Source organism: Cnephaeus nilssonii (genome assembly GCF_951640355.1).
Source record: "Cnephaeus nilssonii genome assembly, chromosome: 9".
NCBI lineage: Eukaryota > Metazoa > Chordata > Mammalia > Chiroptera > Vespertilionidae > Cnephaeus > Cnephaeus nilssonii.
Window position 1 is genome coordinate 88,429,274 of NC_137080.1, and position 142,385 is coordinate 88,571,658.

The following is a 142,385-nucleotide window of genomic DNA, read 5'->3' on the forward strand; positions in this document are numbered from 1 at the left end:
AGCTCAGATGGCCACTGCCTAGATGACGCTCTGGCACCAGGGGGGGCAGGTTGGCGGCTCAGGTGGGCCCAGCGTCTTCCATTCATCCAGGGAAGGACCTGCTGGTGGGGGAAGGGGCAGCGGTGGTCCCGGGCCCTTTCCTGGCCACGGTCTCTGAGCGCTGACCAGAACCCCTCTCGTATAAGAAGACAACCTCACCCGGGCTTTCCTTGTGCCTTGGGCTTATCGTTTTGAAATCAGCAGCAGGGCCAACACTGTGCACCCCAGTAGGTGCAAGCCTGGCTCTGGAGGGACACGGGGCTGGGCGCTGGAGGGGCAGAGCTGGCTCAGACGCCGCCCTGTCCAAGTGCTCAGAGGCCTCTGCCATCAGACCAGTCTGGGTCCTGATCCTCGGTCCCCATGCACCAGATTGGGTGGTTACTTCCCCTCCCTGAGCCTCAGTTTCCTCTCAGGTCAAATGGGAATAAAGACCAGGCTTACCTTAGAGGGCCGTAGGTTCAATACAGTAATGTGTGAGGTGCTCCCTAACACGTAAGAAGCTCACAAGGACGGTGACTCAAGTCATGGCATCACTGATCACTAGTCCCTTCGTCGGCCTGGCGTAAAGTGGGTCAGGAAAGGGTCTGGGCCACTCGCCCCAACGTGCTCATCTTCAGTCGGGTCCTTGAGCCGGCCCAGCCCCTGGCTTCTCCAGACCAGACCAGCGTGGGTCCCTGGCACAAGCGAAGAGGCCTTGGGTCACTGGTGGAGAGAGGTGTTTTGTGACCAGGGCCAGGGATTCCTTTCCTTATGATAAGTGAGTAGTAGCTTATATGTTAGGAGCCCCATTGTGAGGTCTGGGGCCCCAAGCCCCAGGAGTCCCAGGGCCTGGTGAGCCATCTCCCAGAATCGCATGTCCCAGGAGTCCACGGCCAAAGTCCTGTGTGTGCCCAAGTTCTGTTTATTGCCCAGCTCGGCCCTGGAGGTTGGCTCAGGAGGCAGAAATTCCAGGAATCCCGGTTCCTCCTTCGCCTTGGCATCCTCCTCAACCTCCTCCCTCCCGCCCTCTCCTCCACCAATCCTCGGGCCTCTGTCCCATTGGGAGCACAAGTGGCCAATTGTCCTGGGATCCTTATGTCCCTTGGGAGTAGCCGCCCTGGGGCCAGATGTGGCTGTTGTGGGCATTACACACTGGGTCTGGAGGAGGCCTTCTGGAGCTGCTTAGAGCAGCCAGAGGGTGAGGGAGGTTAGGGGAGGCGGCTGGGGAGCGGCTGTGCGTGAGCACGTGTCAGGCAACGGGGAAGGGAAGCAGTTTTCCTGGGGCCACCCTCCAGAACGCAGCAGGCCCTGCAAACAGCATCAATAGCAGAGCTCCCCACACAGTGGCAGCTCCTCAGTCACGGAGCCGCTAGCTCCTAACATCTACTGTCACCCCTGCCTCTCATAGCCCTGTTCCCACCTCCCTCTGGTCCCCGTTGGACTCTCGCCCTCAGCGGACACACCTGCGGGGCGAGCTCTTGGAAATGCTAGTGACAAGGACACTTGCTGCAGACCCTCCAGGCAGAGCCTTCACCGCTGGGTGAACCTGTGGACCTCCAAGTGGCATGCCTTTAAATGCACACAATAAAGTGTGCCGTATTATACAGGCAACCAATGACATCAAAGCACGATTATCGACAAAGGTTGTAAAAGTGCAATTTGTGTATAGAACACACAGGCAGGTGCGGCATAATGGCTTCAGTCAACGACAGGCCGCGCACGCAGCAGTGGCCTCGTCAGGTTATAAGGGAGCTGAACATTTCCTATCGTCTACTGACCTCATGGCCACCACCAAGTCCCAGCTCAAGGCATTACACAACTCCGACCACTGTGTCACAATGCGTAACAATTGCCTACAGCAGCGGTTTTCAACCTTTTCCATCTTGCAGCACACATAAACTAATTACTAAATTCTGCAGCACACAAAAAACTATTACATTTTTTGTTGATCTGACCAAAAAATAGATACAATTTTGACTCATTCACACCAGATAGCTATTGTTGTATTGGCTGTTGTCACTATATATATTTCAGAGAGGAAGAGAGATGGAGAGAGAGATAGAAACATCAATGATGAGAGAGGATCATTGATCAGCTGCCTCCTGCACACCCCCTACTGGGGAATGAGTCTGAAATCCAGGCATGTGCCCTGACCAGGAATGGAACTGTGACCTTCTGGTTCATAGATCGAAGCTCAACCACTGAACCACGCCAGCGGTGGCTGTTGTCATTTTTTTTAATTTGACAATCTAAGGGGTAAGAGGTCAGTGCCCCTGATTGAATAGTCAGGTATTGCATGTTTTAAAAATTCTTGCAGCACACGGGTTGAAAATCTCTGGCCTATGGTATTCAGTATAGTAACATACTATAGTTCTGTAGCTAGAAGATGTAGGATAACAGAATTTTCACCCCAAATCATGTCTCTTTGGCACAGGATTATTTTAGGCTGGTTAATTCTAAAAAGAGCAGGCCTGGAAGGAGCTCTGAAAACCAGGTTGAAGTTCCCCTTTGTAAAATGCATTCACGTTTGTAAGAAAAGTCTCCCTTGGTCAGGGTGTCTTCCTGGCTGCACCAGGCAGAGGGGTGACCTTCTCCTTATCTCCAGAAGCTCTTATCAGTGCAGCTAAGACTGAAATCTGCAGGACAACCTTCGACCTAAGAATGTCCAAACCTGCAGAGAATTTTTATGACTCTATTTGAACCAAACTGATGACATTTGCCTGGAAGCCAGATCTCAAATGCTCCACAGAAGGACTTTTTTTGTGTGTTTTTTAACAGTCCCATTGCCCTGGTGCCCCCCCCCCCCCCCGCCCCCTTCCACTCACTTTTTCCCTCTGCCATTCTCCTCATCAGCCAGCTCCACTCAGTCTTTCTGAGAGGTCCATAGGTACTGGATGTGGTGACCAAAATAAACAATTGAAAAATGGTTAGGATCCACAGAAGCAAAGTGTTAGGGTCTAATGCCATACCCCTTTCCTGACCAAAAAAGAGGGCATTGTTTACCACAAAGGAATGACTCTCAAATGGTGGGACTTCAGGAATCAAGGAGAGGAAGGTTTGGGGTAGGTCGCATAGCACCAGCTGTGTTCCCCTAGAAATGACGCCCCGGGGGAAGGCATAGTTCTAGCTGACCTCTGAACCGGACAGTGGGGCTTCTCTTCTGACTGAGTTATGTTTCCTGGCAGTAAAAATGTTAGATGTCGCGTAGCAATGAAATTCCGATATTATGATGTTCCCTTTGTAAGAGAAAGACTTTGAAATGGCAATACAGATCTATCCGAAACCTCCCAACACAAATAATTCAGAATCAGTGCTTGCGCTCTGCCCTTAACCTGTGAGGATGTTTCTCCCAACGGACTGGCTCTGAGCACAGGGCCGGCAGCTCCTGTAGTAACCGAAACCCACCAAGGCCACACCTATGGGACTTAGTATTGTCACTCAGCCGCCGCTGTCTCCGCAATGTCTGGCTGATCCCTGTAATTTACAAGGTCGATTTTTACTACTTGTTTGTGTATATATATATATATATATATATATATATATATATATATATATATACATACATATATATATGTATATATATATGATTATTCATAAATTTGATGCAAGTTTACAAAATTTACTATAGTACTTTTTTGTATTTTTACCTTAAATCTTACTCATAACATAAAATTTACCATCTTAACATCAAATTTACCATCTTTTTAAGCGCACAGCACAGTAGTGTTAATTATATGCTCCTCGTTGTACAAATCTCTAGAACTTTCTTATCTTACAGAACTGAGACTCAATACTCCTTGAACAATTTTGCCCCCTCCCCACATCCGTTGGCCATTACTATTATTTGTTTCTAAGAGTTTGACAACAGTCATGGGCCACTTAGGGACATGGGTACATTCTAAGAAATTCATCTTTTTTTAAAAAATCTTTGTTGAAAGTATTACATATGTCCCCTCCCCCCCCGCATTGACCCCTTCTAGCCCGCCCCTGCCCCAGGCCTTCACCAACATATTGTCTGTGTCCATGGGTTATACCAGTGGTCGGCAAACTGTGGCTCGCGAGCCACATGCGGCTCTTTGGCCCCTTGAGTGTGGCTCTTCCACAAAATACCACGGCCTGGGCGAGTCTATTTTGAAGAAGTGGCGTTGGAAGAAGTTTAAGTTTAAAAAATTTGGTTCTCAAAAGAAATTTCAATCGTTGTACTGTTGATATTTGGCTCTGTTGACTAATGAGTTTGCCGACCACTGGGTTATACATATATGCATACAAGTTCTTTGGTTGATCACTTCCAACCCACCCATCCTCCCCCCACCTTCCCTCTGAGATTCCACAATCTGTTCTATGCTCCTATGTCTCTGCATCTATTTTGTTCATCAGTTTATTTTGTTCATTAGATTCCACATGAGTGAGATCATGTGATATTTGTCTTTCTCTGACTTGTTTATTTCGCTTAGCATAATACTCTCCAGGTCCCTCCACACTGTCTCAACAGTGAGCAATCCTTTTTTACTGCTGTATAGTAGTCCATGGTATAGTGTACCACCACTTTTTTATCCACTCATCTACTGATGGTCACAGGCTGTTTCCAGATCTTAGCTATTGTAAATTGTGCTGCTATGAACATAGGGGTGCTTACATTCTTTCTGATGGTATTTTTGGGTTTCTTAGGATATATTCCTAGAAGTGGGATCACTGGGTCAAATGCAGTTCCATATTTAATTTTTTGAGGAAACTCCACACTGTTTTCCATAGTGGTTGTACCATAGTCTGCGTTCCCACCTGCAGTGCACGAGGGTTCCCTTTTTCCACATCCTCGCCAGCACTTGTCATTTGTTGATAGTACCCATTCTGGCAGATGTGAGGTGATACCTCGTTGTCATTTTAATTTGCATCTCTTTGATGATCAGTGACTTTGAGCATTTTTTTCATATGTTCCTTGGCCATCTGTATGTCCACTTTGGAGAAGTGTCTATTTAGTCCATTTTTAAATTGGATTATTTATCTTCCTTTTGTTAAGTTGCATGAGTTCCTTATGTATTTCAGATATTAATTCTTTATCAGATGTATCACTGCCAAATATATTATCCCATACAGTGGGCTCCCTTTTCATTGTGTTGATGGTCCTTAGGTCCTTTTGTCATGTGTGAGCATCATAGGAAGCACTTACACAAACCTAGATGGTATAGCCTATGTGGATGTAAGAACAGCCAAACCTGTCAAAAATTCTTACAAGGGTTTATTTGAGCCAAAATTGACAACAGAGCTGGGAAAACAAGATCTCAAATGCTCTGGAGAATGACAGTTTTGCAGTTTCTTTTATACATTTGTAATGAAGGAGGGAAGAAGGAAAGGAAGGTTACATGAAAGTTGGGAGGAAGCGAGAGGAGATATCTGTTTGCATTGCAGGATCTCAAGATTTGAGGATGGTTGTTTCCCAGGGATTAAAAAAAAAAAAAGGCCCAAGATTCAATCTAGACGAACAAGAACAGACTTTGCTTAAGGCAAACATAAGCCTTTTGGTAAAGAAGTTACATGCCTGCGCTGCGACTACCCACCATGACCTGCTCAGTTAGGAATTTATGATCTCGTCTCTCTATGAGGTTACTCCATAGAACTCCCCTATCACCATTGGTTTTGTTTTTGTTTTTGTTTTTGTCCACAAGAGCTACAAAGCTCTTTTTTTTTCCTTTTTAAAGGAATCAACGTTTTCAAGTGGTTGTGATGTTGACTCACTTTATGCTCTTAGTGGCTTTTTATATGCCTCCTTAGGTGGGATGGGGAGTTCACAGGGGCACTCTTCCCTTTGAAATTCCTAAACAGAATATGAACAGAAATACTCCCACTCGGAGAGGAAACAGCAAGTGTTTTAGCATATGAAAGCATTATCAAATGTTCATTCACCACGAGGATAAGCCCTTCACCTGTCTGAAAGGAGAAAGTGACAGAGGCGGGTGTGGGTCTTCGGAGCAGAGTTTAGGAGCATCAGTGACCTTGGGGAAGGCAAGCAGTCTGGTCGGCCAGTTTCACAGGGTGCAACCCTGGTAAGTCCAGTGACCTGTGGCTATCAAGGTGAAACAGCAACTCAAAGCTCATTGCCTTATAAATTATCAAGATGGCGCTCTGAAACCAGTGATTATTGGCCACACCATAAACAAACATACTAATAAAGCCATTGCAGTGGTTTTTATCAGCAGTGTACAAAAATACATGCCCTGTGCCCCTCCCCCACGCACCCACTTTTTCCTTTTCTATTCTTGAGGCTCAAGTTGTCTAGACATTCAGTAGTTTCAGTACAGATTCTATTTCCAAGAGGCCCCACTGGCTCCTGAGCAGAGAATGGGCATAACTCCTGATCTGGTTGGAAATTAATGGGTTCAAGTGTGTGGATGGGGCCAGGGAGGGTGGGGAAGGAGGGGGGAGGGGAGGAGAAGCACATTCTGTGTGGAAAGAGACAAAGGAGAGAGAGAGAGGCAGGAGCCAGGAGAATGGAGAGCTGGGTTAAGGGGTTTGGGAAAATGCAGGGAGGGAAGGAAGGACGGGGCCACAGAAGGAGAGGATGAGGAGAGCGTGACCATGACATTGAGGGGACAAGAATGAGAAAGGGGTCGAGAAATGAACAAATAGAGAAAGTGGGAAGACAGAGAAACTGGCAATTACAAAAACTTGGGATAAAAACCAACTCATCCTCAACTATTCTGCCGTGTCTTTGTGAGATAGTGAAACTGAAATAGGAAGAGGCCCTTTACTTTCTTAGAAAGAGAACACCGTCCGGAGGTGGGAGAGGAATGGGACAGAATTTTCCTAACAAAGAAAGGAAAATTGTAGCCTCTCAAACTGCCCCCACCTCATAATGGATGAACCGTTCACACCACAGTCCCTTGACCTTCTCCAGTCAGAGAAGGAGACCCAGGCCAAAGGCCTGGTCCCTGGAAAAACCGAGGGCTGGGGAGTGAGTCCGCAGCGTTAGGTGCAGGATAGGGAGGCAGGCAGGGTGGTTTGTTGTTGTTTAACACATTTGTTTGATTTTTTATTGGGATATAATTGACACATAACATTATATTAGTTTCAGGTATACAATGGAATGATTTCATACTAGTATGTATAGTGAAATTGAAACTGGACAACCAATGGGTCCGGGCTTCCTGTCACTACTTGGGCCAGTTCAGCAGAGACGGGGTTGAATCATATATGAGCGTTTATTCCAATAATGTGGGCAGCATGGGAGAGCAGCAGGTCATTCACAAAAATCTGCTCTGCAATCCCCCATAGACCAGCTGCTTATACAGGTAGGACAAGAATTACATGGGGAAGTAGGGATTGCAGGCAGGGGAAGCAGGCTGTGCAGGCTGAGGTGGGACTCCATGGTTTGGGCAACAAGGTTGTTAATCTTTCCATGATAATAGGCAGTTCTTGAATGAGGAATGGAGGAATTCCAAGGTTGACTCCCAGGTCCAAGGTTGACTCCCAGGTCCCAGGGGCACACAACTCCCAGCTAGGATAGAATGTCCTTTCTTTAACCAGAACAAGGCCTGGTTAATAGAGCATGATTAATATTTTCCATAACCGTAGCTAGCCCCTAACAAAATGAACATACTACAAGTCCAGTTAACCTCCATCACCAGAACATAGTTACAAGAAATTTTTTTCTTGTGATGGAGACTTTTATGATTTACTCTCTTAGCAACGTTCAAATATGCAATACAGCATGTCAAACTCAAAGGCTAACACGGGCCAAATAAACAAGGTCTAAGTTTATGTGGGCCGCAAAAAAACAAAATCTTTAATTTTCATAGTAACGTAGGTTTATTTTGATAGAGACATGCTGAATACAAAGGGCTGAAATAAATGAGTAACCATTAATGTAAAATAATAGAAAATTTTAATAAAAAATTTTTTTTCTTGAACATTAACTTACCAGACACTGAATAACTGCACAAATTAACAAGCATAATGCAAATAAACCTATTTTTCTTGTTCTCCGAAAGCAAAATATTTCCTGTTGCACACACCAAACAAGTCAGTACAAGACTAATGATGTGGCAATCGGCTGCTAAAATATTCGCTGCTAGTATTAGTGGAGAGAAATGGTGCGCCTGTGCCTAAGGCTCGTAAGGGAAAGGAAAGCAACACGATTATAGTGATCAGTCATTAGGGGCGTTGTAGTCCATTATTAATAACTAGAGGCCCGGTGCACGAAATTCGTGCACAGAGGGGGGGTTGTCCCTCAGCCCAGCCTGTACCCTCTCCAATCTGGGACCCCTCGAGGGATGTCCGACTGCCCATTTAGGCCCGATCCCAGTGGGATCGGGCCTAAATGGGCAGTTGGTTATCCCTCTCACAATCCAGGACTGCTGGCTCCCAACTGCTTGCCTGCCTGCCTTCCTGATTGCCCCTAACCGCTTCTGCCTGCCAGCCTGATTGATGCCTAATTGCTCCCCTGCCAGCCTGTTTGCCCCCAACTTCCCTTCTCTGCCGGCCCGGTCACCCCTAACTGCCCTCCCCTGCAGGGTTGATCGCCTCCAACTTCCCTCCCTTGCAGGCCGGGTGCCTCCCATCTGCCCTCCCCTGCTGGCCATCTTGTGGTGGCCATCTTGTGTCCACATGGGGGCAGGATCTTTGACCACATGGGGGCAGACATATTGTGTGTTGGAGTGGTGGTCAATCTGCATATTACTCTTTTATTAGATAGGATTATGTATAACAGGATATTGTAAAAATTAAGTTATGAAATTTTTATTAAAACGTTTCTTCCATACCATTATATTGGCTGGGCCGCAAAAATATTCGCTGTGGGTTGCATGCGGCCCGCCACTGTACTGTATATTACATCCCCATGACTTTTTTTTTTATTTTATAACTGGAAGTTTGTACCTTTTGACCCCCTTCATCAATTTTATACACCCCCGTCCCCACCCTTTGCCCTCAACAATTCTACCAATCAGTCTCTGTATCTGTAAGCTTGTTTTTTGTTGTTTTTTAAAAAGCAGTTTATTAATTTTTAGAAAGAGAGGAAGGTAGAAGAGAGAAACATCGATGTGAGAGCACAACATGGATCAGGGATCGAGCCAGCAACCCAAGCGTTGTGCCCTAACAGGAACTGAACCAGCAACCTTGTGGTGCATGAGCGGACGTCCAATTAACTGAGCTATACCAAGGAAGGATGTTGTTTTAGCTTTTTCAGGAACGGCCATACTGTTTTTCCATTCCCTTTTCTCCACATTTTTGCCCATACTTGTTTTTATCTTTTTTATAATAGTCATCTGACAGCTGTGAGGTGATAACTCATGGTGGTTCTAATTTACATTTCACTTATAATTAGTGATGTTAAGCGTCTTTTCATGTACCTGTTGGCCATCTGTATGTCTTCTTTGGAAAAATATCTATTCAGATCCTCTGCCCATTTAACAAAACAAACACATATATATAATTTCAGAGAGGAAGGGAGAGGAAGAGAGATAGAACAACAATGAGAATCATTGATTAGCTGCCTCCTGCATGCCCCCTACTGAGGATCCAGCCCACAACCCAGGCATGTACCCTGACTGGAAATGGAACCGTGACCTCTTGGTTCATAGGTCCGGGAGGAGCCTGTAACCGAGATACATGCCCTTAACCGGAATCGAACCCGGGACCCTTTGGTCTGCAGGCTGATGCTCTATCCACTGAGCCAAACCAGCTAGGGCCCATTTTTTTAATTAAATTGTTTTGTTTTGCTATTGAGTTGTATGAGTTCTTTATATATTTTGGATATTAATTCCTTATCAGGTATGTGATTTGCAAATATTTCCTCCCATCCCCTAAGTTGCCTTTTCTTTTTGTTGATGGTTTTCTTTACTGTGCAGAAGAAGCTTTGTAGTTTGATCTAGTCCCACCTGTTTATTTTTGCTTTTGTTGCCTTGACTTTTGGAGTCAGCTCCAAAAAAACCACTGTCTAGACCAGTGATGGGCAACCTTTTGAGCTTGGTGTGTCAAACTTCGCCAAAAAACTGAGCATAACTCAGGTAGTGTGTCACTTTGAGGAAAAAAACATTATTTCGCAAATGTTTCATCCTCAGGAGCAGCAAATGTTTCATCCTCGGCATGCGGCCGCCTCAGCGGCCGCGTGTCATCAGAAATGGCTACACGTGTCATAGGTTCGCCATCACTGGTCTAGACTCTAGACACTAAGACTGATGTCAAGGAACTTACTGGCTATGTTTCTTATAGGAGTTTTATGGTTTTAGGTCTTACATCTAAGTCTTTAACCCATTTTGGTTTAATTTTTGTGTACGGCATAAGATAGTCTAGTTTTATTATTTTGCATGTCCAGGTTTCCCAATGCCATTTACTGAAGAAACTGTCCTTTCCCCTTCATATATTCCTGGTTCCTGTGCTGTAAATTTATTTCTAGGCTCTATTCGGTTCCATCGATGTGTTTATGCCAATGCTCTACTATTTTGATTACTATAGCTATTTAATGTAGTTTATAATCAGGAGTATGGTGCTTCCAGCTTTGTTCTTTTTCTCTCAAGATAGCTTTGGCTATTCTGGGTCTTTTGTAGGTCCATATAAATTTCAGATTGTTAAGTTATATTTCTTTGGAAAATGCCGTTGGAATAGTGATAGGGATTGCACTGAATCTGTAGATGGCTTTGGTAGGATGGACATTTTAACAATATTCTTCCACTTGTTAACACATTCAGACCTGTAAAGAATTTGTGTGAGTTTATTTGAGCCAAACTGTCGACAATTGCCGGGAAGCAGAATCTCAAGGGATTGGGATAATGCTCCAGAGAATGGCAGCTTTTCATATATTTTTATACATTGCAATCAAAGGAGGAGACTTAGGTGGGTTATATAAAATCCATTGGTGATAGATTAGGGAAGTGGAAGAAAGCAAAAGGTTGGGGGGAACCTCTGGGACTGGATAAAAAGTAAAATGATAGACATATACTTAGGTAGGTACAGGATAGGTAATAGTCAACAATTAACAAGATAACAATAACAATGAAAGAATTTGTGGTATCTATCCTGGCGCCCAGACATTTGGTTGTGCCTTGAGGGGTCTGGAAAAAAGGGAAGTTACAAGTCACCCAGACATTTCAATGATATGTTATCATAGATGCAAAAAGACAATAACCACAGTTAAGGTAAAAGTTGACCTTGTCAGGGAAGATACCGGCCTAGGAGGTGACTACCCACCATAACTGCTTTTTTTTTTTTTTTTAAATATATTTTATTGATTTTCTACAGAGAGGAAGGGAGAGGGACAGAGAGCAAGAAACATTGATGAGAGAGAAACATCGATCAGCTGCCTCCTGCACACCCCCTACTGGGGATGTGCCCGCAACCAAGGTACATGCCCTTGACCAGAATCGAACCTGGGACCTTTCAGTTTGCAGGCTGATGCTCTATCCACTGAGCCAAACCAGTTTTGGCGTAACTGCTTTTAATTAAAGTTTAATTTCAGATCATCCTTTGTGGTTACTTTAGGTCTTTGAGTCTGCAAGACTGCCATGCAGGCCTCCCCTGAACTTGTCAGGTTAGCATGTGGCCCCTTTCGCCCACACAATCCATGAGCACAGAATATCTTTCCATTTATTTGTATCTTTTATTGATTGATTGGTTGGTTGATTAACTCTTTATTGTTGACTGGTTTTACATAGGTCCTCCTTTATCCCCCATTAACCTCTTCCAGCCCGTTCCTGTCCTCCCTGCCCCCACCTTCTATTTATTTTAATCAATATCTTATCGCCTTTCACATCCTTGGTTAAATTAATTCCTAGGTGTTTTATTCTTTTTTATGCAATTGTAAGTGATATTGTCTTCTTAATTCCTCTTCCTGATATCCCATTAGTAGTATATTGAAGTGCAATTTCATTTTGTGTATTGATTTTGTATCCTATAACTTTACTGAATCTGTTGATTAGCTCTAACAGTTTTTTGGTGGTCTTTAGTGGGGTTTTCTACACATAATATCATGTGATCTACAAATAGTGACAGTTTTACTTTTTATTTTCCAATTTGGATGCCTTTTATTTCTTTTTCTTGCATAATTGCTCTGGCTATGACTTCCATTGGGTGTGTGTTTTTGACAAATATGTTTGTGACCGTCATTCACTTCTTCATTGCACAAATGTTTAATGAGTGTCTATTATGTAACAGTCCTGGGGGAATATGTCATTGAACAATCCAGACTCCCCACCCACAAGCTGTCATTTTAATGTTGTATAGTATATTAGAGATATATAGTATATTTGAAAAAAAATGTAGTGCTAGGAGGAAAATAGGGCTAACGAAGAGGATAAGGAGGGCAAGTGTGTGAGTGTGGAGGGTGTGTGTGTGCAACTTTAAGTAGGCCTGGGAGTATCAAAGAGGCTATTTCCCCTAGAGTTATAGTGTGTGTAGTGGAGGTAGGGGTAGGGGAGGGGTCTTGCACAGCGCTGTCCAGACTGCTCCTCCCCCCACCTAAGAAAACTCCTCCCCCAAGGGTCTCACAACTGGGCACCTGAGAAGGGGGCCAAATGGAGAAGCCACGCCTCTGTGGCTGGGTTAGTTCCTGATATCCGGATTCTCGGCAGTTTCTCCGGTCCCTTTCCGATCCCCTTTTCCCAGGCTTATAATTAATAGCAAGGTGAGGCAAAAACTGAATTACAGTGAAAATAACAGGAGTAACAACTTCCTGACCCCAGTCATTAGGTCCACCCTCATTTTCTTTAACACACCAGGACTAGGAACAAATGCGAGTCCCAGACACCCCTATCGCTCAGGCATTGGGCACCGGGGAACGCAGAGAGCGCACCTCTTGTGACTCCCGCTGCTACCGGGCGGGGCGGGGCGGGAGGGGGCGGGCCCTAGTCGGCCCCGCCCCCGGGGGCCCGGCGCGGGCGGGAGGTGAGCGCTGGGCGCTGATTAAAGCGGCGCGCGGAGGCGGGCGCAGCGCACACTGCTGTGGCGCGCGTCGGGCAGCCCACGTGTCTCCCCAAGTCGGGCCCTGAGTTCCCCCCAGCTTCTCTCACCGCCGCGATCCGGGGCGCTCCCTCGGGCCCCTTGGCGTGCGCCCATCCCGGCCCGCGCGAGCAGGGCCCCGCACAGTTCCCCGCGCTCAGTGGGCCAACTTGGAGAAGCTACTTTGTCCCGGGAGCCGCGCCGGGGGTTCGGGGCACTGCGCATGCGGAGCTCCAAATTCAAACAGCTGTTTCCAGAGGCTGGAGGGCGGGTGGACCGGGAGCCACTGGGGCTAGGAGACGCGTTGGCCCGGAGGTGGCCGCTCGGGAGCCATGGTGGACCGGGGCCCTCTGCTCACCTCGGCCATCATCTTTTACTTGGCCATCGGGGCGGCGATCTTCGAGGTGCTGGAGGAGCCGCACTGGAAGGAGGCTAAGAAAAAGTACTACACAGAGAAACTGCATCTACTCACCAAGTTCCCGTGTCTGGGCCAGGAGGGCCTGGACGAGATCTTGCAGGTGAGGCGCCGCTTTGCCCCATACGAACGAACACCTGACGCCGGCTCGAGCTCTAGCAGCGAGGCGGGGACGCGCCCCGCACGGCTTTGGGTGATCCTCGGTCCCCGCGGGTTGTCCTGGGGTGACAGGAGGGGTGTCTCATCATGGATTTGGTTGCCGGGATCTTTCGTTCACCCGTGGACACGGGAGTCACCTTGGAACCCAGTTTGTCCCGAGAGAATTTAGGGTTGACCTCCGGGTGAACCGGGCCACGCGGTGGCTCGCGGTGGGTGTGCGGGTCCCTCCCTCCTGGGAGGGAGGCTGTGGGACGGATAGCAGCGTTTATCTTTCCTCGGAGACGCTCCCGGAGCTCGGGAGCCCAGCCGGGTGTCACCCGCCCAGCGTCTGCACCTCCCATCTCCGGGGCCAGCGCCGCTCCCGCGCGACGTTTCTTTCGGGAATGGGAGCCGCGCGAAGTTGCTGGAGGGTCCCCAGGTCCAGCCTGAGCAGGACCCCCTTCCCCCGTAGGGCGAGGAGTGGGGTAAGGGCTCTGCCCGGCCGAGCCGCGGGGACGGGCCGGCGACTGGAATGCTGGAGACGCGCTCGGGCTTCCGGGAGAGCTTATCTCGCCGGCTCGCCTGTCGGGAAGGCTAACTCCAAGGGCTCGTGGTTCAACTTTGTGAAAGTAGTTTAGGCTGAACAAAAGAACCAAACCGGGGAGTCCATGGGGGGCCGGGAGGAGAGGCTGTGCAATGGGAGGTGATGGGGAGAGTTTCTCACCCCTGTTGGCATTGGGAGTTTCTTCTGGTTCCTATGCCCCATGAGGGCATTGACCTTGCTGGGCTAAACCGACCCTAGGCCAGGACTCGAGGCCCTCTACTCAGTTTCCTGAAGACTCAGCGGTACCTGTCCAGCCTTGGCCTGCACTGGTGGCATCCTGCAGTGGATGACCCGGACCCGAGTAGGGGCCGTGGAGTAGGGGTAGTGGATGGAAGATGTTACCTTTCTCCTGGGGTGGAAGATACCAGAAAGGAGGTTTGATGAGGAGCAGCATTTAATCTACAGCAGTCCCCCAATGCTTTGTGCCTGTCTGGTTGTCTCATTCTTCTGGCCTCAGTTTCCTTGTATGTAAAATGGGAACGAACCCGTCTTCATCCATCTTTCCTGCCCTGAACTGTTGGAAGGTTGAAAGCATTGGAAAACATGAAGCCATCTGCTTGTGGCTCCCTGTTTGCCCCCAAGTTAAGAGACATTCTAAGATGAGCATATCGGTGCCTGCCTGCCGGCAGCCAGCCGCACTAGCAGACTTGTGCTCCTGGGGACCACTGGAAGGGGGGAGGCTTAGGTCCGCAGGCTGGGTGTTTGTTTTCTGTGGGGAAATTTCCTGGGGTGGGGGCTGGTGGGCGGTGAGGTTGGAGAAGGAAGGTGAGCTTCAGGAGGTAGCTCGCACTAGTGGGGGTCCCGGGGCGGTGCGGGTTCCTTTGGCTGGGTGTTTGCCCTGGGTGCATGGGTTGGGGAGGGGTCACTTTATAATTTCCCCTGAGGAAACAATTCTTCTGTTGTTTAGTTTCTTCCAGGGCTTTGTTTAGAGGGGAAGAAGGCAGGCGAGTATGATAATAAAGAATCGAGCTGCCCTCGAAGTTTCCTTCTTCGCTGCTCCTCCACCAACCACTGCAGGAAGGAAAGAATTCAAGGCTGAATGTGGGAAAATAAACTTCAAAACATGAGGAGAAGGGAAAAGAGGGGGGTCGGGGTGAGGCAGCCGGGTGCAGCTGGTGGTAGGAGCTTTGGAGTTTAGACAGCTTTCTTAAGGTGTTTGAGCAAACAGTATGTTTCTTAATGTGAGGTGCTGTTCACCCCCTCCCCCGCCCCCTCCAAGAAGGCAGGTAACTGTTAGAAAAAGGATTTGGGCGTCAGGCCAGTGTGATTTGGAGATAATTACGGATAGCCCTGTCCCCATCTGCGGCCAAAAAACTCTCAAAACTATCTCCAACTGGGCGAGTCTCCTCCCTTCATAGGAAAAATCCAAGAAATGAAAACCAGTGGAAGCATTTTGTTAGCGTTACTTTTTCAGTTTCCAGCCGTCTGCCAGGCTCGGCTTTCTGATGCGACTTGGGGCATTGCCCTTGGCCTCAGGAAATTGGTTTAAGGAAAAATGAAAACTCAAAATCTTTCCAATGGGGTTGTTTGGGCATTTTCCACCTGAGGTTCTGAATCACCTTTGTAATTCTAAGGAAGCCCTTGCTAGGAATTCCTGGGGTGGGGGCAGGCTCCTGGGAGGGGTTGATGGAAGGGAGTGGGGGTAGTGCAGTCTGGGTTGGGGTTTTTCTCACACTGGAAGCTGTGCTTTCAAATTCGTGAGAAAGGGAGTTTACACACCTTTCTTTAGGTCTTTGGAAATAGCCCCTGAGTTGTCAGGTGCTTCCTCCCTGTTCAAGCTGCGGTTGACTTTCAGATGCTCTGCACCCCACCAGCCTTGCGCCACGTGGCCGCCCTCCTTCCTGCTTCAGAGCCATCTTGACCCTTTGCTGTGACGCTTGCTGCACCAGGCACTGGGCGAACTCTGTCCCCCAGACTTTCCCTAAATTGCAGAGGTTCCCACGAGGGGGAATTAGCACAGACTGAGCCCCTGGTGCACGTTGTGGGTAGCAGCAGCATTTTATGAGAGGGGCACAGTCTGGTTTTGCCATGTGGCTTGGCCATTTACCCATCAAGCCATTTAAGTTCCTCATCTGCAAAATGAGGTCTGGTAAGGGTCAAGTCAAGTAGAAGCAGTCGGCCAGATGTGTGCAGATGTAACTTAGGAGAGCGAGCTCATCTCCCTGTCACTTGCGCACATGGAGCACGGACCAGGACCAAGGCAGCTTGCCAAGTCGTTACCTGCACCGGGGCAGGTACTCCTTACTGCAGCCTTTCCTATTTAGATAAGGACACCGAAGCCCAGGGAAGTTAGAGTGGCTTTGGTGACACAGCAAGAAGGCACAGCCTGGGGTGGGGACCAGCTGTCTGCCTCCTGGTGCACCCCTGCCCCCCATCTTGGGCATGTGACACTGTTGAATGGTTGGTCTGTAAGTGAGTTTGGTAAATTGGTTCAGCTGGACTCTGGTGTGCTGGGAAATTCTATTTTCTGTTCCCCCAAGAACAGGCACCTGCACGCAGGCTTCTCCTCCTCCGTTACTGAAGGGAGCGCCAGTCCCCAGTCCCCCGCACCCCACTCCCACGGAACCGCTGAGGATTGGGGTAAAGGGGAAGAATGAACCCTTCTCAGCCTTCACCTCCGGTGTGCAGTGATCATAAACAGGAAGGATTTGAGAGCTCACCAACTGCCAGGGCTTTGGTTGAGCACTTCATGTACAGTCTTATTTTAATCTGATCTTGGTGACCCACCCCCCTTTTATAGATGAGGACAATGAGGCTAAAAAAAAAAAATTATATAACTTGCCAAGGATCATATAGTGCAAACTCAGAAAGTGCGTTGTATTCCAAAGTGCATGGGAATTAGTCAACGGGCATTTATTAAGCACCCACTGTGTTCCAGACAGTACGGTGCTAGGAGTCCGAAGGTGAATTAAATCACTGCTCAAGCTGGAGATAAAGAATGAATAAACCCACCACGACTTAGCGCGGAGATGTTCAGGAGGGACTCTTAAAGAGGGCCCCTCGTCCAGCCTGAGGGTTCAGGGAGGGCTCCGGGAGGAGGTGACCTCAAGCCAGAGTGGGGTCTTCGAATTAGGGGGGGACTTAGGGGAAAGAGGGTGGGGTGTGTTGCTTTGGGCTGTGGCTCTTGAGATTCCCAAGTTTCCTGGGGTATAGTCCAGATCACCCCAGGCCCTGCCCTCCCCTGGGGCACTCCACCCCTAACTCTGGGTTTTCCTGGATTGCTCACATAGATGCCCAGTTCCCAGAAGTCTCTTGGATTTCGCTGGCCTTGCTGCTAAGCTGCAAACTGCATTATTCCATTGGGAGGTTTTCCATGTGTCCCAGACCTCTCTCCTTTTATTTTCCAGACCTTCCTACTCTATCCATGCTCCAGTCTACAGGAGTGAGGCCCATTCTAGTTTTGAGGTTCTGACATCCTGTTATTAACACCAACCCTTCTCCTAAAATGCGAAAAACCTAGCTATGCGGTAAAATTACATCCCACCAGAATGCACAGAATGGGGCACATTCATTGAATTTTTTGGAGAATTGAGGGTTAACATGAAAACCTCTTTTGTGTCAAGCCTGGTTGGAAATTGTAAAAGTGCACTGGTCCACGTAAACGCCTTTGTAAGTGCAGGGAGCACAATAGATCTTTTGATTGTCCAGGATCGAGGAGGCCTCCACGTCATTGGCTCACACTTGAACTCTGACCTTCTAGGACTGAGAAATGAAAAGAGAAGTTGGGTTTGGGAGAGGGAATGGAAGAAAAGGGTCCCTTTCTAAAGGCTGGTTTTCTTATTCATGTTTTGCTCAAAGGCCAGGAAGCCACACACACACACACAAAAAAATTTTTTTCTCTCAAATTGATAAATCTGCCTTAGTTAACTGCTTTAGTTAGAGTTTTAACAGTAAAGTGAATTTTTATTGAATCGTTCTGAGAATTTTACTAGAGCCCTAAGGACGATTAAAGATGGCATGGTAATAGAGACTCATTGAGGGTAGAAATTAGCAAGTGTTGAAATGTTCTGGTGGGGGTGGGGACTTCCTATAGGAGGGGTACGAGGGAGGTGATGACTGTGGCTTCTAAGTATTTTCCTGGGGTTTTGCCATATTTACAGTCTGTCGTTTAAAAGAAACAGAATCTTCCAGTTTTGAATGCTGTGCTTAGCTGGCTCTGACCTCAGGCCGTGGGCTTTCATCTTGAACTTGGCTGTTTGCTGTCTGATTGGGCTCAGCCTCTGAACTCTGTGTGTGTGTGTGGGGGGGGGGGGGGGGGGGTATAAGGAGCAGGAAAGTACAAGGCAAGGCTTTGGGGAGCAGAGGAGCCATGCTCCTGAGAACGGTACTCCCAAGAAGGTCTTTGTACCACTTGGGCTGTTAGATCTGAGTGGTTCTACAGGAGCCGACTGGCCAGAACTGGGCGGTCCAGAGGCCAGGGCGGTAGGTGACTAGAGGGAAACACTTGAAGTGGGTTTGCCCCCTCCCGGGGTTCCTCTGGGGAGGGGAGAAGGTGGAGGAGAGCCTCGGACGTCTCCGTGAGCATCCGCATGGATCAGCCCAGCACGGTGGCCTTGGCCTGCGGCCACGGGGCAGAGAGGTGAGGGTCCGATAAGGGAGCTCTCTGGGTTAGCCTAGGAATTTGAACTCACCAAGTTTTTGCAATTTTCAAGCCAGGGGGTGAACAGCATTTCAGAAAGTTCTTCACAGCCATTTGTAACTTAAAAGAAGTGGAATATTCTACTGTGAGCTGATGGTGTTTCTGTGGGTTGATCCTTCGCCCCGTGAGTGTTGTGACAAGGACGCTTGCTCGCTTTCTCCGTGATGTGACTGAGTGTGGTTTTTCTACCAAAGCCCGGAGAGCTCACAGCCCTCCCCGCAAGAGCCCGCCATGCTCCCTCACACCCCAGTTTTCAGTTAGGGTGCCACTGTCTTCCTTCCCTGAGCCCCTTGGGAGGTCCAGGTGTGAGTCCCCCTCCCTGCCAAAGACACCCCCATTTGATGACCGTCCCACACTCTGCCTAAGTGGCACTTTTATGTAAAAGTGAGGCAGTTAATCCACTCCCCAAACTTCAGAGGCCTGGGCGGCGTTAGGGACGACAGAGGAGCCCCTCACTGCCAGCTGTCACTTCTGTGTGTGCTGAAGCCTCAGAAGCCAGACGGGGCCTAAAGCCCCGGGAGCTCAGTGTGGCGGGGAGAGAAACCGGGCTGTGGTGGTGAAAGGAGGGAAATGCGGTCCTGGTGCTGAGTGATGGGTTGCAGATGGTTGAGTCTGGAGAGACCGAGGCGGGTCAGAGGGCCTCGGAGGATTGGGTTTCTGCTTCCTGGGGCCTGTAGAACCCCTTGGCCTACAGGGGACCTGGCCCTGAAAGAAACATAACCTATGCCCCCGGGAAGCCCCCCCCCCCTCAGCCAGCCCCCCATCTAGAGAAAGGAAGGTAAGGAGCTGTTACCTGAAGGACACATTGGTTAAGTGTCCCGGAGGTTCCAAGTGTGTACCATTGAGTTACTTTCTGCCCTGGAACATAGAGAAGGGGGACATGAGCCGTGTGAGGAGCAGCCCCTGTGAGCATTCTGCTCAGTCCCTGCTGTGTGCTAGGCGCTGGGCTGGGTCTCGCTGTGGGTCAGGTGGTATTGCTCTGCCAGGAAACTGGAAGCCAGGGAATTGGCCTGGCACACAGCCAGCTACAGGCTGAGATGCACAGGGCCTGCTGACGGCAGAGCCTCAGGGCCTGACCACAAGTGGAGGTAGAGGCAGGAGGTTGGAGTGATGGAGTGAGGGTGGACGGTGGCGATGCCAGCTAACAGTTCCCGAGCACGTGCTTGGCCACAGGCTGTGTGAACTACAGTCCTCTGCAGTAGGCACTCTTACTGGCACGTCCTCTCCGGGAGAGCAACAGCATGGACCATCTAGGGTCCGTGACTGCCTGAGTCCATATCGCTAAGTGGAAGCACCGGGATTTGAACCCAGAGCCCACAGTGAGGCCACAGTGAAGGTGGGGAATGCAAGGTTTGTGTGGTGCCCTCAGAGCGATGGGACGACGTGCAGGAGGCTTACTCAGCTGTGCGCCTCCAGCCAGTCACCTCCTGGTCTTTGAAAAGGGATAATAGTGCGGGAGCTCCCGGTGCCTGCAGAATCCGTGGGGACACCAAGACAGAGTGCTGGGCACATGCGGCAGGTTCCTGGCCGCGTTTCAGCCGCTGTTCCTGTGCCCTGGCTCCCTGCGGCGTCCCCTTCCTCACATGCTTCAGGCCCCATCACCGAGCCAAGCTGCAGATGGAGGCACAGATGAGAAAATGCAGATCCCTCCATTTCCCGTTTTCTGCACATTCACCCATAACCCTCCCCTCAGAAGAGGTCATGGTCACCACTTCCAACTGTGGCAGGCTCCCTTCTCAGCTCAGTCCTGGCTTGTCCGGGGCCTTGGTTAAACCTTCTCCCTCCTGGACGATTCCTGGGTCCAGATGGCCTCCTGGGTGACCTCCCTGGAGGGTGGTCACGTGGGCCCTGGGGTCAAAGTTGTACCCTCCTTGGGGGCAGGTGCCACCTACCTCCCCTCTTGGGCCCTTGGTAGCGAGGGCTCTTGGATTGGCTTTGAGATGTATATTCAGTTTTTCTTATCCTCTATCTAAACATTTTGGTTTCCTGCCTAAATATCTAGGGAAGATTGTGTATTTGTGGCTGTTGTCACCTCCCATGACCCACTGTAATCTTGCTGCAGCTGCTTCCCCAGCCCCTTTTATGGGGGAGGGGGGAGGTGGCTTGCCCCAACGGCTGAAGGAGAAGGCCTTTGTCTGGGTGGATGGTGCTTGGGGCCGGGGCTGAGACCTGTATCGGAACCACTGTTTGGGGAATCGTTTTTCTTCTCCCTCCTGGTTTGTGCTGTGTGGCCCTGGTCAGATTCACCTCTCTGAACTCCACGCTCTTCCGGTGAATTCACCCATCCATTCAGGAAGGCTCAGAGTGCCTGTCACCTCAGCCCCAGCAGGACCATAGGAGCCTATGGGGTTGGGGCCACCGCTCCTCACCCTTGGCCCTGTGATCCCGGCCCAGCCCACAGACATGCTCAGTGTGTGTGTGGGTGTTAGTCAGCCACTGACTTGCTCAGAGCATGGCTGTTGGGCCTGGGGGCCCAGTGTTGGGCCTGGCTCTGAGGGGGACACCAAGAGCCATATGCGGACCGTCGGGTTGGAAGTCCAGTCAGGAGGGCCCAGCCTCTAGCAAGATGAGGCGGTTCCCTGGGTAAATTGAGGCAGCCCAGACTCCGGCCCTGGTCTCCCAGGCTCTGAACCCTGGAGAGGAGTGGGCCGGGCCATTATCCAAGTGTCCTCCCCCTTTTAGGCCGTGTGAGTGGCCCATGCTTCCTGGGCGGGAAGGCCAGGCTCTCAGGTCACCTTGAGCACATCGCCGCTGGAACACCCTTGGGCGTGAAGATAGCAGCAGTGCGTGCAAAGCTCACTCACTCCGTCACCGTTCCCAGTTAACCTCTAACACCGGTTTATCATCTTATCTGTTCCTATTTGACGGATTTCACGGAACAAACTGCTCTCTCTCCTGGTCTGTTTCTCCCCAGGAACCCCCTGCTTGCGCCCACTATCCCTTGCTTCATGAACTTTCCCTAAACTCCGCTCCCCTGGGATGAGGGAGTGTGCTCAGCGGGTCTGTCCTCAAGGGCTGGGTGCTGGAGGGGAGCCATGCTTTCTGCCTCCAAGGAACTTGAGGCAGCACATATCCAGTCCTCCGTTCAGCAGACATTTGCGTCACGCGTGGGTCACACGTGCGTACTGTGTGCCCAGACCTACTTGAGACCTGCTGCAAAGGAAGTTTCGTCCCTGCCTTTGGGGAAGGTCTTCAGAGCACAGACTGTGCAAGCCAAGAGGAGGTGGTGTGCTGTGGGCGGGACAGTGCCCCCCTGCCCTGCTCCTTCCTTGTGGAAACCTCAGAGCCTTCTGAGGAGGAGCAGGAGGGAGGCTGGGCTGTTCGCGTGGAGGAGGGAGTGTCCCTAGCCGATACCTCCTTTGGCGTGGCTGGAGCCTGCATTGGGCCTTTCTGCCACGTGGCCCACTTGCCCCACAGGGCACCCCTCCACAGCTGACCCGGGAGGCTGGCCCAGGGGAGGGATCAGGAGTTACCTGCACAGACACAGGCTCCCCACCTTACTGTGGGCTCTATGGACCCTTCTTCCGAGGTACCTTCCTGTGACCTCTGGGGTCTGGCAGGGAAATGCCATCCCATTTGCCAGATGGAAAAACCAAGGTGAGGAGCTGGGGACAGACTGTCTCACACCAAGCTCCGGGGCAGTTTGCTCCATGTGCCCAGGGCCAGAGCCCTTCTTCACGGAGCTGTTTGTCACTCAACCTCTGATCCCCTTTTAAATGGCCCTGAAGTCAAAACCATGGTGGTTTGTGGGTGCAGAGCACTTACTCAACACACACCAAACTGGCCTGCCTGATGTCTTAACCTGCCCAGTACACCCCTTCCTGTCATGTGGTTGCCAGCTTCCCCACCCGCCGGTGAGTGTTTCTGGGGTAAGAGGCAGAATTTGAAGCTGGGAACTGTGGACTCAGGAAGGGGCCTGTTTTTAGGCTCCATCCGCAGCCCGGGGCAGAAATGATACGGTGCCTCCCCAGGGAGTTTCCCGTCACAGGACCCTGCCCCCCCGCAGCGTCTGCACCCAAGAAGCTGTTGTTGGCTAGTTTCTCGGGTCCTTGGAGGCTGGCATGGCAGATGGGGGAGGACAATCAGGCTCTGGGCACCTCTCCTGGCAGCTAATCAAAATGTGAGGCTGGAGGGAGCTTCCAGGTTATCTAACTGGTCTCTCTTTACAGCCCTGGAGCCAAGGCCCAGACCTTGTGAGGTTACGTAGCTTTCTCAAGGTTGTCTTGCTCACCAGGGGCAGGGGAAGCACAATAAAAGAGTCATCAGAGCTAAGTGGGCAATTAGTGCAAGCTGCTTGTAAGCAGTGGCCACAAGAGGTAGGTAAAAGGTGATCGCCACTCCTCATAGATCCTCCGGTCACTGCCACAGCGGTCAGGGCTTGCAGTCGGGGCTCCTCGGCGTCAGATCCGGAAGCCCCAGTGGCTTCTCCCTGGGACTAAGGGCCCACATTCTTGGAGTGGCCCAGGTGATCCGACTCCGCGGCTCCTGTGGCACCGCCTTTCTCTGACCCTACTACCCTTGATCCCAGCAGCCTCTGTACAGACAGGAGGCCATTGGATGTGGGCAGAGAGCGCTGTGTCCAGTGATACCATATGTGACTTGGGGGGTGGGGAGACAAAGGGAGGGATGACAGCAGTCACACAGGAGGAACGTTAGTTGGAACTTAGTGGCGGAAAGGCTGCGCGGGCCATCGCCCCATCCCATCGACTCCCCAGCAGTGGTGAGACAGGTGCTGTGGGGAACCACAGCTCGTTCCTGGCCTGAACCCAGGCTCTCCGAGCCCACAGCTCTGCAGAGTTGCCTCATGTTAGACTCCGCGTGTCCTAAGTCCATGCCAGTCCTACCGCTCTTGCTCAGCTGCCAGCCATGCCTGGGGCTGTTTTCTGCCTGGGCCCGTTAGCTCCCAGCACCCCAGCAGCGCTCTGCATTCAGCTTTGCAGGTTCTGATCCCAGTGACCACATATCGGTGTGTTTGCCAATGTCACTGTGAAAACTTTTAAAGCAGGAAGGCCTGGGTTATGTAAGTGGGCGCCACAGCTCAGAGTTGGGGCTATCAACTCTGCTGGCCCTCCGCGCACCTCCCACCCCCACCCCTTCATCCTTGCAGACCTAGTAGGCCCTTGACCCTTGCCTGCAGGATTGTGGGTCAGGGGACCCAGAGGCCCAAGTCCTCAAGGAAAATCAAGGGGCTGGAGGGGGAGGCACAGTTACCTCTTAGCTGTGGGGCTCCTGTCTGCGTTCCACGTTATCTGTCACCTCCCCTAGCAGCCTAGCCCACACTTGTGACATGTCCTCACATTGGACTTCTCCAGGGCTCACCCCCAGCAGGACCCTGTCTGCACCTCGGGTGGGAATAGCCCTAGCCTGGCCTCTATCCCAGGGTGCAAGCGCCGTCCAGTTTCTGCCTCCGAGGCTGGGCCAGGCTGCTGATTCTGCAGCATGCTGAGGACCCCGGGGGGGCGGGGGGGCCGTGAGGACTGAATGTTTGTTTTGGCTTGGGTGCCCTTTGTGTCTAGTGCGCGTTTCTTGTTCCTCCCGTGCCCTGGATGCAGGGTGGCACCTGTTCACAGGCCCTCTGCAGGAGAAAGAACAGCAGCTCCTACCTTTCCCATCGCTCCTGTTCAAATAAAACCCTCGCCTCCCGGGTCGTGGAATGCGTCCTGACAGTGTTAGCTTTGGAAGGATGCCCTTCCCCGCCCAGCATCCCGGCCCCCTTTGGCGCGGAGTGGCGGGTGTCTGGGCCGCCTCTCGCCCAGGGATAGTGCTGCGTGGGCTAAGTGGGGCACGCTGCGCGGTAGTGTCGTGTCAGCAACCCCCGGGGAGCAGGAAAAGGGAGGGTGTCCTGATTATCAGCTTTTCAACACCCACCTCCCATCCCCCACACTCTGGCAGCGGCCAGAGATCTCCTCACCAGTGGCCCAGTGGGGGGCTAGCAGACAGCTGGGGCCTGGCTCGGCTGCCTTGCTGTGTGGTTAGGCCAGGTCACGGCCCCTCTCTGAGCCCAGGACTTGCTCACTAAGGCCAATTAGACACTTCCTGAGCGCCAGCTGTATGCCCGGTGCTGTTCTAAGGGTCTTGGGAATTAGGAGAAGGATTAGCTGTTATCCCGGTCTTGGAAGTTGGCGTGGGGCCAAGCGCTGTAGGCTAAGGATTATTAAGTAGGTGTGACATGTGGTAGGGGGTCTCAGGTGCTCCCAGGTGGGAAGTTGATGTCAGGGAAGATTCCCCTGACCGCTGGGCCTGGGGGTTGCCTTCCTTTGAGCCCTGGCATTCTCTGGGCGCCTCTCCCAGCTGCACTGGGCTTTTGCCTTGTATGCACCCCCCACCGCATCCCACCAGGCCTGTGACTTGTGCCCCATGGGATTCCAAATCTAGCACCGCTGAAGGGGGTGCTTAGCAATGAACATTCTGAACCTTGACTCCTGCGCTCATCCTCGCAGGGGGCACCTACAGGGCCAGATTCTGCCCTCACCCAGCAGGCACTCTGGGGCTGACCCGCCGCCACCTGTGTGTGCAGGGCCCTCTTCCCTGGACACTCCGTTCTCCTTTGGGAACGGTCCATAGGTTGCCTGCGAAGTGTATCTCCCTGGTGTGCATCTGTCCAGACTCTAGACCCAGGGCAGAATCCACGGGGCGGGGAGGGGTGCTGGGCAGGGCAACTTTGGAGTCGCCAGGGGCACTCTTGGGTCCTGCTCCAGAAGGCTCCTGTGTTCGCCAAGCGAGCTGGGAACTCTCAGCTCACAGATCTCTGTCTGGGCTCACCCTCGATTTTCAGAATTCCCCGTCTCCTCCCACCTGCGCTGGGGCTGGGTGTATCTCTTCAGCTTTCCCCTTCCCAAAGCCAGTTTCCCATCCGTGCCCACATGCCTCCACACCTCTGCCCGCTCCTCTGCACAGGTTCATCCTTGCTTATCTAGCCACTGACTTGCTGGGCTCTGGCCTGTGGAGTGGGAGACCCTCAGCCAGCCTATAACAGGGCCTCGTGCCCGCGCTGCCCAGGCCTGGGGTGGGTGCAGCTTCCTGGTCCTGTTTGGTGTTTCTCAGTGGGCCTGTCTCAGCCATGTGCCAGACTTGAAGTTACACAGAAACAGGCCTGGTGTGAGGGCAGCGGGCTGCTCAGAGTCGAGTGTGTCTCCTCACACTGAGTCAGAGCCCATGGGAAAACAAGCCGAGCTGCAGGCCGGGTTATCGATGCCTTTTCTTTCTCTGACTCCCCGATTTGCTGTAATGCTGTTGTATTGCTTTTAAGACAAATCGAATTTTCTTAAAGGGCAAGCTAATGCTTATGTCATCAGCTCCTTCTACACTGGCTATTTTTAAAGTATGAGGTACACAAAGCACAGATAATTTTTTCTTTTTTTTGGTGTGGTTTTGTTTTAAGTTGATTTTTGAGAGAGGAAGAGAAGAGAGAGGGATGAGGAAGGGAGAAAGAGAGAGAGTGACTTGATGTTCCACTTATTTATGCATTCATTGGGTGATTCTTGTATGTGCCCTGACTGGGGATCGAACCTGAAATCTTGGTGTATTGAGCGATGCTCTAACCAACTGAGCTACCCAGCCAGGGTTAAACAGGGTTTTAGCAGAACACACCTTGAGAACTGGTGTCACTCTGTAACCATTACACAGTCTATTGTTATTTTTAAACTAGAGGCCCAGTGCACGAAATTCGTGCACTGGGGGGGGGGGGGGCGGTGTCCCTCAGCCCAGCCTGCACCCTCTCCACTCTGGGACCCCTCAAGTGATGTCCGACTGCCCGTTTAGACCCGATCCAACAGGATCGGGTCTAAACGGGCAGTCGGACATCCCTCTCACAATCCAGGACTGCTGGCTCCCAACTGCTCACCTGCCTGCCTTCCTGAATGCCCCTAACTGCTTCTGCCTGCCAGCCTGATCACCCCCTAACCACTCCCCTGCCAGCCTGATTGATGCCTAACTGCTCACTTGCCAGCCTGATTGCCCCTAACTGCCCTCCCCTGCTGACCCGGTCACCCCTAACTGACCTCCCCTGCCAGCCTCATTGCCCCTAACTGCTTTCCCCTGCTGGTCTGTTCCCCCCACACACACCCAACTGCCCTCCCCTGCAGGCCTGGTCACCCCTAACTGCTCTCCCCTGCAGGCCTGGACCCTCCCAACTGCCCTCCCATGCTGGCCATCTTGTGGCAGCCATCTTGTGTCCACATGGGGCAGCCATCTTTGACCACATGGGGGCAGCCATCTTGTGTGTTGGAGTGACAGTCAATTTGCATATTACTCTTTTATTAGATAGGATAGAGGCCTGGTGCACGCGTGGGGGCTGGCTGGTTTGCCCTGAAGTGTGTCCCGGATCAGGGTGGGGGTTCCCTTGGGGTGTAGGGTGGCCTGGGCAAGGGGCCTGTGGTGGTTTGCAGGCCGGCCATGCCCCCTGGCGACCCAAGCAGAGGCCCTGGGATCTGGGATCTATTTATCTTCTATAATTGAAACTTTGTAGCCTTGAGCGGAGCCAAGCCTCCTGCTTGCTCCGTGGCCACAGCCATTTTTGTTGGGATTTATTTATCTTCTATAATTGAAACTTTGTAGCCTTGAGCGGAAGCCAGGTCAGGCCAGGGCGGGGAAACTTGGCTTCCTCCATTGTCGGGGGCAACCCAAGCCTCCTGCTTGCTCCAGCTCCGTGGCTGCTGCCATCTTGGTTGGGTTAATTGCATACTTGCTCCTGATTGCCTGGTGGGCGTGGCTTGTGGGTGTAGCAGAGGTACGGTCAATTTGCATGTTTCTCTTATTAGATTAGATGTAACTGTCGGAGCAGTGACTTTCTGGGCAGCGATGCTGTTTCAAGGCTTCTCAGACTGGGGAGACCTGTAGGCCAGGAGGTGTGAGATTGGGCACACAAGTTGACAGTCAACGTGTGGGTCCTCAGCAGAGGCCTGGCAGAACCGGGGGGCCCCCAGCCACTGTCCCCTGTGTTGGGGGCACTGGCCCCTGCATGGAAGGGATCCTCCAGGGACCCATGAACAGTATTATCCTGGCCTCTGTGCACCAAGTTCTGCCAAGCCCCGTGGCAGGGGGGTGGGGGGTAGGGGAGAGAAAATCGTGCCCTGCTTTTCGGATTAACAAAAAACACAAGCACAGGCAAGATTTGGGATGGCCCGGCACCGTGCCGGAGCTCGAGGTGGACGTGGGCCCACAGTGAGGGCAAACCTGAGGGCCAGGGGAGGCAGACCCTGCCGAGGGGAGGATGGGGTAGGGACCACCCACTCGTCTCTAGTTAACTTTATTATTACATGAGATGACTATTATGGCTATTTAATTTTAAGTTAAAAATCCACACAATTAAAGTTTAGATCTTGAGTCACACCGGCCACATTTCAAGGCTCAGCAGCCACACGGGACTGCTCAGGTGCAGGGCATACCGCCAGCCGCGCTCCAATGGAAAGCGCCGGAGCATTGATGGGAATTTGTTGAAGTTTCTAATGGCGCACCGGCTTCTCTGGGGTGGGAGAGGGAGACCTGGCCAGCAGCCCGGGAGTGGGGAAGGGGTGCTGAGGACCCATGGGGCGGGGGATTCCCCTGCCCCACCCACCGGAACTTGCCGTCTCTCCCAGGTGAGCACAGCCACCCGTCCAGTTCACAGAAAGCGGAGTTTTCAGAGGCCCCGTCTGTCCCATCAGACTCAGATGAGAGTGTGTTTAGAAGGAGGATCATTCCTGGTGTCCCAAACCCAGCATCACTGGCCATCCTTGGCTCCGTTGGAGGTGGGACCAGGCTGTAGAAAGCAAATCCCTTTTCCTGATCTCCAACTTGAAACTCGGGTCTCCGTTCCTTCTAATTGCCTCTCAGCCGCCAGCCTGCAGTGACGTGGGCACTAGTCCCCAGTCCTGGGAGGAAAGCCTTTTCCGAGGGCCCAGAGTCACAGGTCAGGTGACTCTGCTGGCCGCCTGGGCGCGTCTTCCCTTTGGGATGAGAACTGTGAATGTTATCTTCCCGCCACAAATCTGGAAAGAACGGGAGAAGGGGGTGACTGATCCAGGGCCCGCGTGGGGGGCCTGGCCAGGATGGTGGAAGATGTGAGGATGAGGATAGAGAGTGGGGTAGATAGAGCAGGCAGAGCATCTGCCTGGGAGATGGCTCCGGTCTAGTTCATTCATGGTTTTTGAGCCTCAGTTTCCCCATCTGCAGAAACTGCTTTGTGCCCCTTTTGCTTGGATTTGAAAGGGGCACAGAGTGAGTCCTTGCCTCACCGTCGGCTTGCCTGCTGCCTTCTCACACTGTCCTCCGCCGAATGGGAACTCCTGTCTGCCGCCTGCGTCTTGTTAGACTAGGAGGTGCTCCGGATCGGCCCTCTGTCTTACATTCCCTTGTTTTGCCCATGGCGTCAGGACACATGGTGCTCAGCAAAAACTTCGCGAACCGGGCCACCCGACTCTGAGCGGCATGGTGCAAGGAAAGGTTGCCCACCCCGCCGGTCCCCTCTCTCTTTGCGTTAAATCAGGTTGGGTGGGTCGTCTGTGCGTGGGCTGGGGCCTGGCCAGAGGTGGCATTTGCAAAAGGCAGGCACTTTTGCCCCTCCCAGGGTGGCACAGAGGGTCACCGGAACCCTTGTTGCCTTCTTTCTGGGGGTGACACCTGGGGGAGAGGCAGGCTGTGTCCTGGACCCCCGCTGCTAGGTCCCTTGTTTAGCCCTCAGCAGCCCACAGACCTGCTTCGGCAGCCTGGAGGATAAAGGGGCCTTCTGGACGAGCCTGAGAGGGGCCACCCCCCTGCCACTCGGTGTTTCTTGGGAAACAGTTCCCCAGGGGGCAGGAGGCAGGAGGCAGCCACAGGAGGAGCGGGCCTCGCGCTCCCGCCTCGGGACTCCCAGCCTTTGTGCAGGAGGGAGAATGTGTGGAAGGCGCGGTCCGGCCTCTGCCTCCGGCCCGTCGCAGTGTGGCTGTCTCAGAGTAAGACTCCTGCTGCGCCATCAAGAGAGTTTCCACTTCCTGTCACCCTGGCCTGTCCCTGGTCCTGGGCCCCAGGTTGGGGACAGGAAGTTTTTCCAACCCACACACCCCTCGCCACACACCCCTCGCCGCAGTCCAGCGCCCCTGTGCCGGGAGGCCCGCTGTACTTTTCCATGCCTTCAGCACAAAACGGCTGTTTCTTCACCCCGGGCACGTCCATGCCCCGTCGGCGGGCGTGGGAGGTGGGCGGGGGGGGGGGGGCTGTCTCGCAGCACACTGGCTGCGCATATCAGGCCCCTTCTTTCCCACACTGTTTGGGGGTCCTCTTTGTGTCTCATCCCTGTGATCTCCATCCAAATGGGGCCTTGGTGGCCGAGCCCCTGGTGCAGCTGCCACCGTGTGAGGTCTGTGTCTGGCAGCCGGGGTGTGGGGAGTCTGCATCTGGCCCCATGATTTCGGTCGTGGGGCATCGTGGTCTTGGCTCCTGTGTCTAATCGTGATTCAGTGGGATTTGACCTGGAATCCGAGGGCTATTGAGGCAGAAGGCTCCCCGGCCCACAAAGAGTACCACCCATCCCCAAATGCCCGCGCCTGTTTGCCAGTAGCTTCTTGTACATTTTATTCAGAGAGGACGGAGGCCAGCTGCTGTCCGCCTCCAGCTGCAGACTGAACCAAGGGAACGGCCTGCAGCTGAGGGACTTAGGTGGGAGTCAGACAAGGAACGCTTTGGTGACAGGTGGTTGGCCCCCAGGAGGACCCTGTGGGTGGGGGGCTCTGTGGAGAGGGGTGGGGGTGGAATCAGGCTTGGAGGCCATGGGCCAGCTTGGGGTGGGACGGGGTGGTTTATAATAAACCCAGGGGGGTTACTTCATAGGAGCAGAGAGATTCGGCTCCCCCCGCTGCAGGATTAACACCACTGCCCAGTACCCACTGGGCTTTTTAATCTTTTTAATTAGTGAAGAGGTTTACAGTTTAACCATCGGGTCATCCTGAACAAGTGATAATAAGTGGGTAGGTTTTATAATTCCTAATTAACAGAACTCCCGCCTTCAAGGACGGGCCATTTACTCACTAGCTGGAGCCGCCAGCCACAGGGAAGGGAGAGGAAAGGCGGCAGGGGCAGGGGCAGGGGCAGGGGCAGGGACAGAGGCCCAGGGCGGGGAGAGGTTGCCTGTGGTTTGAGGTCCTTTGTGGTGTCAGCCACAACCTTTCTCTCGGGGTTATGGGTGTTACAGGGAAGGCACGGGTGTGGCAGGGGTCGGGCAGGTTTCCTCCCATGGAGGCGAGAGTTGGGGTGCTGGGGGGAGTCTTGCTCTCAGACCTCCGCAGGGGCCCCAGGAACAGGGCTGGCCGAGCTCCGCGGAGCAGAGCATCCTTCTTCCACTGCTGGGGGCAGGAAGGCAGGGGCATGCTTGGGAAGACCTGTGTCCCAACCTCCCTCCCGGGCCCCCAGCCTTCCTCCCCGCCCACCTCCTTCCTCTGATGGTTCCAAAGTCTGCCGTGCGGCTGACTCAGCAGGGCTGGGGTGGCTGGTGGCTGTGGCCTGGTGGACAGGTGCGGTGGGGTGAGGTAGGGTAAAGGCACCGACGCAGAGAAGCAAGCACAAAGCCGTCCACCTGGGCCGCCGTGCCTCCTTATCCCGTGGAGCCAGGACCCGAGTTAAACACCACACCGCACCCACCTTTGTGCCCCGGAAGGGGTGACTGTGGAAGGCACTCATCTGGGAGACTCATTTATTTGGCAAATACCGAGCACGCACTAGAGCCAGGTTCTGTTCTGGGAATAGGGAGGAGGGAAGTCCGCCTTCAGCGCTCACTGTCTATTTGTGGGAGATATAGGCCAGATAGCAGTACCCACTAGAGTGTCATGTGGCGGTAAGTACTGTCCCTGGCCTTCCGGGTGGTGGTGGCCAGGAAGGAGGGCACCACCACCTTCTGGCCCAGCGCTGGCCCACAGCTCTGGAGGTCCCCTGTGCAGCGGGCACAGACCCTTGGAACTGAGCTGGTTGGTCTGCCCAGCCCCCATCCTTCCCACATCACTTTTCTGCCCAACACCGAGCCTGGCATGTAATCTGCACCCCAACCTGATGAAGTCTTGGTATCCCCACTTTCCAGATACGGAAAGTGAAGCTCAGAGCAGTGAGAAGATGTGCCCCAGGTAACCCACCGGTGGCCGCTGCGGCCAGGATGTGAACCAGGGGTGTCTGCTCCGAAGCCTGGGCCTTTCCCCCTCTGCCCCGTGCTGCTGGCGGAGGGTCCCCAACTTGCGGTCATGCGTTTTGAGGTGGATTGGCCACCCCAGCTCCTGTTGGGGGGCAGGCCAGTGTGCAGACCTGGGCTCTGGGGAGCAGGGACAAGCTGGCACGGGGCTCAGGTCACCAGCCCAGATGGCAAGATGGCAAGTCAGCAGTCCCCGTGACCTCCTTTGTGGCTGCTGAGGGCTGTTTTTAGAAACTTCGAGTGGCTGGTGACTTCCCATGGTTGCTCCTTCCGCCCTGCAAGGTCGGGGCAAATCTAAGGCATCTCCAGGAGCGGAGGGCGGGGAGCGCAAGCATGCGCTCATCCTAACGTTGAGATTAGATCGTGGGTGTGACTGCCCAACCCTGTGATAGCTCTGCAGCACCTGTCACCTGTCTACCTGCTCCATCCACTCCGCTTGGCCGGCACTTCTTAGCCCGGTCCCAGCAGTGGGGCTGGATGGTCTGGTTACTGGGTAGAAAGGGGGCTTTTGGCGGGTTCTTCCCTGTGCTTTGTCATCAGCTTGCTGTGTGCCTTCTACCATGTCACTAGCCCTCTCTGGTCAGTAGCATCCATTTTGTCTGTCTTCCTGACAGCCTCTTAAGTCTCAAGTGCCTAGGGCCAGAGGAGTTTGCAGGCATGAAAGGTGCCTGGCGAACGTGGGGTTTGGAGGGGAGGAGGGAGGTGCCAACTCGATGCTCGCCTTAGTCTGGTACAGAGGAGTCGAGTGGGGCCAGCCGACAAGCCAGGAGCCAAATCCTTCGCAGGGACCGCTCGCTCCCTAGTGACGCAGACACCTATGGGGAGGGAGGGGGGCTCTTCCGCCCACCGGCCGTGTTTGCGGGGTCCTGGCTGAGGTTTCCTTCCTCAAGTTGTTGGCCCACTAGTTGGGAGACACCTGGGCATCAGAAACAGAAAGATGCCGACATTTCCAGGATCTGGATTCTGGGGACAGGGAAGGGACCGGGTCGTGAACCCAGGCCCCCGGCCGCAGCATCCCTGACAGGGAGGAGACGCCACATGGCCCTGGGGGCCAGGCCGCAGCCACTCCAGAGCAGGGTAGTGGCTGTGAATCGGGGGGTAGAGGAGCTGCAGGTGGAAGAAGGATGTCCCTCTTGTCACTTAAGTCTCTGGACATGCCGCCTGCCCTGAGCCCTTTAGAACAGCGGTCGCCAACCTTTCAGACCTCACGGATCACTGGTTGGCGACCGCTGCTTTAGAAGGTGACACGGGGTGGATTTGAGACCAAAGCTCCCGAGGGTCACCTGGTGTGTGTTTGGGCCGGAGGGGCTCCTCCCTGCTCCCAGGGCCAACTCAGGCAGCCGTGTTGTGGGAGGTCCCCTGTGCCCCCCACACAGAGAGGCCCAGTCTCACTCAGCAGCTGAGCCCTCCAGGTGCTGAGAAGCCTGCCTGGCTCCCATCCTGAGTCCCCCACCCCCACCCCCCTCGCTGTTTGCTTTAGCCAAGCCTGCAGCCTCCCAGGTCAGCCAGCCCTGAGAAGCTCTGTCTGGACTCCAGGCTCACGGGAGGGGCGCCCAGCTGCCAGGGGGTTACCGTCCCAGCGTGAGAACAATGGGGGCAGGGTCACCTCCTTTGTTTTCATTGTCCCTCCTGCGTGAGGACAGGGCTCCTGGGCCTGAGAAAGTCGGAAGCCTGAGGTTTCTGCTAGTCCCTGTGAGTGTGAGACCTGCCAGGGCCGCTGGCTCTGCACAGGCTGCTGAGCGATGGCCCCGGAGGGCGGGCGGGGGGAAGCCCAGAGGTGGCGGGAGGACGGCCAGGCGTCCGTGGCCTGCGTGCTGGTCCAGGGTATGTGGCCTGCGTGCTGGTCCAGGGGCAGGCTGGACTTGGGCCTCCCCCTGACAAGGAAGGTGGTGGTTTGGGTCTAGGACAGTGGGTGTGAAGTGGGGCTGTGCCCAGTATTAGAGTGCCCTGCAGCAGGACCCTGGCATGCGTGTCTCCCAGGCTCCCCCAGTGGCCTCGAGGTCCCGTCCAGGTTAAGAAGCAGTAGGGTGACTGTCCCCCGCGGTGTGCCTCCCACGTTCCCCCTTGCCCAACGAGGTGTCTGGGTTTCTGGGGTTGGTGGCAACAATTTATTTTCCCTTCTGTCTTCTAAAAACAGTACAAATATCCAGGTAGGAACTGGAGCAAATCTGAAAATTTAACGAAGTCCCCGTTGCAATAATCGAGGTCTGTTCTCAGTGGAGACATGGTACCCTGTTTCCTTGCACCGGCACCTGCCCCCCCAGATCCCAATCCTTCCCTGGGAGAGACAGGCCCGGGTGAGCTGGGCCTGCTGCTGGCGCAGGTATCAGGGTGGCACCATTGGGCCCTCGCCAGTACCCTGCTCATAAACCGGCCTGCCTCTGAGCCACACCCTGGTCACCTGGGCCGAGGCGGAGGGCGGTGAATACCACGGATGCTTTCCCTGTCCTCAAATCCTCCCTCCCCCAGGGAGAAGGAGGGCTGAGCCCAGCGCCCACACCTGTGGCCCCCCACCCCCACCCCACAAAGGCAGCGGCTGCACCCCAGAATCGCCTGTGGATCCTGTTAGGGCCCAGGGCCAGGTCAGCCACATGATCAGCCTGAACTGGGAGCCACGGCCTCCATGGCTGTGTGGTGCCAGGCCTGTTTCCGCATCTAAAAACAATCCCAGCACCCCTCCCTCACCCCCAGTTCACCTTAAGGGAAAGCTCCCGACACTGAGTCAGTGGGAGAGATGGAGAGGGAAGGAGGGAAGAGAACTGAGGGGTTAGCTAATGGAGTTAAACTCTCTAATTTGTCCTGGTAATGAGTTAACAGGTGCTCTCCTCTCGGCGGGGCACTTTGATCTGCCAGCCTCCCCAGCAGATGGAGGGTGACTAGATGGGAGTAACAGCTGTACCCACAGCCCCTCAGCCGCTCCCCCTTCAAATCTGCAGGGTGTTGGGGAGTCCCAGTACATAGGCTATGGGGTCCTGCCCCTCCACCCTTTATCTTTCGAGAGCTCCCATTGTATCAAACAAGCCCAAACTGACGTACTTGCCTAGAAAGTGCTCTGACTGTCCTGTTCAGACCTCCCCTAACCCACTCACGGGGGCCTCTTCTTGGCCCCCTGCCCTGGGGGGGGGGGTTCTTTGTTAGAGACCAGATGGACAGACAGATAGACATGGACACACACGGAGAGCCCCGCACAGAGGCTGGGGGTGGGGTGGCACTGGCTGCCTTGTGAAGCGGAGGCAGCTGGTCAGGAAGTTGAGACAAGAGTTCAGAGAAGTGTCTGTGGTCCCCAGCCTCGGCCTCACGTGGCCCCCAGCCTGGGTCTCACGTGGAGAGCACCGTGGGGGGAGGCACCCGTGCGTGGCACTGCCCTTTGCAGCCGGCCTGTCCTGCTTGGCTGTGCAGGAACCTGGCCAGGATGGCTCTGGGTGGCAGAGACCAGGGGAGCGGGGCTTCCTGAGGGGTGAGGAGGACACCCCGGGGTGCCTCTGTTTCCTCCTCCCCTGCTGCCCCCCAGGTCCCTGACTCCTACTGCCCGGTGGCCTGGGGGTCCTCCTCGATGTTAGAGAAGTCACCCTGTGCCCTGAGGAAGCAGGTCAGCCCGAGAAAGGACAGTTGCACTGCCAGACAGGGAGGGTTGGGAAGAGGTGGCAGGTGCCAGGAGGCTCACCTGGGCCTGTCCTCCAAGTGCAGGGGCGTAAACCCTTTGATTTGTCCTTGGGGACCAGCCCTCTGCCCCCTGGTCTCAGGGTCTGGTTTCCTGACAGACACGCGATCTTAACTCCGAGTGCAGATACACTCACTCAGGGCTGATGGCGTCTTAGGTGCTTCTCAAGCGTAGAGGAGGTGTGACTTTGGGCAGATGGAGAAACTGAGGCTGATAGGCTGCCGTGGTGCTAGCACTGAGAGACCCCCTCCTTCTCCCCGCACCCTGCCACCCTGATTCACACTCAGGCCAGCCCACGCCTCCATGAGCCTCTGCCTGGGAGAGGACGCGGGTCTGCCTTCACGGCAGAGCCGGGCCACTCCCTTTCATGTTCCTTTTTCTGCTCTCAGAGAGCTTCCAGAGGGGACAGGTCCCCCTCCTGCAGGAAGGACAGTCCCTCGGGTCACCCCAGGGACTCTCTCAGCCCCAGGGCCCCCCGCTCTGCCCTCTTGGACGAGGGAGCTCTCGTCTGACTCCCTCACCTCCCCCCTACCCCAGCCCCTGGCCCCCAGGACCTTCAGCCCCCTGCCCTCCGGCCTACAGCCTGGTGACCAGCCCCAGCCCCTGCCACCCCCCGCCACCCCTCCGCTGCATCCACCCCCTGACCCTGCCACTCCCACTTCTGCCGGGGTCGGACTCTCTTCCCATCTTCTTGCTGGATAAAGGCTTCCACCTGTTGCTGATTAAATTAGTGCAAGCCAACTGCAGCAGGATGCTGGGGAGCTGAAGAAGGACTTGAGAGGTCGGGCGAGTTCAGGCCAGAGAACGTGCCCTCACTCATTCAAGCTAATCCACTCACTCATTTAACACATTTACGGAGCACCTACTATGTGCCAGGCAGTTTTCTAGGCTCTGGGAATATAGTAGTGGGAAAGCGGGTAACAGCCCTGCCCTCGTAGAGTTTACCTCCCAGGGGACTCCCCATTCCTGTGGCTGTTTCCCTTGCCTTGCCTGGGAACTTGTGGTCCAGAGACCTGGCTTCACTCCTTATAGCTAAACACCCCCTTCTCTACCCCACCCCCAGCCAGAGAAAGCACAGGGGTTACGAGCCGGACTGCCTGGGTTCGCTCCCCAGCCCCACCACTGAATAGCTGCCTCAGTTTCCTCGTCAGTGGACCCCCTCTTATCTGTGGTTTTGCTTTCTGTAGTTTTACCCGCAGTGAACTGGGGTCCAATTATATTACATGGAAAGTTCCAGAAATAAACAGTTCATTAGTTTCAAGTTGCGTGGCATTCTGAGTAGGGTGATAAAAACCTCTGCTCATCTCGTTCCACCCCCCCCCCCACATGAATCATCCCTTCGTCCAGTGTACCCACACTGTATGAAACGCACCTGTTAGTCACTTAGTAAACATCTGTTACCAGATCCACTATCTTCCCTGCAACGCGCTTCTGTTCCTTACCCTTATTTTACTTAACGATGGCCCCAACGCGCAAGGGTAGTGATGCTGGCCTGTCAGCTATGCCAAAGAGAGGCCGTAAAGTGCTTCCTTTGAGTCAAACGTGTCTGTGTAGGAAAAGCATAGTCTTCGTAGGGTTTGGTTCTCTCCATGGTTTCTGGCATCCACCGGGGGTCTCGGAACGTCTTCCCTTTGGATAAGGAGGATGCGGTAATGGTACCTACGTTATAGGGTGTAGAGATTTCTGTGAGCTGAATTAAAGTGCTTTCGTTGGTGTCATATAATAAGTGAGCACTTACCAGCTAGTATTCAAATATTAATAATGTTAATAATCTACGATTAAAGGATTAATAAGGCATGCCCACCCACCTCACAAGCTGGCTGAGAGGGCTAAGTGAGAGGAACCATGAAGGTTCTTTTTGTTGGACCGCCAAGCACCATGCAGGTGGCAGTTAGCGCCATCGCACCTTGGAGCCAGAGGGACCAAGTGAGCTTGGACGGAATGAATTAAGGATGACTCAACCCGGATGGCGAAGGAAGGTTGGCTGGGGTAGGCCGGGGGAAGCTAGCATCCAGGGGGATCCGAAAGGCTGCCTGCAGAGCAGGAAGGAGCTCTGATCCCTACGTGACGTAATGCCTGCTGTCCGATGTCTGCCCGGGAGCTGGAGGCGGGTGGGAGTAGCCCTGTGGGTGTCAGAGAGCCGCTGCCCCCAGGCAGGCTGCCGCCCTTGCTTCAGGTTCCCCCGCCCTGCCCGATGACAGGCAGGAAGGCCCGACCTCAGCGCCGGCTGCCCTGTCTGAAGGTGGGTATCGTTTCTCAACACCTGGATGTGCCTTCCCCGGAACTGCCCACTCGTCAGGATGAATCTCCAGGAAGAGGAGCGTTGGTTCTGCACGGGAAACCCCGGGTCCCTGGGGCTGAGCAGCTGCCCGGGAACCCAGATTTCGTGGACAGGAGAGCCCGGGCGGGCGGGGGGAGGGAGCTGGCTGCCTGAAGCCCAAGGCAGAGGCATGAAGCTGGGCTCCCGGAGGGCTGGCTGGCAGAGCTGGGCCCGCAGGAGTGGATGGACTGGTTTAGGGCTGTTTTCTCAGCTGGTGCGAAGGGGTGGAAGTGTGCCCCGGCCACAGTGGCCACAGGAAGGGGGCCGGTGTGGGAAATGGTAGGGTGACAGCCGCTTGGACCCCGACAGGCAGGGTTCTCCCCTGACTTCGTCGCTTTGAGCATCTGGACCTTAGGCTACTTACTTAGCCTCTCAGCCTCGGATCCTCCATTGTAAAATGGAAAAAATGATGGTCTCTTCCCAGCAGGATTCTGTCCTCGTTAAACGAGCTAAAGGCTCGTGGAGTGCGTAGCATGACACTGCTGCATAGTCAGCCCTCAATAAATCACAGCTGCGCATTATGAGGGCGACAGAGGCAGCAGGGAGCTCGGCTCCGTCCCCAAACAAGAGCTGGGCCCGGGCAGTGTGCGGGGTCTCCCTCGCCTCTCTCCAGGGTTCTGTGGAAAATGAAAACATTGTCTTGTGTGAATTTGGGAGCCAAGTTAAAGAATACTGCGAGTGAGCAGGGGCCACCTCCTCCCGCGAGGGCTGTTTCCCTAACCCCGGGGCATAGGACACGGAGTTTAATTGGATGTTGGCCTGGCTGCCCACACCCCTCCCCTAACCCACGGATGACCTCAGCCTGGGTCAGCCCCTCTGTTCTGGGAGCCCTCTTCCTCAGCCTGTGTGACCCTGTCCATAACCAGCACGGCGGCATCCCAAACACAGCCGCAGGGAGCAGACACCCCGAGTTCACACTGGGACCTCTGATCCCCGAGCCTCGCTTTCCTCGCCCGTCAAGCCATGCCTGTTGGGTTAGATATACATAAGCCCTGGCGAGGGGTGTCACACAGCAGCACTAGCTTTCTGCTTCCCCCCAGCACTGAGATGGAGCCCAGCTGATTCTCAGGCCAACTGCTAGGGACTCGTGGGCAGAGAGGAGGCACCACCAGGGGCATTGGGGTGCCCGGGGCAGACAGTAGTGAAGGGAGGGAGGCAGGAAATGTGCCGATTAGCAACCGTGTCTAGAACCTACCCCGTTTCTGCCACTTAACCTCTCAGCCTCAGTTTCCCCACCTCATCCAGGAGGCATGAGTACTGCCACTGGATTATTCTGAGGGTCAGTGGTGCTTTCAGCCCTGGCCGGGGGGGTGGGGGGGGTGGCGGGAGTGAGGCCCTTAGAATGGCCCCTGCCTGCCCCTCTCTGGGTGACCACGAGCGGTAATAGAGGTCACGTGGCTGTGGCTCCCTGATAACCCAGGCCAGGGGCTGCGGCTGTGCCCCGGAGGGCACCCTCCCCTCCCACAGGGTGAAGGCAGGAAGCCCGCTTTTCCGCCTCAAAGCTTCCAACCACAATGCCCTCTTTGGTTACTTGTTTTGCCAGCTTTTACGGTGGATGTCTCCTTAGCATTTACTATTCTTGAGTCACAGATCACCTTTGGCAAGCCATTGTTTCTCAGTGGGCTGTGTCGGCATGGGGTGGGGGGTATAGCGGGGGGTGTCCTCTCTGGTCCCTGCTCAGTGCCAGCAGCAGCCCCACCACCGCCACCACTCGTGCCTGACACAATGTTCCCCACAACCAGGCAGCATTTCTACACGCCTGCAGAGTGTGCCACCCCCCGTTGAGAACCCTTGTTCCTGCCACGCCTTCACCATCCCTGGTGTGCCGTGCTCACCGTTGGTCTAAACACTTTCCATTATCAGAAATGGACAGCTGCCAAGAGCAGTCCATGCTGAGATGGCTGAAAAGCCACCCTGTTCCCTCTGGGACCTTGGCTCGTTGGCTCACGTGTTGGTTAACATATCGTGAACACATCCAGAGCGGAACAGAGTGCCCCTGTGTGGCCTGGCCCTGCGCGAACAGTGGCCTGTTTCCTCCCAGCCCTGAGCAGGCAATGTGCCCACGGCCTGAGATGACTGGCTCTTCTTTCTGGCGGCCACCCTCACGTTGGCTGGTTTGTGCTCAGCTGAAACCCACGGACTTCTCCCTTCAGTCCTACACTCGTCTTTCCTAACCCAAAGTGTAAGATACGAAAAATTTAAAAGACAGTCATGTCTTAATCGTTTTGGCCCGGTTTTCCAGTGCGGATGATGTTGAGTCCCAAGCTACCATTGTGGAGTGTTAGCATCTTTTCCAGCCCGGCCTTGTCCCCAGTTTTGCATCCTTTGACGATTCGACTGGTGAGCAGCATCTCTGTCTTTAGCGTGCTGTTCGTGAAAAGATTGATGAGGCCAGGCCTGCGGCCAGGTTGATAATGATCAATACTTCTTGAGGTTGTTTACCCGTCTTTCAATGGGCCCAAATTAATCCCAGCTCTACCCTGCATTTCTCTGTCTTGTCCGCATGAATGTTTTAAGCCCCCGTGTTCGGCTGCCTCGCTAAATCTAGTTTCCCTGCATTCCACCCGCCTTCAAGGCCCCGCAGCCCTTTGGGGAAGGAGATGCACTTGGCCGAGCATGGCTGGTTCTTGGTGACCCTGTGCCGGCGCCCAGTGCCACCCCTTCCTCTCTGGATGCTGAGCGTTCTGCTGCCGAGACGTCTGCAGGCGTTCGGGTTGGCGCTTCCAGAACCCATCCTTCTTGCGTGTGTGAGAACAGAGGTGGCTGGTCTCAGCTGGTCTCCTGAAATCGCTTCCGTCCCCGAGATTCCGCGGGGATGAGCAGCCGTGGCGCTGCAGGCACGCGCTGTCTGGTCAGTGGTACAGTTCCCGCCTAAAGGTGTCCTTGTCTGCTCTTCGCGTCCCTGGCAGTTGGGTGTGCTCCACCCTCCCCGCTCTAAGACGGAGGGCTGAGTGGTTCTGCTTTCTCTGCCATCTGCTTAACATTAGGACACAGTCTCATTTCCAGGAACCCTTTTGGATGAGCCTTCATGTTTGTTTTCGCTCTCGCGTTGGCCTGTTCGTATCACAATGTCCCGGTGCCTTCACCTGCACGTGGCCTGGCCAGCTCTCTGAGGACAGGGCTGAGGGCAGCCTCTGCACTTGGCGGCCTGGGGAGAGGTGCGCTGGAGCCGCCGGGAGGGCCAGGGCAGCGAGTGTGTGGTGTATGGCCTGTCAGATGAGCCTGTCGTCATGGAAAATTCTTTACCGCGTCTGCAGGTCCGTTTATACGGGCTGCTGCTGCTGCAGACTGCACCTCCTTCAGAACAACCTGCCCACTCCCTCTCCCCCCAGACGTCACACGCTGCAGGTGGTTTCAAGCTATGGTTTCCCTGTCTCTCTCCTGCTTCCACCCCTCGTTCTGTCTTCCCTCATCCTAGGCTTTATTTTTATAGGGAATATGGCTGAGTTCCCGGTATCTGGACTGGATGGGGTATCCTGGGGCCCTCCTAGGGGGCAGAACTGACCCAGATTTGGAGCAGGTCCTGGCCCTGGGAACCCCTTCTGGGGTCCAGCCCCTGCCATTGGTAGGTTGGGTGAGTGGAGGCAGAACTGAAGGATGGGCTAGAGCAGCGGTCGCCAACTTTTCGGACCTCACGGACCACTGGTTGGTGACCACTGGGCTGGGCTGGGCTAGAGGCAGGTCTGGTCCAGTGGAAACAGGTTTGGCAGCTATCGGTTTTCCTAGAACAGATAAGCCCTCTTCTGGGCCGCTCTCTGAACTTCCCCAGGTGGCCTTTCCCCGACTGCCCAGTTTCTGGGAGCTCGGTGGGGACTTCCAGCACGATTCTGAGTCACCCTGACGTGTATACACCCGCTGATCTGTCCTGTCCCAGACACTGGAGTTGCTCTGCCCAGGGCTGAGATGAAGGAGTCCAGAGAAGGGGGGTGGGGGGAGAGGTTAGGGTCCCGGGCACAGGGAGCAGGAGGCCTTGGAGGACAGATCCAGGAGGACCTGGCGTTTGGCCTTCGCAAGTGCCCTGACAGTGGGTTGACGGGTGTATAAGGGCCCTCCCAGGCCAGCCCTGCAGTGGAACATCTCTGTGGAGAGCTGGGTGGCGGAAGGTCCTCTGTGTCCTCTGTAAGAGGCGGGACGGTCTCTCAAAGTGTGATCCCTGGACCAGCAGCGTCAGCACCACCTGGGAACTTGTCAGAAATGCACATTTTGGACCCCTTCCCAGACCGACTGGATCAGAGACTCCAGTGGGGCCCAGCCGCCCAGATTGGACGAGCTGTGCGGGTGACTCTGGTGCGTGTGAGTTTGAGCATCGCTGGCTCAGTGAGAGGATGGACTTGGGAGCCAGACTGCCTAGGTTCATACAGATGGTCCCCTACTGACGGGGGCTGGACTTAACGGTTTTTTTGACTTGATGATGGTGTGAAAGTGATATGCATTCACCGTAGAAACTGTACTTCGAATTTTGAATTTTGAGCTTTTTCCGGGCCAGTGATATTTGGTAGAATGCCCTCGTGGTGCTGGGCAGCGGCAGCGAGCCCGGGCTCCTAGTCAGCCCCGCGAATCAACAACCAACTCTCCACACTGCGCCGTGTTGCCGGTGTTTTCCGGATTCTGTGTTCTGAGCATGTTTACGGTGGTCTAGGCTAAGGTGTGATGTTTGGTAGGTTAGGTGCATTAAATGCATCATCAGGCCTTTATTGGGACGTAACCCCATCGTAAGTCGAGGAGCAACTGTGCTTGACAGCCGTGTGACCCACTTAATCTCTCTGATCCTCTATACAATGTCTCATCATCCATAAAATGGAGACAGTAATGCCACTTGTTATTGTGATGATGAATGAATGCTTATGAGGAATTGAATAGAGTGCTGCCTCTTGAAAGGCGTTTGTTCGTCTGGCCTCCTTTGACCTCCGTTGTCTCTCTCTTTAGGTCGTATCTGATGCTGCAGGTGAGGGCGTGGCCATCACAGGGAACCAGACCTTCAACAACTGGAACTGGCCCAATGCAATGATTTTTGCAGCCACTGTCATCACTACCATCGGTAAGTGTTCTGGGACCCTCGGTGTGGTGCCCAGCTCCACAGAGCCTCACAGGAACACGGTTCTGGTCAAGGTCAAGTCGGGCCGTTCGCAGCCTGGCCTTTTGACACTTGTCCTGGGGGGTTAGTGAGTCCTGGGTGACTGGCCATATCCGGGAGACTGTGTGCGGTGTCCTGACCTGGGCTCTTGGAGCAGAAAGACACAGATGGCCTCAGCCATGCAGGTGGCCGAGCAGGTCGCCCCGCTGTGCACGCCCAGCCAGTGCTCGCTCGCCAAGCCGGAGTCTATTCTGGTTAGGAGCCGGTGGCCACTCAGAAGTTAGTAATTAAACACAGAGCATCTTATCTTCTGCCATTTTGTGGGCCGACTGGTTTCCACCAGCCGGCTCTTACTTGAGGCCTCGCAGGCAGTGGCTGGCGCCGGAGTTGTCTGCAGACCTGCCAGCGGACATTCGCCATCTCTCCCGTCACTGTTCGATAGAGGTTGCTGGCTGTTGCTGGGAGGGCTCCGCTGGGGATGAAGGCACGATGGTGTGGTCATCTCCGTGTGGGTTCCAGGAAGGAACATACCAACGCGAGCATTTCAAGGGATCAAGAGGAGAAGCGGCAGGCTTCTTAGACCTACCGATGTCCCTGGTCAAGCAGGTCGCCGAAGCCCAGATTCAGAGGGAGGGGGTTAGACGCCACCTCGACGCGAGCAGCAGGTTGCGTAAAAGGGCAGGAATGAAGAATGTCTGTCTTTGGAGACCAATTGCCGCAGTGCCTCTGGGGTCGCTACCGAGAGAGGGTGTCTTTTTCTGGTTTGCACATGACTGTCATTCAGACCAGGAGAAGGCTCGCTGGTGGTGGAGGCTCCGTCTGCCTTCAGGGAGCCCCCGGTCTGATGGCAGAGGCACAGCCCACGCCCTCGCAGTGCTGTACGTGGTCGTGGTCGTAGTGTGATCAAGGGAAATGCCATTTCCCAAGTATTGATATTAGATCCAGAGCAAGTGATCTTAGAGAACAAGTCTCCCTCAGGATGTGTGTGTGAGAGTGAGAGAAGGGGGGGGGGGCAGGGGGAAGAGAGAGGGAGACGGGGAGATGGAGGCAGGGCCACTCCGAGCCTGGGCCCATTACCCCTGTCTGTGATGGCTCTGTTCTTAGCTTCACTTCTCTTTTTCCTCAGGTTATGGCAACGTGGCGCCCAAGACCCCCGCGGGGCGTCTCTTCTGTGTCTTCTATGGTCTCTTTGGGGTGCCGCTGTGCCTGACGTGGATCAATGCCCTGGGCAAGTTCTTCGGGGGACGCGCGAAGCGGCTGGGCCAGTTCCTCACCAAGAGAGGAATGAGCCTGGTATGTCCCCAACCCCCGGTGCTGGGCAGAGAGTGGGGGGACCCTGGCAGGAGATGGGAGGGTGGCAAGGATCCAAGAATTGGACAGAGGCGTTAGATGGCAAGGGGGAGTTTCGGAGCCCCTGCCCTCCTGGGTCCGGCTGGAACATTGCCCCTCCCCTCCTTCCCCGGCCGGTGAGCCTCCTCCCAGGTGTGCTGCCCCACTGGCCTCCCCTGTGGCCGCCTCCCCGGCCCTCTGGGTGTCCCTGCTGGGACCCCCTCGTCGCCATCGTTGTCTGACTTGGTCTCCCTGCGGCCCCCCCCCCCCCCCCAGCGGAAGGCGCAGATCACGTGCACGGCCATCTTCATTGTGTGGGGAGTGCTGGTCCACCTGGTGATCCCGCCCTTCGTGTTCATGGTGACCGAGGAGTGGAACTACATCCAGGGCCTCTACTACTCCTTCATCACCATCTCCACCATCGGCTTCGGCGACTTCGTGGCTGGTGAGTCCTGCCCCACCCACCCCCTGCCTCTGCCTCCCCTCCCTCCCTCCCTCTCTGCTTCTCTCTCTGCTTCTCCAGTTTCCATTCAGCTGACCTTCATGGTAGCCCCGGTGGGCTTTTGTGTCCGGGCCACTTCCTCCACCCAGTGGGGTCCAGCCCTACCTGCCAGTGGCAAGAGGCAAGCAAGGCTGAGAGTCATCGCAGGAGACGCCCGCTCCCCTTTCCTGGGACGAGGCTCCCTCCTCTCCGCGCTCCGCTAAACGCGTCTGATCTCTTCCTAGCAGGTTGGGCGCTGGGAAAGGCATGTGCGTGTCCATCCCCCGAGCTTAGGGGCACGAGGTAGGGGTGGGCCTTCCACCAGCAGGGTCTGTGCCTGTTGCCCAGGGCCCCTCCGCTGTCATAGGAGCTGAGGGAGCGGTCCCAGGGGCTTGGCTCAGAGGCCCGAAACTTGCTCTCGCCACAGGCAGCTTAAACACAAGAGAGGCTTTCTCCCGAGCTGCCGGGGCCGGGCACTCCTCCCGCCCCTTCCTACCTAATCGGGGCGGGAGATAAGGTTCTTTGGCCCCTTTGTCTGGCCGCTCGGTCACTCTAGTACTTGTGCCTGCGGCCTGCACAGCATCCTGGTTCTTAATCTTCTTGACACCATGTTTGTTCCCCCAATGCCTGCTGCCCTGCCCAGTTGACCTCAGCCTCTGCTCCAGGGGCAGGGGCAGGGGCAGGGGCAGGTCACCACCCTTCTGCCCCATTGTAAGTGGAGACTCGGAATGCTGGCAGGGGGTGGCTGAGTGGGGGAGGAGCAGGAAAGAGAGGCCTGGACACTCCGCAGAGCTGGGCCTGCTTTTTCGGGAGATAAATTTAGACAAAGGCGCAGTCCTGCCACACGCAGCCCCTGGGGCCCGGCGCAGGCGCAGATGGTTAGCCCTCGGCCCAACCATCAGCCTCATTTCCATTAAACTAGTCAGAGCTGCCTCACTTAATTCCCACCCTGGTTTTAGCTGAACTGTAACAAATACACCAAAAAAGCACGCAAAACAGGTAGGTGTACGGGTGACTAACAAAGGCAAACATTCTGGACTGCCCCCGCCCTGTGCTGGCTCCAGCACCAGCCTCCCCCGGTCCCTCTCCCTCGAGCCGCCCTTGCCCAGCGAACCACTCTCCTGACGGCCGGCAGTGGGGGACACTGAGGCTCAGGCACGTGGGGGGCTGAGAAAAGCCCATGAGTGCCTGGGGCAGGCCAGCGTCTAGCACGGGCCTCCTTCCTTTCTCTGGTGTCCTCAGAGGCTGGGGCCGTGGAGGGTCCCCGGGCCCCGCGGACCCGCTCCTGACCCTCCGGGCTCCCTGCTCTGTCCTCAGGTGTGAACCCCAGCGCCAACTACCACGCCCTGTACCGCTACTTCGTGGAGCTCTGGATCTACCTGGGGCTGGCCTGGCTGTCGCTCTTCGTCAACTGGAAGGTGAGCATGTTTGTGGAGGTCCACAAGGCCATTAAGAAGCGGCGGCGGCGGCGGAAGGAGTCCTTCGAGAGCTCCCCGCACTCCAAAAAGGCCCTGCAGATGGCGGGGGGCACCGCCTCCAAGGACGTCAACATCTTCAGCTTCCTGTCCAAAAAGGAGGAGACCTACAACGACCTCATCAAGCAGATTGGGAAGAAGGCGATGAAGACGAGCGGGGGTGGGGAGAGGGGCCCGGGGACGGGGCCCGGAACCGGACCTGGACCTGGACCTGGACCAGGACCGGGACCAGGACTGGGACCAGGCCCAGGGCCTCAGGGGGATGGGCTGCCAGGCGTCCCCGCCTCCCTGGCCCCCCTGGTGTTCTACTCCAAGAACCGGGTGCCCAGCTTGGAAGAGGTGTCTCAGACGCTAAGGAGCAAAGGTCATGTGTCGCGGGCCCCCAGTGAGGAGGCTGGGGCCGGGCCCCCCGAAGGCGGCTCCCCCACCTCCGAGGTGTTCATTAACCAGCTGGACCGCATCAGCGAGGAGGGCGAGCCGTGGGACGCCCAGGACTACCACCCGCTCATCTTCCAGAACCCCAACATCACCTTTGCGAACGAGGAGACCAGCCTCTTGGAAGAGGAGACGTCCAAGTCCTCGCTGGAGGACAACCTGGCCAGCGAGGAGAGGCCCCAGGAAGAGGCGGAGGCCCAGGCGCCCCTGACCTTGGGTGAGTTCCCCTCCTCGGACGAGTCCACCTTCACCAGCACCGAGTCGGAGTTCTCCGTGCCTTACGAACAGCTTATGAACGAGTACAACAAGGTCGACTGCCCCAGGGGCACGTGAGGGGGGGCCGGCCCCCCACTCCACCTTCGATGGCTTCCGTTACCTTCATCCTGGGCCTTCCTGCTGTGCCTGGGACCCCTGGAACTGGGAGTGGGGGGCCAGGGGCCTTTCTCGCCTTCCTTCCCCTCCAGCTAGCTGCTGCCTGCCAAGCGTGGCGCCCAGGACAGGGCCTCCGTTCGGCTGAGCGGCACCCCGGCGGTGGGAGGCGTCTGTCCTGAGCGCACCTGGTTTACTCGATGGTTCACAGGCACGTGTGGGCTGGCAGGACTGACCCCCAGAAGGCCTGCTCTGCGTGGGTCTTCACCCATCATGCGGTTGAGAATGTCACACGGTTCTCCTAGGGCGGGCCGAGGCCACTTGAGCTTACCAGTATTAATGAGCTTCTGTGTGCTCAGCCCTGACCTGGCATTTCGGAGAGAGGGTGGGCCCTGCCTTTGCAGGAGGTATAGCTGAGGGGTGGGGCTGGGCACCTCAGGCCTCTGCAGGAGCAGGGCCCTGCCTGGGGCAAGAATTTAGGGCCCCCCCCCCTCCCCCTGTCTGCCTGTCTGGCCCCTCTGCAAACTGTGGGGCAGAGACTGCCTCAGGGAGGGAGCGAAGAGATCAACACTCCTGATGTGGGAGCCAGTTCCATGCAGGCTGAGGTCCTAGATCTTGATGATTCACTGGGGACTGTGCCCAGCTCGGAGACCAGTCCCTGTCTTAGACGGTAGATGCGGGCTTTCTGCCTCCAGGAAGTGGTGGGAGGAAGGGAAGGGGCAGGCCACGGCCACTGCACTGCGGCTGGGCTCCTGGAGCTGGTGACCAGGGAGCTGCAGGAGCCAGCTCAGCTCTGCCCCCCTCCCGTCTCCCTGTGCCCAGAACAAGGACCTCGCTGCTCCCCAGGTTGCTCTTGGCTCACCAGTGGGAACGGCCAAATATGTGAATCAAGCTCCTCCCTCCAGCATGCGTGCGCGTGCGTGTGTGTGTGTGTGTGTGTGCGTGTGTGCGTGTGTGTGTGCGTGTGCGTGCGTGCATGTGTGTGTGTGTGAAGGATGTGATGGGGGAGCTAAAGATAATGTGAAACCACGCAGACTGTTTCTGGTGGGCTGGCAGGGTTCCTAGGTTCTCCTTGATGGACACTCTGGCGCCGGCCCACTGCCCTGCATGGTTTGCTATTTTTTAAATAAACTGCTGTTTTTATATACCTGGCATCTGTCGTAGGCATTAGAGCCGAAGGAGAGAGAAGGAGAAAGAGCAGGGTCCCAAGGACTGGGATGCTCAGTGTCCGCCCTCCAAGCCCCTAACTCACTTGGGCCTTGCTTGGTGACCTCAGCCAAGGTCATGAGTCTTCACACAGAGTGGGGGAGAGGGCACTGGTCAGCAGGTGAGCAGAGTTGGGGAGGGCACCCGTCACAGCCGATGGATGCCTGGCAGGCGGTGAGTGATCACCCTTGACCCCAACACCCTCTCTGCCTCTCAGCCCCTTCTCCAATACTGTGGGACCACACAGGGCCAGAACCCAACATGTGAAGACAGCGATGGACATGTGTGTCCACACCCCCTCTCATCCTGTAGCTGAGGGATGTGCTGGCTGGGCAGCGGGGTGAGAAGGAGCGCCCTGTTTTTCTGTGAAATGTTTTAATATGTCTTCGTTTCCTCACCCCACCTTGCTGGGGTGTCACTGGCTGACCTGGAATCACACACACTGTATGTACATACCGGCAATGATGTCAGATGTAATTTATTTTAACATTTTTACAATAAAACATGAGATGGACGTTCCAGCCTGGTTTGTGCTGTGGTGGGGGAGGGGTATCGGGTGTGGGGGGCAAGGTGGTGGGGGCAGTCTGGGAAGATGGGGAAGGGCTGAGGACAGCCGCAGGATCACGAGGAGACTTGGGGTGGTCTGGAGGGAGAAAAGGTGAAAGGTAGGCAGTGGGGAAGGACAGGCTACCTGAGATGAGGTGGGCAGAGCACACTCTTGGAGGAGGTGACAGCTGGCAGGTCTGAGTGGGGACAGGGAAGGGCTCCAAGAACAGGACGGGAGCCAGGAACAGGGAGCCGGGGGTGATGAGACAGTCTGCTCAGCAGTGTTCTACAGGCTCTGACTCGGTCGCATGTGCGTGAACTCGTTTGATCTTGCAACAGCTCGAGAGGTGGGTGTCGCATCCCCATTTTACAGGCGAGGGAGCAGGCCCCGAGGTGCCTGTGCAAGATCCGGACAGGTGGGGAGCCTGGGTTCAAACCCACGCAGCCGGCTCGGGTCACTGAGGTCGGCACCGTCCATGACAATTCCGGGGCCTTCTTCCCAACACTACGGCACAGCTACAATTTTGAGTCTGTTGGAAAAAATGAAAAGTTTCGTGATTTCAGGAGTGAACCACATTTTTCATGAGGTTGTAGATGTGTTTTCAAAGGATCATTGTTTAAAATACCAACCACTTCTTAACTACTTGATACCATCCTTCCCTCTGCCCAAATTCCCCTCCCCTCTCTCTCTCTCTCTCTCTCTCTCTCTCTCACACACACACACACACACACACACACACAGACACACAGTTCTTTGTATCTCTACTGCACTAAGCACTACCTTTCTTTTGCACTTGACCATTTCACCAAGTCCTTTGACAAACACAGCTCTGTCTGTACTTCCCTGTGGCTCAGGTTTCTCAGCCCCGGTCGCAAGTTAAGGAAGTGACTACTGGGGCACAGCTTCACAGAATTGTGCTCACAGGTGATAAGGCACAAACGGGGGGCTGGGGTGGAGGTGTGGTCTTGCCACTGTGGCTAAGATTAGATGAGAGCTTTCCGAGCAAAAGGTCTGAAAATAGGGAGTGACAGCAACTGGAGCACAGGGTGTGGCCTGGGAGGCACCCCAAGTTCCTGAGGGGTCAAGAGCATAGGAGGGTGCCCTGCAGGGGTCATGGTCATGTCGCAGAGCTGTCAGGGATGGAAGGTGGTTTGGGAGTCAAGGGAGAGGACCCTGGCGGGGGACTCCCTCTACTGCCTCCAGATTCATAACCCAGGTCAGTGGGATCAGGGTAAGAGACCTGCAGGCCCATGGGGTACATTGTTCAACCCCAGAGGTCCATGGGGCTCTGAGGCAGACACCCCCACTCCAGCGGGCCAGCTCCCGGCAGCCTCCTGGCCCCTGGCCCTCCTTGCTTCATCCCAGCAGCCTCCCTGCCCTCGTAGTGAACTGACACCCTGCTCTCCACAGTCATCACCCCATTCATTTCTTCAACTAATGTTCACTGAGCACCTACTATGTACCAGGCTCTGTTCTGGGCACTTGGGAAACAAAGGTGTAAAATGGACAAAAACCCCTGCATTTGTGGAGCTCTGGTCTGGTTCCCTGTGCTCTCACTCCTGGCCATTTTTCATGGTTTGTGCTTGGTATTTATATCCTGTCCATATTTCTCAAGGATCTTTCCATCTTATCTATTCTATTTGTATTTTAATCCTCACAACAGGTATTATTATTATTGCTAGAGGCCCAGCACACAAAATCGTGCGGGTAGGGTCCCTAGGCCTAGCCTGCGATCAGGGCCATCTTCTGCCTGTTCGCCAGTCCCCAGGCCGAATGCCGCCTCAATTGCCGGGGCGGGTAGGTTGCTGGCGCACCCCGCAGCTTCCGTCGGTGCTGCAAGCCCCAGCAGCAGCAGTGGTGGCGGCAGTGGCACCTGCCTGAGTGGCCCCGTGTGGGCAGCGCGTTCCATCAGCGGCCGGCCCGGCGCATGTGCATGGAGGTGAAGTCACCGGCGCCTGCTTTCCTGCCAGCCTGAGCCCCGGAGCAACCGGGGATGAGCTGGGGATCCCAACAGCCTGACAGCCAGCCTGGTCCTCCCGCCACCCACCCAGGTTCCCCGTTCACCATCGCTGATCCATCAGAGCCTGTGGGCCAGGGCGGGGAGGAGCGGGGGAGGGACCAAGAGGTGGTCAATGAACCTCATGGCGACTGGTAGAGCAGTCCTTCCGGTCTTACGCTTATGGTCCCTGGCCTTTTATTATAGAGGATTATTGCAAATTCAAACTATTCAGCAGCAGCAAAACGGCTTTCCTGACTTGCATTACCATTCCTCGTGCTGCCTCCCAGAAATTCCTAATCTGAGGGGGCAGACCCCCTCAGAAAACCACAGTCTGATGGAGGAGACCGTTCGCACCCTGAGTCTGCAGGCTGAGGGGGTACAGAGCACAGAAACAGACACACAAGCTGTGTCCCAGCTGGGCCTCCGCCTTCCCTGTGGTCCTGGAGGAGTCACCTCGCTCCCTGCCAGGACTGATGAAGAGACGCCGAGGTGTCTGGGTTTCACCCCGTGACTGGCGAGGGCCAGTGCTGACCATCCTCAGCCCGACTGGGGGAAGCGTCCCGGAGCCGGGGGCAGTGAGGGGGCAGGAGGAGGAGGCAGAGCTTTGCCGCTGTGGGCCCCTGAAGTGTGGGCTCAGCCCTGCCAATCAGCGCTCCACCCCTGAAATAATCAATCCCCAGTTTCCAAATTCATACACAACTGGTCCAGGAACCGGATGCCAGTTTGCGAATTGCCAGGATGTGTTTGTGTGACAGTGAGAGTGCCTCCTCAACTCCCTGTCCCTTCTCTCCATCACGGCCACCATCCAGGCCACTGTGGCCCCTCACCTGGATCCCCACACAACACAGGGCCTAGCATCTAGCCGGGGGGCCACAGGTGTTTGCTGAATGAATGAATGAGCCCCGTTAGCTGGGCTCCCTTCCACCGGGCCATCGCTGCAACCAGCGGCATGTATCCTAAACTCGAACCCGACCCCTTTCTCTCCTGCTGCAGACTCCCCAGGGGCTGCCATTGCTCTTCCCGACCCACCTCTCTCTCCAGCCTCATCCGCCCTCCTCCACCTCGTTCTGGCCACAGTGAAGTTTCTTACGTGAGCCAGGCCTCCCCAAGGCCACGCAGTTTCCTCTGCCAGGGATATGCCCTCCCGTCTCCTGGCCGAGCCCTAAGACCTGTTGGGGTTCAAGGTGGGCATCAGCTCCTCCGGGAAGAGTTCCACAATTACCTGCCTCCATTCCAAATTCCGGAGCCGATGTCCCTCCCCCAGCCCAGAGCACCTCCCACAGGGAGCCTGCCGCTCTGTGCCATTTCCTGCTCCTGTCTCCAGGCCTCACCCCCCGCCCTCCTGGGAGCCCAGAGAGAAAGGGATGTGGCTGCCTCACCTTTGGATCCCCACCTCTGGGCCTGGCATGGAGGGAGGCTCAGCTGTTCCGTGTTTACCCAAAGGAGGTGAATGAACCTGAGGCCTGAGCTCTTGTTGGTAATTCAGTCCCTCTCTCCCCGGGGCAGAGGCCCAATCCACAGGGCTTGTTCCACGAGGGCAAGTTCCAGCAAAGCCGGGTGGATGATCTTAAGGGGCCTTGTCGCAGGCTGCGGTGGCTTGATGAGTCACCTGATTTCGCTAAGTCACCTGGATGTGGTGGGCAGGACAGGGACACACACAGCACACCTTATTTCTCCACACTCCAGAAAGTACCTCTCACACACCCCTTTCGTGTTTCCCCACACCGCTCTGTCCTCACCTCTCACCAGCCCCGCGGCTCCCAGTCCCCTGGGAGGGGGGATTCCCCCCGCCCCCTGCAGTGGCCCCTAGTCTCCATGCTTCCCTCCGGGTACCTGTGCTCGAAGTGGCCACTCACCTCAGCTCCCAGGGGCCAGCTTACAAAGCCCTTTCACATCCATTCCCAGATTACTCCGCAGCCCAGGGAGCCAGGGGCAATATTTTACAGCCCTGTTAAGGGGCTTTTTTCTTTTTCTTTAAAAAATATATATATATATACATATATATATATATATATATATATATATATATATATATATAATTAATATTTCAGAGATGAAGGGAGGGAGAGAGAGATAGAAGCATCAACAATGAGAGAGAATCATTGATCAGCTGCCTCCTGCACGCCCCACACTGGGGATCGAGCCCGCAACCCAGCCAGGCAGGTGCCCTGACCAGGAATTGAACCATGATCTCTTGGTTCATGGGTCGACGCTCTACCACTGAGCCATGCCAGTCGGGCAAGGGGCTTTTTTCAAACAAAGAAACTGGGTGTCGTGGTTGGTTTCTCAGGAGAGGAAGGCCTGAGACCAGAACTGGGGGTGTTTGGAGGGAGTAGCAGAAGGGGGGAGAGAGAGAAAGACGGGCAAAGAGCAGCAGGCAGTTAAGGGGCATGGTTGAGCTAGTCCACTGTGTGCATCTGGGCCCAGTCCTGCTGGCGGTCCCCTAAAGAACCTGCCGCTACAGGCCAGGACTGCCCCTCTGAGGGACAGGACCCTGCGTTTACCCACCAGTTCCCACCTCACTGGTTAGGGACCGCCCCAGGGGCACAATCCCCTCCTTCCTCCCCCCCCCCGGCCCCCGCCCCCGGGCTGCCTGTGACAGACCGTGGCGTCAATGACGACGACAGTATTTCCCATCCCACATTCTGGTCGACAGAGTGACCTGTCAGTCCCTCAGCTAGCGATGGAGTCTGTTCCCCTGTGTGTGGCCGGCCCTGGGACTGTCTGGGGCAACAGAATAATGTGCAAGTGACCTCTGTGCTCCCCGCAGCCGTGCGTCACGAAGGCCTGGCGGCTTCTGCTTTACTGCTCTCGGAGCTGCCAGCCACATGTAGGAAGCCCTTGCTGTGAAGAAGCAAACCAGCCTGGTGCAGGAGCCACGGGAGAGAGGGCGTGCAGCCAGGGCGCCATCCGGGCCGCCGGGCCCAGCCCAGGCCACGGTGAGCGGGCCCAGCCACCCCCACGCTGCAGCCAGGCTCGCTGTCCTTCTAAGCCTCTCCATTCCGTGCTGTTTTGTTAAGCGGCAAGAGAGAATGGAGCACTGGCTGGGCTCGCCCCGACCTCAGCGACCTTCTGCCGGGTTTTGGAGGAAGCTCTGAGGTGGACTAGCAGAGAGGCACCGAGGCACTCGAGCAGCAGCCGGCAGCACGCCTGCACGCGTGGGACTGTCCACGTGGCCACACTGACGTCCGAAGAGGACCGAGGGACTGGACACGGGCGCAAACAGCATTCGCTGCCCTGACACTAAAACTCTCTGGAGAGACAGAGTTGAGACCAAATGCCATCAGGTCTTCTAACTCCTTCCACAAGATCCAAGTTTTTCACCTTCAAGACGTCAAAATCCCTTCGACTCTGGGGTCTCGATCCTCTGCTGTTTAATCAGTGCCTGGGGCGTGCTGCCATCTAGCTACGTGCCTGCATAGCCACGCCTGCCACTGACCAGGACACGCTATGCCCATGATCTCATTTAATCCTCCCACACTGAGGTCAGGGTCATGATCCCCATTGGGAAGCTGAGGCTCAGAGGGGTCATGTAACTTGCCCAAAGTCACGCAGTGAGAAGCGGAGCCTGGGTGCTAACCGAGAACCCAGAGCCTGTACCAGCCTGTGCTATGAGCTACCATACCAGCCTGCGCTATGAAACGGAAAGAGCTGGTGCACCCGCAGCAGCAATGCACACGAGACCTGCAGTGGAGAAACACTGGCTACTTCATTAGCAATGGCGCCGCCAAGGAGAACGGGGCGCTAACACTCAGAAGCCCGACCTCCCTGAGCGGGAGGAGGCTGCAGTTCTGTAGGGCAAAGTCACAACACCGTGGGTCGGGGCTCGGGTGGTGCTGGGAGCTGACTGGTCGGAGGTTAGGTGAGGGTTTGGATCCTTGCTTCAGGTCTGGAGGACAGTTCGGAGGTCTCTTCGGGTCTCTCGGTCCGGTCTCATGGGAAGGTAGCCAGGGGGTCATTCGACCTTGGGGCTCAGAACTGAAACATAACTTAGGTCAAGATGTTATCTTTAGCCCGGCCACTGCGGTTGAGTGGATTGAGGGTCATTCCATGGACCAAGAGGTCCTGGGTTCGATTCCCAGGCAGGGCACATGCTCGGGTTGCAGGCTCGATCACCAATAGGGGCGTGCAGGAGGCAGCTGATTGGTGTTCCTCTCTCTCATTGATGTTTCTCTCTCCCTCTCTCTTTATCTAAAAATCAATAAAAACATATTTAAAAAGATGTTCTCTTTAGCCTGCGGGTGCACAAGCTCTTTCTGTTCGATAGCACAGGCTTGTATGGTAGCTCATCGTACAGGCTGGTACAGGGTCACAATGGTCCTGACATTGTGACCATCAGTCAGGTCCAGGCTACTGTCTTCGGCGGCCTGGGGGATTGCTAATTATCCTGGGGAAAGGCTAGGTCTCTGAGGGGTATACATATTTGCATATTTATATAGAGAGAGATGCTTTCTAGAGCTTGGATTTCAAGCTAAATTTAATCAAAGTCATAAGGACCCTGGGTTTCACTTGCCGGAGCGAGGCTCTCCTGCTCAAGGGCGCAGGCACCACTTGAGCTTTCTGGGCGACTTGGGGCGTGTTCCAGCCACTCCTCATCTGGAAGACCAGTGAGGTGAACCGATAGCCGGATCCCAGCTAATCAGCAGGGCATTCCTGGGCTCCGCCTCTGAAATTCTGATTCAACAGGCCTGGAGCAAAACCCAGAAACACCCAGGTTCGGGGAATACCTGGCTGGGAATCTCGGAACTCGGGTCCCTCTGTGTTTCTGGCATCCCCTGCCAATCCCTCCCCGTGTTTACCTCCAGTTACGGTAAACTTCCTCCTCGTTCGTTCCTTCCTTCACCTGACCCCTGGCCTGCGGAGCTGCTCTGTGTGGGCTGACGTCACACCCTATTCAGTGCAAATGGCCTGTATTTGAGGAGTGTCTCTTAGGGTGCCCAGAACACCTGATGTTGGTGACAGAGGAGGAAGAAACATGAAGAACAATCACCAACGAGGCGATCAGGCCTTCACCTCTGTCTCTCCACCCACAGGGTTCCCACCCTCAGCAGTTCACTTCAGCAGGATGGTTCTGACCCGTGGTTTGGAGCCCGTTTGGACCAGCTCATGAGAGCCAAGGATTAAAGTTTCAGAAATTGTACAAGCCGGTTGCATTAAAAATTAAATTGTATAAACATACAATTAAATTGCATGAAGCACAAAGGTGGTAAATACTCAAAACTCATCATTTCCTAATTACTCTATATGTTACTATTTCCCATGCTTTTGAGGTCATTGTACCTACTTTAAGCATACGATGGAAATATTACACAACGGAATGCCACTACTGTGTTTCTCCCCCCTAACTTCACATTCGGTGACATCATGTTGGTAGCTTAACATCAGCCATGATGGCAGCATTTACACCACAGCAATGGTGAGCCACCACGAGTTAGGCTTCTCTCCTCCCCAGAGAGCCAGATGCTAACCATGGGCCAGAACATCACTGCACTGACCTTCTTCCAGACTGGCTGTGGGCCTGAGTGGGTGGGGGCAGTGAGGTCTGCCCACCTTGGAAAGGAGACACAGTGTCTGGGTTTCAAGGGGAACTTAATTCATGAAGTTTTTACTTGCAAGCTCTCTTGAGCCTCTCAGACCAGTGTTGACTTGGGGTGGGAGCTGACTGTGAGGGGAATAAGTGTGCCGGTTACACAGGTACCTGCCCACGTGTGTCCATGGAAGCTCTTGTGTCGTTCTCCAAAGTGGAGGCAGAGGGGGACCACAGGCTTGTGTGGAAGGCATTTCTGCCTTCAGCTGGAGTTCTCGGGCCGCCCAAAGCCTCGCCCACTCTGCCCAGCCACACTGTGGCTTCAGCTAGGCCCCACCCCCTGGGTGTTCTTACAACCAAAGGGGAGACCTCTTGGCAAACACAGTCTGGTAACTGGATTAGGGTGACTGGGTGGGTTGGGAATCCAGACTAAGGCTGCAAGGATCAAATTTCTGAGCAAAACACCTGCTGACACACAGGCTCCTTTGCCTGACGTGAGCCAACACGGGAGGGAGGCTAAGGCCTTCCAGAATTTCCCCACCCCCAGCGCAGGAGAGGAGGCGACTCCACTCGGGATGTCCATGGCCTGAGCCAGAAGTGATGCTAGAGAGGTCCAGCGTCCCTCCGCCCCACCCCAGCATCCTCCCGAAGCTGTCTGCAGTGAGTCAGCCACAGTAGGCGCCCCCCCCCCCCCCCGCCACCACCGCCTCCAGGACAGGCATTGTCCTGCAGACCACCGGGATGCTCTGGGCTCGAGAGCCGCTGGGCATGCTGACCTCTAGCAAACACAACTTTATTGACCGCTTGCCTGTGACAGGTTCTGTGCTGGGTGCATTACAAGGGCAAAGTGTTTCTCTTTGTTCATTTTCTTCCACTCTCATCCTCTATGTGTGTGTTCGAAGCAGGAGGTGGAAGGAGAGGTCGCGTAGGGTTGGCCCTGGGGATCCTTAACGACACACATAGAACTGCAGTGTTAGTCCAGGTTCTCCAAGAAGCAGATGCCATGGCCGGATTCAGCCAGAAAAGATTGTATTAGGGGAAGCAGCTGGGAGAGGGTGGGAGCGCCATCTGACCGCGATGCAAGTCCGATCCTGGGTGATGGGGCAGGTAGGTGTGTGCGTGTGTGAATGTGAGCAGCATTAGGCCAGAGAGAGGGGGGGAGGGACCGAGGGAAACAGAGGCTCAGAAAGACGCAGACTGAGAGAAATCTAATCTAATAATAGACAAATATGCAAATTGACCGCACCTTCGCTACACACAAGCCACGCCCACCAGCCAAGCCACGCCCACCAACCAATCAGGATGGATATGCAAATTATCCAAACAAAGATGGCGGCTAATTTGCATATCGCGACAGTGTAGAAAGAAGCCAAGAGCTGCAGAATGGAGCAAAGCTGCAGAGAAGCAAGCAAGCCGGGGGGAGGAGAAGGGAGGAGCGGAGGCGGGGCCGGGGGAGAAGGAAGTTGAGCAGGCGGGGCCGGGGAGAAGGGGCGGGGCCGGAGGAGAAGGGAGGAGCGGAGGCGGGGCCGGGGGAGAAGGAAGGAGAGCGGGCTGGCGGAGAAGTTAGAAAAGCAGGGGGGCTGGTGGAGATCGCGGGGGCGGGGGACAAGGGAGGAGAGCAGGCAGGGTGGGGTAGAGTGCAGCAGGAAACTCTATTGCAGGATTTTTCCTGCAACGGGAACGCTAGTAGAAGAATAAACACCAGAGAAGACACCTTTCTGGCCCCAGGCCGCTCTCTGCAAGGAGATGCTGGTCTCACCTCTGGATTTCCTTGAGGTAACCTGCTGAATCCTAGCCACAAACTCTGCTTTCCTTGAGCTAAAGTGGTCCCTGATTCTTACCATGGAAAGAGCCCTCACAGTAGCATCCCCAATTCTCAACCCCAAGACATTAGTTCATGAGGAGTCATTTCTTCGTGCCCCTCGACTGGGTGACCGGGTGCTACACGGTCCTAGAAAGACCTTCTTAGCAGCCCCCACCCCACCCCTCAAGGTTTGTTCTGCTTTTTTCTTCTCTACCTGGCAGGCGACTTGCCGTTAGTGGCTGCTGGCTTGTTCTCCAGATGGTTCATGGGTGTCTGCCCCGTCTCCCCAGTGAGCAGGTAGGGTACGCCTGTGCTTGGGCTGCCTCAAATTCCGACTCGGCCCTCTCACAGCTAAAAACCTTGGCAAGTCACGTAGCCTGTCTGGCCCTGTCTCTTCGTAAGAAAAGCGAAGACCATACGTACCTGAAAGGTTAGCATGTCAGGTGCACGGCGTTACTCCGTGTAACTAACTATTCCTAGGAATAACGGGTACATTATTGTCATTCCTTTCATGCTAGGAAACGCTGAGCCATGACTCACTGACGTTCCAGGGATGTGAACTGTGACTGGATGGCGGTTATTTTCCATGACAACTGTCAGACTGACGATGTAGGGCCCTCCCTCTACTGCCCCTCGGGAAGACATTAGGTAGCGATATGCCTGGGATTTACCTGATTAGGCCGATTCTTTACATTCACTGGTGCTTTCCAGTCCTTTGTCTCCCTTAATCCTCCCAACCACCTAGTGAAAGGAGAAATGTGGTTCCTGTTTCCGTGTGAAAATCTGGCAGGCTGACTGACTTGCCAGGTTCATGGAGGATTCCATGCCAACTTCAGACCCCCAAGATCTCATCCCACTTCCGGGCCCCACGGGAGCCAGCCATTCCAAGAAACCCAGCTTGGCTCATCTCCAAAGATCCCTCCTAACTGGCAGTACACCCTCCTTCCAAGGTCTTTCTGAGCTCCCCAGTACCCCAAAACCTACCTCCCAACTCGGAGCCAACTGTTACAGCCGCAGGGAACTTATTCCTTCCAGGAGAATCTATTGAGCACGTTTCATGAAGCAAGTACAGGTTAGCCATTGAATATTAGTGATAATCTAAGGATGGCTGCAGATTAGACTCACTGGGGCATCTTCAGAGTGTGCCACCCAGATCCTAAAGCAACCAATGAAATCAGAATCTCAGCAGAAAGGGGTGGGAGAGGGGAGGGGGGCCAGTTATCAGAATGCCGGTTAGAAACTCCCTAGATGATTTAATGTTCTCTTAGGGTTGAGAGCCTCCAAGCTAGTTGAAAACATAGCTCCCCTCATGTTACTGAGGAAGAAGCTGAGGCCTGTAGAGGGGCAGTGCCTTGTGCAAAGTCACTTGCTGAATATCTGCTGAAAGCACCATGGGTGAATGTGGAGTGGGAGCGAGGGAAAGGTGGTGGTGTAGTAGAGGCGTTTCAGATGCTTTCCCTACCCACAGTCCTTCCTGAAGATAGACCAGCCTTCCTAGGTAGTAGTCTTTGAACCATGTGATCCACCTTGGCAAAACTGATTGGACCAGAAGAGGAAACCTGAACCACGACAGACCAATGAGATGACACACTAAAAGGCATTTAAATTAAGCTATTGAGAGAGTGGGCCGTAAGCTGTGGGGAGCTGAGCCTGGAGGGCAGGGAGGCGTGGGAGTGGTGGCAGGCATCAGGGATCATGTGTGAGGCAGTGGGTAGGGAGAGGAAGAAGGTGTGCAGAGAGAAGTAGGAGGATAAAGCAGATACATAGCGAGAGAGCCAGTGACAAGGGACTAGCCAGGCTTTGGTGCCCCTGGAAGCTGTATCCTTACATTGACCCTCACCTTTTAGAACTAGTAGGCTCCTTGACACTCAAAAGGCCTTGGCCATGGGAACAGCCCATGCAAAAGCCTATAGCCACCAAAGACCTTAATGTGTCCCCCACTTTGCCCCTGACCCCCAATAGTGTCCCACTGAAGAACTGAGTTTCCTGTCATGCAAAGTGCTCAGGCGAAGGGTCACTGTCCACCTCCTGGAGAGGTTGGCAAGTTGACCTCATAGGTCCTGCTCAACCACATGATTCTGAATTTCCACAATGGGCAGGCAGAGAGGTATTTTTAAAATATATATTTCATTGATTTTTTACAGAGAGGAAGGGAGAGGGATAGAGAGTTAGAAACATCAATGAGAGAGAAACATCCATCAGCTGCCTCCTGCACACCCCCTACTGGGGATGTGCACGCAACCAAGGTACATGCCCTTGACTGGAATCAAACCTGGGACCCTTCAGTCCGCAGGCCGACGCTCTATCCACTGAGCCAAACCGGTTAGGGCCAGAGGGGTATTTTAAGATTGCTTTTGTCTCCTTCTCAGCGCTCAGTGCCCCATGTTTGACACCTGGTCCCTGGCAAGGAAGCCTGTACCCCTGGGGATGGGAGTGGGGCGCACAGTAAACAAAGAACACAAGAAAGTTCCTCTGTCCCGCCCCACACATCAGCACACACATCCCCACATGGAAGAATGGCAGGGGTGCAGGAACAATGGGAACCTATGAGTCATGGGGTAGGCAGGATAACCTTTCTCCAAAAAAGCTCCCTCTAGCCTTGTCCGGAGGAGCTTACGTAGGCAGCTGACAGGCAGTGACACTTGAAATGACTCTCAATTCTGGGCAATCACTTGCCCTGACCTGGATGACCTGGGTTTTCTTTTTATCTTTTATTCAACTTTTATTTTTAGCAAAGCGGTAGATACATAAATACTTTTTAAAAGTCAAATGATACTACACATACGGTAACGGAAAACAGCAGTTGTTCGCCTCAGCCTTCGCCATCACCAACCCCCAGGGGCAACTTCTTTTAGACTTTCCAGCTATTTCTTCTTACCTTTTCCTCCACTTCTCTAAATAACACATCTATTTGTATCCCATTATTATTTTTATTTTATTTTAGTTAGTTCGTGTAGATTATCTTCCTCCTTCAAAATATGAGGACTGGCTCCATTCCACCCCCAACCCACATACTTCTTTTTCTATCCTCCCAATGTAGTTAGATCTCAATTTATGGTCAGATTTCAATTTGGTGTTTATATTAATTATGACTGAGTAAATATCACATGATGTACTTGGGTTACACTTTCTTTCTGGCATGACATTTTGTTTTCCATGTTTTTTATTTGCTTAGTTAGTTTTGTATGTTTTTATCACTAATCCTCAAACTCCCTGCTATGATTGTAAAACTCCTCTAGAGGAGTAATCTATCAGTCCCATTTGTCTTTCCTTGGGGAATTTGATTTTACTGCTTCTGGCTGGATGGCTACTGTCCAGTCCTGCTCATAGCTAGCATCCTACAGTGTCCCTTCACCATTCATTTTGGGAATTCCCTTTGCCTTTTTCCTACATTGGAGTCCCTGTTTTTTCAGTCCAATGCCTTCTGTCTTTCTTCATTTACTTCTTTGTTTGATGGAGCACTTCCTCCAATATCTTTCTGATAAATGATGTAAGGGAAATAAAATTTTTGAGACCCTGTATGTCTAAAAATACCTTTTTTTTTTCTTACCTTCAAGCTTGATTGATAGTTTGGCTGGGTATCTAATTCTAGGTTGGAAATGTTTTACTTCAGAATTTTGAGCATTTTCCCCCCTTTGTCTTCAGCTTCCTGTGTGGCTATGGAAAAGTTCAGTGACATTCTGATTTTTGGGCCTTTCTATGTGACCTGCTCCTCTCTTTCTCTCTTTCCCTCTCTCTCTCTCTGGAAAGTTTTTACAATCTCTTTCTTTCCCAGTGCATTGGTTAGTGTAATTTTTTTATTCAGAGCTCTCCAATCTAGAAGCTCATGACCTTTACCTTCCCGTTTGTGCTCATTGTGTTCTATCTTATTGAGCTGCACCTCTTGGATTGATTCTCTGATTTTCTAAAATTTTTACTTCTTACCCTACTTTCAAGAGAATTTTCTAAACTATCTTTCAACCTTCCTATTGTTCAAAAAATTCCTCTATTTATCTTTATTTTGTTTCTTTTTCTTCCTAGTTTTTATTAAGAGAATAGCAAATATACAGAAAAGTTGAAAATAAAATAGTATACTTAAAATCCTTTCCCCACCATCTAAGTCAGTGCTGTTCACTAAAAATAGAATGTGATCCACAATGTAATTTTAAGCTTTCTAGCAATCACATTAAAAAGTTAAAAGGAAACAGGTGAAATTAACTTTCATATTTTATTTATTTCAAAATACAATTTCTATAGTCAATCAAAATAAAAATTAATAAGATATTTTATATTTCTTTTTTTTTACTGTCATTGAAATCCAGTGTGTATTTTATATTCATAGCATGTCTCAATTCAGGTGGTTTAAAGTTAATAGTAGCCACAAGTGACTGGTAGCCACTGTATGAGATTGTGCAGAACTAGATTGAACAATGTCATTATATATCTATCTATTAACTGCCTGTATATTTTGGCAGAATCATTTGAAAGAAATCCATAGGTTACATTATACTTGATTTTGGAATATGATAGCCTATAGATCCTAAAATTAAGGATACTCTGCTACATAATCACACCACCATTATCACACCTAAAAAATTTACAATAATTTCATAATATCTTTACTATCCTGTCCATACTCAAATTGTCTCAATTGCAACCAAATTTTCTTTTATAGCTGATCTATTTGAATCAGGATCCTATTTAGTTTCATTTGGTTGTTAGGTCTTCTTAGTCTTTTTTAAATCTATAGTAGTTTTCCTATCTCTTTTTAAAAATCTTTATTGTTGAGTCCTGGCTGGTTGGCCTGCAGACCAGAGGGTCCCGGGTTCAATTCTGGCCAAGAGCACAAGCCCCGGTTGCAGGCTCCATCCCCAGTAAAGGGTGTGCAAGAGGCAGCTGATTGATGATTCTCTCTCATCATTGATGTTTCTCTTTCTCTCTCTCACTCTCTCTCTCCCTCTCCCTTCCTCTTTGAAATCAATAAAAATATTTCTTAAAAAAATCTTTATTGTTGAGAGTATTACAGATGTCCCTCATTTTTCCCCCTCTTCCCCTCCACCCTGTTCCCACTCCACTCCAGGCCTTCACCACCCTATTGTCTGTGTCCATAGGTAATGCATGTATGCATATAAGATCTTTAGTTAATCTCTCCCTGCCCGCCCCCCCCCTTCCTCTGAGGTTCCTCAGTCTATCCATGTTTCTATGCCTCTGGTTCTATTTTATTCATCAGTTTATTTTGTTCATTAGATTCTTGGTTCTTCTATTTTGATTTTTAGATTCAATTGTTGATAGCTATGTTTTTATTGCCATTTTACTGTTCATATTCTTCATCCTTCTCCTTCTCCTTCTTCTTGCTCTTCTTAAAGAATACTCTTCAACATTTCATGCAATTCTGGTTTGGTAGTGATGAACTCCTTTTGCTTTTTCTTGTCTGAAGCTTTTTATCTGCCCTTCAATTCTAAATGACAGCTTTTTGCTGGGTAGAGTAATCTTGGGTATAGGTTCTTGCTATTCATCACTTAGAGTATTTCTTGCCACTCCCTTCTGGTCTGAAAAGTTTCTGTTGAGAAATCAACTGATAATCATATGGGCACTTCCTTGTAGGTAACTAACTGCTTTTCTCTTGTTGCTTTTAAGATTCTCTCTTTGTCTTTAACCTTTGGCATTTTAATAATGATGTGTCTTGGTGTGGGCCTCTTTGGGTTCCTCTTATTTGGGAGTCTCTGAGCTTCCTGGACTTGTAAGTTTATTTCTTTCACCAGGTAAGGGAAGTTTTCTGTCATTATTTCTTCAAATACTTTTAAAATATCTTGCTCTCTCTCTTCTCCTTCTAGCACCCCCATAATGTGAAAGTTGGTACACTTGATGTTGTCCCAGAGGCTCCTTACACTTTCTTCATACTTTTGGATTCTTTCTTCTTTTTGCTCTTCTGATTAGGTGTTTTTTCTTCCTCATATTTCAAATTGTTGACTTCATTCTCAGAATCCTCTACTCTATTGTTGAATCCTTATAAATTATTCTTTATTAGTGCTATGTCATTCTTCATTGTTACTATGTCTTTTCTCATGCTGTTGAGCATCTTTGCCATCATTATTCTGAATTCTACATCTGATAAATTTCTTATCTCCATTTCATTTAGCACTTCTTCTGGAGAATTCTCTTGTTCTTAGTTTTGGACTTTTTTTTTTATCTCCCCATTTTGGCTACCTGTTTGTGTTTGTGTTTCTGTATTAGTTAGGTCTTCTACACCTCCCAATCTCTAGTGCTGGACAATGTCAGACACTGTTTTTGACTAGCCATAAGTACTCTATTTGGAGCTATCAGAAATCCACAGCTTATGACTCCCTCTTCTGGGGCTGGGTGCCTTTGGAAAGGACCAAAAATGCACTCCAAGGTCTGCTTTTCCTACCCCAGGCCCTGAATTAGATCAGACAAAGACTCAAAGCCTCCAGAGACCTGCCTCTACCAGTAGTCTGATTGTATTCAGACTTGATTAGCCTCAGGCTATCAACCACAGGGTGGGGCAAGCGGTTTTCCAATAGGGTGGGGCAACTGCTTTACCCCCCCAAGCAAAAACTGCTTGGATATCAAAGGTTTGCTTGAGAGAAATGTCTTCCATAGTGTGAGTGAATGACTCAGCACAGTAAAACCAGGATGTCTGCCTTCCATGGTCTAATCCCAGAACTCCCAACCCTGGCTTCTGCTCCCATAGCTCCAGTCCACTCTGCCCTCCCTCTGCCAGAGCCCAAGGTGAGTGTCTGCACACGAAATTTTGTGCATTGGCCCTTTAAGAGGCCTGCATTTCCAGCCATCGCTCCCTAGCAGACAGCAACCCTGCTGCTTTTCACAGCCAAATGTTATATGGGCACCTTTCTCAGTTCTGGTGCTCTCTGCTGGAGGGGCCCAGCTTGGGAATTAGATCCCAGAGTTCGCAGTGGGAATCCCCTGCAGCTGAGATATCTCTCCAGAACTTCAGCTGATGTCTGTGGGAGTCCAGCTGGCCCTTTCAAGTCTCCCCACTTCCTACCAGTCTCTATGCAGTCTCCACTTTCCGTCTTTGGTTATCAGAGTTATCCCCAGCTAGTTGATTTTTCAAGATAGTTTTTCTATATTTTAGTTGTAATTCCAGTTTGGTCCTGGGAACATGTCTGTGAGCTTCCATTTACTCTGCCGCCATTTTGGAATCCCAAATTTTTTCTCCCAGCTGTTGGGTGTGTGTGTGTGTTGTTGTTGTTTGTTTGTTTTTCAATAGACATTTCAGAGAGGAAGGGAGAGGGAGAGAGAGATTGAAACATCAATGATGAGAGAGAATCATTGATTGGCTGCCTCCTGCATGCCACCCACTGGGGATTGAGCCCACAACCTGGGCACATGCCCTGACTGGGAATTGAACCCTGAACTCCTGGTTCATAGGTCAATGCTCAACCACTGAGCCACACTGGCTGGGCTGTTATTTATGACCTTTAAAAATATATATATTTTAATTGATTTCAGAGAGGAAAGGAGAGGGAGAGATAGAAACATCAATGATGAGAGAGAATCATTGATTGGCTGCCTCCTGCACACCCATATTGGGGATGGAGCCCGCAACCCAGGCATGTGCACTGAGCGGGAATTGAACTATGACCTCCTGGTTCATAGGCCTATGTTCAACCACTGAGCCAAATTGGCTGAGCTCTCCCAACTGGTTTTTACAGCCCAATGTTATGGGGACTTCTCTTCACAGCTTTGGAATCCTGGATTGATGTGGGGCTGGGACCCCCTTCATCTCACAAGAGGCCTTGGAGATATCCCTCATGATTAAAAAGCACCACACAGAGGTGCCAGCCCAGCCCGTTCCATGCCTCCATCCCTCCTACAAGTCTCCATGAGCTTTCGTCTTTACTTCTGTAGTTGTAAGACTTCCATTCAGCCAGATTTCAGGTGGTTCTGAATGATGGTTGCTCTGTATTTTAGGTGTAATTTTGATGTGGTTGTGGGTGAGTACCCGTGTTTACCTAAGCCACCATCTTGGTTCTCCATTTTCCTATCTTTTTATTTCTCCTACAACATTAACACTTTATGGGTCTAGGTAAGTTGTCTTGTAGAATATTCTACATTCTGTATTTGTCTAGTTGCTTCCTCATGATGTCATTTAATTCATTCTACTCCCTGTATTTACTGGAGACTGGAAGTTAGATCGTGGGTACATTCCAGTTATTTTTTTTTTTTGCAAGATTACTATATAGGTTATTATATTTTTAATTTTCAAGAGCTATTTTTTTAATTCTATGAACATTAGTTTTCATAGCATCCTATTCTTGTTTCAAAGGTTGTGGTATTTTTTTTTCTTTCTGAGAATATTAATTATTTCAAAGAAACATAAAGAATCTTGCTTTCTGCCTCATCTCCAAATTATGTTTTTGTTTGCACATTTTGGTTTCTCTTTTTCATAGAGATGCCTCTCTTCAAATGCCCAGTGATGCTCAGTTGTCTATTCATATTTAAGACTGAGGCTCTGGTTATATGAGCAGGGCTTGTGCCTATTGGACTTGGTGGCAAGCTGACTTTTTAAATTGAGAAACCCCTAAATGTCAGTCTTTGTAGGACCATTCTTTTTTTAATCCTCATCTGAGGATATTTTTCTATTGATTTTTAGGGAGAGTGGAAGAGAGAGATAAAGACAGAGAGAAATATCGATGTGAGAGAAGCACATGAACTGGTTGTCTCCTACAAGAGCCCCGACCAGGGCCCAGGCTGGGAGGAGCCTGCAACTGAGGTATGTGCCCTTGACCAGAATCGAACCCAGGACCCTACAATCTGCAGGCTGACACTCTATCCACTGAGCCAAACCGGCTAGGATAGGACTGTTCTTTTTTAAAAAGATGTGTGTGTGTTTTTAAACTTCAGAAAAGAAGGGAGAGGGAGAAATAGAAACTTCTATGATGACAGAGAATCGTTGATTGCTGCCTCCTGCACGCCCCCTACTGGGGATCAAGCCTGTGACCCAGGTATGTGCCCTGACTTGGAATTGAACTGTGACCTCCTGGTTCATAGGTCGGTGCTCAACCACTGAGCCACACCAGCTGGGTTGTAGGACTGTTCTTTTGGGCCAGTTTCCCTAGAGAGAATCCTAAGAATTTGCTGGGGGATATAAACCTGTTTTCAATGTTCTGATGTGAGTGTGGATGAGCCCAGGGAAACATCATTTGATTCAGACTTGCACTTGGTTCCCTGTCTCAGCTTGGTTCCCTCTGCTGCTAAGCCAGTCCATTTTCTGCTAAGGTGGGGAAAGCAAACCGGCTAGGGCAGGACTGTTTTTTAAATATTTTTTTTATTAACTTCAGGGAAGAAGGGAGAGGGAGAGATAGAAACATCAATAATGACAGAGAATCATTGATTGTAAGAAGTGGGGGAGGACCTGGGCGATTGCTGCCTTTACCCACCCACCTTCAACCAGTCCTCCTCAGCCTCACCCTGCACCCCCCTTTTCAAAGGGAACTGGCCTTTCTTCTTTCTTTCTTTCTTTCTTTCTTTCTTTCTTTCTTTCTTTCTTTATTTATTTTTTTGGGGGGGGAACTGGCCTTTCTAAGTGCACCAACAGCTCAAAGCAACCTGCTTCTTATTGCTGTCTGCTCAGCCTCCCACCCCTCCCCCACCCTCTCGCGGCAGTTAAGGCGCCGCTTCTGCCAAACTACGTAACTATCCACTCCTTACCACCTTCCGGAATTTTGCTGACTATTCTACAACGTATCTCTTCTTTCCTGTGGGCTATGCCTTATCACGATCATCTCAGTGGGGTTTTAGGAGAGAAAAGATAAAAATGGTCAGTGCTCTGTGCCTTATCTTCAGCAATGACCCATTCTCTGGAGACGAAAATTGAGGCTTAGAGAAAGTCCCACATTCAAATTCCCATCTCACTAAGAGCATCATGGCCAGAGACCTGGGAGGAGCTTGATCCCTGAAAACTCTGCTCTGCGGCCTGGCTTCTTGGGAGTGGGGTGCCAGGACCTCGATTTTGACCACACGCTGGAGTTCTGAGATGGTCACTGTGCTCCACGCCAGCTCCTGTGCGGTCCCCTTAAATCTCCAGACTCCAGTGCAGTCGCTGGGGCCTAACTACCTGCTTGCCTGCCCCAGCCACCCAGGGCCTGGCCTTCACTCTGTCTCTGAACCTGCTTCTCGCTTTCGCTCCTTTTATTTCTTTTCTCTTTTATCTCATTTTCTCTCAATATCTCTCCTTTCTTCTTTTCTCTTTCCATCTGTTTCTCTCTGCTTCCCCCTCCACCCTCCACCCTCCATTCTCTCTCCCTCTTTTCCTCTCTCCCTCTCTACCCATCCCTATATTCCTCCTTTGGTAAATCAGGACATTTTCAATCTATACCAGTGGTTTTCAACCAGGGTTGATTGCCCACCCCCCCCCCCCCCCCATCCCAGGAAACATCTGGCAACTGGAGAGGGGGTTGGAGCTACTGATACCTATTGGGTAGAGGCCAGGGATGCTGCTAAACATCCTACAATGCACGATCTGACCCCAAATGCCAATGGTGCCAAGGTTGAGAAACCCTGATCTCCTGCAACCCCCACTCCACACACACGGTCTCTGTCCGAGAAAATAAGAGTGGAAGGCAAAGGCCCAGAGAGGGAGCCACTGCCAGCAGCTGGCTGGGGTGAGGAGCCCAGACAGTGGGCGGGATGCAGCCTCCGGAGTCTTGCTGGTGTTGGTTTTGGCCTTCTCAGGGTCAGACAATCTGGTGGGAAAGGACTCCTTAGCCATTCCAACTGCTGCTGCCAGCTGTTTACCTGGCTGTGGGACCACCCATGGTCCTGGCTTAGGAGCAGGTAATGAAAACACAGCTTCCCACTGCCCACGCAGACTGGCCTCTCCCGCCAATGTGAGGGCAGAAGGAGTACCTGTGACAAGGAGTGTGAGCAGTGGAAACCTAGCTCTTTCCCAGTCTGTCCCACTAGCCTTCCAGAAACTCTCCCAGAACTCAGCATGGGATGTGATGGGGCCCAGGCAAGGGCCGGCTCGCCTTCCATGACTGTAACCCTACACTACCAACGCCTCCACAGGCTGCGTTGACTTCCTGAAGTCGATGAGAATAGGGGTGAATTGTGGGGCAGAATGGAGCCCAACCCTGATGAACTCAGTGAAGCAGGCCAGGAGTTCAAGGCCAAGAGGAGAATCCTGGAGAGACCTGGCTGGGTGCCCTGGCTCCAACTCTACCTTCAGACTATGAATCATTCCCTGTGGTCCCCCAATATTCATTCTCCCATTTCTTACATAGCAATAGAATTTTTAGCTGGGCACATGGCAGCCCAGCAAAAGACTACATATACCAGATTCTCTTGCAGCTAGCAGTGGCCACATGACTAAGTTCTGGCCAATGATACAGGAAGAGCAGTGATAGGTAGAACAAATATTTTGATCATGTCTTTAAAAGGAAGGAGGGTGAAAATGTGATGGCAGGGGCTGGAGCATCCCTTTTGGACCATGTGAAGCCATGTGTTGAGTGTGGCAGAGCAACAAGGTAGGAGATGCCTGGCTCTCCACACACTAACTCTGCAGCCCCTACTCAGAGAGAGAAGTGAAAGTGTTTCTTAAGCAAGATATTTGAATTTTTTTCTCTTTTTTATATCCTCACCCAAGGATATTTTTCCCCCACTTATTTTTAGAGAGAGTGGAAGGGGGAGAGACAGAGAGAGAAACATCAATGTGAGAGAGACACATCAACTGGTTGCCTCTCGCACACACCCCAACCAGGGCTGGGAATCGAGTCTGCAATCAAGGTACACACCCTTGACCGAAATGGAACCCGGGACCCTTCAGTCCGAGGGCCGACGATCTATCCACTGAGCCAAACCGGCTAGGGCAGGGGGTTCTTTTGAATAGCAGCCTAACGTGTGTCCTAAATAAAATAGTCGTCATGAGCTACGCCCAGCCTAGGCAAAGTATGGGTCACTTCTTGGAAGCCCAATGCTTTTCAGATAACAAACTCATGATCCAAGATCACCTTTACAGTTAATTCATGACGAAACTGAGGCTCAAAGCCAGGTGCAAACCATTGGCCTGGATGAAGCCCAAGGTTCTTTCCATTTCTCACGTCCTAGGATTCTCTGGAACTTAACCAAGGGTGTGGCCGGCACCTGGAACTCCGACTCACTGGAGACTTTTCTCTCGGTCTCATCTGATACAATGGGCGTCCCACTCTCTGCCCTCCAGCCACTGATCTTTAATCCTCAAACCAGCCACGCTCCATCCAACCGCAGGGCCCTGGCTTGTGCTGCAGCCTCTGCCTGGAATACACTTCTCTCCCCTTTCAGCAAGGTGACCTTCCCAAGTGCAGCTCAGGCTACCTTCGTCAGGGAAGTCTGTCTGTCGGTCCCACTGGCCCGAGAGCTCCCAGAGGGCAGGGACCATGCCTTCTGTCATTTTTTGCTTATTATTGTATACTGATGCCGAGTAGGGTGCCATAATAAACAACTGTAAAATGAAAGAGTGAATCCATGAGATACCAGAGGTGTGGCCTCACCTAGAGACTGGGAAGTGTCTTCCAGGCTCAGGCGTGGAGTCTACAAAGAGTGATGCCATCACCCATGCCTCACCCTGAGGAAACTCCCGTCCAGGGTCCAGGAAGCTTCTAGAGAAGCACCTCCAGAACCTGAATGTGCAAATGGACCAGCAGGTCTGGGTTGGCCCGGAGATTCTGCTTTTCTCAGAAGCCTGGGGTCAGGCTGCTGTCTACGACACTGAGTCTCCAGGCCCTCGGGGCCCCGACGCCCTCCAGGAGCCCATCTGTCCAGGAGCCCATCTGCCATGGTCACCCTCTTGCTCTGTCTGCATGGGAGCCAGAGCCTGGCTCCTGAGTCCCGGGAGGCAGGCCCTTTGTCCTTTCAGCCTCCAGGACAGCATCCAAGATCAAGGCCCAGTCTGTTCAGCTCAGCTGTGCCACACCACAACCCTGGCAAGCGCACCCTGCATGCCCGGTCCCTGCCGCCAGCTACCACCTCCCTCCCTCCCTCTTGAGGCCAATTCTCCGTCTTGGCGTTGGCAGTGGCTGGGACACCCCTGGACCAGAGCCATCCCTTTAACTCTGTGTTTTGCCAGGATTAATTAATTGACTTTAAAACACAAAGGCTGTGTATGTGTGTTTGTCTTTGTGTGTGTGTGTATTTAGGAAGATTCTATCAGAAAAGTGAACACAGCCTCGTCCACAGGGTTCCCCCTTGTACGATGTGTGTGTGTGTGTGTGTGTGTGTGTGTGTGTGTGTGTGTGTGTCTATGGGCCCTTTGGTGTGGATGTCTGGGCTGTAGGCCTGGGCCTCTGACCCTGGTGCAGCTCTGAGTGTGTGTGGTGTGGGGTGGAGAAGGAAGGAAGGGCTGAGCACCAGCAGCTTCATCCCGGAGCCTCTCCTCTCGTCTTCACTGAATAAACATCTTGTTTGTGCACCAGACAGTAGCCGGAGGCCACACACTCCTCCTGCTGCCCCCCAGGGCTCAGGACTGGCCAGGCCTGCGCAGGAAGTCTGGCTGAACCATAATCCGGCGTGGGAAATGCCAAGGCCGGAGGCACATGGCAGGCCTGCTAATGGGACCAGGCAGTGCCCAGGCCACATGCACCTTCGTTACACAGTGGCTCAGAACACAGCCTCCTCCCTGCACCACCCCCAGCTGGCTGGCGCCACCTGGGAGCACAATGGGGCCGCTTCAGAGCAAAATCTCATCCCTGAACACCGTCTTCCCAGGAGTTCCCGGCCTCAGAGGGAAGGCTCCGGGCGCTGTGTACCTGGAAACTCAAGCTCCAGTGGCCCGCCTTCTTTGCCAGGGTCTGCTGTGCCCGGTGGGGGGCAGGGGGCCTGGCAGCCTCACAATCCAAATCCCCCCTCCCTTCATCTGGTGAAGGCAAGGGCACCTTCAAAAGGAAAGTGAGCTCCCCGTCAACGAGGTGACCTGCCCTCAGGAGCCGGGCTTCTCGCCACTGTGGGCTTTTACGGTTACAGAGGTCAAGTCTTTATCCCGCTGCGTCCAGATGGACTGACTTCGAGGAAGACAGTGGGTCCGAGTTTAAAGAGCCTTAGAAAAGCTGACTTCACCGGGTGCCCCCCCCCCCCCCCCCCAGTTCACTCTCCACTCCCTTTTCTCCGGCTCCTTTGCAGTGTGAATCTCAATGCATAGCCTCTAGTTTCCATGTTTATGAATTGGAGTGGCCCTTTTCTTGGGACGAAAGTGACCAGCATCATGCAAATGAAGGAAGGATGGTTTCCGCCTATCATGGGAATTCACCCCATGCAGGGTCCCTTCCTGTCCACCCTTTGGCCCTCCCAGCATGGAGGCCTAAACAAGCAACAGGACACACCCCTGGAAGATGCTAAGGCCTGCCCCCTCTGCCCTGGGCTCCGGGAGGGAGTCAAGACAGTGGTGAGTGTGTGCGTGTGCGTGTGTGTGTGTGTGTGTGCGTGTGCGTGTGCGTGTGTGTGTGTGTGTGTGGTCCTTCCAGACCCTTCTCTTTAGCAGCCAGACCACGGATGGGACCTGGGAGGCTGGGAGGGAACAGTTCCAAGGAGGTGAGGCTCACACCCCTTGCTGGTTCGCACAAGCTGAGGACTCCTCTGTTGGTGAGGACGGCCGTCTCCCGGCCCCAGAGTTCAGGTGAGGTCTGAGCCTCCCCCTGGCAGCCCAGCCTCAACGTCTCCCCTGAGTCGTCAGCCAGTCTGGGTTTCTGTGGTCCTTGGAGTTTGGACTGTGTTCTTGGCATTTATTGAGATTTGGACTACAGTGTTTTTAAGACTTCTGAATGTCGGCATGTGTCTGTGTGTGTTTCAGAGAGAGAGAGAGAGAGAGAGAGAGAGAGAGACTCTCGCACTGGAGACCTTTGATGACCTGAAACTGTCTCCCCTCAGACTGGGGCTCCCTGAGGACAGGGCCGTGTCCCCCTCAGGCTGGGGCTCCCTGAGGGCAGGGTCCTGTCTCCCCTCTGACTGGGTCCCCTGACCATCTGATCCACCTACGAAGGGAACCTTCTAGACCGCGAGTCCTCCCTGTGTGTTTGGGTAGTGAGCCCACTGGCCCCGGCCTCAGAGGCTTCTCTGGAAGCCCAGGAATGCCTTCAGTTCCTGGCGTGGCATTTACGGAGGCCCAGCCTGGGGGTCCTGGTCAACAGAGACAGATGGGATGGACCAGGAGGCCCGGGACTGCCCGCAGGCTGTGGGGGAGTGATGTAGGGTAGGGGTGGGCCTGCGGGCTCCCGCCCCTCCCGCCTATCCCTGCGCTCTGCCCTCCCTCTGCCGCGGGGCAGAGCCTGTTGGAATCCAGGTCTGTGGCCCCAGGCGGTCACTGATGGCGCAGTCCTTCTCCTGCGGTGGCAGCACACCGACTCCTGGGCGCCAGCGCGGGGCCGGGCAGCCGGGCTTGGCCCAGCAGGACCTGCGGCTCCTCCCCCTCTGGCCGCCCAGGTGCACAGCCTGTCGGTGCTGGGCCCCGCGGCCCCGGGGCCAGGCCTGTGCCTGTCGGGGTGCTCCTTGGAGGAGGCAGAGGAGACGGATGGAAGAGGGGCACCAGGAAAACGGGACAAATCAGGAGGAGGCGGCGCCTGGGCACAGCGACCGCAGCATTGGAGAGGTCGGGGGGGGGGGGGGGGCGTTAATCATCTATCTTGCCATGGTTGCTTTGTCACAGAACAAACAGAACTCCCACTAGAATTGAAGCTTTTTTTTTTTTCACACAAAGGCATTTTATTCACAGAAAACAATAATTTGAGGTGTCTTGTTCAAAGAGGGCAACCACAGAGACCCCCCTTCCTGTGGGTGCTGTCGGTGGGGAATGGGGTGACATCCTCAATCTGTAAGATCCTCATTCCCGAGAGGACCAGGGCTCCGAGACCCGCCTGGGCCCCGAGCCCGGGCTCCCTGTGCTCCCGTGGCCGGGGCTGACGTGGAGGGCGGCGGGGCCCAGCTCGCACTCTGGGCCACATCCTGGCGACGGACATGGCAGTGCACGGAGGGCTCACCTCGCTCGGCCTCTGCCTTCACCACACCAGGCACACGCAGATGGTTTCCTGGCCAGAAAGGTCGCTGGCGTGGACAGAAGTGTCACTGAAGGACAAAGATGTGGCAGACACCCACACATTCTCTCCTCGGCCACCGAGGCGCGAGCTGGCCCGTGCTTCCTTCCTGCCTTCCCCGGGGAGGTGCCCTTTCCGTGCGTGCTCTCCAGACGTCACCACAGAGAGAAATGCCAGCTTCTAGGAGGCGGGACCTTGTTCTGCTCACTATTGCTTCCATGTACCTGGGTGCCTGGCACATAGTAGGTGCTCGATTACTCTTTGTTAAATGAGTGACAGATTCTAACTGGTAAGGTGTCATGGCCTTTTATCGTGTTTCTGACGGTTATAAGTTCCCCCTGCTCCCGTCCCCCTCCCCGCCCCCCCCCCGCCACAGCCCATAAGTCCACGGGGCGATGTGAGGTGGGCCTGGTGGGCCTGGGTTCCAGGGTTGACTCTGCTCCTCTCAAGGGGTGCGGTCAGGCAAGTCTCAGCCCCTGGGCCTCGGTTTTTCCATCTGTAAAATGAGGCAACGGGATTAGGTTAATGGTTTACAAAGATGTTTCCTCTTCCCTCCACTCACACAGTGCAACACTTTCTTCAAAAGAAATCTTAAGAAAAAGCTCAAAACAGCTGATATTAGACGGTCTCGAAAGGGAAGGGAGAGGGGGCTGGAGTCCAGTCCACTTCCCCCCGCCCCCCCATTCTCCTCCTCACAGGCTCCCAGCGTCCCCAGCAGGTATCCAGTAAGTCTGTCGATCCGGCGCCAGAACCCCGGGTTGGGGGTGGGGTGGGGGGCTGTTCTCTCAGAATGCTCAGATCCCAAGGACGGGAGGGAAGGACTACAGGACGGAGCAGCAGAGCGGGTGCCCGGTGTGGATTCCATCGGAACTCAGGCCCCAGGGAGGTGGGAGTGAGGGGCTCCAGGGATTTAAACTCGGGCCTGAATGTGAGTGTCCGACCTGGGAGATGGTCTCCTCCAGCACGAAGCCCAGCACCAGCTCAGGAAACCCTGGAATGACCAATTGGAGTCCAAGTTATGTGCCCCAAAGCCGATGAGACTCTTGGGGAGGGGGCTCTGAGAACGTCGGGGAAGGTGAGCCCCCTCCCCACCTCCGGGCCTCCAGCGCGACCCGCAGCAGATCATCACGCAGGCGCCACTGCCCTCTTGTGGCCACACCACAGCACCGCGGAAGTTCTGTGAACTTGAAATAGGAGTATTTCACCCAAGTTTGGTGAAATCTGCACTGAGCACCCGGGGATGAAGACCTCCGGAAAGCCGGATTCCCTCCGCTGGGGTCAGGACTGGGGAGCTCCGGGTGTCTCTGCCTCTGGCTCCCCTTCCTCCCCAGGGTGGAGCCTTCCAGAACAGGAAACCAAAGCCATAGAGTGAAGGGGGCCCTGCTCCAGGCTATAGTCTAGAGACCAGGGGTTTGGATGCTGCTACCCCCAAACACGCTGTGTGTCCTGGGTAAGTCAGCGAACCTCTCCGAGCCTCCAGATCCTCATTTATAACACGAGACTGACACTGTCCTGCTGGCCCCAGGGAGGCCTGGCGGACGCCCTTTGCACGAGGCCCTGGGCAGGCACAGAGGGTCAAACAGGAGAGTCACTGCCAAGGGGGGGCAGAGAGGGCCACGGTTGGGAGAAACCAGCCTGGAGAAACCCGTGCTGGGAGTGTGAGAAGACCATCGTGAAAAAGCAAGTGGGGAGGAGGAATTCACCAGGGGGACCCCCAGCCAGGGACAGGCCCCCAGGCCTCCTCCCCGCCTGCCTTTAAGGAGTGCGACAGTCCGCCTGCGTCTCATACCCTGTAACTCCTGCCTGGAGCTGCCCTGACCCTCCCCCCTCCCTGCTGAGCCTGCAGCTGCCCCCATGGAGGCGGGCACGCGGTACTGTGACATCAGAGCCCTCATACTTGCTAACACTGACGCACAGGGACCCCTGTGCTGATTGTCCCAGCCCCGAGGCACACAGACCAGCGTCAGCTTTCCTCCAGTTCCCAGGAACGTGCTCCTCCTCCTGTCCGAGGCTCACCTTTCACATCCACGCTTCCAGCAGCAGCCTCACAGCGTCAGACTTCTCCCAGCCTCTGCCCCGTAGCCAATACAACCCCCTCTGCCCCCCGCCCCCGCGTCTTTAGGTGTCCGGAGCTGGGAAAGAGGCCAGGAACGGACTCTCCCTCACAGCCCTCAGTTGGAACCCACCCTGCTAACACCCTGATCTTGGACTTCCAGCCCCCAGAACCGTGAGACAATGCATTGCTGTTGTTTTAAGCCACAGGGTCTGTGGTTACTGTCACAGCCGCCCCAGGAGACTAACTCACCGCTTTCCTCCTCTCCGCGCCCCGGACAGCCCCTGGCCCAAGCGCTGACCCGCCCTCTCGTTCGTTCAGCCTCCCCGCTGGCCCCACTCACTCCTGTGACGCCCCCCTCCTTGCCCCCTGTGGGGATCCCTCATGGTTCCTTCCACCTGCCGGGGCCCTGTTGCATGTCATGGCTCACGTTCTGCCCTTATCGCATGCCAGGCTCAGCTTTGGTTTACTTCCTTCTGCCTCTGAATCCTCGTATGAGGTAAGTGCCGACATTATCGCAACCTCCCCGAGGTCGCTGGGAGTCAGACGCTCAGTAACGTGCAGAGTGGCACAGCTGGAATTCGCCCCCGGGGCTGTCCTAGGTGAACGTCGGTGCTCATAACCACCGCACGCTCCGGGCTCCCACACACAGGCCTGCCTCTCAGGCACCATCTCCAGCTGCCTGCTGCGCGTTGCACCTGGACAGCCTGAGGTCCCCTCGGGTTCACGGGGTCTAAAAGAAGCGGAGTGGTCCCCAGCCCCGCCCCAGCAGCTCCGCCAGCACTTCCCGCGATGGCCTGAATCGCTGGGCCAGAGACCTGGCCGCCCCTCAGCCTTGCTCTACGCCTCTCGGGGTTCAGCAGAGGCTGGGCCACTTCTCTTGGAGGCCCCAGACTATTTTTTTTTTTAATTTTAAAATGTTATTTATTGATTGATTTTTTAAAAAATTAAATACAGTAGTACTTATTTTTTGCTGTTCAGTTTCATGGACTTCAGTAAATGCCTAGCTTTTTAAAAAATATATATATTTCTTTATTGATTTCAGAGAGGAAGGGAGAAGGAGAGAGATAGAAACATCAATGATGAGAGAGAATCATTGATCGGCTGCCTCCTGCACGCTCCCTACTGGGGATCGAGCCCACAACTCAGGCATGTGCCCTTGGCCGGAATCCAACCTGGGACCCTTCAGTCCGCAGGCCGAGGCTCTATCCACTGAGCCAAGCCGGCTAGGGCTGCCTAGCTGTTTATAACGTCACCACAAACAGGACACAGAACACTTTCAACAATGCCAACCTCTGGAAACGCCGACCTGTTTTCTGTTCTGCATTAGTTTCCTGTGGCTGCTGCAAAGCACCACAAACTGGGGGGCTTAAAACAACAGAAGTTTATTCTCTCACCGTCTGGAGGCCAGGAGTCTAAAATCGGGACCCCCGGGCGGAAATCGAGGTGTTGGCAGGGCCACAGGCCTGCTCTCGGAGGCTCCGGGGAGCAAATGTCCTTGTGCCATCGAGGCGCTGAGTGAAGGCTGCCAGTGTTACCCAGACGTGGCCGTATTCATTCACTCCGCACGACCAGCACTGTCATCTCTTCCTCTGTCACCTTTGCTTCTGCGCCAGTCTCTTCTTCATGTCACCCTTTCCTCTGCGTGAGAACGCCATCTGCCTCCTCCCCTTACAGCATTTAGGGCCCACTTGGATAACCCAGGATCGTCGCCCCACCTCAAGATCCTTACCATCAGCACCTCTGCAAAATCCTTTTGTGTGAGACGAGTTAGCACGCACAGGTTCCAGGGATTAGAACATGGATGCCTTTCTTTGAGGAGGGGGCATAGCTTAACCTACTGCATGTCCCTGCCACCTTTCTCAGAAGGCCAGATGAAAGGAAGCATGTAGTCTTTTAAGACTGACTTCTTTCATTGGGCACAATGCCTTTGAGATCTATTCAAGTTTTCACATGTGTCCATAGTTCATTCTTTTCTATTGAGGAGTATTTCACTGCATGAATGTGTCACAATTTGTTTGCCCACTTACAGTTGAAGAACGTTTGGATTATTTCCATGTTGGTAATTATGAATCGTGCTGCTATAAACATCTGTGGACAGTTTTTTTGTATGAACACACGTTTTCATTTGTCTAGAGTAAAAATCTAGGCGTAGGGGGCTGGGTGGTGTAGTGAGTGTGTGTATAACTGTAAGAAACTGACAAACAATTTCCACAGTCGCTGTACCATTTGGCATTCCCACCAGCAATGTAGGAGAGCTGCAGTTGTTCCACATAATTGCCGGCACGTGATAGTATCTGTATATACATATTTTTAATTCTAACCATCCTAATAGGTACATAGTGATATGTCATTGTGGTTTTAAGTTTGTATTTCCTTATGACCAAGAACGTTGAGCATCTTCTCATGTGTGGATTTGCCATCTGTTTATCTTCTTTGGTGAAATCTGCTCAAACTTTTTGTCTGTTTTTTTTCTTTATGTTGTTTTCTTACTGTTGAGTTTTGAGGGTTCTTTCTGTAATAAATACAAGTCCTTTGTCAGATACACGACTGGCAACTAATTTCTCCCAACCTATGGCTTGAATTTTCATTCTCTTTGCTGTGTCCTTAGCAGAGCAAAAGTTTTAAATTTCGATGCAGTTAAGTTTATCTTCTTTTTCTTTTATGGATCATACTTTTGGCGACATATCTAAAACTGCTAAACTCAAGGTCACAAAGATTTCTCCGGTGTTTTCTCATAAGAGTTTCATTGCTTTACATTTTATATTTAGTTCAACAATCCATTTTAGGTTAGTGTTTGTATATGGTGTAAGGTGCAGGTTGAGGGTCATTAAAAAAATATATGGATATCCAATTGTCCTAGCACCATTTGCTGAAACATCCCACTAAATTTCATTTACACCTTTGGGAAAAAACCAGGTGATCATATTTGTGTGTGTCTGTTTCTGGACTTTCTATGTTGCTCCATTGAGTTATATGTCCATTCTTTCTCCAACACCGTACTGTCTGTATTACTCTAAGTTACAGTGTGTCTTAAAAATCAGGTAGAGCAAATCCTTCAATTTTAACATTCTACTTCAAAATTGTTTCGGTTCTTCAAGTTTCTTTACCTTGGCATCTACTTTTTGGAATGAGCTTCTTTGTATTGACGAAGGATCTTGTTTGTGTGTGTCTTTGTAATTGTATATTTACATTCACTTGGAGATACCATCAAAGTTTACATTTGAATATGAGTCTTGGCCCCAAGTCCAGCACTTCATCTCCCTCTAGGCCCCAGGTCAGTCACTGGCCGCTCCACGTGCAGGCACCAGGTTCTGCTCATTCATTCTTCCCTTAACTGGCTCACCTGAGTCCACCCCTCACTGGGTGTCGTGAGTTTCCACTCATCCCTGCTTCGCCCAGGCCGGCCTTTCTGCATCCTGCTGAAATCTTCCTCACCTGGAATCCTCCTCTGCCTCCCGTTTGCTTATTGAAGCAAATCCAGATTCTTTTTTTTAATTCTTTTTTAATTTTTCAATTACAGTTGACATACAATAGTATATTAATTTCAAGTGTACACCCCAGTGATTAGACGTTATAAAACTTATTAAGTGATCATCCCGAAAAATCTCATACCCATCTGACACCATACATAGTGATTAGAATACTGACTATATTCCCTATGCTGTACTTTACACCCCCATGACTACACTATACCTACTAATGTGTACTTCTAAATCCCTTCACTTTTTTCACTCATCCCCCCATCCCCTTTCCATTTGGCAACCATCAAAATGTTCTCTGTATCTATGAGTCTGTTTCTGTTCTGCTTATTGGTTTATTTTTAATTGTTGATAGTTATGTATTTATTTCCATTTTATTGTTTTTTATCTTTTTTTCCCCCCTTCTCCTTCTTAAAGAAGACCCTTTCACGTCTATACTAATAAAAGGGTAATATGCTAATTAGACCGGGAGACCTTCCAGACGTCCTTCTGGACAAAGCCATGGTGGCAGGGCCGAGGCAGAGGCGGTTAGGGGTGATCAGGCCAGGAGGGGAGGGCAGTTGGGGGCAAGCAGGCTGTCAGAGGGGGCAATTGGGGGCGAGCAGGCCGGCAGGCAGAGTGGTTAGGGGCGATCAGGCAGGCAGGCAAGTGAGCAGTTAGGAGCAAGTGGTCCCAGATTGCAAGAGGGATCAGGCCTAAACTGGCAATCGGACATCCCCCAAGGGGTCCCAGATTGGAGAGGGTGCAGGCTGGGCTGAGGGACAACCCTCCCCCTCCCGTGCATAAATTTTGTGCACCGGGCCACTAGTTTCATATAATACTGATTTGGTGGTAATGAAACTTCTTTTGCTTGTTCTGGTCTGGAAAGCTCTTTATCTGACCTTCAATTCTAAATGATAGCTTTGCTGGGTAGAGTAATCTTGGTTGTAGGTCTTTGCTTTCTATCACTTTGAATATTTCTTGCCACTCCTGTCTGGCCTGCAAAGTTTCTGTTGAGAAATCAGCTGACAGTAGTATGGGTGATCTCTTGTAGGTAACTAACTGTTTTGCTGCTTTTAAGATTCTCTCTTTGTCTTTAACCCTTGGCATTTTAATTATGATGTATCTTTGTGCAGGCCTCTTTCCTGACTGCTCCCCATCTCCCAGCCTTCCCTCTTCCTCTACCCTCATTACACCCCCCCTCCCTGGTCACACTGGGAGGAGTCACCTTCTCCTGTGAGGGCCTCAGAGTTTCCTACTTGGGTGTCCTTGCACTTGCTACTCTTTCTGCCCAGGTTGTTCTGCCCCACCCCCACCCCCACTGAATAGTCAGTGATCTCTATTCATCTGCTGCTGGCTGGTATAGTCAACCAATGTTACTTATTGAGCATTTTACTGTAGATGCCCAGGCAGACAGGAACACATCCCTATTCTGCAGGATGTGATGTGTACACAAGTAGCTGAAATGCTAGGTAATTTATATTAAATGCCAGATCTTAAGGACTTGGGAATTCAGAGGAGAGAAGACAAATACTTTGAGAGACAATTGAAGTTTTCTTCAAGGCCTAAGCCAAATTCAACTTCCCCATGAAAGTAGTCCTACCTCCTATTAACCTAAAGAGTGTGTGTTTGTAGGTGTGTGTACACGCACACATGCGTTAGACATGAGGTGGGCAGGAGGCACCTAGGAAATCCACCTCTAGTTTATGAAGAGAGCTTAGTGACCTCCTTGGTGACTAGTAATACTTCTTCATCTGTGTAATGGTTAGCTGGTTCAGTAAAGAATTCTTGTTTTGATTATTCAGAGAAAAGAAACAACAGCATCTCAGAGTTTGGGAAATTCAGAGGGGGGGAGGGGGATACCAGGCATAGCATATAGGAAAGGCATATAGGTACCACCACCTGACTCTGAAAGGGAAAATGGTTAAGAGTTTTAGGAATGAAAATCTAGTCCCACCAATGGCCAGTTATTGCTACAGGAAGTAGAGTGGAATGGAAGACATGGATGTATTTTTCTTTCTCTTTGCCCCCCAATACCTAGACCAGCAGTAGGCACTTGGTAGACAAGTATTTGGGTCTCTGTATCATTCTTGATTTATTAAAAACTTTGAATAGAAAATTATTGGTTTGATTTTAGAACCCAGAAATATGTACACACAGGCTTACTTGCAAGAAGAGCCATATGACTGTGGCACTGCCACCTTCTGGCAGCATTGATAAATTGCAGGCTAAACTTCCATGAAGACCTAACTTGAAGTTTCTACCCGTTTTTCCCCTTCTCCCCAAGGTCTCAGGCAGCAGGGTCACTAATGCTTCCAAGAACGACCATTCCCAAGCAGCTCCTCGTGATGCAATTGAGGCTTTCAAACCACTAAAGTGCAAAATGGTCAGGGTTAGGTGCTGTCATTTGAGCTTCTAGGGCCTCTTCCATGCGAGGCTCTAAGACGGGTTTTTAACTTGGGGTCCAAGGATGGGCTGCAGGGAGTGCACGAGTCCTCTGAGCCTGTTTGCGAACGTGTGTGAACATGTGTCTATGGGCATCTTTTGTGAGGAGGAGTTAATACCGGCTGACTAGATTTTCAAAGGGATCTGTGACTCCAAAAAGATGATAAAATCTTTGCCTTGGGGCCAGGCCACCCTGACCCTAACAGAGGGGCATGTTGTCTAAATAAATGAGACAGACAAACAGAAGACATTATTGAAGTTAATGAAAGATTTGATCTCCCCCCTTTTCTCTGCCTCTTGCCTCTTGACAACACCCCTACTCCAGAACGTGCCCCCCCCTCTTCCACCTTGGGAATCAAAACGCAGATAAATGACCATCTGTCCTTCCAAAGGTTTATGGGAGAAAGAAAGAATTTTATAGCCTCCTGGGGAGACAGGTTAACCCAAATTAGCTCGAGGCAAAGGAATCAGGCTATTCAAGATAACACCATCTAAAAACAACCCCTTATTTGTCTCCGGATCAGGTGCCTGAGCTCTGTGTAGGAAGCTGATAAATGACTTAGTTACGCTTTCCATTTGGGGAAAGCGCCTGCTTTTATCTTTGCGATCGCTTCTTTATTCGGTAAGTCACAAACTTATCTGTTTTCCCTAATATAACTGCCTGGGCCCTCTGCACAGCTCGCAGGAATGTCTGCAGGGCTGTCCTTCCATTTCCTTCTGGAGTTGAATACTGCTTAAGCAAACTAATTGGGCTCTATTTCACTTTGCTTTATTTTCCTGTGCCTGAGCGAGCAATCGGCTGTTTAGGTTTTACTTGTTCCGTTCCTTCCCCAAGTTTCACTTATGAGGTTCCCAAGGATCCTGGTCTTGCTCCTTCTCCCCATCCGGTTCTTTCCTTGTGTAAACACCTCTCTTCCCCCGGTCCCGGGACTGGCTCAGCTCCCGCTGAGGGGGGATACACAGAGGTAAACAAAGCGCAGGCCCTGTCCTCACATCCCTAGTCAGGGCCACTCGTAGGCAGCGTGGAGGCTGTTCCTTGCACAGGGGCACCTGGAGTCAGCAGGGAATGAAAACCAGCTGCACTCGGCCTGCCCAGCCGGCACCTGGAGCTGGGCTGTGTTCACCTGGAGAAAGAGGCCCCATATGGGCTAGAAGCTGCCCTTCTTAGGATCTAGTTGTCGCTTACTAGAACACAGGCATATTAATGTCCTAGGCCAGTGGTTGGCAAACCGCGGCTTGCGAGCCACATGCGGCTCTTTGGCCCCTTGAGTGTGGCTCTTCCACAAAATACCACGTGCGGGCACGCACGTCCAGTGCGATTGAAACTTCGTGGCCCATGCGCAGAAGTCGGTTTTCGGCCTGGGCGCGTCTATTTTGAAGAAGTGGCGTTAGAACACTCAAGGGGCCAAAGAGCCGCATGTGGCTCGCGAGCCGCGGTTTGCCGACCACTGTCCTAGACATCCACTTAGAAGTCTGCACACCCAGGTTTGCTCCTTAATATTCAGGACCTTCTTCTCTCGGAGCCTCAGTTCCTCTTCTGTCTAATGAGGGTGTTGAATTCGAAGGTCGATGGGAGCCCTTTCACTGTGGACACTCTATTAATTGTTAACTTTGACTGAAGTGATTCCACTCATCCGTCCATCCATCCATCCGTCCATCCATCCACCCGTCCATCCATCCACCCATCCATCCACGCGTCGTAAGACTATGGGCATCCAGGGGGACAGATGGGGGTCACCACTGTAGGGAAGAGATGCCACCTGGTGAGGCCTTTCCCTGCAAAGTAGACTCTCGTGATCTCTGAGGACACATGCCTGCTCTTGACGAAGGTCCTTTCCCTCCCGCCTGAAAGTCAAGGTATTTACATGTCTCACTCCGGAGAGCAGCCATCATGTCATTATAGATGCAATCAATGCGACCATCCCACAGGCAGCCAAGCAGCACGAAGAGACTGCAGGGTGCGTGGGCTGATCCACCCGCTCCCGCGACATGACATATTAGCACCGCCGTAAAGACTAATGAACTTCTCTCTCACAGCCCCGGACCCCGGGAGGGATGATGGGTGTTTTTACAATCAAAGCACCTGGAGCCCAAATGGAAGGCAACAGACAATTATAAGCATTGGATCAAATTGACCTTGGGGGCCTGGGGAGGGCGCAGAGCATGGCCAAGCAATCCGGCAGGGGGGCGTGGGTGGCGTGCCGAGGCAGGAGGGGAGAGAGGCCCTGCTGGGGAAGTCATTTTTCTGGGGGCCCATCCCTGGCACCTGGGCAGGCAGCCCGAGACTTTTTGCTCCTTTGGAACCGCTTTCTTTCATCTGCCTGATTTCTTTCTTTTCTTTTTTTTAAATATATTTTATTGATTTTTTACAGAGAGAAAGGGAGAAGGATAGAGAGAAACATTGATGAGAGAGAAACATCGATCAGCTGCCTCCTGCACACCTCCTACGGGGGATGTGCCCACAACCAAGGTACATGCCCTTAACCAGAATCGAACCTGGGACCTTTCAGTCCACAGGCCGACGCTCTATCCACTGAGCCAAACCCGTCAGGGCTGCCTGATTTCTTTTATCTGTTAGACATAGCCTTCTGCCAAAGTGGGTTTGCAATGGCTAGCAACAAAGATACTAACAGTCCCCTTAGAATGCACTGGAACGCTTTTTTAAAACCTCCCTGTAGGGAGTCACCTTTCATTCATTCGTTCACTCATTGGTCTACTCACTGAAATAACAATTCACCAGTCACACTGGCACCGTGCTGGACCCTGTTTGATTCATAGGGTCCTTGTCATTTAGGAGTTTACGAGGTGATTGAGGATCAAGATGAACATTAGGGAACAGGGGAAAGTAGGCATCCTGGTGTAGGGACTTCGGAAGGGCGAAGAGGGAAAAGACCTGGCTTGGCCCTAGCCAGTTTGGCTCAGTAGATAGAGCTTCTGCCTGTGTTCCAGGTTCGAATCCAGTCAAGGGCACATGCCCAGTTATGGGCTTGACCCCCAGTAGGGGGTGTGCAGGAGGCAACCAATCAATGATTCTCTCTCATCACTGATATTTCTATCTCACCCTCTCCCTTCTTCTCTAAAACCAATAAAAATATATTTAAAAAACAAACAAACCTGGCTTGTAGTCCCCATTCTGCTGCTTCTGACTTAGGTGGCCTCAGGGCCTCAATTTCCTCAGCTGTGAAATGGGTGTGGGACTAGGTCTGTGGATTTTAAACTTCCACGGGCATTAGAATTCTCTAGAGAACTTGTTGAAACTGCAGGTGCCTGAAAATTCCAGAGATTCTGCTTTCAAATGTCTGCAGAGAGCTGGAGCCTGAACTTTAATAGCCCCCCTCCCCCCGGGGGGATTCTGATGTCAGGGTCTCAACATATTTTGAAAAGGTCTGGCCCAAACACTCTAAATAATGGTAATTTTCTGGGGGAAAAATTTAATAGTTCAAGGGAAGGCAGAGAGCGATCAGATGGGAAAATGAAAGAGCCAGGGGAGCTCAGACGGGCGATTTCAGTGTGTGGGCGGACCAGGATCTGGGGGCTCTTAGGGGAGCCAAGGCTCAGACATCCTTGCAAGATGTGTGCGGCATGGCTGGTGCTGTGGCGCGGCCTTCCACTCCCTGAGGAGGGAGGGGAGCTGTGCTTTGCAGCTGTTGGTGCACGTCCTCCGGGCGCCGTTGACAAACGTTTGGGGCTGTCATTGGATGCACCAGCGGAGTCACCTCCGACCTTTAGGATGGGAGCAGTGTTTTGGAATTCGGAAAAGTAAAAGTGCTTAAACATTCTATTTTCATAGCAATTGAAACCATTGATCAATTACCCAAACAATGGGAACTAAAACCAAAACAGATATGTAGCGGAATAAAGCTTAAGAGGTGATCTTTATTTGAATAAGTACCTTCTCCCCCCCCCGCTCCCCCCCCACTTAACAAACTCAGGGGTGGTGTGCTTGGTCAGGCTTAGGTGAAGAGGAAAGAAAAGAACTTTTAAAGTGGTAAGCACAAGACGGACACTCAAAGGAATCACATTTCATGCTAAAGCATATACAATGCTCCCGAAGCTCCATTCAGCGACTCAGTCTGGACGTCCCGAGAAGCCCTGGAGCCCTGTGTGTGGCCCCAGGAGGCAGGGTGTGCGTGAGGCGGTGCGTGCGGAGGCTGAGTGTGGAGGCCACTCAAGAAACTGAGGATGAGAGGGTGGATGTCTGCGGACCTTGAAGGACTGGTTCCTGGTGAAAGTGCGGGGAATCTCCTCTGGGCCTGGAAGAGCAGTCCCAGTCAGAATCCGAGAAGGACAGCGGTGGAGGCCCCTAATGTGGCCGCAGGATGGGTCCAGTCACCCAGGGCAGGGCACCCTCTTATTGGTGGGTCCCGCTGACACTCCTGGGACAGCACCGACTATGCCATGCATCAGGTTGCAGAGAGAGGCTTCTAGAACGGGGTAGAGGCCGATTGGAAGCCACAGGTTCCCTTCTAGATCCAGAAAGGATCCTCAAATAGGAAAGGATTCAGTCAGTGGAGCGGCTCGTGGTTTGGGGAGAGTCGGGGCTGGCTTCGTGGGCTTGCGTCTGCACGGCGCCTGCCACTCAGACAGCCCCAGGCTCAGCCTGATGTCCTGCTGCTGCCATCGTGAAATTCTTACTTTTATTGATTTCAGAGAGGAAGGGAGAGGGAGAGAGAGATAGAAACATCAATGATGAGAGAGAATCATTGATCGGCTGCCTCCTGCACGCCCCGCATTGGGGATTGAGCCCACAACTTAGGCATGTGCCCTTAGCCGGAAACGAACCTGGGACCCCTCAGTCCGCAGGCCAATGCCCTATCCACTGAGCCAAACCGGTGCGGGCCATCGTGAAATTCTTAATAACGTTCCCTTTGAGCTTGTGTTTTGGCTGCCTGCACACAGGATTCCAGCGGACCCGGAAGGCGTGGGACTGAGTGAGGGAAGGCCCAGGCGAGCAGTTAGGTCTGTGACTGGGTAAGCCCGGCTGCACACTTCCCATTAGAACCAGAACTCGCTTCCAAGGAAGAAAGAAGGCAGTGACGTCCTAGGGAACGCGAGGGACCAGGGAACTCCACCGTGTCCCTTGTCACTTGTGCCGCTTTCCTGTACTGGCCAGCCTCTTGCCCCGAAATGGCTGACACAGAAGGAAAGGGGGAGGCGAGGTAGCTCAATAGCTCCCCTCCCTTGGCCTTCCTCACTCCTCAATAAGCGAAGCAGAGAGTCTTGGTAGGATGTGCAGGAATCAAGAAGCAACATTTTGAAAGTTTAGTTAGTTTTGTGCAGCGTTTCCACAGTTCTGGTGAGGACTAAATACACATACACAAATAAACTACAAAATGAGGATTGTGTGGTTTCAGTGATTCTGCATGCGAGATAAATGCTCTTCTATTTGCATTTATTTGTTTTGTTTTTTAATCTTTACCTGAGGATATTTTTTTATTGATTTTTTTTTTTTTTTTTAGAGAGAGTGGAAGAGAGAGGGAAAGACAGAGAGAAACATTGATATGAGAGAAACACATCGATTGGTTGCCTCCTGTACGAGCCCTGATCAGGGACTGGGCCAGGGATATGCCTGCAACCAAAGTACGTGCCCTTGACCAGAATCGAACCTTGGACCCTTTGGTCCACAGGCCGATGCTCTATCCACTGAGCCAGCTGGCTAGGGCTCTTATATTTGCATTTAAAAGTGCCATAGGATAATATAAAGATGAGTGGTAAAATTCATGCTAAGAATGAGAAATTTTAATTTTTCTTAGGTGTACAGTTAATAACTTAAAGAACATCACGTCAAGATACTCCAGAAGAAAGGAAAGAGCTATGTATTGTAGTACTTTTAGTGGCATTTCCCCTGCTTTTTTGACCAAGGAACAAATTTTCATTTTGCAGATGATGTGGTTGGCTCTGGGTGGACGACACCTTCAGTCTGGCAGTGGGCAGAGGGCAGGCTGGGCTGAGAAGACCTCTCGGTAGCGGGATTTGATAGCAAGAATTCCTGGAGTTAAAGTCACTGGCGTATGACACATTGGTGTCTTGGCTTTATTTGTATTGATTTCTGTCCCCAGCTGGCAGCTCGCCTCTTCCCTCCAAAACGAGTGCTTTCTGCAGCACCAGCAGTATGCCTGCTGCTGCAGACTCTGATCAAAACGAGCAATTTAGGGCTTATTACATCTCATCCCGCCCTCCCTCCCCCATGCCTCACCACTGTTCTTAAATTCTCTGCGCATAAGCTTTTGCTGCCTCTGCAACTGAGGGCAGACTCCCCTCTCCCCCCTCCCATTCACTCTCCTGCCCGGCCATGCCTCTGCCCGCCCGCTGTGCATCCATTTTCCAGGTGAGCCGGGATGGATGCTGTGTCCTAGGGTCAGTGGCCGACTTCTTTGTGCTCCCAGCTTATGGCTCGCTGATGCCTCATCACTCAGTTTGGATTGGAAATGGATTCTATGTTTTTCAACCATTCTTCTCTTTTTCCCTGACTTTTTATCTTCTCACCCTGGTCATCAGGGGTTTCAGCAGCCCAATGCAATTATTCATAATGAGAGTTTCATTCTTTTTGCACAATAGTCTCTTCTAGAACTTTCTGAGATTTCTAGTAGGATTGGATTCATTTACCGAGCTCAGTATTTCATTCATTCCAATCTTCATCATCATCTATATAATAAAAGCCTAAGCGATCGTTACGGCCGAACGACTAGAAGCGATCGTTAAGGCAAACGACTAGAATGATGTGCACTGACCACCAGGGGGCAGACACTCAACGCAGGAGCTGCCCCCTGGTGGTCAGTGCACTCCCACAGCGGGAGTGCTGCTCGGCCAGAAGCCGGGGCTCACAGCTGGTGAACACAGCAGCGGTGGCGGGAGCCTCTCCCGCCTCTGTGGCAGCGCTAAGGAGCAGCGAGCAGGTGGGCAGTAAGGAGCGAGGTGTCCCAGACTATGAGAGGAATGTCTGACTGCTGGAGCGGGCCTAAGCTGGCAGTTGGACATCGCTCTCGCAGTCTGGGACCCCTCAGAGGCTGGAAAGCAGGCCTAAGCCAGCAGGCAGATACCCTCTGAGGGGTCCCAGACTGTGAGAGGGCACAGGCCGAGCTGAGGGACCGCCCGCCCTCCCCCCCCGCCCAGTGCATGAATTTCATGCACTGGGCCTCTAGTATTTTCATAACAGCTTAAGGCTAGATTTTCTTTTCTTGAAGTTAGTAGTGCAGTGGCATATCTTCACTTTATTTAAGTTATCTTTATTAGGGGTTCTATCTCCTTCTGGAAGTTTTATAAAATTACTAGTGAAAATGTGTAACTTTACCATGGAGTTCCAGGTTTCCAACAAATATTTTATTTTTAAAATTTTTTTAAATATTTTTTTTATTGATTTCTGAGAGGAAGGGTGAGGGAGAGAGAGATAGAAATATCAATGATGAGAGAGAATCATTGATCGGCTGCCTCCTGCACACCCCATACTGGGGATCAAGCCAGAAAACTGGGCATGTGCCCTGACGGGAATCGAACTGTGACCTCCTGATTCATAGGTGAACACTCAACCAGTGAGCCACACCAGCCGAGCATGACAAATTTTTTATATCCTGCTCTTTCTCTGTCCCCAAATAGCAAGCACATTTCCTGTGCATTTAAGTCATTTCTTTAAGTCATTTCTTTACCTGATCATATCTTTTTTTTTTATTTGTTTGTTAGTCCTCACCCAAGGATAGTCATTTCATTGATTTTAGAGAGAGTGGAAGAGAGGAGGAGAAACACACAGAGAGAAACATTGATGTGAGAGAGACACATTGATTGGTTGCCTCCCACATGTGCCTTCACCAGGGATCGAGCCTGCAACCGAGGTACGTGCCCTTGACCAGAATCAAACCGATGACCCTTCAGTCCGAGGACCGATGCTCTAACCACTGAGCAACCAACCAGGGCTGATTGTATATTTAAGCCCAAATACTTACTGAGCTACATGGTTTTGGGGTCTTGATTTCTCTAAAAAAGAAAAAATAAATAAAAAATAATCTTTGCTGTTTTGATAATCTGTTGTGTTGTGTTTTGTTTTTTGTCTTTGTTTTTTTTTTTTTTTATTGATTTCAGAGAGGGAGAGAAAGAGAGAGATAGATAGGAACATCAATGATGAGAGAGTATCATTGATTGGCTGCCTCCTGCATGCCCCACACCGGGGATTGAGTCAGAAACCTGGGCATGTGCCCCGACTGGGAATTGAACCATGACCTTCTGGTTCATAGATCGATGCTCAACCACTGAGCCACACTGGCAGGGTTGATATTCTGGTTTTAATTGGGTAACTTTTTATTTCAGAAGTTTTACACCTACAGAAAAATTGAGAGATTAGTGTAATGAATATCCCATATACTGTTCACCAAGATTCACTAATTGCTAACGTTTTTGCCATATTTTCTTCCTCTGTGATGTATACTTTTTTGCTGAATAATTTGGAAGCAAATCACAGATGTAACATTCCATTCCTAAATATTTCAGCATAATTCTCCAATGAATAAGGACATTTTCTGACATTACTGTAATACCACATCTCAGAAAAATTAACAATAATTCCAAAACCTAAAATACAACCCAATTAAAATTTCCTTATTTGTCCCAAAATGAATCCTCACCCAAAGAAATATTTTCCATTGATTTTTTAGAGAGAGAGTGGAAGGGAGGAGGAGGAGGAGGAGGAGGAGGAGGAGGAGAGGGGGAGGAGGAGGAGGAGAGAGAGAAACATCGATGTGAGAGCAATACATGGATTGTATTGATGTAGTTGGATAGGTTGCCCTGACCGGGGTGGGGGATGGAACCTGAGACCCACGTACATGCCCTTGAGTGGGAATCAAACCTGAGACCCTTCAGTGCACAGGCCAGTGCTCTAACCATTTAGCAACACCAGCCAGGGTGAATCTGACAACTTTTTAATCATTTTTTAAAATTCTGCTAAGATCATTTTAACTACTGAGCAATTTGTTATTCAATCACTTGGTATCTTCAACTCTATGGGGAGGAGCGTTCTCCCCTGCCCGCTCCAAAGAAACTGGCAAATGCACCACTCTCAAGAAGGCAGTAAAAATTCAATAGCCAGGCCCATTATAAAAATCCCGCCCAGCCCTGGCCGGTTGTTCAGTGGTTAGAGCATCTGCCTGCAGACCGAAGGGTCGAGGGTTCAATTCCTGTTCAAGGGCACGTACCTTGGTTGCAGGTTCCCAGCCCCAGTAGGGGCCTTGTGGGAGGCAACCAAGCGATGTGTCTCTCTCATGTCAATGTTTCTCTCTAATCCCCCTCTCCCCTCTTCCTCCCTCCCTTCCACTCTCTCTAGAAATCAATGGAAGAAATACCCTTGGGTGAGGATTTTTTAAAAAATCCAGCCCAGCCTAAATTGCTTAGACAGAGTGGCCAGCAGCATCTAACAACAGGCTTTTCTCTACCCGGCAGTGCCCTCGTGAACTCCTTGTTATCTTCCCTTCTGAGTGTCATTTGGGTTGAAGTTGATCTTCTGATAGTTTCTTCAGAAAGACTTCAAAGAACAATCTTTCCTAAATTCTTGCATGTTTAAAAATGTTCAAGGTTAGCCCCGGCCAGTGTGGCTCATTTGGCTGGGTGCACTGAGGGGTCGCTGGTTCGATTCCCAGTAGAGGCACATTTCAGGGTTACAGGCTCGATTCCCAGTAGGGGGCATGCAGGAGGCAGCCGATATCATCTCTCTCGCCCTTCCTCTTTCTCTCAAATCAATAAAAACATATTTTTAAAAATGTTCAAGTTTATATTTCTAAAGTAAAAACTCGGTACAGAGAGTTTAGATCATACTCTCTTCCTTGGGGAATTTCCAGGATTTGCTCTGGGCTTCTAGCCTTGAGTGTGGACTCCGAGGGGCCTGCAGTGGGCAGGTCACAGAAGGGTCTTTATCGCTGAGGTCCAGTAATTTTGCATGGATGTGTTTTGGTGATGAGAATCCTTGTTAGATTTTTCTGGAATCAGCTATCCCTTTTCAACAGCTGTGTCTTTTAATTTTTTTTTTTCTATTACATGATTTCCAGTGTTTCCTTCAGGCCTCCGTGTGTGTGTGTGTGTGTGTGTGTGTGTGTGTGTGTGTGTGTGTATGTGTGTGTGTTTCATTGCCTTCGTTTTTGTTTTGTTTGTTTTTGGTCCTTTATTTTTTTTTTTGAAGTGTCTTTGTACTTTTATCAAGGTATAATTATATACTAGAAACTGTACATATTTAGCATGCCATTTGATAGGTAAGTTTTAACATACGTACACACCCATGACACCACTGCCGCAATCAAATAGTGAACATACTCACCCCTCAGAAAAGTTTCCCTGTGCCCTTTATAATCCCTCCCTAGGCCCTTTCCCGCCCCTCGCCCACCCCATGCACCACTGATGTGCCTTCTGTCACTTTCCATTTATTTGCGTTTCCTAAAATTTTATATAAATAGTACCATACAGAACAAACTCTTTTTACTCAGCATAGTTATTGAAAGTCATCCATGTTGTCGCATGTATCAGTAGAAGATGTGAGAGCAGACAGCCTTGCCTTGTTCATGATCTTATGTGGGAATTTTTCACCCGAAGAATTGTCTTCAGGCGACTCTCTTTTTCCTCCCACCCCCCAGCCCTGCCTTCTCAGTAGTTTCCTCATCGGCCTCAAGAGGGCCCTCTGCAGATCTCGGGATCTCTCTCTCTCTCTCCCTGACCTTTTGTTCTCTATATTATTCCCTGACAACTCTAGCCCCCTTAGCCTTCAGGTCTTCTAGCTCCTTCTACTGAACTGAGAGATCAACAGGCTCTGACTGGGTTTCCTTCTCTGTGCTGTGACCTCAAAACTCTCTAAGCGTTAACCTGGGACAATTGTAGGGCTCACCTCATTTATTTCCCATCTCTCAGGGATCACTGAATGTCATTGGTGACATCCAATATCTTGAACACCATTGCTTCAAATATTTTGTCTGCTTTGAGACAAAAAAAGGTTTTGTTTTGTTTGTTGTTGTTTTCAGGAAGAAGGTACCCTGTTACTCTACCTGTTCAGAAGTGGAAGTCATTGTTGCACAGGCCCGTGATGAGTGAGGGGTGTTTTTTCTCCATCTGCTACTCAGAGGAGCTCATGCAGGGAGTGAGGTTCCAAACCAGCAGGAATTTTCCTTATAATCAACAGGAATTTTCCTTAAAACCTCTCTCTCCTCATTCTCACACTGTAGTTTCTTACAAACATGGTGTGACTGTGTGGCTTCTACCCCTCCTCTTTCCTTCCTCGGGACCAAACAAGATTCAGGGACACTCTGGCTCCTGGCCTGGCCACCCAATTTTACTCTTACAAGTCAAGGAATTGGGGTTTGACCCCCACCTTGGACAATGGTACTTGGCAAACTCAGGTCTGCAGCCCCTACATTCTCTCTTCTTCCCTCCCTTGCTCCTGATCTACTTCTACATCATTTGACACTCTTTCCATCTATTTAGACTTTTGACTTTCTTATAGTTTTTTTTAATATATTTTATTGATTTTTTACAGAGAGGAAGAGAGAGGGATAGAGAATTAGAAACATCGATGAGAGAGAAACATCGATCAGCTGCCTCTTGCACACCCCCTACTGGGGATGTGCCCGCAACCAAGGTACATGCCCTTGACCGGAATCGAACCTGGGACCCTTGAGTCCACAGGCCGACGCTCTATCCACTGAGCCAAACCGGTTTCGGCTGACTTTCTTATAGTTTTAACAAAGGCAGAGTTTGACTTTCTGCTTCTTGTTCTCCTTGTTTCTCTTAGGGGATTTCCACAAGAACAGTAAAAATCCACTTGAGGCTATCATCTTCACAATGAAACTCAGGGGCCATGCAGTTGCTATGGTTGTTTTGAGTGTATATTTTGCATCTCTACTAAGCCAGACACAGTGTCTGGTCCCTAATAGGTAGTCAAGAAATGTTTGAAGAATGACTATCAAATAGATACCGCATTCCTCCTCATAACATGGGTCTGCATGTTGAGGTAGACTGTTGCTTCCTCTCTACCTGAGATGTCCCAGAATGCATGGGCATCTTTCCCCCATTGAGTCTGGAGATTCCTAAAGAATGGAAAGAGCTGATGGAAGTCTAAGAACATGAGGCGGTCTAAAATCTGTGTCCCAAGAGCATGGGCTTTCGTGTTGGACAAACCTGAGTTTGAAACTCAACTATAATATTTACTACTTCCTGGATCTTGTATTCATCAGGGTTCTCCAGAGAAACAGAAACAATAGGATGGAGATGATTGATGATAGATAGATAGATAGATAGATAGATAGATAGATAGATAGATAATAGTTATAGAGGTACTATCTATCTATTTATCTACCTAACTATATCTTTCATCTATCTATCTATCTATCTATCTATCTATCTATCTATCTATCTACCTATCTATCTGAAGATATATTTTAAGGAATTGGCTCATGCTTATTGTAGGGGTTGACAAGTCCAAAATCTTCAAGGCAGGTCATCAGGCTTAAAATTATGGCAAAAATTGATGTTGCAGTCTTGAGTCTGAAGGCAATCTGGAGGTAGAGTCTTTCTTCCTGTTAGGTGGGGGTCGAAGTCAGGGGAACAGACTTCCGTCTTTTCTCTTAGGCCTTCAACTGATTGGATGAGGTCCAACCCCATTATGGACAGTAATCAGTTTTACTCAAAGACTACTGATTTAATCACATCTTTAAAAAATACCTTCACAGCAACATCTAGACTGGTGTCTGACCAAACAACTGGTCATGATAGCCTAGCCAAGTTGATACATAAAATTAACCATCACAGACCTTGAATAATTTATTCAATCTCACTGATCCTCAGTTTTCTTATCTTTAAAATGGAGTTATTATTATATACTAGAAGCCCGGTGCACGAAATTCGTGCACGGCGGGGGGTTGTCCCTCAGCCCAGCCTGTACCCTCTCCAATCCAGGACTGCTGGCTCCCAACTGCTTGCCTGCCTGCCTTCCTGATTGCCCCTAACTGCTTCTGCCTGCCAGCCTGATCACCCCCTAACCACTCCACTGCCAGCCTGGTTGATGCTTAACTGCTCCCCTGCCAGCCTGTTTGCCCCCAACTTCCCTCCTCTGCCGGCCTGGTCACCCCTAACTGCCCTCTCCTGCAGGGTTGATCACCTCCAACTGCCCTCCCTTGCAAGCCTGGTCCCTCACAACTGCCCTCCCTTGCAGGCCAGGTGCCTCCCAACTGCCCTCTCCTGCTGGCCATCTTGTGGTGGCCATCTTGTGTCCACATGGGGGCAGGATCTTTGACCACATGGGGGCAGCTATATTGTGTGTTGCAGTGATGATCAATCTGCACATTTCTCTTTTATTAGATAGGATAGAGGCCTGGTACAGGGGTGGGGGCCAGCTGGTTTGCCCTGAAGGGTGTCCCGGATCAGGGTGGGGTTCCCTTGGGGCGTGGAGCGGCCTGAGCGAGGGGCCTGTGGTGGTTTGCAGGCCGGCCACGCCCCCTGGCAACCCAAGGGGAGGCCCTGGTATCTGGAATTTATTTTCCTTCTACAATTGAAACTTTGTAGCCTGGAGCGGAGCCAAGCCTGCTGCTCCCTCCGGGGCGGGGCGGCAGCCATTTCTGTGGCAGTTAATTCACCTTCTACAATTGAAACTTTGTAGCCTTAAGCGGGTGAGCCCGGCCAGGGTGTGCGGAAAGCTTTGCTTCCCCTGTTGCCGCCGGCAACCCTGGCCTGCTCTCTCAAGCTCCATTCTGCCGCCATTTGTTTGAATTTGTTTACCTTCTATAATTGAAACTTTGTAGCTTGAGTGGAGGCTTAGGCCTGCAATGGCTATGGAAAGCTTGGCTTGCTCTGTTACCTGGGAAACCTTGCTCTCTGTGGCTGTAGCCATCTTGGTTTGGGTTAATTTGCATACTCGCCCTGATTGGCTGGTGGGCATGGCTTGGCTGGTGGGCGTGGCCTATGTAGCGGAGTGATGGTTGATTTGCATATTATCATTTTATTAGAGAGGATTCCTCACAGGACTGTTGTGAAAATCAACTTGAGATAAGTATGTAAATCACCTAACAAAACATCTGACAAATTAGAGGATCTTACTAAATGAAAGCTATTCTTGTTTTGTCTAGAAGATATGCCTGATATTGCCTCCTGGAATCCAGTTCACTCTCTTCCATGTTCCCTCGCCTTCTGTCTGTATTAAGGGCTAGAAGTTTCAAAACCTATAGTACTTTGCTAGACTCCTTTGCAGCTAGAGAGTTTAGGCTGAGGTAAATTTAGGCAAGATTTGGAAGAAGAAAGTAAGCAAGATTGGGCAGATGTGACTGCAGCTGTCAGAGGTCAAGTTCTAGTTGCTGGTCATCAGCTTCTTGGTTTTACATCATGGTGACAGCAGCAATAGCAACAGCCATTTCCTGACCTCTGGCCTGCAGCTGTGGAGGTATGGCCTTGAACCAACAGCCTTCAAGTGGCCCCTGACTTCTATTCCTCCTCTAAGCACCTGATTGCTTATATGAAGTCTAATTGCTTTGGGCCTGAAATACCTAGAGTGGTTTCTGATTCCTCCACGGAATCCTGACTGCTTCAGAGACTTCTACTACGGGCGGCTTCCTGGTGCACCCCCCTCTGCATCCTGGAGGGTGCGCTGGAGGGCTGACGCTCTACCCACCAGGTCCAGGAAGGCTCCCTGGGCCTTCCTCAACAGGCCCTGTCAGAGAGGGACAAGGCCCACGATTAGAGCTGTCGTGATGATGCAGGAGACAGAGGATGCATCAGCAACAGCCAGTCCAACACAAGGCATTTTACTCATTGCATGGTGCTCTTGCTTTGGATTAAGAACTCAGTGTCGAACAGTCTGTTCGGCTAACTGGAATCTTCCATGAACATGATGTCACCTAGGCCAGGGCTGGCGTCTGTCACTCAGCAGGAGGATTTTATTGCATTGTAATATTTATAGCTATAAACATTTTGGTGCATTTAAAAGATCGTCTCCTTCAAAAAAATAAAATTTCCCCAATGAGGACAATGACCATAAACCCTTTCTCGTGGGGTCGCAAAAGTGGCCTCTTGACCCGCCTATGCCCCATTCCCACTGCAGCCCAATTTCAGGAGGGTGATATGAAAGAAAAATGTATGCACCAATCCCTGGCACGCTGGGTGAGAACTGCAGACACACTGGTGGGCTGGGGGGTGCTGGCTTCCTAATGAGCCCAAGGTTGAGAGTTAAAAAAACAGGGAGAGACAGATGAGCCAGGGAACATGAAGACAGGCTATGACTGCTGACAGTAGGACTGGCTTACAGAGGGGAAGCATCTCCTTAAGATTTTTAATAAAAAGAGCTCCTACCTTTATCAAGTGCCTACTGTATACATTTCACATATGATTTCATTTAATCCTAATAATCTTATGAGATAGGATTATTAATCCAAGTCTACTGATGAGAAGAATGAGGTTTAGAAAGATTAAGAGACGTCCCCCAGGCCCCTGGCGGGAGCATGATTCAGATCTGAACCCACAGCTGGGATTATAGACACTGTGCTACACTGTTGACTCAAACGATGATCAGAGGTCTTATACCAAAGAAGGGGATCAAAACCAGTTTGGAAAATAACAAGTTTTGAAAAGTCTGGGTTAATCAAAGCAAAAGAGGTTGGATGTTTTGTCTCTTTGTTTTTGCTGCAGGACTTCTCAGAGCCTTTAAAATGCTGTTAGGTGGAGAGAGAGAATCATTGAGAGATGGCCAGGGTGGAAGAGTCTTTTTTTATATAGCATTCATAGATAGAAGGCTATAATTGCATTACCTAAAAAAGTATTCTAGATATAACCCCAGGCAAAATACCAAGCAATTGAAATGGAGAGGAATGTGTGTGTCCAACAGTAGACAGCTTTTTAGTACAGGCAAGAATAAATATGTACACACAGTGAATAAGCCACAAATTGGGAAAAGAAATCTCAGCTAAAGCAGTCATCATTAGGTGAGTTATGCCAAAGGGCTGGTAATTGTGCTTATTTTTATTTTCTATCCTTATGATAGAAACATCTGCTGTTTTTTATACTGCTGCAGACAAAGCTGGCTACCTAATTTGAAGGGCCTGATGCAAAATGAAAATGCAGGAGTCCTTGTTCCAAAAGCAGCAAAAAAAAAAAGGTCATTAAGTACAAAAATGGAGACATTTTTCTTTTCTTCTGCAGTTCTCAACTGCTCAAGGTGTTTTTTATTTGCTACTCAAAATTTTTCTAAATAAAGAAAAATTAAAGTTTTGAATTATCAGCACAAATTTTACTGTTCTTCTCCGTATTGTGCAATGCCAGTTTTAAATGCAGACTATAAAACCAAGAGCGGGGCGCTTCTGGGCGCAGGACTCTGTGACTGAGCAGGTCGCATGCCCGGGAAGCCTGCCCGGCTGCAGAACAGGGAGAAACACACCTTTTGTTTTACCATCTCCAAGCAGCTGGTTTGGTGCACGTTGCGCAGAACTATCAGGTTTCTGACATTTCCGGTGTCTTCCCGAGGGAAGTTTGGCACATACTCCACTGACAGAGGCCACCTTTGAAAGACTGTAATGACTGCCTCATTTGAGAGAGACAGAGAGGAGTCAGCAAGAAAAATGTTTCCCTTGCACCTCTGGAAGCTGTGAATGTCACTGCTCATTGTCGGGAGTGTTCCAGGGCCCGCCTGATAAACCAATCAGGCAGCCTCAGGTGAAGGCATTTCATAAACATGTTTGAAACCTGCCTGGCAGCTTCAGGGCTGAATGGGCTGCAGAGGCCAGCAGCTGAAGAAGAGGGAGAGGGAGCCAAAAAAGATAGCACGCTCCCAAACAGGAAGGCAGGGGGCCCGCACAGCAGGTGAGGGGAGGGGGGGCTTTTCCCCCTAGAGGCTGGGACGGAGTTAGACTGCTGGTCTGCCTTTTCCTCCCCATCTTTCCCTGCTTCATGGGACCTGGTACAAGCATGTTATGACTTACGCCTTACATATAACTAACGCTCCCACCTTTGCCTCTTCTTTGCTTGTTCATAAAACTAGCACTTGTGATCCTTGTAACAAATTTATAAGGCTATCTTTCCCATTTCCCTGGTGAATAAACTGAGACTTCAGAGAATAATGTGATTGACAGAGGTCACCCAGCCAGAGTGGACCTCCCTGGGCCTGGAGGCCAGGCCTGGCTGGCTCCACAGTGCATCCTCACCCTCAATATTCCTGGCCTCAGGGTACCATCCTAAGCCCCGGCTGCCTGACATCAAGGACTGGTTCAACATCATGGCATTGACTTCAGGTCTGTCTGCTGGTCTCATACGGTTGAGGATTTTACTAAATGCCAAATGTACACACATGCACACATGTATAACTGTAGTGTGTAGTCTAAAGAGAAAGCTTTGGAATCTGAGCACAGCCCTTTGAATATCCTTTACAGTAGCAAATCTTTACCTCTCTCTGAAAGTGTATTTGATTTTTGGAAATGGAAGAAAATCATTTGGAGCTTGTGATATTGTAATTTGTAATAAAAAGATATGTTTGGTCTTTGTCCCCAGTCCCTGACACAGGGTCCCTAAAACCTTTGGGAAGTCCTAAGTGACAAAAGGACTGGGAGCATCTTCTGTTCTAATGAGGTGACACTGGGTAGGCTCCTGGATGGCTACACGAGGAAGCCTCCATAAAGCCCAATAGCATGGGGTCTGGAGAGCTTCCAAGTAGATGAACACATTCACATACCAGGAGGGTGACACACCCAGGTGCCCAGGACAGAAGCTCCGTGTCAGGACCCTCCCAGACCTCCCCCATGTCTTCATCTAGCTGCACATCTGCATCCTTTAGTAGTGAACCGTGTTCATTACAGTAAATGTTTCCCTGAGTTCTGCGAGCTGTTCTAGCAAATTAATCAAATCTAAGGAGAGGGTCAAGGTAACCTCAGATTTGTAGCAGTTGGGACAGGAATTGTGGGTAGTGGGATTGGCATCTGAAGAGGGGGACAGTCTTGTGGGACTGCGTCCTTAAACGTGGGATATGACACCATGTCCAGGTAGATAGTGTCAGAATTGAGTTAAATCGTAGGACACTCAGCTGGTGTCGCAATAAATGCTTCGTGGGGGGAAACCCCACATATTTGGTGACCGGAAGTGGTGGGCAGACCTGGAGGCGGGCAGAACTGTCATAAGTGACATGTTCTGTGTGCAAGTAGAGAGGAAAGACACAAGAGGAGCAAAGCCTTGGTTTTTCCAATATGGAGTCTGAAGTTTAGTGGACGATGAATTTATTCAGTGGATAAAGAGGTGAAGTAGGTAGTCAGGAAGGGGAAGGTCTGCATATATGGATGTATTAATGTGTTTGACTGCCTATCCTGAGCCAAGCATCCTGCCTGCTCCTGCTGTCCTAATCCTCAGCTCATCAATGGCCATACTACAATGTAGATTTTATTATCCAATTTTGCAGGGGAGGACACCAAGGCCAAAGAGAGAAAATTACAATCTTCTAATTAGCGGCAGAATTGGAACTGGAATCTAGTTTGCCTTAAGGGAATGAGAACTTTTTTTTTTTATGCTCAGAAAATAAACAAAAAGAAAGAAGAAATGCATGGCTATAAAGCAATGAGATGCTTTTCTACTTTGGTTCCAAGAACTGGCTCTGCAGATAATTTTAAACCAATGAATCTGAGAGTGGTGTGAGAAATGGCAGCACCATTCTCATAAGAGTCAAGTTCCCCAGGAGACAAGTGCGATAAAAACAAACACCCGTTTGGCTGTCTGTGCCTTATTCTTGTTTTGAGTCAGAGACTTTCCTGGTCCCCTTAGCTACAGTTCTCTAGAACCCAGCATCTTGGCACCCTGGAGACCTGGTTCAGCACCCTCATCCCAGGGAGGCGGGACTCGGCACCAGGGGAGGGGAGTAGTAACCTGCTCATGTTCACAGTGAATTTGCGCTGGAACCTTGACAAAAACCCAGGTGTCTGACGAAGCAGCGCTGTTTCCCTGAGTTAATCCTGCCCCTGGGGATACAACATCTTTCTAAAACATCAGTAGACATTTTTAAAGAAGCCTTTCAATGTCAGACACCTGGAAGTGCATTGTCTTTATTAAGCCTTCAAGGAAGCCTCACCATTCCCATTTCACGGATAATAAAGCCAAGGCGCAGAGAAATGAAAGGATAGGGCCAAGTTACAGAGCTAGGAAATAGAGGCCCCGGGATTTGAACCCGGGTCTCCTCACCTCCAGGCCCCACATGTTTAACAACACTCAGCACCCGTCCTTTTTGCCTGAGCGTCTTCTTCTTCCTCTTGCGTCCCGTAGGGGCCCCGGAGAAGACACAGCACATTCCACTTAAATCCCCCTCCCCCAGCTGGCCACTTCCCTGCTTTCCGTGTTTATCAACACAAAGAGCCTGACCTCCTCGCACGTTTGTTTGGTCGGAGGCCCGCCTCATTCCCTGGGAACCCAGAGGAACAATGAGTTGTTGTCCATCCGGGACTGCCTCCTCCACTTCCCCTGGCCACACAGGCCCGCAGCTCAGACCCGCCAGGCCCCTCCAGCTTGTCTACAAAGTGCGTCAATCACTTGTTTACTTGCTTTTCCTGCCTGGCCCCGGGGGTTCCGCTGGCTATTTCTTCTCTTGTGGGAGTTCCTCTGGGGTGAGCTTTGATCTTCCTAGAGGAAGGGCCAACAGGAAGATGATGAGAGATGCCAGAAGTCTGCGGCACCTGACTCACTCTGGGAAGGAGAAGAGGCTCTCTGAGAGCAACGGAGGGTGCTGCCGAGATCTGAGCATCCTGCCTGGGTGGAGGTCTGCCTTTCCTCTGGACAGAACCGGAAAGGAGTCAATACGCCACAGGCCGGAAGCAAATGGCCCCAGGCCTGTCTGTACTGGGCCAGCAGCATAATGCAGTGAATAATGAACACAACCTTCTTACAAAACGCTGCGCTGCAGATGCCTGCTGGAGGGAGAGGTTTTTAGATGCGCCTCTTCCCCTGGACAGAGGCTGCTTGTAAAAACACCCTACTGCTTGTAAAGGTCTCATTTGAGAGCTGCCATGAGGACGTGTCTGGAATACTGCCCGGGATACCACCCCATTAAAGAGCTGCTTATTTGGGTTCTACGGGCTTTTGGGTCCTCAAAATCCATTTTAGCATGAAAATGAACCCTGAGCAGGGACACTTAAATATTAAAATAAAATGTCAGTCAGGGCCCAGCAGGAAATGGCAGAGACACACAAAAGGGTTTAACTGAAGAAAATTTAATATGGACTACTTACAGGGGCGTGTGGGGATTACGGGGACAGTAAGGTACAGCGAGGCAGGGAGAGAGAAGGTGAGAAATACCCTGACCTTTCGCTCCTCCATGCCCTTTACTCTCCCAACAGTGCCTCCCATTGACAAAGCCCTGCTAACAGCCAAAGAAGAAAGAAGCCTGGGTGACCTCGTCCACAGAGGGCAGCCGCTGGGTGGACAGGGCAGGGGCGGGTCAGGAGGGGCAGGGGTGAGTCACAGCCCCTGTCCTCGCACCCAGAGCCCAGGGAGTGGCTCTGAATTGCTTCTTCGTGCAGAGCTGCTGTCGCGGCATCCAGGTTACGACAGCAGGATTCTAAGTGTATACGCCCCGTTTATGAGACTGGCCGGAAAACCTCAGCCCCGAGCTGCTGGGTGGCCATGTCATTGCGATGGGTGCTCCCTTTTGACTAGGGCTCCGAGAGAGGGAGAAGCTGGTGGCCTTTTCCTGTTTCCTGTTGAAGGCCCGGAGAACCCAGATTTCACTACTTCACAGGGTGGCTTTGCTCGGTATGTGAGTTGTGCTGGGAAGTGTATCATATGTATAGGATGGGTGAAGAGTATTGGAAATATATGTAGAGTTGAAAATACAGTACATTTAGCACCCATGTGCCTATCATACAAATTAAAAAGTAGAACGCTCACCAGGACCTTTGACACCCCCCAAGGGCTCCTCTGTAAGTGACACCTCCACCCTCCTCCCCAGAGGTGGCCTTGTCTTAACGTTTGTGCTCATCGCGCTCTTGGTTTCCTTCACCGTTTTGCCACTAGGTGTGTATTATTACCAAACAGTGTGTATGGGGTAGAAGCACAAATCCAGCTGAGAATGAAAGGGCGATGTTCTCCTGTTCGATGAAAGTGTCCGGGAGAGAGAGAAGGTAAACAGGGTCTCTGGGTCAGTCTGGTTTCAGTTTCCCCACGAGTTTACAAGAGTCCCTTCTAGGGAAGTCGACGAACAAGGTCGTGAGTTGGGAAACACAGGGCTCATCGGAGTTGGGCGTCTGGTAGGGCTCTGGTGGGGGCCAGGTTCTTAGTGTCCGGAAGAAATATGGTCCGGAGTGTGGATTGCTCTGGATTTGCTGCCTCACCACGGCCCACCTTCAGCTTCTGAAGCAGATCACAGCAGAGCCCTTCTGTGGGGTGAACTGAGCAACCTCAGCTGAACCATTAAATAGACTGTAGCAGGAAAAGCAGCGATCTCGGCAGAAATGATTAAGGCAAGTCAGGAACAGATCACATCAGTCAGCCTCACCCAGGAATTCTGTCTTCAGGCACCGCTCCCCCCACAAAGGATCAATAGCAGTGGGGATCTTGGTGATGACAGCTCTTAACATATCTACCTTTTGAGGCACTCTGCTCTCATCTAGGCTGGTTGTCCTCTATGCCGCATACACAGCTGTTAATCTAGACACCATTTACCACCCTCTTGGCTATTTCTTTCATCTCTCTCCAGTGTTGGAGCTCATGTGTCCCATATTCAATGTCTTTCTCTATTTCCTCCCTCCCTCCCTCCCTCCCTCTCTCTCTCTCTCTCTCTCTCTCTCTCTCTCTCTGTGTGTGTGTGTGTGTGTTTTATAAAGCATATACTCCAGTAATTCCCTGAGGAAGAGTGCATGGGAAGAGAAATTTGTTAAGACTGTACAGATCTATAAATGCTTTTATTCTATAGTATTTGATTTATAGTACTTAAATTTTTAATGTTTTTATTCTATAGGACTTGATTTATAGTACTTGCTTTTATAGTTGAGCTGGGTATAGAATTCCAGGTAAAAGTTAAATGTTTTCACCAGTATTTTGAGGGCATTTCTCTTTTGTCTTCTTATTTCACACTAGAAGCCCAGTGCATGAAATTCATGCACAGGTAGGGTCCCTAGTGGCTGCCGGCTGCTGGCCAGGGCCTCCCTTCCCCAGGGCCTTCCTTCATTCCATGCTTCCCCCTGGTGGTCAGCGTACATCATAGTGAGCAGTCGAGCTCCTGGTTGGTTGAACTCCCACCCGAGGGGGCAATTTGCATATTAGGCTTTTATATATATATAGATATTACTGTTGAGAAATCTAAAGCCATTTTGGCCTGGCTGGTGTGGCTCAGTGACTGAGTATTGCCCATGCACCAGGAGGTCATCAGTTCGATTCCCAGTGGGGTACATGCTTGCGTTTTGGGTTCCATCCCCAGTATGGGGTATGCAGGAGGCAGCTGATTGATTATCTCTGCCACTTGTTCTTCCTTTCTCTCTAAAATCAATGAAAACACTAAAAAAATAAAAATAAAAAAGTATGGTCCTTTCTTTTAAAAAAATAAAGTCATTCTGATTCCAGGTCCTTGGAGAATATATATATATATATATATTCACACACACACACACACACACACACAGGCATATATATATTCCAATATATATATTCCAAAAAATGTATATTTTCCTCTGGTACTTTGTATATTTTGTTCTTTGTCCCCACTGATGTGAAATTTCACAATGATATATGTGCCTTGTGAGTTTTTTTCTTTCATTCATTAGGCTGGATACTTGGTGGGTACTTTTGATCTGCTCTGGGAAATTTCTTGTATTATTTCTGAGAATTCCTTACTCTTCCCCATTTTCTCTGTTGTCTCTCTTTAGAACTACCAGTATTCTAATGTTGGACATTTATTATGGACCTCTCTTATTTTTATTCTGTTTCCTCCTATGTGTGTTTGCTCTCTTTTTGTGGGGACTGGAGTAAGATGAAATTCCCTCAGTATTATTTTCCTACCCAGTTAGAAAAATTATACTATATATATATATATATATATATATATATATATATATATATATATATATATATATATAGAGAGAGAGAGAGAGAGAGAGAGAGAGAGAGAGAGGTGAGCATTCTGTTCTTGTTTCAGGGGAAGTTATTTTTCAAAATATATTAGTCATAAAATTTATTTGGGAATTTTTTTCCCCTGCAGTTTTTGTTTCCTCCAAAATACTTTGTTCTTGTTTTTGATCTATGTCTCCCATAATACAGCCTTGCCTTAGATGTAAAACTTGGCTGTATGTTCATAAAAATGGGAAGGTTAAAAAAACTAATTGGAAGCTCTGATGTAAAACTTGGCTGTATGCTCATAATACATGGGAAGGTTAAAAAAAAATTGGAAGCTCTGAGTGGAGCCTGACAACATTGAGATTAGATTCAAAGTAGGGAAACTGGGCTCAGCTGTTTGTTGTGAGAACACCGAATATAGGCATTTGCTTTTCAGATACCTAAAGGATGGTTTTCCTGTATCTTGCCATGAAGGTAAGATTCTAGATGCTAATGTACTGGGAGCCAAGTGTGGAAATAACACAAACATATTCAGAGTTAGTCCTGTTCCAGAACTCTGTTTCCAAAGAAGCCCTCAAGGATGGGAAGCGGGAAGGTCACTGCCAGTCCATGCCTGCAAAACATGTCGTCACCTTGTTATACACCGGGCTTGGCCTTGCTGTAGTAGAAAACTGAGTGTCCAAGCGATGGGGTAGGAAATAATAAACCAACATTTGCTGAGCATTTCTTTTACTTAAGGAAACAGCAGTACATACATGTAATTGAGCTCATTTACTATTCACAAGGGGCCTGGCATGGTAGGCATTGGGAAATTATTGAAGACTTAAATTTTTTATTTTGCAGTAAATAATGGCCAGTGAAGACTAAATTAACTGACCCAAGGTCAGACAGTTATTAAGTGACAGAGTTAGGATTCATACCCCAGTCCCTTGATTCCAAAGATCTTTATTATTATTTTACTTAAAAGATATTTTTCTGAGTAAAGAAATACAGGCTATTATAGATGTCTTAGAAAATATATAAAATTCCAAATCCATATTTTAAAACATATAAGGCTACCCAAACACTGTACAATTTTCATAGGGACACATCATAATTTATAATAATAATTTATTTGACTGTCTCCTAATTTGAATCATTTAGGTTGGTAAATCTATTCTCTTTCTACTGCATGGCATCAGCCAAGGGCAGCAAGAATGGCCACGAGTCAGGTTCAGGAAGGATCAGGGTTCTAGGCAAGTCCCTTGGCAGAGAGCTCCTCATTAAAGGCAGTTTAGAAGGATGTAGTTCAGTACCCTGGAGAGCTCCAGAGAGTCCACCTCTACTGGGGACTAGGCCCAACCACGGCTGGGAGTTCTTAAGGGTTCTAAACTGCTAGAATGGAATGTTAAAAGAGACAACACCCAGCTAGGATTGGAGGTCTTTTTGTCCTTGAGGGATTCATCCTCACCACTCCCCAGATCAGAGAGCTTTGTGGGAGTAATTCATTGTTCTCACCAATATGCCTTTTCTCATTGCTGGAAATGCCTGGCTAATTTCTATTCACCCTTTAATGTTCCATTTAATCACTAATTTTTCCAAAAAACGTTCTGAGCTCCATCTACCTATCACCTCAAAAGCTTTCTCCCTTTCCTTCTGCATTTCTTTTGGTCTTTATATATATACTAGAGGCCCGGTGCAAGAAATTCGTCCCTTAGCCCAGCCTGTGCCCTCTTGTAGTCTGGGAGCCCTTGGGGGATGTCTGACTGATGGCTTAGGCCCACTCTCCATGGGAAGCAGGCCTAAGCTGGCAGTCGGACACCCTTAGTGCTGCCACGGAGGCAGGAGAGGCTCCCGCCACCGCCACTGCTTTCGCCAGCCATGAGCCCAGCTTCTGGCTGAGCAGTGCTCCCCCTGTGGAAGCGCACTGACCACCAGGGGGCAGCTCCTGCATTGAGTGTCTGCCCCCTGGTGGTCAGTGCACATCATAGCGACCAGTTGTTCTGCTGTTGGCTCAATTTGCATATTAGCCTTTTATTATATAGGATTGGACTAGATTATAATTTTCTGTTTTTCTGTTCTTCTAACTAGACTGAGTTCCTTGTGGACAGGGACTGATTCTCAATTATCTTTGGTCTTAGTAAGTATTCAATAAATAATGTTAAATATTTAATAAATGAGTGTATTTTCTGTAGGCAATGGAGAGCTATTGAAAGTGGTTCTCAACTAGGGAAAATTTTTGCCCCCAGAGACATTTGGCAGTGTCTGGAAACAGTTTTGTTGTTGTTATTGTTAACTGTGGGTGTGTGGGGGGGTGTTACTGGCATATCGTAGGTAGAAACCATAGATGTTTCTCAACATCCTACTATGGACAGGAAAACCCACACAACAAATAATTATCTGGCCCAAAGTGTTATTTGTGCTGAGGTTGGGAAACCCTGTTTTAGAATAATAAAATGAGTTTAATCAAACTCTTCTTTAATAAACTTAAGAGTCTTCAGAGAACAGTGAATCCAATGGGCTCATTTTTCAGATGTGAAAACTGAGCTAGTTGGTGTAGGGCCAGAGCAAAAACTTGTACCATGACATCTTTTCCACACAGTTGCATTTGGCTAACATTATTTTTATCCATCCAGTACTCTGAGTGGTATAGGAATGGAATGATTTTCTTAATGCCTATTATAATAGGTTCACCAATCAGGTTTGGGAAACAAGACTAGAGGGAAAAAATTATTTATTTATTTAGTATATTTATATTCCCCACCTGAGGATATTTTTCCATTGATTTTTAGAGAGAGTGGAAGGGAGGGAGAGAGACACACAGAGAGAAAAACATTGATGTGAGAGAGACACACTGATTGGTTGCCTCCTGCACACACCCCAACCAGTGCCAGAGATTGAGCCTGCAACCAAGGTACGTGCCCTTGACCAGAATTAAGCCCGGGACTCTTCAGTTCAAGGGCCAATGCTCTATTCACTGAGCCAAACTGGCTAGGGCTGTTAGTTGGATATTTTTTAAAAGAATAGTTTATTAATTTTTAAAGAAAGAAGAGGGTTGAGAGAAACATGGATGAGAGAGAAACATGTATGTAAGAGTGCAACATTGATTGGCTGCCTCCTGCATGCCCTCCACCAGGTATTAAGCCCACAACCCAGGCATGTGCCCCTGACCAGGAATGGAACCAGCAACAGCCTTGTGCATGGGATAATGCCCAAGCAACTGAGCCACACCAGCCAGGGCGAGAAAAAAAAAAATTTTGTAGTCACAGAATAGGTACAGCCAGCCTCCTCCCACCCCACCCTTGCATTGGCCTCCTTTTTTTCTGGAAATATATGTTCTAAATCTAGGGTTGAATGAGAAGAAACAGTTCTCTCAAAGGCTCATTTCTGAACAATTCCCAATCTGCTCCGGGAAATGAGAGATTAGCCTGTGGAAGAGTGAATTAATTTTAAGCCGCTCTGCATTAGAACCAATTAAAGCACTGGAGAGCCCAGCCTGTCACAGGAGAATTCACTCTAATTGCTACAGACCAAGGGGATCCAGTATAATTTTCTTCCCATCAACAAATAAGAGCATTTAGGGAGACAAATTCAATCTCCAAGGGTTCAAGTGCCTCAGATTTAGAATGTTCTTGATCTCAAAGAGTGCTCTGACCACTCCTCTCATGAGCCAAATCTGTCATTTTCCCAGAAGTAATCACATGTCCGACTTCTCCCATTCAGCTCAGTTGATTTAGAAAAGCCAAGTGATTCAGGCACAATACGCAGTGATTCAGCAGAGTAAAAAAATGTAGGAAAAAATAATCTGCATGGCATCCTGAATAAAGTGCCTTCCAATAAACTTGGTGAATTGTCTTCAAGGGATTCAGCTGAATGTGTTAAGCATTTATTATATACCATAAATGTCTGGAGCATACATGATTAGCCAAAAATTATATTTGTGGGTCCACTGAGCTCTGAAATGATGCAGAGGGGAAGCTAGTTTCTGCAGAAGCTCAACTTTCTTTGCTGAAGTTTCCTTGGAGCATTAAAAGCTATGCCTGTATTGGCTGCTATTGGCCCGAGAATGGAAGGGGGGACGGGGCAGGGGGGAAGGAAAATAGGCAGTAGGTCCCAACAAGGAAATACTGTCTGTCCACTTCTATTCCCTGTCCTCTTCCTCTCCCCTGCACACCCTCCAAACTACCCCGTACACACACACCATGGGGAAAAGCAGTATAGCAACTCAGTATGTAGACTTAAGTAGGTTTAGGTTTGAATCTTCGTTCTACTCATTTTCTGAGCCTCGAATTCTTCACCTATAAATTGGGACTAATACTGCTAATACCCCCAGATTGTCAAAGGTGTTTACATGAAATGATATATGTAAAGCATATGGCTCATGAAGGCACTAAATCAGTGGTTCTCAACCTTTCTAATGCCACGACCCTTTAATACAGTTTCTCATGTTGTGGTGACCCCAACCATAAAATTATTTTCGTTGCTACTTCATAACTGTAATTTTGCTACTGTTATGAATCGTAATGTAAATATCTGTGTTTTCTGATGGTCTTAGGTGACCCCCACAGGTTGAGAACCGCTATCAGGGTCGCCTAAGACCATCAGAAAACACAGATATTTACATTACGATTCATAACAGTAGCAAAATTACAGTTATGAAGTAGCAACGAAAATAATTTTATGGTTGGGGTCACCACAACATGAGAAACTGTATTAAAGGGTCGTGGCATTAGAAAGATTGAGAACCACTGCACTAAATAATGTTCTACTATCATTTGGCTCAGTTTCTGCCTGGACAATTTTTTAAAGACAGAAAGCTTGGCCCAGGGGATTAGTGAGATGGCAATATGGGATAGGGATGGTCAATTGTAAAAAAAAAAAAAATCATCTTATTGGGGATCCACTTCAAGTCTTGAGGTCTAATGATTTTCCAAAACTCTTTACAAGATATAAAATGATTGGATTTGTGGTTAACCAAATATTTGAATTGCTCAGCTCTGTACTTGTTTCTCGAGAATAGGCTTGTCACTGAATAGACTTGGAGAAGGTCCAAAACTTCTTGGACATTGCAATAACCTGGAGCTTAGAGTTCAGAGAGAACATTAAGCAGGAATCAGCCTTCCATAGGTCCAAGCAGAGAAAAATGCTTCAGCCATGAATTTGCAGTTAGAGCAAACACAGGGTGGTGATAGGTCTCCTCAGTGCAAGGGTGCCCACGCCAGCTTTCCATCAGAATCACTGGGATAATTTTGCAAAAATATATAAATTCTTGAGCCCTACTCTGGAGATTCAATGTCATGGAGGGGCTCAGGGCCTTGTTTGTTGTTTGTAATTAAAGTGCCAAGGTGTTTCTGATGATCAGCCAGATTTAGAAATAACTCATATGATGGATGCTCAGGAGCATGGGCTCCCATGGGTTCCTGCTTTAGAAGTGATTGAGTATTAGCTTTTCTACTCTATTTCCATTTGCAAAGATCTGGTCCATGTCTCTGCAAAATGATATAAGGAAGATTTAGGAGAGTCTTAAGGGGCACTTGAATTTGATTCCTATTTTAGGGGTAGAGATTCTGGAATATGTGGCTGAGAAATGACACTATCTAAAAGTGGCGGTTATTATCACTTTTTGACATTCAAGTCCTGCACAATAAGATGCAACCTTCTCCCACCATTTCCCATCAGGCACTCAAAGTGTTTTCCAATATATCTTGAACTTTTCTAACTTTTTTCACATGTTCCTCTCTAATCTGCAATGAGCTTAGCTTCACTGAGACAATATGACCTGGTGGTTAAGAGGTTGGCCTTGGAATTAAGGCATGCTGAAATTCTGGTGTGGTTGTGAGTCAACCTGTACTATGCTCGTGAACAACCTACAGATGGGAGAGCAACAAGATAGAAGGGGCCTGGATCCCTGCCCAATGGTACTCGCAAGTGATGCCTACAAGGAAAACAAACTTCTATATTTTCAAGCCACTATTATTTTTGGCCTTTATTCAAAAGTCTTACACTATATCCTAACTACAGACCAACAACAGTAGTACAGGTGATAAGGGTTGTTATGGAGGATGCACTTGGTGCTGGGAGAGCATATCTGAGTAAACCAAACCCTACCTGGGGAGCGAGGCCCAGGAGGCTTCCTAGAGGAGCTATTTAAGTCAGGGTTGTAAGATTAGTGGCACTTAGACATGTGAGGAAGGTATGAAAGAATGCTCAGATACAAAGAAAAAGTATGGGCAAAGGTACAAAGGTAGGAAACAACATGAGATCTCTGGGAAATTAGGGTTTAGCAGACCTGGAGAGTCAGGTATGAATGGGCAGTGGGAAGTAATGAGGCTGAGGCTTGGGAGCTAGCTTTGTATGGGAAAAGAAGAGGGTGTGGTGACATAATGAAAACTAATCAGAGAGTCCTTCACCATGGAATTTCTCAATGTCTTTAGCAGTTCCTGGTAAGAGAGGAGACTGAAAGCCAAAGATAAGTGCTATATGGTTTCCCCCTACTGTTAGCTTCCTGATGGAGATCACAGATTCATAGAGAGGCTCAGTCCATGTTCCTAACAGCAAGATTTCTTATGAGGCAGACAGGAATCTCCAATGGCTCCTACAAACAGACTGTGGGAGGTTGGCTCAGCTGTAGGCCTATCAATACCAGATCAAACTGACCCCAAGTGAGTCACTGGTTAAGTAAATTTAACCCATACCTCTTGAGGTAATAGGAGGAAGAGGTTTATTTTGGTTCAGACAAGCTCTGGAGAGTGATGGGAGTCAGGGAGAAGGCAGGAGCAGAGCCATATGTCAGTTTTTTGATAAGTAAATAATTTCAATTCAACCATCTGAGATAAATAGTATCTTCTTTAGTTTAACAACCTACCAAGGCACCAATTCCCCACATGCATTCCAATTTCTCTAAGTTAGGAAGATCTTTCCTTCCTCTGTTTCTTTCCAGGCATTTGGTCACTCACTAAGTTTGGACCATGCTGGTTTCTTCCTCTCTTAGCTGTTCATGTTGACTAAGGTTCTACAATGAGCCAGGTACTGCTGGGCACTCCATATCAGCTCCCCTCATCCTGATATCTTCCTATAAAGTCTTATTGCCATTTACAGAAGAAGAAGTAGAGAGAGAAGTGAAAATAAAATAAAATAAAATAAAATAAAATAAAATAAAATAAAATAAAATAAAATAAAATAAAGGCAAAATTAGAAAATGGTGAGGGGGTGGTTTTGGTTTGTTAATTTTTACAGATTTATCACAGATATCATAGTGATTACTCATGGAACCACTATTTAAGAACAGAGATAGAACTTTGTCAACATCTCTGCCACCTCAAATCACTATCTCCTCCCTCCCCATCTCACTTAAGCCTCTTCTGGTTCCAAACTTCTGTTTTCTCCCCTCCCCATGTCACCTCTTCGGGCTTTTCTCTTTATGGTAAAGAAAATGGAGCAATAAAGGGAATGAGGGACTTTACTATGATTGCCTAGGCAATGTCAGAGCTGGGACTTGAACCCGTGTGTTCAAAGTCCTCTGGACCTTGGTTGATTTCCTTCTCTCCGTTTACCTAAGTCTTTTCCATCTTTCAAGGCCAATGGAATGTCATGCTCCTCCATGGAACATTTTAGACCACCCCTGTCCTCATCGATCTTTTTCTTTACCTGGTAAATTCCTGCCTGTTTGTTCCACTGATAGGACACTTAGTAGATAGTGTTTGGCATTATTCAGCATTTCATATTCTTATTTCATCTTCCTTATGAGTTTGTAAGTTTTTTGGAGGCAAGGAATCACAGCTTATCCCTGTTTGTATTCATAGAACCTTGAAAGTGGTCTGCACAGAGGAGGAGACAGAATAAATGGGTTCCTGGGCTCTGGGATCAGACTCAAGTTTAAATTCTGGCCCTACTAGTTGTTTGCTGTGTGACATCAAATTACTTCATCTCTGAACAAGTGCCTTCCTAAGGGTTGTTGAGAAAATGAAACCACATAATAATTTTCAGGGTATGGCCAACAGTCACTACACAAAAGTCAACTATTATTGGAACCCAACAAGTATTTGTTGTTGATAGTGAATTACTCAACCAGTCCTCAAGGTTAAAATTTTTTTTAATTTTAATTGAATTTACTAGGGTGATATTGGTTAATAAAATTATATGCTTCAGGTGTACAATTTCCTAATTCATCACCTGTATATTGTATTGTGTGTTCACCACCCAAAGTCAAGTCTCCTTCTATCACCATTTATCCCCTCTTTTCCCTCCCCACCCTCCTTTCCTTCTGGTAATCATCATGCTGTTGTCTGTGTCTATGAGTTTTTTGTTTGTAATCCTTTCACCTTTTCCACTGAGGCACCACCCCCTCCTCTCTAACAGCTTTCAGTCTGTTTTCTGTATCTCTGAGTCTGTTTCTATTTTTTTGTTTGCTAGTTTATTTTATTTATTTGATTCCACATATAAGTTAAACTAGTGGCCCAGTGCACAAAATTCGTGCACATTGAAAGGGAATTAATTAGAGGAAATATTTTAATATTGCTATTTGTCCTTTATAATAGAAGTGTCAGAGATTAAAGAAAATTAGTAAAATGTATATGAAAATCTTCCTCCTGTCAGAGTCTGGGGCGCACCGTGGGACCCAGAGTCAAGTCCCCACCCACCCAGTGCGCCTCGAAATCAAGCGAGACCCAGATCCAGTTGGCCCCACCCCCCATTGGGCAAGATCCAGACCTGGCCGGCCCCACCCATGTCAAGCCCCGCTGGGCAGGGGGCGCAGCCTCAGGTCCCCCGTCAAGCCTTGCCGAGTGGGAGGCACGCCTTGAGGTCCCCCATCAAGCCCCGCCAGGCTGGGGGCATGGCCTCAGGTCCCCCGGCCTGGCACCAGGGCGGGGGGCACAGACTGAGGGCCCCTGGCCCGGTGCCGGGGAAGGGGGCATGCCTTGAGGTCCCCTGTCAAGGCCTGCCGGGCAGGTGGTGGACACAGCCTCAGGTCCCCCGCCTTGGCCCAGCACCACACAGCCTCAGGTCCCTGGTGATCGCTCATTACGGGAACCCCGCCTCCGCTGTGCATGCTGCCATTTGTGACGGCATGAGGGTCAATTTGCATATTACCTCTTTATTATATAGGATCATATGGTATTTGTCTTTCTCTGACTGTCTTATTTTACTTAGCATGATAATCTCCAGGTCCATCCATGCTGTCGCAAAAGGTAAGACTTGCTTTTTGTAGGGCCAAATGGTATTCCATTGTGTAAATGTACCACAGCTTTTTTATTAACTCATCTGCTAATGGGCACTTGGGCTGCTTCCAAATCTTGGCTATTGTAAACAACACTGCAATGAACATAGGGGTGTGTATATTCTTTGGAATCAGTATTTCTGGTTTCTTTGGATATATTCCCAGAAGTGGAAATGCAGGGTCATAGACAATTCCATTTTAAATTTTTTGAGGAAACTCCATACTGTTTCCCACAGTGCCTGCACCAGTCTGCATTCCTACCAATATTGCACTAAGGTTCCCTTTTCTCAACATCCTCACCAACACTTGTTGTTTGTTGATTTATTTTTTTAAATATATTTTTATTAATTTCAGAGAAGAAGGGAGTGGGAGAGAGATGGAAACACCAATGATGAGAGAGAATCATTGATTGGCTGCCTCCTGTATGCCCCCTGCTGGGGATCCAGCCAACAACCCAGGCATATATCCTTGACTGGAATGGAACCCGGGACCCTTCAGTCCACAGGCCGAGGCTTTATCCATTAAGCCAAACCGGCTAGGGCTGTTTGTTGATTTATTGATGAAAGTTATTCTGATAAGTGTGAGGTGATATATCGTTGTGGTTTTAATTTGCATTTCTCTGATGATTAGTAACTTTGAACATCTTTTCATATGTCTATTGGCCATCTGTATGTCCTCTTTGAAGAAGTGTCTATTCTGGTCCCATTCCCATTTTTTAATTAGATTGTTTGTTTTTGGTGTAGAGTTGTATAAGTTCTTTATAAATTTTGGATATTAAACCCTTATCAGATGTATCATTGGTAAATATATTCTCCCATTCAATGGGTTGTCTTTTCATTTTGTTGATGGTTTCCTTTGCTGTGCAAAACCTTTTTAATGTAGTCCCATTTATTTTTTTATTTTGTTTCCTTTGCCTGAAGAGACATCTCAGAAAAAAATATTGCTACAAGAAATGTTCGATATTTTACTATATTTTCTTCTAGGATTTTTACGGTTTCAAGTCTAACATTGAAGCCTTTAATCCATTTTGAGTTTATTCTTTTGTATGGTATAAGAAGGTGGTCTAGATTCATATTTTTGGCATGTGTCTGTCCAATTTTTCCAATGCCATTTATTGAATAGACTATCTTTGCCCCATTGTCTGTTCTTGCCTCCTTTGTCAAATACTGACCATAAGTGTGTGGGTTTGTTTCTGGGCCCTCTATTCTGTTCCATTGATCTATATGTCTGTTTTTATGCCTTTACCATGTTGTTTTGATTGCTATGGCCTAGTATAGTTTGATATCAAATAGCGTGATTCCTTCAATTTTATTCTTCTTTCTCAGGATTGCTATAGCTCTTTGGCGTCTTTTGTGGTTCCATATATATATTTGAAATATTCGCTCTAGATCTGTGAAATATGCCTTTGGTATCTTGATAGGAATTGCTGATTCTATAGATTGCTTTGGGTAGTATGGACATTTTAGTGATATTAATTCTTCCTATCCATAAACCCGGTATATGCTTTGACTTACTTGCATCTTCTTCAATTTCTTTATTCAGTGTCTTACAATTTTCTGAGTACAGGTGTTTTACATCATTGGTTACATTTATTCCAGGTATATTTTAAATGCAGTTGTACATGGAATTGTTTTCTTAGTTTCTCTTAGTTCATTATTGGTGTAAAAAATGCAATTGACCCTAGCTGGTTTGGCTCAGTGGATAGAGTGTTGGCCTGCGGACTGAAGGGTCCCAGGTTTGATTCTGGTCTAGGGCACATGCCCGGGTTGCAGGCTTGATTCCCAGTGGGAGGTGTGCAGGAGGCAGCGGATCAATGCTTCTCTCTCATCATTGATGTTTCTAACCCTCTCTCTCCCTCTCCCTTCCTCTCTGAAATCAATAAAAACTTATTGTTTTTAAATGCAATTGATTTCTAAATATTTATTTTGTATCCTGCTACTTTACTGAATTCATTTGTCAGTTTCAGTAGTTTTTTGGTGGAATTTCCATATACAGTATCATGTCATTTGAAAATAATGACAGTTTCACTTCTTCCTTTCCCATTTGGATGCTTTTTATTTCTTCTTGTCTGATTGCTATGACTAGGACTTCCAGTGCTATGTTGAATAAGAGTGGTGAAAGCAGCCGAAACCGGTTTGGCTCAGTGGATAGAGCGTCGGCCTGCGGACTCAAGGGTCCTAGGTTCAATTCCGGTCAAGGGCATGTACCTTGGTTGCGGGCACATCCCCAGTAGGGGGTGTGCAAGAGGCAGCTGATCGATGTTTCTCTCTCATCGATGTTTCTAACTCTCTATTCCTCTCTCTTCCTCTCTGTAAAAAATCAATAAAATATATTAAAAAAAAAAAAAAGAGTGGTGAAAGCAAACCTCCCTGTCTGGTTCCTGATCTTAAGGAAATGCTCTTAGCTCTTGCTCATTGAGTATGATGTTGGCTGTGGGTTGTCATATATGGCCTTTATTATGTTGAGATATGATCCCTCCATTCCCACTTTGCTGAATGTGTTTATCATAAATGGGTGCTGGATTTTATCAAATGCTTTTTCTGAATCTATTGATATGATCATTTGATTTTTATCCTTTATTTTGTTTATGTGATGTATCATGTTTATTGATTTGCAATATTGCCCAACTTTGCATCCCTGGAATAAATCCCACTTAATCATGGTCTTTTTTTTTTTTAATATATTTTATTGATTTTTTACAGAGAGGAAGAGAGAGGGATAGAGAGCTAGAAACATTGATGAGAGAGAAACATCGATCAGCTGCCTCTTGACCGGAATCGAAGGTACATGCCCTTGACCGGAATTGAACCCGGGACCCTTGAGTCTGCAGGCCGATGCTCTATCCACTGAGCCAAACCGGTTTTGGCAATCATGGTCTTTTTAATGGTACTGCTGAATATGATTTACTAATACTTTGTTGAGGATTTTAGCATCTATGTTCATCAGGGATATTAGCCTATAATTTTCTTTCCTTTTGGTGTCTTCATCTGGTTTTGGAATTAGGACAATGCTGGTTGCATAAAATGAGCTTGTAAATCTTCTCTTGAATTTTTTGGAATAGCATGAGAAGAATAGGTGTTTGTTTTTCTTTGAATGTTTGGTAAAATTTACATGTGAAACCGTCTGGTCCAGGACTTTCGTTTATTGGGAGTTTTTGATTACTGATTCAATTTCATTGGTTATAACTGGTCTGTTCAGATTTCTGATTCTTCCTGATTCAGTTTTGGAAAATTGTATGTCTAGTAACATGTTATTTACCTTCCCTGTCTTTTTTGTTTTTCAGAGCTTTTTTCTTGTGATTTCTAGTTTCATACCATTGTGGTCAGCAAAGATGCTTGATAGAATTTCAAACATCTTAAATTTATTAAGACAATTTTTTGTGTCTTAACACGTGGTCTACTCTAGAAAATGTTCCATATGCACTTGAAAGGAATGTATATTCCTCTGATTTGGGTTAAAATGCTCTGATGATATCAGTTAAATCCATCTGATCCTGTGTGTCATTTAAGGCTGTGATTTCCATTTTGATTTTCTGTCTGGAAGATTGATCCATTGATGCCAATGGGGTGTTAAAATCCCCTACTATGATTGTAGTATTGTCAATCTCTCCCTTTATGTCCATCAAGATTTGCTTTATGTATTTAGGTGCTCCTATGTTTGATGCATAAATATTTACAAGGGTTATATCCTCTTATTGGATTGATCCCTTTAGCATTATGTAATATCCTTCTTTATGTATTTTATGGCCTTTGTTTTAAAGTCTATTTTTTCAAATATAAGCATTGCTATCCCAGCTTTTTTTCATTTCCATTTGCATAAAATATCTTCTTACATCCCTTTACTTTTAGTCTGTATCTTTCATTCTGAGGTTGGTCTCTTACAGACAGCATATATATGGGACTTGTTTTCTTATCCATTCTGCTGTCCTATGTCTTTTGATTGGAGCATTTAAGCCATTTACACTTAAAGTGACTGTTGATAGGTACATATTTATTGCCATTTTATTCTTCATAACTATGTTCCCTTTTTCTTCTTCTTCTTAAAGAAGAGTCTAACATTTCTCGCAATACTGGTTTGGTGATAATGAACTCCTCTAGCTTTTTCTTGTCTGAGAGGCTCTTTATTTCTGCTTTGATTTCAAATAATAGCCTTGCTGGGTAAAGTAGTCTTGGTTGTAGCTCCTTGATTTTCATCACTTTTTAATATTTCATGCCAATCCCTTCTGGTCTGAAATGTTACTGTTGAGAAATCAGAGGACAGTCTTATGGGAACTCCCTTGTAGGTAATTAACTGTCTTTCTTTTGCTGCTTTTAAGATTCTTTATTTGTCCCTAACCTTTGCCATTTTAATTATGATGTGTCTTGGTGTGGGCCTCTTTGGGTTCATCCTATTTGGGACTGTCAGTGCTTCTTGAACCTGTGTGTCTTTTTCTTTCACCATGTTATGGAAGTTTTCAGCCATTATTTCTTCAAATAGGTTCTCAATCCCTTGCTCTCTCTCTTCTCCTTCTGGTACCCCTATGATGTAGATGTTGCAACACTTCATGTGTTGAACTATCCTCCATCTTTAAAAAAAAATTTTTTTTTACTGTTCTAGGATAAAATAGGATGTTTTCTGCTACCTTGTTTTTCAAATTGTTGATTCAGTCTTCTGCTTCATCCAACCTACTATTTATCACTTCTAGTGTATTATTCACTTCAGATATTACATTCTTCATCTGACTGGTTCTTTTTTATGGTTCCTACTAGAGGCCCGGTGCACGAAATTTGTGCACAGGTAGGGTCCCTAGGCCTGGCTGGTGATCAGGGCCAATCTGTGGGGTGACCAGCGGGGTGATTGGGGCCCCCACTTGCACCCGCCTTGGCCTGGCACCGCCCGCTCACCTGCTCCACCATCCTACCATGGTCCCACTCTCGTGAGGGCCCATTGGGGCTGGCAGCACCTCCACTGCTGCCTGCTGCCAGCGCTGCGTCGCCAGTGCCTGCCATGTTTCGTGCCACCCCCTGGTGGTCAGTGCACATCTAACTCCCAGTTGGTCAAACTCCTGCCCATGGGGACAATTTGCATATTAGCCTTTTATTATATAGGATGTCCTTTTTTATGCTTGCTATTGCTTTAAGTTCTCACTAAGTTCTTTGAGCATCCTTATAACCATTTTTTTAAAACTCTGTATCTGATAAATTGTTTGCTTCCATCTCATTTAGCTTTTTCTGCAGATTTCTCCTGTTCTCTCATTGGGTCATGTTTGTCTTCCTGTTTTGTATGCCTCTTTGTATTTGTTTTTATGAATTAGATCTGCTATGACTCCCATTCTTGGTAAGGTAGACTTATGTAGTAGGTGTCCTCTAGGACCCAGTGGCATGGTCTCCTTGATCACCTGATCTGGGTGCTTCAGGAATGTCTCGTGTGGGTTATGTGGGCACTTCTGTTGTTATTGAGTCTTGACTGCTATTGGCTTGTGTGTGGAGTCAACCCTTAGACTGGCTGACTGTGAGGATTGACCCTGGCTACAGTGTATGAAGTGCTGTGTATGTGCTGATCCCATGAAGTGGAATTCGCCTCAGCAGAGCCTGGTGCATGTCAAGAACTCCCTTTGGATATGCTTCTTGTGAAGCTTATTGGATCCTGCTCTGATATTGTATGAAGATGGCCACTGGGTGTGTTAGTTCTGGGGCCTTTTGGGAGATATTCTGGTGCAGGCCAATGTCAGACACTGTCTGTGACTGGTCCCAGGCAACCTGTTTGGAGTTACAAAGCAATCCCAATTTGTGGCTGCCTCTCCTGGGCCTGGGCATGCGTGGGAAGGACCAAGGTGCACACCAAGGTTGGATTTTACCAGCCCTGGGCCCATGGGCAGGTCAGAAAAAGTCCCAAGGCACCTTGAGATCTGCCTCCACCTGCCTCTAACTGCTGGCTGCCTGATAGACTCAGTCACTGAAAGAGCCTCTGGTGACACTTCAGATGCATGAGGTATGTTCTCAGTGAGTCACTAGGTAGGGTTGAGTGGTGTTCACCAGATTGATACAGGTTCAAACTCTGTGCCAGTGCTTGGTCTGAGGCCAATCAGCAAATGTCCCAGGACATATCAAGTTTAGCTGCCTCTCACCAAATGCCCAAAGACTTTGTGGTGAGGTGTGGTCTCAGGGAGTCATCAGGGTGAGGCAAGCATTTTATCAGATCCAAACAGACCAAGATTTGGCCACGTGAAGGGAGGGATCTTCACTGGTCATGCATGTGAAAGAAAAATGACCTGCATCCTAGAAGCACATAACTCAGTCTGTTCAAGATTCTGTCAGGAGCCAGGGCTCAACAGGGTGGAGCTACTATGAGTTCAGAGGCTGTGATGGGAAGGTGCCAGTCAGGCTCCAGGAGAGATGGCAGGAGTGGCTTCTGCCTAGAGCCACAACTCAGTCTGTCCTGCATTCTGCCAGACCTTGGCAGGGTGGGGCCACCAGGAGTCAAGAGCGTGGGGCTAGAGGATCTCCTGTGATAGGGAGGGAGGCACCAGTCAGGTTCATGGGAATGTGGGAGGAATGGACCCTGCCTCAAAGCTACACTACTCAGTTACTGACACCTCCTAAGTCTGCCCAGACCTTTACACTCAGGCCCAGGCAGCTGACTCCTCAGCAAGGCATGAGCTCACAGGGTGTGGCTATTGCTTTCCCCCAGGCTGATGCCATAAGGAGGGGAGTGCTCCACTCAAGAAAGATGGTGTCTGTGGTGTTGAAGATTGACTCAGCACAGGGGTCCTGGCGGCTGTCCACTTAGCTCTCTCTCTGGAGCCACAAATCCAAGTCTCTCCTCACACGACTCCAATCCCGCCCCCTCTCCCTCTGCTGGAGCCCAGGGCAAGTGACTGCAAACAAGATTTTGTGTGTTGGCCCTTTAGGAGGGCACCAGTGACTCTAATGGACTCCTGTTTTCCCCTGGAATACAGAATTCCTGCTGATTTTCACAGCCAGATATTATTTGGGCACCTCTTCCTGGCTCTGGTGCTCTGGGCTGTGGAGCATAGCATGGGGTTGAGACCACTCCTTAGGGGGAACATTGGCAGCTGAAATATCCTTCTGAAATCTCAGCTACTGCCCATGGGAGCAGGGCCAGCCTTTTTCACATCTCAACTCTTCCTACCTGTCTCAATATGGCTGCTTCTGTAAATCCTTGGTTATAAGACTTCTATTCTGCTCATCTTCAGTTGGTTATTCAAGTGATTGTTCTATATTTTAGTTGTAATTCCAGTTTGGTCCTGGGAGGAGATGAGTATAACATCCACCTTATCCACTGCTATCTTGGGTCCCCCCCCCCCCAACCCAACAAAAATATTTTCTTAAGAAAGAACTCAGATAGGAAATCTTTTTTTTTCCACAGAATACAAATCTAGAAAATTCACACACAAGTGGGAAAGAGGCCAAGTGTTGGGTAGGAAATGCCTCACTTCCCCTCCATCACTTCCACCTTACAGCACAATAATGCTCCCCAGTGTGCAGAGTACTGAAATGACTAACAGCTGAGCAGGCAACAACCAGGCAGAGTTAGGGGCCCTGGCAGTGTTCCTACTACTAAGTCATGAAGAAGGGGCCAGCTTTGCCTATAAGCCTCAGCAGCAGCCAATGCTGTTAGGATGAAAGATGGGTCTATTTGGGCCCCAACCTCAGTGTTCAGGCCAGACTCTAGAAGGTTGGTGGCTGGAGAGAAATGCAAGGGTTGAATCAAGAATTTGCAGGGAAAAGGCTGAGTAGCTGACTTTGTTAAAAATTAGGAAATACATTACTGTGGGCATGTGTGCATGTATTTTAGCAACACAACCTATTTCTTGAAAGAGCTTTAAAGGGAAATGCTTGCATTCCTTATAACTTTATTCCTATACATCTGAAACATACAACACCTATTGCTTTCTTTATGGGCATTCTCAATTTGCAAAGAGATTCTCCTTCAAATACTTTCAGATAATTTTAAGGAGAGTTTTGGGATGGGATTCACACATAGATAATCTTTGCTGTAATTCTATGGGCTTTGTCTGATCATCTGTCCTGCAAGCCACAGGAGGCATTTTTCTGAGCATCAGAACTAAGCACAATAGAACTCAAAACAGAACAATGTGAGGCAAGTCAGATGGCAGGAAACTGTCACAACCTGAGGTCTTGGAAGCTAAAGGGAGTTTAGGTGATAGAAAAGAGGGTAATGAGGAAGCTTCAGATAATGGGATCAGGTAGGACTGGGAAACCAGCAAAGACTGCTGAGGTCTTCTGGAATACAAGATCCTTGTAATTAGGGGGAAAGAAAAAGGCCAACTTCAAACCAGCAGTAGCTGTCAGAAGTGGACCACCAAGCCAAAAGCAGATGGGGGCAAGCGGTCATGCGGTAATACCTTCTAATGCAAATAAGTGTAAGACAGTAATACAAAGAAATGAACTATCATCAGAAATATTTATTGTCTACAGCAGTGCCCAGCAATTACATAACCTTACCAGCTTTCCTTCTCTGGCCGCAGTCTCCCCACATTTAAATCCCTGGCCTAGAGTGGTACCCCTCCTCTGTTTCCTCAGACTTCCCTGTGTAATTGTCTGTTAATGTGTCTGTCTCCCCAACTAGACCTTAGAGTCCTCAGGGCTGGGACTATATTTTATTCATCTCTGTATCCTCAAAGCCTGGCACAGGCTGGCATATAGCAGGTGTCTGATCAACATTTGTTGACTGAATGGTCTCTAAAGTCTTTGGAGGACAGTCACAGAATGACTGGATCAGTCATTTGGATTCTGTCCTCCACAGAGCCGAGCATAACGTGTGGGCCAAATCACCTTCCCAGCTGTCCTGAACAGGCTGCTTCAGTTGAAGCTCTGTGGCCCTCCCCTTCCCTTCCTGTCTCTTTCCTTCACTTCTTTATTCCCATCTCCAAATATCATTCTCCTTGGATTGCCTAAAGACCTGTTTTGCTTGCTTCAAACTTCACGACAATGGGCTTCTAAATGTGAAATACCAACCAGCCCTCTGGTTTACTTCCTCTCTGCAAGCAAGTCCATAGGCCTTACGTAGGTCTTGTGTGGGTCCTACCTTAGATTCTCTTGGAAGAAGATTCTGAGATAACGATTTGAATAGAAGGGGTTAAGGGGAAAATGTTTCCAGGAAGCATTGATGGTGGACCAGGAAGTGAGAAAGGAAAGAGAAGGTGATATAGATGCTTTAATGAGCAGGTACTGCTATGGGTTCATTCCTCCTGAGGACCCCTGGGAGACTCTGTGGAACATATATCAAGATCATCCCCCACAGGGAGTGAGGATGCTGGGGTACTGGTCCACCGAATCCTATCCCAAACTGGTTGAAGGCTATTTAAGGGGTGGGGGAATAACCTCCCAGCACTGCTAGTCTGCCTCATGCACTAGCTGAACACACTCCTGCAGCCAGACAGTCAGTCCCAGATGCTTGTGGAAACAAGCTATCAGCATGTACAGCAACAGTGAGGTCTGAGGGGATATGGACAGTGGCACCAGCAGCTTATTTGACACATTCTTAGCTTGATGACCCAAAGTCTTCCATTCTCTCCTCCCAGTTGGCTCTACTTGGACTGAAACAAAGTTCTCCAGTTGGAAGAGATGCGGCAGTCATCTAGGTTAACCAAACCCCTCTTCAGTTCCGAAATCGTCTAAACATTCCTGACAAGTATTGCCTCTGCTTGAATACTGCTAGTGCCAGGAAACTCACTGTTCTGAAAGGCAGCCCATGCAGTTGATGTTTTTGAGTTGTTGAAAAAAACTTAAGTTTTTTGTTTTGTTTTGTTTTTTAGATTTTACATTTGTCACCTTGTAATTTCCAACTGTTGGCCTTAGTTCTGCCTTTTGGAGCCCCACAGAGTGATTCTCCTCCCTCATTCGCAGTAGCCCTTTTAATAGAGTTCCTAAAACTAACTGGTGTGTTTTCACTATGACTCTTCGCTGGCCCAAATCATCCACTGCCTTCACCATTCTTACTACAATATGATCTCTAGACCAGTCATTCCCAACTGAGGCCAAATTTGCCTCCCAGGAGACATTTGGTTATTACAACAATAGCAGGGAGTGCTACCAGCAACTATGGGTTGTGGCCAGGGAGGCTACTAAGAATCCTACAAGACACTGGACAACCCCCACAACAATTATCTGTCGCAAAATGTCGAAAGTCCCAAGGCTGAGAAACCCTGCTATAGACACATCATTATCCAGGTTGCTCCCCTCTGGACTTTCTATGAGTTGTCATGTATAAAGCACAGTGCTCAGACATGGCAGGAGGTACCTGCAGGGATAGGGACAAAGAGAGCCTGAGAGCATGGGGGTCTTCTCTCACTAGACAATGGAGATGACTGTAGCAGCTAAAGCATCCACCACATACGGCCCCTCCTCTTCAGTGTGTGGTCAGGGAAAATCTCCAAGTCCTACTGAAACAAACTGCTCTCAAGCCAATAGTTAAGAAACAAAAACAAAGCTATAAAAAATATACATGCAAATTTAGGAGGTAGCGTTCCCTCTGAACATCTCCACAATCCTTTAATCATAATAAATTGAATCAAATTCCTTTTTTTTTTAACCCTAACAACATTCTTTCAAATTTTCACTTGAAAATATGATAAATTGCCTTTTATATACTTTCATGCAGGCCACTTCTGAAAACATCAGACAGACAGGCCAATGTTGATCTATTTCTTAGCATTTTTTTTAAAAAGGATGTGTTGTCCAGCTATGGATTCATTTAACTGTAGCTTACATTTATTTATTTCATGTAAGAATACCAGGCCTGGATGATTTTACTACTAAGTCCTATCAAACATTAAGAAAAGTTAATTCCTATTTTACTTAAACTGTTCTAGAAAATGGGGTGGGAGGATAGATAATCCTAAAATCAAAACCTTTCAAGGACAGTACATGAAAAGAAGAAAATTATTGGAAAATTTCATTAATGAACTTAGATGCAAAATTCCTTTAAAAAATACCAAGTTCAATATAGCTTTGAATTTTATATTTTATAAAGTGACTAAGTTTTGGAGGAGAACTAAGATAGTGTAGGTAAATACTGGTAGTCACCACCTCTCACAACCACATCAAAATTATAAATAAAATACAGAACAACCATTATTCAGAACTGCCTGAAATCTGGCTGAATGGAACTCCTACAATTAGAGAGGTAAAGAAGAAAGCCACACTGGGACTGATAGGAGCTGCAGAGTCCAACAACTACGTGTGGTGTTTTTTGTAACTGGCAAAAATACCTTGGCTGTGGAGGCCTCCTGTGAGGAGCAAGGGGTCCCAGCCCCACAACAGAACCCCAGCCCAGTGTTCCAGAGCTGGGAAGAGAAGACCCCATAACTTCAGGCTGTAAAAACCAGTGGGGATTGTGGCTGAGTGACCAGGCGGCTGCTGGAGTCCCAGGCAATTTCTCTTAAAGGGCCAATGCACAGACTTACTTGGACTCGCTCCTCTTAGCATGACTTGGAGGAATCTAGGGACATACAGAGAGGAGCTGGATTGTCTAGCATCAGGGCAAGAACTTGGGGAGGCTTTCTCACAGATAGGGGTGCTCTCAGGGTTCACTGTTCCTATGCTGAGACCTCCCCATCACAGAGCTGATTGACAACCATATCTGAGTCTCCATCAATCTGGCCCACACTGTTCACTCCACCCTGGTGATTCCCTGAGACCCCATCTCATCTAATTTGCAGCCCCACTCAAACTATTTACAGTGGCCTTTCCATATGAATGGTCTGTCCTGGCTTAGGCTTCAGACTTTCCTAAAATCTCTCAAACAAGCAGCAACTGGCATCAGCATGCCCCATACCTCTCAATAAGAGGCCCAAGACCTGGCATTAGCAGTAGCCTGCCTTGCTTCACAGGTTGGCCTCTCCTGGGTACTTTCAAACCCAACACAAGTAGCAGCCAGCTGCCGATTACTCTGTAGCCCCTGTTGGGTGGCCCCAGGCAGTGGCTGACTCTGCACCTCCCCAAAGGCCAAAGCTAGTACACTTGGTGGATAGCTTCAGATCACACCACATTAAAGTTCTATACATCCATGTGCGACACTCTCAATGGGCAGATTCAGTGAGCACCAAAGCCCCACTGAAGCAACTCCTCCTCCATTGGGGTGTCTCCTGCACAGCAGCTCTTCCACTGTAGTCGCAGCGGGTCTTCACAGCTAATTGGCCAAGAGATCAATTCCTACCAGTGATGCCAACAGCAATCAAGGCTCAACTACAACAAGATAGTGCACACAGCCCACACAGTGGCACACCTAGCTCAGGTGACTGGGGTGGCTAAGGCACTGGGCTCTACAAGACACCTACTACATAAGGCCACTCAACCAATTCCAGGAAACATAGCAGCTCTACCTAATACATAGAAACAAACACAGGGAAGCAGCCAAATTGTGGAGACAAAGAAACATGTCACAAATGAAAGAACAGAAGAAATCTCCAGAAAAAGAACTAAATAGAACTAAATGAAATGGAAGCAAGCAAACCACTGGATACAGAGTTCAAAACAATGGTTATAAGGATGCTCAAGGATCTTAATGAGAGCTTCAAGGGACTTAGTGAGAATTTCAAGAACCTTAGTGAGAACATCAAAGACATGAAAAAGGACCAGTCAGAAATTAATCATACACTCACTGAAATAAAGAATAATTTACAGTAGAGAACAAGATGCTGAGAATCAAAATCAGCAATTTGAAATATAAGGAAGCAAAAAGAGCACCCAAACAAAGAAACAAACAAAAAACAATCCGAAGAGCATAAAGAAGAAAGAATCCAAAAATATGAAGATAGTGCAAGGAGCCTCTGGGACAACTTCAAGCACACCAACCAAAAGGAGAAGTGATAGCAAGATATTGAAAACCTATTTAAAGAAATAATGACAGAAAACTTCCTCTACCTGGTGAAAGAAATAAACTTATAAGTCCAAGAAGCACAGACAGTCCCAAATAAGAGGAACCCAAAGAAGCCTACACCAAGACCCATCATAATTGAAATGTCAAGGTTTAAAGACAAAGAGAGAATCTTAAAAGCAGCAAGAGAAAAGCAGTTAGTTACCTACAAGGGAGCGCCCATACAACTGTCAGCTGATTTCTCAAGAAACTTTGCAGGCAGAAAGGAGTGGCAAGAAATATTCAAAGTGATGAATAGCAAAGACCTACAACCAAGATTACTCTATCCAGCAAAGTTAACATTTAGAATTGGAGGTCAGATACAGAGTTTCACAGACAAGAAAAAGCTAAAGGTGTTCATTACCACCAAACTAGCATTACATGTAATGTTGAAGGTATTCTTTAAGAAGAGGAAGGAGTAAAATAAATAAATAAATAATAAAAAAAAATAAAAAAAAAAAAGAAGAGGAAGGAGGAGGAGGAGGAGGAGGAGGAGGAGGAGGGGAAAATATGAACAATAAAATGGCAATAAATTCATATCTATCAACAATTGAATCTAAAAAACAAAATAAACAAACAAGGAATGTAATGAACAAAATAAACTGATGAATATAACAGAACCAGAGGCCTGGAAACATGGAACAGACTGATGAACCTCAGAGTGAAGGGGGAAGGGGGGTGCTGGAAGAGATCAACCAAAGAACTTATATGCATATACTGTATGCTTTACCTATGGACACAGACAATAAGATGGTGAAGGCCTGGGGTGGGGCAGGAACTGGGTGGAGGAAGGCAATGGGGATAAAAAGGAGGGACATCTGTAATACTCTCAACAATAAAGATTAAAAAGAAATAAAGTCACTGAGTTTTGTTTATTCCAAGAACGTAGGGTAGTTTAATAGAAAATCTATTAAAGTTACTCACTGTATTAATAGATTGGAGGGGTGGGAAGTACTCAGGAATGGACCACAGGCACACAAAGAAACATTCTTTTTCTTGAGTAGTGACTATGTATTGGTTACCCTTTTCTGTGTAACCAAAAAAACCTACAAAATTTCTGTGATATAAAATAAGCATATATTTTTCATACATTTTTGGATAAGCTGGGGTCAACTATTTCAGGTTGGGCTCAGCTGGGCAGCTCAGCGTTAAACTGCAGGTATGCAGGTCAGCTGGGTGACTATATCCATGTGACTCATTATTCTTGGACCAAGTGGCTAGCTGATGCAAGTTCATCTCATGGCAGTGCAAAGTATTCAGAGGGTGCCCCCAACAGGACAAACACACTTCATGCCCCTGCTTGCATAACATCGGCCCTCATCCCATTGGCCAAAGCAACCTGAAAGGTGCAGTTCAAATAGGGTCCTACCCAGTGTGGCTCAGTGGTTAAAGCATCAGCCTGCAGACTAAAGGGTCTCAGGTTCGAGTCTGGTCAAGGGCACATGCCTTGGTTGCAGGCTGAATCCCCAGCCCCGGTCATGTCGCATGGGGGAAGCAATCAATCAAGCAATGTGTCTCTCTCATTGAACAATAAAATGGCAATAAATTCATAAATAAATAAAAACAAACAAACAAAAAAAAAAACACAAAAAAAATCAATGGAAAAAATATCCTTAGGTGAGGGTTAACCTAAATAAATAAATAAAGAGTCAAGGAATAGGGAAGTATACTCTGTCCTTATATACCATTTCCTTATGGCATGGATGTAAGGAAGAGTAAAAAATTGAGGCCAAAGACTGAATATCACAGGGTATATAGGTATTTTAGTACTTACAACTTACAAATATGACATACACGTATACATATAATTTGTTATGTACAAAATATTTCATAATAAAAATTAAATTTACACATTATAAGTACACTTTGAGACCCTGCTTATTTACTAGTCTCATAACCTTAACCAAAAAGGAAATGAAGTTAGTTCAGTCGGGAGTTGTTCTTTCATGATCATCTCTACTGTTATCCATTCTTTCAACCTCTTCCAAAAAGAATTTAAAGAAGTTTACAAAGCATCAAGAAAAAATAAATTTACAATAAATCAGAGAATGAAGCAAAGGGGAAATAAAGTTTACCAGAGCAAGATGGGAGCTGGGATGACAACTGCATTTGGCTGGATAGTCCCTCTTTGCTCTTCTTGACTCTCCCCACACCCTTCTCCTGCTCTCTGCTCCTTTGAGGGCTCTCTTGTCTCCAGCTTCTCCTATAGCTACAGGTCTTGCTGGGTTCTGATGATTACTCATCTGCTAAGTCCTCTTTCTGCTTAAGGCCTAGAGGCTGGTAACACTTCCTGTGAACCATCCCTTGTTAGCTTCCTTAATCCTTCCATAAGTTTATAACTTAACTCCTTCATGAAATTCTCTTTAGGTAACCCTTTTAAAGATGCCATGTTTCCTGTTGGGGACCCTGATTGCAAAAGCCCACAAATCCTATGCCTTAAGTCTAATGCCTACTCGGAGACCATAAATACAGATCCAAGGTCTCAGTGTGATTATCCAGCGGGAAACACAATCAATGAGAGACTCTCTAATCCTTCAAGAGAAGCAGATCTACTGCCTCTCTGTGCCCACTTCTTCTATCTCCAGGGTAAGATGGCCCAGCTTTGGCAGCAGTCTCTGCCCTGACTATCCCCAGTCTGGATGCTCCACAGGAGGGCTGAAGGACAGCCATCACACGTGCTGTGACCTGGGATGCTGCCATGGTGGAACCTGGCACCTGGTAGATGCCAGTAAAATCCTAGGTGATGCCTGGCTCATCTTCCTTGGCTTTCCTTCCATCACACCTTATTTTTTAATGCTTACCTGAGGATATTTTTTCCATTGATTTTTAGGGAGAGTGGAAGAGAGAGGGAAAGACAGAGAGAAACATTGATGTGAGAGAAACACATCGATTGGTTGCCTCCTGCACGAGCCCCAACCAGGGCCCAGGCCAGAGAGGAACCTGCAACCAAGGTACGTGCCCTTGACCAGAATCGAACCCAGGACCCTTTGGCAGGCCAATGCTCTATCCATTGAGCCAAACTGCCTAGGGCTCCATCACTTTTTAAACAAATCTACACAAGTTGTGTTTTCTATGATACCTGTCTGTGACTTCCTGGAGTTGGGGGTCCCCTTACCCCCTTTACCTGATAAACTTTCCTTTTTGTACCAATAGATCTGGGCCCAAGACACTGAAAGGGGATTTCTAGAATAAATGTATAAACTGAACAAAACAAAGGAAGAGAAAGAGAGAGAGAGCAAAGCAGACCTACTCCTGACACCAAGATGGGCAAGAAATTTTCTGTGATTGCTCAATGAGAGGTGATCATAGTATAATGACCATTCTTTTCTGTCTTACAAACTATCTCTAATTATTCAGGGCTCAGTCCTAAAATATCTTCTCTGCTATCCACACTCACTCTCTAGTTATCTCACCTAGTCTCACAGCTTTAAATAACACATATATCCATATATATGCTGATGACTCCCAATATGTATCTCCTGTCCTGACTTTTTCCTGAATTTTAGTTTTTACTATCCAATTGCCTACATTGGATGTCCAATAGGCATCTCAAACTCTTGGCACGTCCAAAATAAAACTATCCATGTTTATTCCATAATCCTCTCTTCTTTATCTTATCCCATTTCAGGAGGGGGGGGGGGGGTCCCAGCATCAATCATTTGATTGTTTAGGATGTGAGTGGGGAGGGGGTGTGGCAAAAATCTGTCATCCCTTCCCCCACCCCCTTTTTCCTAAAAATCCATCATCCTTGATTCATTTTCCTCACACTCCACATTCAACCCATCTGCACATTATGCTGGTTCAAATCTTCAAAATATATTCAGAACTGGAGAATTCTCACCACTTCTATCACTACCACTCTAGCCCCAAGAGTCACAGTCTCTCTTATACTACTGTATTTTCCCTCCTACATTTGCACTATTCCATGGTTCCACCTCCAGCAGCCAGTGCAAGTCTTTAAAAATGTCAGACCTGGCTAGTGTGGCTCAGTTGGTTGGAGTGTCATCCCGTACACCAAAAGGTGGCGGGTTCAAATCCCGGTCAGGGCAGATGTGGGGAGGCAGCCAACTGATGTTTCTCTCCCACATCGATGTTTCTCTTTCTCTCCTTCCTTCTATCTGAAATCAATTCTTAAAAAAAAAAAGCCATTATTATGTCATCTCCTGCTCAGAATCCTCTAGTCCAGGGGTCCTCAAACTTTTTAAACAGGGGGCCAGTTCACTGTCCCTCAGACTGTTGGAGGGCCGGACTATAGTTTAAAAAAAACAAATTCCTATGCACACTGCACATATCTTATTTTGAAGTAAAAAAACAAAACGGCAAAAACACCCGTATGTGGCCCGCGGGCCGTAGTTGGAGGACACCTGCTCTAGTCATTTACTATCACACTCCAAATGCACCACAAAGTGTCTATCATGGCCTACAAGGTCTCACATGACCTGGCCCCTGATACCTGTGCATCTGTATTTTCTACCATTCTGTCCCTCCTTCCCTCTCCTCCAGTTGTACTGGCTTCCCTGATGTTTTGTGAGCAGGTCAAGCACACTACTTGAGGTCGCAGGATCTTTGCACTTGCTGTTTCTCTGACTAAAACACTCTTCTCCAGGTATCTGAATGTGTCACTCATTTCATTTAGAGCTCTGCTCCAACAGCAACTCCTCAATGAAGTCTTTTCTGGTCATTGGCTCCAAACAGCACCACCATGCCTGTTCCTGACTTTACTCTTCTTCATAGCACTAATCAGCACTGACACTGCATTAAATGTAAATATGCAGTTATGCATTTGGTTGTCTGTCTTTCCACTCAGAATGTAAGGACTAAGAAAACATGATTGATTTTATTCACTCCAGCATCTCCAGCGCCAAATACCTGGCATTTGTTTAATGAACAAAAGAATCCATTCTAGTTTTGACTCAAACTCAGCAAGATCCAAAAAATATCTGAGTCTCAATTATGTGAGTGGCACTTAACTAGATGCTTAGAGCTTTAGAAATAGTATACCTGACCTGAATTGTGAACTTCTGGGTGAGTAGTGATTGGGAGAGGGCACAGGGGGCCCTCAGGGGGCCGGAACCGTTCTTTATGCGTAATTACAAACTTATTGAGCCATACACTTACAGATTTGTGAATTTTATTTTAAGCTGCACCCCAATAAGTTTTCAAGTTTCTGATCTATGGGTGCATGGTGGCAAGAGCAATGAGAGGTCTGCAGAGCCTGCCTGCCACGTAAGCAGCGAGAAAGCACCCTCCAAGTACTGACTGGCATTCTCGTTAAAAGGAAAAGGGGAGGCTGTATCCTGTTCCCAGAGATCATGGACCTTCTTCAGTGCCCAGGGACCACCTTTCTCAATCTGGCCCCTGCTACAGGAAGCTTCGCCTGCTGGGGAGCAGATCCCTGAGGGGAGATGGAGCACATGGGAGCCGCCTCCCCCTCCCCACCCCCCCGCCCCAGGAGCCTGGGGCTAGAGAGAGGAAGGATGGAGCAGTCCTTAAGTTTTAGATTCTTCACCATTGTGCCCGAGGAGGTGGACACCGCATCCACGTGCGTTTGGAGGGGCATGTGCACAGACGGCCCACGGAACGTCACAAAGCCGGCGCACGCTGGAACCCGGCGCCCAGTGCGCACGCTCAGCACACAGCCGCGCTACGCAGGCGCACTGCGGCCTGGCGCGGGGCTGCGCGGAGCGCCGGTTCCCAGCGGGCGGGCGCGCTCCCGGGCTCCCAGGAAGCGAGGCGCGCGCCATGGAACAGCGGTTAGCCGAGTTCCGAGAGGCCCGGAAACGGGCCGGGCTGGCGGCCGAACCCAGCACTTCCAGGCAGAGCGCACAAACCTCGGGAGAGAAGGCGGAAGCAACTGCCACTCCAAAGTCAGCCCCAGGCTGGCTCAAACGATTCCTGGTGTGGAAACGGAGGCCCGCGAGTGCCCCGGCCCAGCCCAGCCTCGCTCAGGTGAGAGGAGGGAGGCCTCGCCGGGGACCTGGCTTCGGGGCCGCTGTCGTGGCTCCTCTGGAAACTCGGGCTGAGGCTCCGCCCCTTCCACCACGTGGTGGCTTTCAGGCCCCGCCCCCGTGAGGAGCAGGCTCGGGGTGGAGGCGCGGCCCCGCCCACACACCCTGGCCCACAGGCCACGCCTCCTCTGGTTTCTCCGGGGCCTTCGCTGGAGGGGGCGGGGCTTCAGGCGCCTCCCACCTGCTCCGGGGCTGGGCCTCGGTCTCTGCCACCCCAGTGATAAGTGGATTTGACAGTTTCTTTCCTGCAGCTCCTCATTCCAGGTGGGAAGCGAAGGTCTAGGACAGCGATTTTCAACCTTTTTCACCTCATGGCGCACAATTACTAAAATTCTGTGGTACACCAAAAAACATGTTTTGCCGATCTGCCAAAAAGTGGAATTTTGATTCATTCACAACAGATGGGCTGTTGTTGTGTTGACTGTTGCCATTTTTTAAATTTTGCAATCTAAGGGGAAAGAGGTCAGTGCCCCTAAGTAGTCAGGTATTGTATTGAAAAAAATTCTTGCCGTCCCCCACCTCCCATCCTCCCTGTTGAAAATCGCTTGCCTGGGGTCCTGGAAGAAAGTCCCTCTGCCCTTGAGTTACTAACAACGAGTTGAGTTATCTTGTGACACCCTGTGGCTCTCAGAAACCTCTCCACAACCGTGTTGAGCCACAGCCCTCTGCTAGTGGAGGGTGAAAGGTATAATCAGATGCCAATTAAAAAGTGGCAGTAATTAAGGCTTCGTTTGATTTCGCACCTGGACCACATGCAGCCAGTAACCCACGTTTAAATACAAAACTTGCAAAAGTGTGGTGGCTGTAACTGCCAGAGGCAGCACGCGCTTGTGCGCCGATGTAGAACCAGACTAGGAAAAAGTCCAATACGGAATGTTGAAGGTGAAAACAGTATTTAGATTAGTGTGATAGCGTTCTCCCCCTTTAATCCTGTTGGTAGCTCTTATTTTGCAGATGAACTTATTCACATCTCTCTCTTTCTTTAGTTTTCTCTCATGAATGAAGTGGCCAGGTGAGTTGCACATGAGATTGGAGTATCTAAGGGGGAATACTAGTACAGGACAAAACATCAAGGGAAAATCAGTGCTTTGAGACCATCTGTGACATGGCCTTTGTACCTCAGATGTATATTAAGAGCCAAAAATTCCTTTTGAAATTTAAAATGTTCTGGAGCAGAAATGTACCTTACTCCCTTAATTTTTTGTTATATTAAGTTCATTTATTATTGTACAATATTTGGTTAGGTTTTTTTTTCCAATCTGGATAGATTTTTTTCTCAATCCTCACCTGAGGATATTTTCCCATTGATTTTTAGAGAGTGGAAGAGAGAGGGAAAGACAGAGAAATATCGATGTGAGAGAAACACATTGATTGGTTGCCTCCTGCTTGAGCCCGACCAAGGCCTGAGCCAGAGAGGAGCCTGCAACCGAAGTACGTGCCCCTCATTGGAATTGAACCCGGGACCCTTCAGTCTGCAGGCCGATGCTCTATCCACTGAGCCAAACCAGCTAGGGCCACAACATCTGGTTTTAGGGAATTTTTTTAAAAAACCATGAATTGTTCCTTAAGTTTGATATGTTCTTCCATGACAGGCAGGGTTCTAACTGACTCCCAGAAAAGGTGCTATAGGGTTCAAACAATCCATTTCCTTGTATGCAGTTTGTCTTATTAGAACTCCCTGAGCACAATTACTTAAGATTTTAGAATCCACTTCCCCTACCCTTTTTTCTCCCTGCAGTTAAAAAACAATGTCTACTCCACACAATGAGCTTCTGACTGTATGTCTCATTGTCAAAGGAATATGAGATCACTGAATTGGACCCAGAGAATCTGAACTTGGAGAAAGATTCTCCTGTTAAAAACCCAAAAGCTGGTGGCCTGATAGCAGAATGAGAGGAAATGCTGGACCTACCTGCAGCTGGTTCTTATTAATCAAGCTGTTTCTATCCTAAGCTCATTTTCATGCATTCCCTTATCATTCCTGGGGTTGCTCTGGTGTGACAATTCTCATTAAATTTTCTTTCTAATTTATAATCCATCTCTGCCTAATTCTGGTGGCACACAGTGGCATGTCAGATATCTTAAGCCTTCTATTTGTAATTTTCTATAGTCATTGATAAGGAAGCGCCCACATCCTCCTTCCCCCACTCTCAAATGTCTTTCTTTCTGTGACAAGCTTCTGCCACAATAGGGCAAAAATGCTTGTAACTTTTTTTTAATCCTGTAGAAACCCCCTGCCTCTCTCCCAGGCATATCCCCCACCAGCCACAGGCCACTATCTAGTCCCAGGGTCTACTGCCCACACCTGGCTTGCAACTCCTCACCTCCAACCCTTGGCTCAGGTTGGCCCACTGCTCAAATGTGCTTTTTCTTTGGAGTCACCTGGCTAAGCACAGTCTTTGCATCAGCCCCTCCAATCCAGGAGTCACCTTTTTGTTTCTTCCTTTCCCTCACCACCACTCAGCAAAATCCTATCCTGTGCCCACTGTGTTCCAGCTACTGTCCTAAATCTGGGGGGACACTGTGAAAACGACACACAAAACGCTGCTCTCACAGAACCAGCTTTTGGAGAGGAGACAATAAAAGAAGAGAATGGTGAAAGGGGAATCAGGAACAGACACTGTGGTAGTGAATTGGGGTGAGGGGTGCAGAGTGCTACTTTAAATTGGAGAGGCAGGCAGGACCTCACCCAGGAGGTGACATTTCATAAGGATCCACTCTTGCAGAAACCTGGGGACCAGGCCAAGGCCACATGTGACGTTTTTGCTGAGGTTTATAGGAGCAAGGGAGCCAGCCAGGTGATGTGAGGGGACGGGCATTCGTCTCAGAGGGAGATACTAGTACAAGTGCAGAGGCCCTGAGGTGAGGAGCAGCTTGGTATTTGGGGAATGGAAGTATCTTCTCTAAACCGTGCCTATATGTGCGGTGAGACCACAAACCCTCCCACTTCCACTCAACAGTAGGTGCCCTGGAACTGAAACCAAGGCCAAGCGAGGCTGAGGACGTCCCATATCCCTCCTCTCCTTTCTTTGTCCCTTGGCCAGCTCATTTACTAGTAATCTTCCCCATCTTTTAGCTCTTGACCCTCCCCTTTACCATCTCCCACAAAGGCTCCTAAGTAAGTAACAAGGGCTTTGGAGGGAGACCATTCTCAGATCCTAGACCAGTCTCATGGCTGCCTATCACCAGGTGTGTGACTTGAGGGGAGTTACTTAACATCTCAATGATCCCTTATCAGTAAATTAGGAATAACAGTGCCTTCCTGGATTACAGGAGATCAGGCATTTTGAAGGCACTCAATAAATAAATGGTGGTGCAAGCATTATTTTTGTACTCCCTCAATAATAAAATAAATTCAGTTTGCTATGAATTTCAAGTCATACACATTCAAAATGTATTCTGTATCCATCAGTCCATCATTTCTCTCTGACATCTGGGTCACCACCTTAATCTCTGCCTGGTCCTCTCTCACTGGGCCTCCTGCTACTAACAATTTCCCTACTTGTACCCTCGAAGCCCATTCTCTACCTGGCAGCCAGAGTAGTCTGAAATATAAATCGATTATATTAGTTCCCACTAAGATCAGCAGGGATTTCCCTATTGTGCACATTGTCAAATCCGAAAGGGACCTTTATCTATTTAATAAATGTCTGTTGGGGTGGGGTGTTTGCTGATGATATGTTAAGGGCCTTTACTGAAAAGGTAATTACAATATTGATGCTAAAAAAAGAAGGTTCTAACAAAATAGAATTTCTGAAGCAATATAAATCAGATGATCTGTATTTTTTTTTCAATCCTCACCTGAGGACATGTTCTTATTGATTTTAGAGAGAAAGGAAGAGAGAGAGAGAGAGAGAGAGAGAGAGAGAGAGAGAGAGAGAAGAGAGAAACTTCTTTTGGCTGCCTCTTGCACGTGCCCCAACCAGGACCGAACCCACAACTCAGGTATGTGCCTACCAGTGACCTTTCATTGTACAGGATGATGCTCCAACCAACTGAGCCACCTGGCCAGGGCGACCTGTATATTTTATTGAAACCAAATATAGTTTGTGGTCCCTTTTAAAATGAAGTGAAGAAAAAAAAAAGAACATCATAAAAATAAAATGAAGTGAAGTGAAGAAGAGGAGATATAACTGAAGAAATGAACTAAAAGTTCTTCTGTGGACTGAGAACCTATGTGTGGGTGCTGTGTTTGGCTCTGGAGACAACAAAGGATGGTAAATGGCAGTCTGTGTCTTCATGGTAACAATCTGGGGATACAGGTGACCTATATTAAAAGAGAGACACTTCAGCCCTGGCCAGGTGGCTCAGTTAGGTGGAGCGTCGTCCCCTACACCCAAAAGGTTACGGGTTTGATCCCCAGTCAGGGCAAGTATGGGAAGCAAGCAATTGATGTTTCTCTCCCACATCGATGTTTCTCTCTATCTTTCTCTATCTCTTTCTCTCTTTTCCCCTCTCTCTAAAATCATATCCTCAGGTAAGGTTAAAAAAAAAGAGAGACACTTCAGTATTATTTTACCTCAGGTTTGTTATTTTTTGAGACAATTTCTTTTTTAATAGACATCTGTATATTATTGTATTGTTTGTTCACCACCCCAAGTCAAGTCTTCTTCTATCACCAGTTACCCCCTCTTTACCCTCTCCTCCCTCCCCTACCGCCCTTTCCCTCAGTTAAATCACCATACTGTTGCCTGTGTCGATGAATTTTTTTTCTTTGCTCATTCCCTTCACCTTTTCCACCCAGCCCCTGACAGCTGTCAGTCTGTTCTCTGTATCTGTGAGTCTGTTTCTATTTTGTTTGTGAGTTTAACTTACTAAAATAAATAAATAAAAGAGACACTAGCTGAATAGTTTGGTGCTCAGTGAGAAAGAGCCAGTCAGTGCTCGGGAGGCTGAGGGCACCCTTCTCGGTGGTGGAGAAGGTCAAGGCATGCACAGCACACCAGTCATGCCTGCCTGGAAGGAAGGCAAGGAGCCGGGGAATGGAGAGGAACAGAGGTGATTCCAGGCCAGACGGGCAATGGCCTCGGTAGTGAGACCAGTTGAACTGGAGTAGAGGGTTCATTTATACAGTTTCAGATTGTGCTGTGCAGGAAATTTTTTAGAACATTTTTCAAATGGTAAGTCATGACCCTTTAGTGAGTGGTGATATCAATTTAGAGAAATCTAGTCCTCTGTTAAAATAAAATAAAAAATAGAATAGAAAATGACAGCTTTATATGATGTGAAGATATTTGTTGATTTGTGAAACTTTTTTCTATTTCATATACATACACATACACATACATATACATATACATATACATATACATATACATATACATATACATATACATATACATATGCATGCTGGGTCACAGTATAAAATGTATCTTTTATTCTAGGTCAAACCCAAAGATGTTTGGAAAAAATACTGGAGTAGAGACCCAGCTCCCTAAAACGGCCTAAGTCCCCGTGTCTCCCGTTAGCACCAGCACGGTGGCCTGTGTATTGGCATTTCTATCTGTTGAATAAATGGACGGCCTTGGATTGCAGCCCAAAGAGTTTAAATTTTAACCTCTAGGCAATAAAAATTTGTTGAAGGCTTGTGAACAGGAGGTTGATGGGTGTTTTAGGAGATTCATTTAGCAACTGTATGTACACAGGATGGCGTGGGGAGGGGAGAGATAGGAGGCGAGAGTCCACTTAGGAGGCACTGCCTGGGCCTGGGGATGTGTGGGATGGTCACCGGATGGCAAGGTTGTAGCTGTAACAGCAATTTTTATTTTTTAATATGTAGAGGGAGTTTTCTTTCCTGTTTCTGGTGTAGTCCTCATTTTAGAATCATGTCACTCAAAATTTTAGCTCATCTAATCAAATCAACGAGCATCGATTCTGTGTGAAGCATACGCGTGGCTATTGCATTACCAATTACTGGGGAGCTTCTGTGTGGGGCACACATTAGCTCTTGTTAGCAGCAGACTCGTCTGAGGAAGTGCCTCCCACAAAGGGAATCCATCTGAGTGCTGTAGGGTTTTCATCGTGTCATCTCACTAAGTGCTGACCGGTTTTGGTCCAGTCGGAGCAGGGCACAAGAGCTCTTTGGGAGATGATTGTTTTAGAGAGCAGGGCAAGGAAATAGAAATCAATGAGCCAGAAGCCTTCCGGGGACAATGAGAGCTGCCTCTCCAGATTGGCTTTCATCCTCTCAGCCTCATTACCCTTTACTTCCACCTTTGCTTGTTTGTGTCCTAGGAAGCCGCTCAGCCTGGGAGCAGGACGCCACAGCCCCCACAGAGGACAGCCGTTCCCCCACCGTTGCCGCGGGACCAGTCCTTCCTGACCAGCATCACCTTCTTGAAGGTTCTTCTCTGGTTGATCCTGCTGGGACTGTTTGTGGAACTGGAATTTGGCCTGGCTTATTTTGTCCTGTCCTTGTTCTACTGGATGTATGTCGGGACACGAGGTCCCGGGGAGAAGAAGGAGGGAGAGAAAAGCGCCTACTCTGTGTTCAACCCGGGCTGCGAAGCCATCCAGGGCACCCTGACAGCAGAGCAATTAGAGCGCGAGTTACAGCTTAGACCCCTGGAGGGGAGATAGGAGCAGCTCTGCTGTCACTGGCTAGCCTCCTGCACGTCTTGGCCCTCCTAGCCCTTGGCCGTGGACTTGAGGGTTTGTTCAGGTGCCCCAGACTAAGGACAGCTTGCAGGTTAGTCCTGTGACCGCACAATTCTACCTGTTTCCCTGATCTGCTGCAGTTTTATTTTTGAACTTCTCTTTGGTTTGGGTGAAATTCCCTGAAAGATACTCACTGTGTATCTGATGCAATTATAAAAATTACATACTGGAGAGGAGACCTGTTTGTGTCCTGATTTTGAGAGAGATGGTTCTAGAGCACTACAGAGGCAGTGGGGAGCTGACTGTGAAAATAGCCAGCTGTTGGTTGTGATGGTCAGGTCCATGGGACTGTACACTAAAAGTAAATGTTCTTTGTAAGTCTTTTCATAGTTACAGCATTTTTTTTCCTGAAAAGTTTGAGTTGAAAGTTTTGTTTTTTTCTTTCTGTTTTGTTTTGCTTTTTCGGTCATTAATAGTATTGCAAAAATATATATATATATATATTTACAACAGCTACTTTTTAGAGATAGATCCCATTGCCCATCTCCATCCTCCACTCTCCTCATTGATCCTGCCCCGGCTCAGTGAAGGAAGACGAGAGAAGACAAAGTCCTGGGTGACATGTGGGGAGGGATTTCACCAAGTCAATAAGGGCAGATTTGATAAATAGTTATTAATGATGAAGTCAGCCGGAAAACATTCCCCAGTGTGTACAGAGGGGAGCCCTGGAAGCGGAACCCAGACTCGCTGGCTGCGTGGTGGCTTCCTGTTTAGAGTAAGCAGTGCCTCTGCCCGTGGGCCTCTGGTGAGAAACTGTAAATAGTGGGAATAGGTTTGCTTTCAGTGTTCCTTCTCCTTCCGGTACAGAGTTTGAGTTTGGGTTCATTTAAATTGAGCAAAGAAAACCATTAAAAACTTCTTAATGGATCATACTGAGGAGTAAGAGGACTCTAGTTTTAAAGCAATAGTGTTTTCCAAACTTAAGATTTTAAGCAATTAGTGATTCCTCAGCAGGTTTCCCACTTCAGAATTCAGTTATTAATTCTGATACTATGAAAGTAATTTTAATACCTATGAGATGTTATTAAGTAATGGAGGTCTTACTATTAATTTTTTTTTCATTTTTGCCTGATTTATTTATTACAGCAAATCTCAGCTCAATTTAAAGTTAGCTTTTGTTCATTGAATGCCTGCACTCTGATAGGTGCTTGAGATATGATAGTGAGAAAAGCAGATATACCCCAGTTCACCGAGCATACAGTCTGGTCAGGAGTGGAGTGGTGGATAAAATAAAATAAGCGTTTCCAGTAATAGAGAGAGATAAGTTTTAGTTATAGAAGGAGTACAGAGGAGATGTTCTCAGTTATCACATTTTGTGGCCATCTAACCCCGGGGGTTTCATCCATTGCTGAAAACTGCTATGCATTGCTCCTCTTGACAGCCCTTTGCTGATTGGGAGTTTGGCTGTCCCATTGAGCAGAAAGTCCCTTTAGCTCATAAAGAAGTCTTTTTCTTCCATGACTTCTGTCTGAAGTGGATCTGTAGAGAGTATTGGAAACAGAATCCCTACCAAACATGTAAGTTTTCATTATATTGAAGACGCATGATTTTGTCTTCTGATTTATTTTATTAAGGCTTTCTTCATTTCCCTGATATTTTTAAAATATATTTTTATTGATTTCAGAGAGGAAGGGAGAGGTAGGGAGGGATAGAAACATCAATGATGAGAGGAAATCATTGATTGGCTGCCTCCTGCACACCTACGACTAGGAATTGATCCCACAACCCAGGCAGGTGCCCTGACCAGGAATCGAACCACAACCTCCTGGTTCATAGGTTGATGCTCAACCACTGAGCCATGCCAGCCGGGCATTTTCCTGATATTTTACTTGGGATTTTTCATTTTATAAAAGCTAAATGCAAGGAAGAAATATTTAAAAAAAATTAAGTTTTTATTGATTTTTAGAGAGAGAGAGAGGAGGGGAGAGGGAGAGAGAGAAACATTGATTGATGCTCAACCAACTGAGCCACATGAGCCCAGGGTAGAATAAATATCTTTGATCAATAAGCATTGTTCTAGGAAAGAATTAATTTGCATTTTAAGACTATAATTCTGACTTTCCCCTAAAACAAGGTGCCTGTAACTCTCAGTTGGAACATTGGATTCAATTACTAATCCCAGCAAGGCAGAGACTTCTCATAAGTATAGAAGAGAACAGCTTATTAGTGGACCACTAGCGCTCTTTGAAAGTGTCGCTGTTTTTCTCATGAGGCGGAGCCTAGGTTGCCCGAAGCCCCTCTTTCTTAGGATTTTCTGGGAACTCTTTGTCATCTCTCCTTGCTCATTTCTTCTCAAAGGTTGCATAATGCCAGGATTAACTTCTAGGAAAAGTGGGGTGTGAACCAATTAAATGCTTGGCGGGGAAGAGAGGCAGGGACTATATGTATTTGCCATTCTTATCACACCATTAAGCTTTAGGTGCGATCTTCATTTCCAGAATTTAGAAAGGCTTGTTGCTCTCAAAATTTCCACACAGGGCCTGACCATTAGCCCAGCAAGCAGCCTCCATTAAAAGGCTTCTCTGTCATCAGGAAACGTGAACTTCAG

At 49.5% G+C, this 142,385-nt stretch overlaps 2 protein-coding genes and 1 long non-coding RNA gene across 4 annotated transcripts; 2 read left to right on the forward strand and 1 right to left on the reverse strand.

Moving 5' to 3' along the window:
- Positions 1-12,927: 12,927 nt before the first annotated feature.
- KCNK5 (potassium two pore domain channel subfamily K member 5) lies at positions 12,928-48,737 on the forward strand. Its single transcript, XM_079781339.1, has 5 exons — positions 12,928-13,463; positions 42,781-42,892; positions 44,055-44,221; positions 44,534-44,702; positions 46,056-48,737. The coding sequence occupies exons 1-5, from the start codon at positions 13,278-13,280 to the stop codon at positions 46,979-46,981; spliced, it is 1,560 nt and encodes a 519-aa protein (XP_079637465.1). The 5' UTR covers positions 12,928-13,277; the 3' UTR covers positions 46,982-48,737.
- A 2,275-nt stretch (positions 48,738-51,012) lies between these two features.
- Positions 51,013-59,211, reverse strand: LOC307105510. Of its 2 annotated transcripts, none has more exons than XR_013814027.1 (3): positions 59,085-59,211; positions 52,626-52,741; positions 51,013-52,396 (listed from the first exon to the last, which is right to left on the reverse strand). It is a non-coding gene; the product is annotated as an uncharacterized lncRNA (long non-coding RNA). The 2 variants fall into 2 exon arrangements; XR_013814028.1 differs by lacking the exon at positions 59,085-59,211 and adding an exon at positions 58,524-58,561.
- A 73,372-nt stretch (positions 59,212-132,583) lies between these two features.
- SAYSD1 (SAYSVFN motif domain containing 1) lies at positions 132,584-140,227 on the forward strand. The gene is made up of 2 exons (XM_079781662.1): positions 132,584-133,121; positions 139,415-140,227. The coding sequence occupies exons 1-2, from the start codon at positions 132,915-132,917 to the stop codon at positions 139,757-139,759; spliced, it is 552 nt and encodes a 183-aa protein (XP_079637788.1). The 5' UTR covers positions 132,584-132,914; the 3' UTR covers positions 139,760-140,227.
- The last annotated feature ends 2,158 nt before the right edge of the window (positions 140,228-142,385 follow it).

Bases quoted from the DNA above. Each gene is read 5' to 3' on its own strand.
- KCNK5 (XM_079781339.1), top strand. From the start codon at position 13,278: ATGGTGGACCGGGGCCCTCTGCTCACCTCGGCCATCATCTTTTACTTG. The intron at 13,464-42,780 runs GTGAGGCGCCGC...CTCTCTCTTTAG, and splicing joins GCCTGGACGAGATCTTGCAG to GTCGTATCTGATGCTGCAGG. The intron at 44,703-46,055 runs GTGAGTCCTGCC...CTCTGTCCTCAG, and splicing joins CTTCGGCGACTTCGTGGCTG to GTGTGAACCCCAGCGCCAAC.
- SAYSD1 (XM_079781662.1), top strand. From the start codon at position 132,915: ATGGAACAGCGGTTAGCCGAGTTCCGAGAGGCCCGGAAACGGGCCGGG. The intron at 133,122-139,414 runs GTGAGAGGAGGG...TTTGTGTCCTAG, and splicing joins CCCAGCCCAGCCTCGCTCAG to GAAGCCGCTCAGCCTGGGAG.